Source organism: Lucilia cuprina, chromosome 2 (genome assembly GCF_022045245.1).
Source record: "Lucilia cuprina isolate Lc7/37 chromosome 2, ASM2204524v1, whole genome shotgun sequence".
Taxonomy (NCBI): domain Eukaryota; kingdom Metazoa; phylum Arthropoda; class Insecta; order Diptera; family Calliphoridae; genus Lucilia; species Lucilia cuprina.
This window is the reverse complement of record NC_060950.1, coordinates 53,307,102-53,421,568: the sequence shown is the minus strand read 5'-3', so window position 1 is coordinate 53,421,568 and position 114,467 is coordinate 53,307,102. Positions and strand designations below refer to the sequence as shown.

Genomic DNA, 114,467 nt, shown 5'->3' with positions numbered 1-114,467 from the left:
AATTATAATAACTAAAAATCATCTTAATAACATTTTCCGACTCTTTAGGGGAATAGTTTGAAAAAGAGCAAAACGTTAAACTGCCGACTACTGGTACATTTACCCTACCTTTTCCAATTACTAACGAAGATTACACCTAAATAAATGGGTTTTAAAAGGATTAAGATATTGAAGCACTTCTTACTTCTTTGAACCAAGAGGTGAAAAGGGGACACCAAAGATTTTTTGATGTTCAGCATAAAAACCACAACAATTTTGTATAGAAACAAATTGCTTTGGTAACTCTAAACTAAAGTAAAACACTCACGATAAACAAAACAACAAAGATAATAAACGATTAATATCAACAAATACGCATACAGTTGAAAACTAACACACAAACGCAAATCCACATACAAAATATATACACTGAGTCAATAAAGAAATATTAATAATCAAAAAATTAAGAACAAGAATCAGAACAAGAGAAAATATGTAAGAATAAATAAAATTGCCAGGCGTTGTTAACTTCGGTAGCACATTTTGGACGAAGAAACACACAAATAAAATAAATAAACAAAAAAAAATATCTTAACAAATGAAGAAAATCACAAAAAAAAGGGATGAGTTTGTTGATCTGGTGCGGGTATGAAAGATAATATTGTATTGTGTTATTCAATTAGTGAGGTAGATGAACCAGAGATGGAATACAAACTATCTTGAATACTTAATTATAGAGTTATATCAAAATATTATTACAAATACAAATCAGTAAACTATTTTATAGATAAATCAATAGTTTAGTTAAGGACATAGTCCATAGATTAGACAAGTAACATATATATCACAATCAATGGACTAGCACACATATTAATTTGAAGACTGCTGCAAAGTTAAGTCCACACACAAGTCAATAAAGTAATCAATAGATTAATGCATAAATCAATAGACCAATCCATTGTCAATATTCAATTTCATACAATAGTTAACAAACTGCACCATAGACTTGTTCAAAGACACGTTAATTGATTATTAGATTAATCAATAGAATAATCCATTGATTAATCAAAACAATAGTCCATTGATTAGTAAACAAACTAATCCATTGACTACTCAATAGTATATTCCATAGATTAATCTGTAGACTTGTCAAAATACATACATAAGAACTAAGACTAAACAATATATTCACTCGTAGCCCGTAGACTGTTCCAAGGATTAGTCCATAAAACATATAATAGTAAAGTCCATAGACAAGGCAACAGTCCAGAGTATACAATTATGTATTAATACTAGTCCATAGAATAGTTGATAAACTGCTCCATAGACTTGTATATAGAGTCGTTAATTGAATATTGATTAGAATACTCCAATATTTAGTCCACACATAAGTCAATAAACTAATCAATAGATTAGTCCATAAATCAATAGACTAATCCATTGTTAATATACTAGTCCATAGACTAGTTAATAAACTGCTCCATAGACTTGTTTATAGATTCGTTAATTGATTTTTTAATAGATTAATCAATAGAATAATCCATTGATTAGTCAATAAACTAATCCATTGACTATTTAATAGTATGTTCCATAAACTAATCAGAACACTGATCAATATACATAAGAACTAAAACTAAACAATAGACTCGCTCTTAGTCCATAGACAACTTCAAAGGTTAGTCCATAAAACAGTTAATAGTAAAGAACATAGACAAGGCAACAGTTCAGAATAAACTAAACCATTGACTATTCAATAGTATGTGTCTTAGATAACTTCAAGTCCATAAAACCATCAATATTAAAGTCCATAGACAAGGCAACAGTCCAGAGCTCACATATATGTATGACCAAACTTGAAATTTGTTTTGTACTTATGTATTATCTTTTAAAATCTATAAATTACTATTACAAAATATAAATTATCCATGCCTGAACAACAGATTCCAAACATTTGACACCAACACCCTGTAAAACAGATGACGTGAAAAACACACATGTGCGTGCATGTGTGTGTGTGTGTATGTATAGATATTTGTTGAAATTTTGTATCTGTATTTGCGAGTATTTAAATTAACTTTAATTAAAGTTATTGTTGTTTTCTTATGATTTATTAGCCCTGACGTTATGGATGTTACTGATGATGACGGAAGTTCTAGTCAATTATATGAAACCAAATGTTACAAGCAACAGATTTTCACTAAAAACCATCTATTATTGTACTGTACGGTGTATGAATGTAAAAAAAACACCGGTTTGGTGTGTTTTCATAAAAATAATATAAAATAAATAAAAGGCAACCCCACCCACCCCAACTGAAAATAAAGATACAAACTGGGTAAATCTTAAAGATAAAGAAAATGGAAACTTACCTAAATCTTCCATGGCTGCAGTTGAATTAACAAGACTTCTGTTTTTTTATAAAAATAAACACAAATTATTTAAACTTTTTTTTTTGCTTTTTCAAATTAAAATTTATGTATAATAATCACAATTTTTCCTTTTTAGCTTATTTCTATTTTTTCACAAACGCAAATCTTGTTTTTTATGTTGCCGTAAATGAATTTGCTGCTCCAAATTCTTTTCCCTCAATATTTCCGCGAATTTAATGAAAAAAAAACTGTAAAACTCTTTCACAACTTGGTTTTAATTTCTTTTCTTCTTTTTTTGCAATTTATTTTAATATTTTGCTTCTTTACCACGCACACAATTTATACAATTTTTTGTTAAAATTATTTTTCTTGGTTATTTGTGGGTTTCTTTCATTGAAATGTTTCAAATTGAAGTTGCTGTGCTCGACTAATCAAGTTCTCTGATTCACTTTTATTTGGCGTTAAAAAATAATGTCTGTTAATAAAAAATATGTGTATTTTTTCTTCTTCTTCTCCTTGTTGTTGTTGCTTTTATGCTCCCCACCAAACGTCCCCTACCTGAAGATTCAAAAAACACACATGAAATGTATACAAAAAAGAAGAAACCGAAAGAAGCAAAAAACCAACAACAATATTAATAATCCAATCGGTATCTACAATAACAACTACAACACTCCACTTCAATCATAAAACAAAACATGTCAACAAAGCGAAATACCAGTAGAAAACAAAATACAAAAGTAAACAATGAGCGAGTAGAATGTTGTGTAAAGAAAAAATTGTCAAAAAAAATATTAAAAAAACGTAAACGATGACAACGTAACAAGTTACGTGCGGAAACAAAGAAACAGTTCCAATGACAGGGTTGTTTAATTTAGACGTTTTATTTGAAAAGTGTATTTGAAAGAGTTAGCACATGTTTAATAATTAAAAGAAAAATCTTGGAGGATTACTTTCCTCTTCGATAGCACAATTTGAGCATTTTGTATGAATATTTAATAATGTTGATCAATACTTTTAAAGAGACTATCAATTTCTTAGATGTTGGTCTATCAGTCTCTCGAGCGACATCAAGCGAAAATAAAAGAGGCTGATAGGTCCAAAATCATTTAACTTTGAGTACCTTGCCTTTCCGTTCTTGGTAGGGTTCTATAAATCGACTTTCGAATAATCGAACAATCGACTTTTTGTCGAAAAAGTCGAAAAGTCGAAGTCGACTATTTTATTCCAAAAAAGGAGATAACTCGACTATCGTCTGTGAATAACGTCGAAAAGTCGACTTTGTTAATAAAAGTCAAAAAAAGTCGAAAAACGTCGATAAGTCGAATAAAGGCGAAAAAAGTCGTAAAAGTCAAAAAGTCGAAAAAGCTCGGAAAAAGTCGAAAACTAGAAAATTGTAGAAACAAGTTAAAAATAGTCGAAAATTTAAAAAAAAGTGGAATAAAAAGTCAAAAACCCTAACACGGGCAAACTCGAAAAAAGTCAAAAAAATAGTCGAAAAAAAGTCGAATATAGTCAAAAAATCGAAAAAATCGAAATAAGTCGGAAAAAGTCGAAAAGTCGACTATTTATAAAATACTTATAGTCGAAAAGTCTAAAAGTCGACTTTAAATTAAATGAAAAATGTCGAAAAATCGACTTTTCATAAAATGCAAAAAGTCGAAAAGTTGACTTTTAACTAAATGAAAAAAGTTGAAAAGTCAACTTTTCGTTTCAACTATAGAACCCTAATTCTTGGGTATCATCTCCTTCCACCTCTTTGATAAATTCCTTTTGCTAAGATCTTTATTATATGTATTTAAAATAAGAAATTAAGCGGCCCCTAGCAAAGTCGTTACTAGAGCTGGAAATATGCCATCTGGCCCCAGTGATTTGAAAGGGTTCAATAAGTTTAACTTATAGATTCTTCTTAGAAACCAACTCCTCCATATAACTTAATGTGTAACTTGGCGCCCATTGATAGTCAACTACATATGCAGTTGCCAGAACTACAGGAAAATGAGTTTCTATAAGTGGAGCAAGAGTTGCAAATTTAGAATACGTCCATAAGTTATCACTAATTTGGATATACCTTATGAATTTTTGGATAATACTCGTATGTAACATCAATGTATTCAAAGTTCTGGGACTATGATGATTTCTATTAAGATTCCTTTTTTGCTCTTTAAGATCCTCTTAACAATTGTTAAAGCAAATTTTGAAAAATTTTATAACAGATGACCTATTTATTTTTAGCCCTTAGTCCTGCACTTAGGTTGTTCAAGATTAAAAAGAAAAATTACCAGACATGATAGCTCATAGTTTCCTTAAGTAGGACCGTGATTTTGTTCATTATTGTCTCTAACTCAATTGATAACAATGTGAATTACGACAATTGGTTAAAGAAAACGCCACTTGAAATAGTAGAATAGTAGGTAAGACAGAGAAGTACGAGCAGCTTTTTAAGAAATAATAAGACGGTAATAAAGCATGTAGAAAAGGCAGTAAACCTTTTTTCTCATAGCCATACTTTTGTCAAAATTAGATCCAATTGATAGATTGTAATCCAATCGAATGAGTTGAACATACAACTATAGACTAGACTAGATTATAGACAAGACTATACTAGACTAGACTATAAACTAGCCTATTGTCTAGACTATAGACTATATAGTCTAGACTATAGACTAGACTATATAGTCTAGACTATATACTCTAGACTATAGACTAGACACTAGAATAGAGACTAGACTAGAGACTGAACTATAGACTATAATAGAGACTAGACTATAGACTAGACTATAGACTAGACTATAGACTAGACTATAGACTAGACTATAGACTAGACTATAGACTAGACTATAGACTAGACTATAGACTAGACTATAGACTAGACTATAGACTAGACTATAGACTAGACTATAGACTAGACTATAGACTAGACTATAGACTAGACTATAGACTAGACTATAGACTAGACTATAGTCTAGACTATAGACTAGACTATAGACTAAACTATAGACTAAACTATAGAATAGACTATAGACTAGACTATAGACTATACTATAGACTAGACTATAGACTACACTATAGATATAGACTAGACTACAGACAAGACTATAGACTATATATTTTACTATACTACAGACTATACACTAGACTATTCTATAGACTATACACTAGACTAGACTAAATTTTGCAGCCTAACCTTAAAATAACAAGAATATTTTAAAGAAAGTGTTCTGATATTGAAAGAAACATTTATAAGTCTAAAGGTTGCTATTTATGATATTGATGTGGTGTTATTTGCATTCATTCCAGAATATTTATTAATTTCATATGAATGAGAAAACAAATTGAGAAAAACCCTGGAAATTATTAAGCCAAAATCTATATATATATAAAATAGTAGCGTTACTGACTGACTGATTCATCATCGCACAGCCCAAACAACTGAACCTAGAATCATGAAATTTTGACATTAGATGTGTTTTTGATTATGTAGATCACTAATTTTGACAGTAGATGTGTTTTTGGTTATGTAGATCCACTAAGGAGGGATTTTTGGAAATTTTCACATTTACGGTTAAAAAGGGGAAAACGGGCAAAACAGGTTTTCTTAATTATCTTTCACAATATTAGTGATACAAGAAAAATTTTAAATGCACCTATATCTACTCTTAAAATGAGCAGATGGGTGTCTGGTACTTTTTTGAAATACGTAGGGGGTAAAAATGTGTAACAAAGGTGATTTTGGTACCTTTTTCAGCCCTTTATAACTTTTAAACTAATCAACATAATCAAATTTTTCTAGATATTTTGGATACATCTCTCAAAATTATGAGACATCTGTTTCGTACTTTTTTAAAATTCAGTCCTTTTTGGATATAAAGGGACAAAACTGTATTTATGGTACTTTTTTAGCACATTAAAAAAAGTTTTTCGGTTTATTGAATTATTCATATTAAATTACGGACTAACTCTGTAATATTTATTGTAATAAATTTTTGCTATTTCACTGGGTAAAAAAGTACCAAAAAGGGAAAAAACGGGAAATTTAATTTTATTCAAACTTTTATAAAATTTCAAAAAGTAGTTTATTTACTCACACAAAATAAGCTTTTAGGCCTATATAGGACCAATTCGAGTAAATTGTTTGGTACATTTTTTAAAACACAAATTTTCTGGAATAAATGAATGCAGATTTGAATCGTTTGAGTTTTATCTATGATATATATGTAGATTTAAATACGGAACATTTTGTAAACTTAATTCTCGAAAAAATATACTTCTAAGCGAAAAGGGGAAACTTTGTACTCTTTTTATTCGTACTTTCCACTTTTGGTACTTTTTCTTCCTTCAAATGATACCCTATGTATGTTCTTTAATATGAACTGAAAACACATGATTATTAAACATACGCTGTCCTCATTGAATAAGATTCTTTAAGAGACAACTTTTTAGTACTTTTTATATAAATTGTACTTTTTTAATTTTCTAAAACATTCAACCTAGGAACATTAATTTTAACATACATGGTCTTGAATGAATAATATTCTGGAAGTGGGAACTATTTGGTACTTTTCTATTCTTCAAATGGATTCTTTATAACCGGAACACACGGTCCTTATTAAATGAGAATTTATTGAAAGAGATCTTTGTACTTTTTCGTTTTTCCGATGGTACTTTTTGATATTTTTACGATATTGAACATAGTTAGGGTAGCGAAGCACCCATGGTATGCTAGTTTAAGATAAAAAAAAAATAGACAAACAATATTTTTATTTAAAATATTTATTCAGTGCTGCACAGTTGTTTTTTTTTTGTTTTTAATTATTATTCAGTATAATTTACAAACTATCAAAAAAGTATTATATATGAATGCAATAATTGTAGTAAGTTTATACTTTTAATATAATTTATATAAATTCACTTAAGTTTAGTTTCTGTTTAGAATTCGAAAGTGATAAAATTTTATAATTTATTGCAAATTGTATACGTACATACATCAATTAATTTGTTTTTTTTTTTCTTTTATTAATTTTCAAATTAGTTACAACATTTAAAAGGAAATTTTTTATATATAAATAATGTTATTTAATAAATATTAAAGGAATTTACAGTTGCAATTATTAAGAGATTATATAGATTGTATATGTATTTAGAAAAAACCGAGTATTAAGAGATCATAATATCATGTTTAAATTCATTTCAATAGTATCCAATATTTAGTTTTGTTTTTTTTCAAAATCTTTATTTTTAAGGCATTATTTAAAGTTTTTATTTATTAAGTTTTTTGTGATTTTTTTATTTTAAGTTAATAATATAGTTTTCTTTTTATTAATTTATTATCTTTAGATAATTAAAACTGTAAATCCTTTAATTACACAAGTACTTATTGTTAATTTCAATTCAATACTTTATCCAGTATTTATTACATTTTTATTATTATTTACTTTAAATTTTATATTGAAAGGATATTTTTATATAATTTTTAACAACAACTGTGAAAAAGTAATGTTTAAAAAAAAAAACTACAACTATATTCCAATAGAGAAATACAAAATTCCCAAAAATTAGTAGAAAAATTACAACAAAAAAAATTAACTAATAGGTGGCATATTACAAAGAAACAAATAAATCATTTATAATAATTAACATCAAGTCTTTTAATTTCGAAATTGTATATAATTTTTTGTTTTTGTTTTTTTGGTATATAAAAAACTATTAAATATAAAGTTTTAATATAAAGTTATTAAGTGAATGGGGATGAGTGAAGTGAGATAAGTGAGTGGATTATTAAAATATTTTTTTTAATAAAAATAAAAGAAAATTATAGTTTGCTTTTATAAAATTGAAGAATATATGAATTAAATAAAAAAATATTTAAAATATTCGACAAAATCCTTTAGAAAAGCATACTTTGGTGTTTGTTGACCTTGTAGTCAATAAAAACATGATTAGTAAAAGTAAAAAAACAGTCAATACTTTCTACTAAATATGTATGTAAGAATATAACTCTAAAAACACTACAAGTGGAAACACTGAAGATACTTCTAGGAGTGTCCTAACGAAGAATGTACCACTGCTTCATATGTTGCGGTGTTAAGTTCGGGAAAATATATATTACAGTGCTGTAAACTGATAAATTTCTGAATTTACTGAGTATCAGATGCAAACCCTATTCACCAAGAAAAAAGTGAAAGTGCTATTGGATGTCATGGCGGAGTGATTGCTTAATATGAAATTTATATACACGATTGTTTTAAAATTTAAAATAAACATCTTTAATACATCCTGTAAAGAATATTCGTTAAGAAGGAGTCTGCTACAGGTATGTGAACAAAAAGCTTGAATTAAGTAAACTCTTATGACAATCCCACTAATAACTTGAACTAAATGCATCCAACATGGAGTTGGTAATATTACTTTTTTTATATTGTAGAGACTGACACAATAGTCTTAAATAAATCGGCATTAAAATACGATTGGTATAGCCGATCGGTTGAAATCTTTAGCCGGTGGGGTACTCATTGATCGTGTAAATAATGTTTAGGGACAGTACATCCTAGAGACAGCATCTTTGGGCTACATACATCATGTCCAGGACCATGTATAAGAATGTAGTTCAGACTTAATAATATCACCATGATATTAAGAGTCTAGGCCAAAGGTTTACATAATGACACAGCTTACAGCGTCACTATTTTAACGTTCGTTTCTACGACAATCGGTTCTTCGCACCGGAACGACTCGGAGTTCAACAAATAACCACCAAAGATTGTCAATCCAGCTGTTGAAAACTGTAACCGTTGGGGTACTCAGTGATCGTGTAAATAATGTTCAGGGTCAGACGTAAGAATATCCTAGAGACGAAACGACCAAAGATTGTCAACCTAGCTACACCGACTTTATACGTGTCGCTGCTACAACAACAACAACTATTTTAACGATAGTAAGACGGTGCTAAATTACCATGATTGTGGAGGATTCCACAAACTATTAGAGTACTGGAATTTTGTGGTGGATATTACAAGTATCAGAATTCAAATAGGATTAAAGACAAGAATAATCTGAAACCTGATAAAAAGCCACGTTTAACTTTCTTCTAGCATTAACACAGGGTTTAGGCAAAAAACTCAAAAACAAGACAGCAAGCACAAAGAAGATTTACACTACCCAATACTTTAAGGGCGGGTTTTTTTTACTATTCAGTTAAACTAGGCCTTACTTGCTATTAGATTAAACTCGGAACAAATTTAAGTAGACGGGCGCCAGGGTGTCCCACGTTGGTTTAAAGGAAATCCTCCAAGTCAACCTATATCTTCATATAGGAAGCTGGGAACCTTTGAACACTTAAGTTAAATTTGAGTTTTAAATGGTACTCCACCAGTAAAATTTGAAGAGTTTTAATGGTCTCCACCAGGGTATAAACAGTTGAGGTTTAATGGTCTCCACCAGGGTTTAAACAGTTGAGTTTTAATGTTCTCTACCAGGGTATAAACGTTTGTGTATTCTATGGTCTCCACCAATAAAACATAACCTCACTTGAGGTGATACGAAAGCACGAGGTTAATGTAGACAACATATAACTTTGAACAGTTATATGAAGTAATACACTACACCAGTGCGAGCGAGACGCAAAACTGTCGAAAGCTATACAACAAACATAAGCTGAACGCTTTTAAGAAATAATCGCGATGACGCGAGAGTTGTTGCCCAACTAGATCTGAATTACGACTGCCAATGTAAAGTTTCCAAAAAGCAGCTATTCATTGTTTATGTTTTTAATTAAAAATTGGCAATACTTTCAAAGTTAACTGATCTCAAATCTATAACTAAGGGCGGGTTTTTCATATAAAAATAATCTACATTCTTTGTTTAAACCTAGTTCAATATATGTTTTGTGTTTTTCAGTAAACAGTAACGTTACTTTTTATCTTAGTTTAACTGAGTGTTTGGCCATTTTTCAATTTTTCATTTTACAAAAATTATTTGCCTAAAACAGCTGTTCATTGTTTATATTTTTCAGTGAAAAGTTAGCAATACTAACAAAGTTAACTGAACTTAAATCCAAAACTGAAAAACATAATCATTGGTTAAAGTCCGCCTAAATTTGTTCCGAGTTTAATCTAACAGCAAGTTAAGCTTAGTTTAACTGAGTAGTAAGAAACCCGCCCTAAAAAACACAGTCATCGTTTAAAGTCTGACAGAATTTGTTCTGAGTTTAATCTAACAGAAGTTAAGCCTAGTTTAACATAGCCTTAAGAAATATAATTCAGAAACTCATTATCTTGGCTTTTTTTCAATATTTTGAAGTTTTTTTTTCATACAAAAAACTGAAAATCATTTCCTTAATTTTCTTCTAAATATTAATAATTGTCTTTTTTTAATAAATCTACTAAAGTTCTTTGTATAGCATATTTGATTGCAAATAAGAAACCGTGAAACTAGACTAATTTATTTAAAGTGTGATAAGGTGCTTAAAATACACCGACATATTTTATAAGAATGAATATCACAGGGAGGTGGGACGATAGTATTTGAAAATAAAAATAATAATAATAACAAAAATGGATGGCAAACATTTGGGAGTCGCAAAGTGGGGCAACATTTATAAAGTAGCATGTAGGGCAAGGTTATGGTATATAAGTATTATCATACTTTCATACACAAATGTATATTTAAAGTCTATATAAAAAAGGATATCAAAAAAAATAAAAAGTCTATAAAAAAATGTATAACTATAGAATTACAAACAGATTACAGTAAAAAATCAAATAAAAATGTTGTGGCATATTCTCATACATACAAAGTACAGTGTATAAACGTCAAAGGACGTTCTAATAAGTATGAATGAATGAATGAATGCATGTAGGTAGGTATGTATGTAGATCTATGTATGCATTTAAACTTTTAAGGGTTTATGGTGTATTAGTGATGATAATTTTGTTTTTATGTCTATGTAAGTGAAATTGTGATTTTATTTTCATTTGTTAGTTTATTTTGTTTAAATGCTTTTAAAATTTGTTCTTTGTCAGTTTTATATTTTGTAAATCCTGTAAAAAAAAGAGTGTGTCTTTTCTCGGCTAGTTGTTTTGTTGTACATTCAGACTTGAGCCTTTAAGTTGACTTGAATTTTAAATGCGACACAAAGGATCCTGACTACGTAATTCAAACTGTCTGGTAGCTCCTACGAAAGGACCGATAAAGGCAGCAGGCAAACAGGATTGTAAGTACCTATAAATGAGTGAGAGAAAAATATTCTTAGTAAAAATATGTTCAAAGTTAACGAATATTGAGTAAAGCAAAAAAAAAACGAATTGATATTCAATGTATATGTCCTTATTTTTGTTACTATGGGCGGGTTTTTCTGATAAAGATAATCTTCATTCTTTGGTTAAATCTGGTTTAATATACGTTTTGTGTAACGTTATCGGTTAAATTCCGCCTTTATTCTGAGTTTAATCTAACAGCAAATTAAGCCTAGTTTAACTGAGTAGTAAGAAAACCGCCCTAAATAACATTTGGTTTAAACAGCAGTTCGTTGATTGACAATCAGTGTTTTAGAATAATTTACAAGTATATCAATGAGATAGGGATGAGTTTATTCATTACTGATTAAAAACGTTTTAAATCCTAAATCACAAGCTATTAATAACAATTTAGGCCGGGTTTCTTACTCCTCAGTTAAACTAGGCTTAACTTGCTGTTAGATTAAACTCGGAACAAATTTAGGCGGACTTTAACCGATGATTGTGTTTTTCAGTTTTAGAATAAGTTCAGTTAACTTTGTTAGTATTGCCAACTTTTCACTCAAAAACATAAACAATGAACAGCTGTTTTTTGCAAACAATAGTTTGTAAAATGGAAAATTTTGGAAAAATGTTAAATAAACATTTAAAACAATATTTAATAAAACAAAACAAATCAGAAAATTGCAATTTACATAAAATATCAATTTTTGTTAATTATGTTTTCTCTCTTATAACTTGAGTTTAATTGGCCAATTACACTCAGTTAAACTAAGATAAATAAGTAACTTTACTGATAACTGAAAAAGACGAAACATATATTAAACCCGGTTTAACCAAAGAATGAAGATTATCTCTATCAGTAAAACCCGCCCTTACTCGTTCCCACGACAATCGATGTATTCTCTATCTATGATGAACCCGTTTAAACATGTACTAAAATATGTCCATACAATGTTCAACATATTTTAACTGCATACAACCATGGAAAATTAATCCCTTTGGACTAAGCCGATAAATGTGGCTTGCCTTCTGGGTTTAGATCTAACTGGCTGAGATAAAAACCTAGTTTAATATATGTTTTGTGTGTTTTCAGTAAACAGTAACGTTACTTATAATCTTAGGACGGGTTTCTTGCTACTGAGTTAAACTAGGCTTAACTTGCAGTTAGATGATGCAACATCATTCATAATATATTGCAACTGGGGTGTTTATGGCGTCCTTATGTAGTTAATGTGATGTGGCTAACAATATTGAAGGCTCAGCAAGGACCGTAATGGTTGTTGTTGTAACAGCTAAAACTATACAATAATCTAGTTGGGGGATTCTACATCAATGTCCAGGCCTTAAAATTGGGCTACTTCAACTGGATGCGTCCAAAAATCCATTGGACAGAGTGAAGTAGGGTTGTCTGAGCAGTTGAATATGTGATGGGTATCATGAGGACCCAGACCACATGCAGGACATTCGTTGGGGACGGCACGGTCTATACGTGACCAGTAGGCATTAAGCATGTTGCTCCATCTCGATTTTAGTTGTGCCAGAACTACTCTTGTTTTCCGCGGCAGGTTTTCTTCCGTGTCTGCTATGGGTGGTGGACGACCTCCAAGTACGACATTCATGCGGTATCCTGCGATCGCGGAATTTATGGCGTCTCTATGAATGTCGTTCAAAGCTGCCGAATACGAGGACTGATCCAGTGGATGCCGCACATATCTGCATATGTGTTCCTCGTATATACGAAGATACTTCCGGACATGCCTCGGGGGAGTATCCAATTGTGTGATGTAAAAATTTGGATGACTTCCCAACAACAATACTAAAACAATCTTCCGTAATGGTACAAGTACTTGATTATATATTTATGTTGTTTCTAACCATTTTATGAAATTCATACAATACCATTTTCAGCTAATCGACTTCGCCATGGTTATTTCATAATATTAGGGCTAATAACCTTAGATAGTCATGAGGTGTGGATGACACCTAATACTTAAGGCGCAGTAAAGCCTTAGGTCAGCTCGAGATTTGGAGATATAAAACTATGGACAACGAATTGTTAATTACTAAATTGTACATGAGTACCGAGACATGTTAATGTTCCAGAAAATATTACTGCTGACGCACTAGCTCGCCTACATTCTAACGATGCACAATTGTTGGATTTCTACTCTCCTACAGTAAGTCTATAATTCAGCTGAATCTTTTTGGGACCCTTCAAATAGGATGGTCATCCGCGACTATTTTCTCAGCTTTCAGACAAACCTGGCCACTGTATGATGGCAAAAGGACTCAAAGTTCGGCTAAGACTTCATGCAGGTTTACTGACAGGGCATTGCACAATAGGTGTGCACGCCAGAAGACTAAATCTTTTATTTATTTGAACAGTTACTTTGTTGGTGTTTCGCTCTTTCGTCTATCAGAACTTCTACGTAGAGTAGTTCCACGTTGAAGGACGCAGTGGATCTATCCAGGATGAAGGTACTGAACATGGACATGTAATGTCCCATTTTATGATATTATTTTAAACTCTCTAAGATCAGTTAAAAGGCCTAGTAGTTATTATTAACTTACCTGAATGCCAGCCACACCTAATACTACACCAGCTAAAACTAGAGTCTTTGAATCCAAAATATGCAAAAGTTTGTGAAAACAACCATCGTTATTAGCATGAGCAACAGTGCAAACTTCAGCTTCATTAAGATTAATGATGGGACAACAAGATGAAGGTATAGTTTTATTTGGGAAAATAGCTTCCCAATCAGCAGGTCCATAAGTACCACAACAATCCAACTACACGAAAGAAGCGAAACATAAATAAACAACAATTAGAATGCACAAATTACAAGTAAATCTTTAAACCAACTCACTCACCTCTGTTTGCAATAGAGTCCAGCCATCACGATAGTGTTCTCGCTCGTTGTAATATTTCATAGTATTATTAAATTGTACCTCCATAATCTGTTGCAGACCGGCATGTTTGATATAGCCAGCTATACCTAAACCAATCTCAAAGAAAAACACAATTAAGGCCAATATGGCGAACGATAAAATCATGCAACTGTTTTCTTTTAAAGCTCCACAACAGCCCAAAAAGCATATAAATGCGACAATAGTACCTATAATCATTAGTATTATGGGAGCTGTCCATATATGGTCACTAACAAAATTCGAATAGTGAGAATAATTGAACTGGACCATGGCTCCCACTAGCAAGATTAAGATGCCCGACAGCTGTAAAATTTTGTTTAAATTATAAGTTTTACTAGATTTAAGTTCAATACTTACGGCAAATAATAAATTGCAAAAAAATGTTAAATATTTTACACATGTTAAACCGCCAGAAGCCATTGTGTATAATTTCTTTTATTAAATTCAATCTGAAAATTAAATAGGAAAAAAATAACAGATTTTATTAATTGCCAGAAGTAAAATTGTGTGTCTCTTCATTAACAAGTAAATTAAGAATAAATGTTGCCTTTAGATTTAAAACCACTTCAATACCACATCATACTCTCCACATAACCGAACATATACAGACGGACTTTGCTCAAATGCTCCCCCAAAAAAGCACACATTTTTGTTCACGCGTGCCATAGAAATGTGGCTCATAAAATGACAATAGGTAATGACGATGTAGTGTTGTCTTTAGATAAGTGTGTGTGTGTTGTAATAGAGTGTGTCAGCACGTTGTGTATGTGTATATCCACGAAGAAGAAGATAATTAAAGAGGATAGATTAGAAGAAACGCATAAGATTTACTAAATCATTGCGGTTCAAAATAAAAGAAAGATCATATTTATGTCGCCTATAGAGCCCAGTCGAAGAAGTTACTAAGTTACTACCACTCTTATGGAACATGGCCATAAATGATATTCTGGTAAAACTAGACTCTCTTGGCTATAAAACAGTCGCCTATGCTGATGATGTCGCGGTTGCGGTATCAGGCGATCACCTTGAAACCATATCACAAAGGCTAGAACAAGCACTAAAGATCATTAGCTCGTGGAGTGTCGAATGTGGTCTTAGTGTCAATCCTAGTAAAACGGAACTTGTGCTATTCTCTAGCAAATATAAGATTCCTTCATTTCCTCTTCCATGCCTTAATGGCGAAGTATTAAAACTCTCGGACAGCGCTAAATATCTGGGCGTTATCCTAGATAAGAAACTATCTTGGAGTACAAATGTACTCTCTAGGACATCTAAAGCCATTACGGCACTATATATTTGTAGGAAGGCCATTGGAACATGCTGGGGCATAAATCCAATGAATGTTCACTGGATCTTTGAGGCAGTTATTAAGCCTATTATGCTATATGGGGTTGTTGTCTGGTGGCAGGCGCTTGAAAAGGCTTCACTCAGACAACAACTGGAAAAAGTAATGAGATCAACTGCGCTTCTTATTACAGGCGCTCTCAGAACAACTCCTTCGAAGGCGCTGTTCACTATGCTCAACTGGCTCCCGGTCGATCTCCTTGCAAGGAAATTGGCTATGTCAACTGCGGCCAGACTGAGTGTAACTGGCAAGTGGATTCAATGCTCCATAGGCCATGCTAGGATCATGGATCTTATATCGGATAATCAGTATATTGTTGATTATTGTATTTCAGTACCGTCTCTAGTGAGAAGGTTCCAATATCTTATCTCTTCGGAGTCTGAGGAATCTCTCCTTCCGCCAATTAATTGTTTCCGAGTGTATACAGACGGATCCAAGACGACGAAAGGAGTGGGTGGTGGCATTTTCATTGAGGAATTTGGAACGAAAATCTCCTTCCGACTTAATAATGAATGTAGTATCCTTCAGGCTGAAATATCGGCGATAAGAAGGGCGGTAAATTGGCTAAGGTACTATCGGATATCTAATAGGGATATCATAATTTATACTGATAGTCAAGCTGCTATTAAATCCCTAACTGGTGTGTTCTCCACATCCAAAATTGTCCATGAATGCCGGACGTCTCTCAATGAGATGGCGAGACATTCGAACATCACCCTAATTTGGGTAAAGGGACATGGGATTTCGTATGGCAACGGTATTGCTGACACATTGGCAAGAGCTGGCACTATGCTCAGCAGCATGGACATAGATCAGTTCTGCGGTATACCACTACTTGCAGTTAAGAGGCAAATCAGTAAAAAATGCCTCTGCATCGCTCGCGACATATGGTCGCGAGAATATACGTGCACAACATGTAGAGTGCTGTGGCCACAAATGGATCCTCAAAGATCTAAATATCTTCTTGGTCTCCAAAGACCGCAGTTAATTAGGCTGATATCGATTATCACTGGCCACTGTAAATTTGGGAACCATGCCAGACGCATTGGTCTCCCGTTCAACGATTACTGTAGGATTTGTCAAAATGAGGATGAAGAAGAGACCATTACTCATCTTCTCTGTGATTGTCCTGCTTTGGCGGAGGCTCGTTTTCAGACGCATGGATCGACCTGCTTTGGAGATCTAACCGAGCTGTCAAATATTAAATTAGAACGTCTTCTAGAGTTCATTAATTTGTCAAATTGGGTGTGAATCCTATAACTCACACTACTCACCCATGGCAACTGCCCTGGCTTTCTCACTTCTCATCCTCTCCTTCTCTTTGCAACTGTTTCTGTTCTTTCACTCTCCTCAATCTCACCCTCTCTTCTCGTTTCTTCTTCTTACAGGTATTTTTACAAAGGGATCAACATGGACCCAAGTAAAGCCGACATTGGCTACCTGTGAAAACCTAACCTAACCTAAGATCTGCAATAGTAAGGAGTGAGATCGAAAAATTCTTAACATACATATATGTTTATAAAAAAGAAACCACTAAACTTACAGCTTTATTTTTTTTATTTGATTGAAATTATTATTACAATTTACAAAAAAAAATATTTTTATAGTTTTTATCACTAGTGATGGAATTTTGAACCCTTTTCGGAAACCCTTCCATTAACGTTTTTATAGTGCTTTCTGTCACTTTGCTCGAACATGTAGTCCATCTCCGTTTAAAATCTACCACACTTTTGGACACCTTTTTTGTACTCTTCAATTCTCTTTTAACAAGAGCCCAATATCTCTTTACTGGCCTTAGCTCCGGGCAGTTTGGAGGATTTGCCTCTCTTGGTACAAATACCACATTATTGTTCTTGTACCACTCAAGGGCTTGTTTACCATAGTGACAGGATGCCAAGTCAGGCCAAAAATAAGTGGACACATTATGAAGTCTTATGAATGGAAGCAGCCTTTTTTGTAAACATTCCGTGATGTAAATTTCGGTTTTTTAGAGCCCGTTGTAACAAATGATTGGCTTCTTTTGCCGCAACTGCATATTGCTTGCCATACCAAGAACTTTCTGGGAAATTTTGTCTGCTTTTGGGTCCTAAACTTTTCTTCAACATTCCCTCGAGCATCAGCAACATAAAACTTTTGACCTGGAAGTTGCGAAAAATCTGCCAGAACATACGTTTCGTCATCCATTATGCAGCAAGAATATTTTTTTATAAAACTTGACTTCAATTTCCGTGCTCTGTTTTTGGCCTCTAAATTTTTAGCAGCGTTCCTGTCAGGAACTTTTTGAGCCTTGTATGTTTTTAAACCTGCATTAGCTTTAACTTTTCGTACCAAATAGTCCGAGCACTGAGCTAACCGGGCTGCTTTCCTACCGGATGTGTTGGGAGCTCTTTTGAAAATGCGTTCTATTTTTTTGGCTTTAGAAACATCATGTGGACCATTCCTTCTACCTGAACCAGGTTTTCTATCAACTGACAAGTTCTCCCGGTACTGTTTAATAACATTGGAAACAGTTTGACGGCAGACCTTTGTATGCTCGGCCAACTTTTTGTAAGACCAAGTTGGGTTTAGTTGAAAATATTTAATAATTTCAGTGCGCACTTTTTTCTGGTCACTCATTTTAATCCGATTAACAAAAAAATTAATATAATTGACATTACACATAATAACTGACATGTTTTTCAAAGGTAACTTGATCAAAAAAAAATCAAATAATACTTTGGTTGAAAAATGTAATGAAAAACGTGTGTTAAGAATTTTTCGATCTCACTCCTTAAGATCTATTTATCCATTTACTTACAACGGTCCTAATAATACCCCGTTATTATCCAAGATTTTAAGACTATGTTTATCCAGTCCAATAAGTATTTTGGTAGTCTTCAAGTTTTGGCCATAGGGCAAACCAATCATACCTTTCCAGGACTGTTTAAATATGTCACGAATTCTTTCGAATAACAACCTGTCATCTGTCCCTGTCATATATATCAAGGTTCGAACTTAATCTAGTCAGTTTGTCCGCATCCTCATTACCATGCACATTACAGTGACTCGGCACCCAACACAATCTAATGGTAAACAATCGTCAGAGATCTCAGAATTCTCAGCGAAAACTGCACACCCACCTAACAGTCTATCGGTACTAACTGAAGGTGTTCCGCCAAGAATTTTATAATCTATAATTCCGCTAAGGAAATTACCCTGATCAAGTAGAACTTCGTATAAAATGTTTGGATGATTGTCGCACAATGTTTTAACTAACGAATCCGTAAAGCCTATTAGTCGTAGATACAAGCCTACCATCTCTAGTTGGATATTATATCGAAGGTGTTCCCCAAATACTATTATAATCTACAATTCCGTAAAGAGAATTACCCTGATCAAGTAGAACCTTCATATAAAATGTTTGTATGATTGTCGCACAAAGTTTTAACTAACGAAGATCCGTAGTGCACTGTCAACAGTAGCAATATTGTTCCTGAGATGTTGATTTATCAGTCTCTAAAGTGTCTTCAATAGAAATAGGTCTAAAATCCTTAAGCTTTGAATTACTTGCCTTACTGGAGTTGGGTTATCTACGGCTGTCGAGATTTCATATATCCATCTAGGCAATCAGAAAGTTGGAAAAATTATCTCAATGAACACGGTATAAATCGTTAAGGGGAACCCAACTATTGTTAAGCAATCTTTGGTCTATATATTTTTCTTATTCTATCGACTAAGTATACATCCATCTAAGGAAGCGGGTCTATGAAACAAGCGATATGACGTCCGTACTAACCTGAAAATCCAAAGTTAGTAAATGGAGAAAAGAAACATAAGTTTACTACTTATCAAGTTGTGGTTCACAATTCCACCCCTTTCCCCGAAGATCAATGACAAATAGCATTCAAATTTGTTAGAAAAAGTGGTTGACTTAAATCATTTGAAGAGCTTTTAAATAAGTTTAGTATTCAGTTAATTGTTATCTATAGTTTTATCTCTCTCTAACCTTATGATAAATGGTTGGATAAATTTAAAAATAAGTAGTGTGAAAGATAGTTTAATGACTTTATAGTTAACTTATCTCAGCAGATAACAGGTTGTGGTTCACAGCTATATCACTGTCGAAAGTCAAATGTTTGTGGTTTTTAGTAAATCTGCAGAAAAACTTTAGTATTAATCTACAGTTTATACATATTTTATGCTTAAGGGCGAGTTTCTTACTACTCAGTTAAACTAGGCTTAACTTGTTGTTAGATTAAACTCGGAACAAAATTAGGCGGACTTTAACCGATGATTGGGTTTTTCAGTTTTAGATTTAAGCTGAGTTAACTTTGTTAGTATTGCCAACTTTTCACTCAAAAACATAAACAATGAACATCTGTTTTTTGCAAACAATAATTTTGTAAAATGGAAAATTTTAGAAAAATGTTAAATAAACATTTAAAACAATAACAAATAAAACCAATCAAATCAGAAAATTGGAATTTACTTAAAATATTGAGTTTTTGTTCTTCCGAAATCATTGTTTTATTGTTTTTGTTAATTGTGTTTTCTCATTTATAACTTGAGTTTAATTGGCCAATTACACTCAGTTAAACTAAGATAATAAGTAAATTTTCTGATAACTGAAAAACAAAAAAACATATATTAAACCAGGTTTAACCAAAGCATGACGATTATCTTTATCAGAAAAACTCGCCCTAAGATGAACTGAAAACATTAACAAAATCTCAGGAGTTACCACGTAGTGCTCCACAGTTCGATCTCTCTCTAACAAAGTTGTAAACACAATTGTATACAAACCATTAAACGCACATAGAGAAATAGAAGAGATAAGGTAATGTTTTTCGCACAACCAACAAAAGTATCTATGTCTAATTACACATCCATCTGCAACACTCTGTAGAAACATTATTAATACTTCAATATTGCACTCACACCTCTTTCTTTCTAAGTGGACTACTGGTTTGTATGACGTTTATATGAATGTGACATTACTTTTCTTTTCCGTTCATCGTTTATAGATGTCATTTGTGTGTAGTAAGAGAAGAAACAGTTACCCGCCAATAATAAATCAATACTTGCAAAAAAATGAAATACATACATATGTATCAGTGTATGTTTGATATGTGAGAATTAACTCATCGATACTAAGTAGAGTACATATTAAAACCAAGAGTACAACAACAAAATAAATAACAAATATTAAACTTAAATGCCGTTACTACTTGTCATCTTTTTGCTTGACATCAGTGTGGTCAATTGGTGTTAAAACCGATTGGTGTGATTCTAGATGTATATATATCTCAAAATTGGGGCCCACATACTCTTGAAGGGACCTCTTCAATAAACGAGAGAAGAAAAATTGCAAAAAAAAAACAACCAAAGAAAGAAAGTCCCAACAGACTAGAGATACTGGAAGCATCTCTTTTACTCCTGATTACAATCACACCAAGATGAAGGAAGTTCATTAAGGTAACATTTCCCGGGGAATGTTTCGAATCTGTGACATTACTAAAATACCAAGATAATTAGATTGAATAGAATAGAGTCGATTGGTGTCGAATAGAATACAGTCGTCTGGAGTTGACTAGAATATAGTGGACTGGGAACAAAGCCGACAAGACTCTATTTAAGATATCTTTTTTACAGAAAGTGTCTCTGTTGGGAATACGGTTTTCGTATAGAAATGTGTTTTCTATTAGGAATACAGCTTTCATACAGAAAAGTGTATAACAAATACTTATCAGCAATCTAGTATAATCACCGATCGAACTTCTGGGCAAATAAGAAGAAATATAGTACTTTGATCGCAAGATCACTCTTTTCTTAAACAAAAATTTAATATGAGAATGATTATCTAAAAAGCATGAATCAAAATTCTAGTCAAATCAAAACGAGATCGAATTTCGATCTCACGATCAAAGATTTAATCAGCCATGATCATCGATCGAGCTCCTGAGCTACTCAGCGGTGCATGATCACCTGCCGAACTCCAGAGCAAATAAGAAGAGATATTGAACTTTAATCGTGAGATTGATCTTTTCTTAACCAAATATTAAATACGAGAATGATCAATTATCAATCCCTGATAGGTGTTTACTCTGCATCAAAACTTGTCCAAGAATGCCGGACGTCTCTAAACGAGATGGCGAGACATTGAAGAATTACCCTCATTTGGGTCAAAAGACACGGGGATATAATGGGCAATAATATTGCTGATATCTTGGCGAAAGCTGGTACGAGGATGGCCATACTGGCTATAGACCAATTTTGCGGCGTCCCCCTAAGGGCCATTGGGAAACAAATATACAACATTTGTTTTAGTTTAGCTCAAGATCGGTGGTCTCAGGAACACACTTGCTTGATTGCTAAGTTGATATGGCCTTGTATGGATCTTACATTTAAGGGCTTAGTAGAACACATCTGAGCATTCTGTTATCAGTTCTTACTGGTCATTCCAAGTTCGGAAACCATGCTATACGCATTGGTCTTCCATACAATGACTTCAAAATGAAGAAGAAACAGTAATTGTTTCTTCTGTGTAACTGCCCGGCCCTTGAATATATCGGTTATAAGGCAATATGGTCGGCATATTTTTCTGATCTATCGGATCTATCAACTGTTTAACTTGAACGTATTCTAGCATTCTCAAAACTGTCGAAATGGGTGTGTAATTGATCACACACTATGATACTAACTTCTCTTACAGACTCGCTACTATTCTTTTTATTTTTCACTTCTTAAATACTATTCATTATTGTCTCTATCGCTCCTTTCTCCTTTCCATATCTAGTTTTCTTTCCAGACATTACAAAGGGACCAATTTTGGACCCAAGTACACCTAGGCCTCTATCGGCCCTGTTGTGCGTGCCTTAATCAGTGCCTCAGGTGGGAATCGAACCTACCATCTCCGGTCTACTAGACTAGAACTCTAACCACTAACCTACCGAAGGCCAGATTTGTAGTAAAACAATTTTTGCTGATTATTTTAGTAGATTAAAATTTTCAAGACCAATCAAACAAATCAGAGTTTAAAACTTGGGCTCAATATCAGTTCTTAATTTCAGTTCATAATTGAGATTTATATTTTCTTTATTATAACTGACTATATAATATTAATTACAAATCCAAAATAAATGGATACTTGTTGATAAAATTTACTGTATTTAGAACATTGCAAATCTAGTTGTACATTTAAAGGCCAATAAAATCAGTAAATAAATAGGAAGTACAGGTTACAAATGTCAATTAAAGTAAAAAAGAAACACCATCTATTATAGTCAGTCAGTCATTTGGTACTTTTCACTTACATACACATGTATATATGTCCATCAATCAGAAACGACGTTATTGTCTTGTGGAAGTATGAAGTAATAATTTTATTTGAAATGACATTTTGTATACAATTTTTTTAGCTTAAAAAATACTACACATTAAATAAGGGCAAATATCAATTAATTAAAGGGTATTTCAATAAAAGTGTTAACTGCTGAAGAATGACTGCAGATTGTTAAAAAAAGTTTATACATACATATATACATACGTATGTATATTAGGGTTCTATAAATCGACTTTCGAATAATCGAACAATCGACTTTTTGTCGAAAAAAGTCGAAAAATCGAAGTCGACTATTTTGTTCCAAAAAAGTCGATAACTCGACTATCGTCTGTGAAAAGTCGACTTTGTTAATAAAAGTCGAAAAGTCGGAAAAATTCGAAAAAAGTGAAAAGTCGAAAGGTCGAAAAAAATCGAATAGTCGAAAAAAAGTCGAAAAATCGAAGTCGACTATTTTGTTCCAAAAAAGTCGATAACTCGACTATCGTCTGTGAAAAAATTGGCTTTGTTAATAAAAGTCGTAAAAAGTCGAAATGTCGAAAAAATCGAAAAGTCGAAAAAAATTAAAAGTCGAAAAAAGTTAAAAGTCGAAAAGTCGGAAAAGGTTGAAAAGTCGAAAAAAGTCGTAAAAAATCGAAAAGCCGAAAAGCCGAAAAGTCGTAAAAAGTCGAAAAGTCGAAAAGTCAAAAAGTCGAAAAGTCGACTATCATATAATGCAAAAAGTCGAAAAGTCGACTATTCATATAATGCAAAAAGTCGAAAAGTCGACTTTACCTAAATGCAAAAAGTCGAAAAGTCGACTTTTAACTAAATACAAAAAGCCGATAAGTCGACTTTTCGTTTCAACTATAGAACCCTAATGTATATTTAAATAACTGTTATGTTATTATTAGGCCAAGGATTTTAAAATTCAATTAGAGCGTTAAACAAATCAATATTTCATTATTTTCTAAAGTGAAATTAAAAAGTATATTTTTTTTAATTTTACAAAATTGGCAAGTTATTATTTTACAAAATAAAAATATGTCTATTATTAAAATGGTGTGGAAAAGCGAACAATAGCGGTTCAAATTTAGGTCAATAAAATTTAAAATATAAAAAAATCCAACTAAGAATATAATTCTTATATCAGCTGCATAAGTTCCCTTAAAAATAATAATCTTCTTCATACGCACACACACTCACATGCACACATATGGGTAGTATTTATTATAAAAGTTAGTTGGTTGGTTAGAGTATTTGTTCTAATTATTTATTCAAATTTTTAAACAAAAAAAATAATAATAGACAAAGTGTTATAGAAACAAGCATGAGCTATTCCCAATGTTATATACCCTATTCTCAAGACTTCTAACTGGCCTGATGAGTGCTTTTTATCATTCAGAAACTCAGTTCTGAAGATTTTTTAAATCAATCTTCTTAAGGAATGTTGTTTCTTTCGAAAAGTTTTTGAAACTATCTTTGGCAAAGGTTTTATAATCACAGAGAGCTTAGTATTTATAGACCCTTCTTGATAATTAGATATTATAGAAGAAAGATACTCGAAAGTAATTTATAAGATGAGTATTGTATCTCTAAATGGAGGTCTTAGCGATCTGGAAAGCAATGGAACTGATAGGAAATCACACGCCGTCAAGCAAAATAAGTCAAACTAGCACGGCTTTAGAGAATTCACCGAGCGCATCTTCAGTGGCCTAAATTTTCCCTCCAACGAACACCATTCAGAGGGGAAGTTCCGCAAAACTTTCATCTCAGCAGCTGCTCGCTTTATACCTACCGGTCGTATATCCGTAGTGCCGCAGCACTTTCCCGCAGCGGAAGGCTCGCAGATGAAAGAGATGACATCCGAAATGCCAACCCAGGTAATCCTTGGCTCACCCAGCTAAACCTTGAAATCAGCAAGTTGGTAAATAAGGACAAGCGGAAAAGATGGCTAGATCACTTGAAGAACTGCAACTTGAGTTCGGGTGTTAGTAAGTTATGGTCTACAGTTCGACCTCCCTCCAACCCGACGGAGTTAGCAGACATCCCCATTTCCGACCCTGAACGGTGCTCGCGCGCATTTTGCCGGCAATTTATTGAGCAAGTGACAAGACGAAACGAAGCGTTGCTCGCAAACTTTACAACCTTCTAGTCACGAACATACCACAGCCCTTCACGTGCAGACGTCATCAACAACGCCAAACCATCTGAGGCGATTGACCCCGATGGAATATCCACGCTGGCGAGCGGGGAGTTGAGTACCTGACTATGGTATTCAACAAGTCAGTGAGATGCCTTGTAATACCCGAAGCCTGAAAAAAGGGTAACGATGGAGTGATAATCATACGGACCAATTTCCCTCCTATCACTAGTCGCCTCCCCCAGCTGCCCAGCCACCTAACAGCAGCTCGTCACCAGCATGGCTTCTGCAAAATGCACAGCACCACCACGCCATTGCCACATAGATCTCACAAGGCTTAAATCAGCAGAAGCCCTGTGAAAGGACGGTTCTAAAAGCTCTTGACCTGTCGAAAGCTTTCGACACTGTCATTCACGCCATACTTTTCGAGAATTCTACAATCCACAATGCCCAACAACACGAAGAGATGGATCGAAGAGATCCGTCAGTCGTTCGTGGAGTTTGTATATTATACTATTATGGCGACGGGCCATAACATTGACGAATTATGCGTTCTGATTCTTCACTGCGCGTAACCTGCAATAATCACGAAGCAAAGTCGTCAACAACACTTCTTACCACCTGGACGAAGGAAGTAAACCTAAACCTTGGCATCGTAGTCGATGGAGCCTAAATTCCGACCGCCCAAAAATGTTGGGGTCACATTTGATATCCTCTTTACTTCATCAGCTCACGCCACTGCAATTACTCATATAGACGCCATAAATTCAGCGGTCGCAGAATACCGCATAAATGTCGTTCTTGGAGGTCGCCCACCGCCCCTAGCAGACACGGAAAAAACCTGCCGCGTAAAACAAGAGTAGTTATGGTACATCTAAAATAGGGATGGAGCAACAGGCTCAATGCCTACTGGTCACGTATAGACCGTGCCATCCCCACAAATTTCCTGCATGTGATCAGTGCCTTCATGACACCCGACACATATTCAATTGATCAGCCAACCCTACTTCACTCTGTCTAATGGATTTATGGACGCACCCGGTTGAAGTAGGCCTAGTCATTCATGAAGAACCCCTCGATTAGATTACTGTTTAGTTTTAGCTGTTACAACAACAATAGTATATCACATCGATCTGGGGTCTGTAGTATAAATTGTTACTTCAGACCCTAGTCGATAGTCAGGTAGCACTTCAATCATTAATGTTTTATTATATCAAACGACATAGCTGGTAGCAGGGGTCAGTTAAACCCATCATTTGCAACTGTCTACAAGATGCAATATTTAGGAAATAGGTTCAATAGAATAAATTGCGAAGTATTAGCTATATGTATAATAATTGCTTTTATCATGGTGTAGGGTATATAAACAAATACTCGTACACATTTGCTCATACATACATACTTCTCATGGTGACCAAGTTCTTTGCTTGTACTTAAAAATACTATTTACGTACATGCATATGTAAGACTCTACCTACTAAGGCACAACGGAAGACATGAAAAAGTCAGAAAAGTCATGTCAATAACTTTGTTTTAGTTTTTCTGAGAATTTTCTTCTCATATTTGTGCATTTTCTACATACCACTACTTGTTTTGTAGTTTTGTTGCATTATTTTAATTTTTTTCAATTTATTTTTTATAATATTATATCTATTTATGTACGGCTTACTATCCAACGTATTGGTAATTTAGTTTTGACCCAATTTATCGCAATCGATAATTTAAAATGCAATTAATAAGAAATACAAATTGTTTTAAGTATTTTCTATGACATTTTCATATGAACGCCCCAAATGAAAAGAAACATTTTAAATATACTTTCGCTTTTTAAAGGGAATTTTGCTAAGTTGAAAGGAAAATTTTCAACATAAAATAAAGGGAAACAAGATAATAGTTCTTTGAACACCAAAATGTTAGGGGTGCAGTGACATGTACTAGTTATCGAAAACTAAGCGATCACTAGAATCCTGTTAAATTCAAATTGTAACTACAACTTAGTTAGGAAGATTTGTATAGATAGCTGGAGAAATTGAATTAATATTCTCAGCATTGCGTATGATGCATAGGACCAACCGAATCATTCAGTATCTGCTTTTTTCTCAGGGTATTTTTAGAAATTATGTAATGAATCTCATATCGCTGGAAACACTGGTTCGTTTAAATATTTTTACATACATTTTTAAATCAAGATGATCCTTAATAAAGCTATATAGTGAATTATAGTTCACCTCATCATAAGGGTAAAACTCTGTTGTATGTAATTTGCCTAGTCTAACTAAGAATTATCTGCTGATATGCATTCTTGTGGAAACAAAATTTAGAGAAATAATAATAATATAATAATGAAGAAGTAGACCAGTTGTTGTTGTAACAGCTCGACTGTGGCCGATAGTTCTTTCCTGGGGAAAAAAACTTTCGCTTGATACAGCTGTCGGTAGGTTGACAATCTTTGGCCAAGTATGACTCGGGTCGTTCCGGAACGAAGATCCAGTTGTCGTGGGAACGAAGTAGACCAGTCAAACGGCATGGTAGACCTAGATATATCTAGAGTTGATTTAAACATTTAATTGTAGTAATAGATTCGATTTTGAACATTACATGGGATGGAAACGTGGCCCTAACGAAACTACATGCCGGAATAGATAAGTATGAGGGACATTTACTGATTGATGCGAATGTAGATGATCTTATGGTGTTGTGACGTAATATCTTTGATGAAACCTATTTCACTTAAATGATGAAGAAGTTGTATCTGGTCTCCGACGGAAAGCTTACTCATAGACAGACCGTAGATAAAATCCCTTCTATTGATGACGCTACAGCTTGTTCAATAGGTAACCATGAAGGATATCAGTAAGGGCAACCGAACGAATTAGGGGAAACTAAGGAACGATATATTGACCATTTTCATCATTCAGGCCAATATGATTCCATTGAGACGACAGGTGAATGTTGTAATCATCGGGATTAACACTCAAGTGTCATCGAAAAGAACAGCGAAGATAATGGAAACATCACTCGGGAAACCTTTACAAATTTATCAAAATGCCAATGATGTAAAAAAGGTCTGATAAACTTCTTTCCTGCTATTCTAGTGGTTTTTAAAGGGAAATCAAAAAGAAAAATGACTTTGGCAGTGTCCAGCATTCTTGTTTTACTGATCGCCAAAAAATTATTCTTTTTTTATGATATGAACTTAGATTAACAAATTATTTTTTTATAAAACTGTAACCTTTTTTAACTTTGGCATGTGATGGCGGAGTCTTAGGGCGAGTTTTTCTGATAAAGATAATCTTCATTCTTTGGTTAAACCTGGTTTAATATATGTTTCGTGTTTTTCAGTTATTAGTAAAGTTACTTATTATCCTAGTTTAACTGAGTGCAATTGGCTAATTAAACTCAAGTTATAAGTGAGAAAACATAATTAACAAAAACAATAAAACAATGATTTCGGAAGAATAAAAACTTAATATTTTAAGTAAATTGCAATTTTCTGATTTGTTTTTTTATTTATTATTGTTTTAAATGTTTATTTAAAATTTTTTTCCAAAATTTTCCATTTTACAAAAGTATTGTTTGCAAAAAACAGCTGTTCATTGTTTATGTTTTTGAGTGAAAACTTGGCAATACTAACAAAGTTAACTGAGCTTAAATCTAAAACTGAAAAACACAATTATCGGTTAAAGTCCGCCTAAATTTATTCAGAGTTTAATCTAACAGGAAGTTAAGCCTAGTTTAACTGATGAGTAAGAAACCCATCCTTAAACTCACAAACTGCCAGGTTATCCCACAAAAAACAAAAGTTGCATTATAGTCAGCCTACAGGTCCATATTGCCATCTCTCAGAAATTCAAAAAATGACTTTAAAACATTAAAGTCAACCGATTTCAGAAGTGAAGAAACATCATGGTACTTGTCGAAAAAGTCGTATTTGAGCCTCAAGTTTTCAAATTTGATACATTTGAAAATAATGTGATCAGAAGTCTCGTTCACATTGCACACATCACAATGATAAGAAAGAGTCAATTACGCCAATTTTTTTCAAATACATTTTACCCAAAGTATGTCCACTCATATTTCTATTAAGAATCTTAACAGTAGCAGGTACAAGCCCATGATTTCCAAAGGACCAGGGTTTTCTCGGTACATTAGGATAAATGTTGGCAAAAAAATTCCGTCTCGCTCGCGGGAAAGCTTTACATATTCAGAATTGTAATCCTCATATAGGTAGACAATCAATTATACAACGAATTGCAGTAAGCATTTTCAATTAAAAAGTCCTAATTTAAACAATAATACAACAATACACATAGTATATGTAGAACAAATTTTGCAATAATAAATTACACATTATAGTAATTATGTTTGTATTTTTGACATTTCTGAATTTATTAAATACATACACAAAAAGTTTTTTAAAAATTATACAGAAAATGTCTACTTATTTCACTATAAATACTCTTTCACATTATAAATACGAACAAATTTTCCAAAAATTCAAATTCACGATCATAACGCATAATTTAAAAAAAACCTTCACAATTTACAAAAAATTTCCAGACTTTAAAATTAAAAAAAATAATTAATAAGTATGGCAACATAAAATCTATCAATTTCATTTTCTTATGCACATTTTTTTATTTTGGCAAACAAGAAATAACAACACACAAAAGAAAAAACAAAATAATGTAAAAAGGAACACATAAAAAAAAATGTAATACAGTTTTTTACTATATCCCCAACGAGAAACACAAACTTAAATTTGCATAGAATATAAACCCAAACTCCCCAAAAAATTACAAACAGGTAGATACACATACATTTCTATTAGTTTAAAGAAGTGGCCAACATTTTGTTAGCTTTAAATTTTGTTTAATAATTTATTATTTATTTGTTACCTTTTGCTTTTTTAATCACTCACAATTCCCGTGTTGTTTAACTATAATATACTACGTAAATCAGTGTTAAAAAATCACAACACCTTTTATAATTTTCCTGTTTGCAAAATTTTTATTTATAATTTTCCTTATATTTTTCTATGCGCCCAAAAAACCTTCGTTGTCTGCTTATGAAATGGAATTGATGTGAAAACAATTTTTTTTCCAAAATACCAAAACAAAGCGAATGAAAAACATCAAGAAAAAGAAATGTCGTGCAAAATGTACCTCCTGAGTGTTAACAATTTAGCGTGTTTTTAAAACTATTGTTAAAGCACTATGTATAATAGGGTGTTATTCGAATACAAATTATTCGATTAATCGAGTAAAAATTTTAGTTTTTCTTCGAACGAATAAAATTTTTAAATTAGAATAAAGAATTATTTGAAACATTTTTATCAAATATTCGAATAATATGTTTATATTACTTTTTACACATATTTCATTATACACTCAAACCTCGTTTTATACGTATTCTATGCGAATTTGAATTAGTGCTGTTTCAAAATTAAAAAATTTTTCTTTGCAAAAATAATTTTGAGAAATAACAACAAAGTACTTCTACTGATTTTCTACCGATTCCGGTTCGGATATATCAAGTATTGTTCAATCCTTTGTTTTCTTGTTTTCATAATTTTTTAATGGTTTTAGTAAAGAATTAAATTTTTGTTGATTTTTTTATGCGATTTTGTTTGACTTTTGAGGGAATTATTTGAAAATGTTCGCTTTTTTATTAAAAACCCAATTACTATATTTTGTATGAAGCTAGTGTATCGTTTTGTGAGAAGTCGATAACTCGACTATCGTCTATGAAAAATGTCGAAAAGTCGACTTTATAAATAAAAGTAGAAAAAGTTGAAAGGGTCGAAAAAAGTCGAAAATAATCAAAAAGTCAGAAAATGTCGAAAAAAGTCGTGAAAAGTCGAAAAGTCGGAAAAAGTTCGAAAAACGTCGGAACAGTAGAAAATAATCGAAAAAAGTCGAAAAGTAGGAAAAAAAACTTATTTGAGATGTTCCAAAAGACAATATTGTTTTGTTGGAAATAAGTTGTTTTGTTAGTAGAGTTATTTATAGAATATTTATAAAAAAAATAATAATAAAAAACGAGTACTTTCCGTTCAAAATTTCTTTCCTTTGGAAGAAATATAAAAAAAAAACATGAAAACTTAAAAAAATACCTTTTTGTCCTCTAATCCTACTCGCCAAATATTAACTCAAAATCTTTTCTCCAAAGATTTTGAGAAAAAAAGTCAGAAACTCTAAAATAGTCGGAAAAACTCAAAAACAGTCGAAAAGTTGAAAATCTAAAAAAGCCGGAAAAAGTCAAAAATACGAAAAACGTCGGAAGAAGTCGAAAAGTCGACTATTTATAAAATTCGAAAAGTTGGTTTTTAATTAAATGAAAAAAGTCGAAAAAAACTAAAAAATCTACTTTTCATAAAATGCAAAAAGTAGAAAAGTCGACCTTTAACTAAATGTACATTAATGTACTCAAGCCCGTTTTTTACCCGTACCTGAAGATTTTGGAGGTGTTTGGCAAGTTTTACTTATATTTTATTAAATTATTCAAATAAAATCTTTTATTCGTTATTCGTTCGAATAATAGAATAACTTTTAAAATTGAGTCGACTACAAGAATAAAAAATACGTATTGTAAGTTTTCGACTGATTTTTAACACGAATAATAGGCAGGCAACTCTAATATATACCCTACAAATTGGTCATTTCGTTTGTAATTTTTAATGTATATATACATACATACATACATACATACATACATACATACATACATACATACATACATACATACATACATACATATATTCCGGGTTCTTCTAGATAGCTGAGTAGATTTGGGCATGTCCTGCCCCTAATCTGTCCACATGTTTAAATCAGTTTTCTAAAGACCTCTGATATGTACAAGTTCTAAAAAGTTCGTTGTTTGAAATCAGAAAAATGGTCTAATATATAACAACAGCGGATTAAAATGTAAAACATGACATTTCTAACGATAACTGGTGTAAATATTTAAAATGATGTCCCATTAGTTGTTGTAGTTTCCGATTTGAACAATTACCCAGCAGTTCGACAAAGAGTCAATGCATACGAAAAAGACAGTAATTTCCACTAATAGTTAACCACATGGATGATCGTAATCCGTATGTTTTGGGTCATTCGTCACGAATGTACTCTTTGTAATCGAGAATGAAGACAGTCGTCACTTTAGTGTCCTCTTTGTAAGCGAGAGCGGAGGCAATTGTCTCTTTACTGTCTCTTTGTAGGGTGTAGAGTGGCGATTGACTTCCTCGTAGGACAAGCCCATGTTAAAATGGTTGGTCACCTGGGTAGTCAGGTGGCTAGGGGCCACCACAAGTGGTAGGTTAAGTGGTAATTTCGGGACTGTCCCGTCAAACTGCTGGGTATTAACAAAAATTACAATTTTATATCAACGAGTTTTTTTTTTTAATTTTTTTCTCCTTTTTTCATTTCAGCGTTTTTTATTTTAGCGCAAGTCACTAACACTGTTGTAGTTTGACAGCAAAATTCAAGAGAAAGAACATTATCTGCACAATTTAAGAGAAATCGCCAGTGAATCGAAGCAATAAATACTCTTAACGTAAGTGAATAAATCTGCATATATTTTTAAATATTTTTCCATTTATCATTGGGAGGTCGTACCGATATTAATAAAGAAAACAAAAATATTTATTTAGTTTTATGCTAAATTTATATTAAATATTTTGTGCAAACTAAACAAAAGAATAACAAACAAACAAAAACAATGTTTCATAAACATGGCAACGAAAATATGAAAACAAAAAGTGTTTATATCAATTTACCAGAGAAACATGATCTGAATCTGAATAAAAATAATGACGAGCAAGTGGTTGTTTATTGGTATCGTTTGCCAAAATTTAAAAGTGTTTATTTATTGTATTTGTTATTACTGCTGTTGGCCATATTTACAATGTGCCTGCTGTTCAATAGTTATTTGATGAAATTGCTGAAATTCGAGAATATTTTAAAACTGGACTACGACTACTCGGTTAAAAGTGGCGCCGTTGATCAATGTCAAATGCAACTGGTGGAAAGTATACCCATACATCTTAATTTTACGGAAAACAGCCCATCATTTATGTCCTCCTATGATGCCTGGAAGTTGCTCTTGAACATTAGTGAAAGTTCTTTAGATATTGGTTCGTTTTATTGGACTCTTAGAGGCGTGGATGTTATCGAGGATCCCACGGCTGCTGAAGGTGAAGATATTTTTCAAAGCTTAATGGATGTTGGGTTAAAGGGCAAAGTTAAGATACGCATAGCCCAAAGTATGCCTACATATAAGGAGCCTGATCATGATACCCAGCTTTTACAGGAGAAAGGAGCTGCCGAAATACGTTCTTTAGATTTTGAGCGTTTATTGGGTGGTGGTGTTTTACACACAAAATTCTGGATTTCTGACAATAAACATATTTATTTGGGCAGTGCCAATATGGACTGGAGATCTTTAACGCAGGTTAAAGAATTAGGTATTTTAGCCATGAATTGTCCCACACTGGCGCGAGATTTAAGTAAAATATTTGAAGAATATTGGGTGTTAAGCAGAAATGATTCGGTCATTCCCCAAAACTGGCCTTCGAAGTACCATACAAATTACAATTTTCAAAATCCTATGATTTTAAATGTGAACAATAAATACAATCAATTTGCGTTGCTCTCTAGTTCACCACCACCCTTAACCGCCAAAGGAAGAGTGGATGATATAAAAGCAATATTAAATATTATATCCAATGCCAAAGAATTTGTAAATATAGCTGTTATGGACTATTATCCCTTAATTATTTACCGAGCAAATAAGACTTACTGGCCATATATAGATGATGCGCTTAAGGAGGCCGCAATTAATAGAAGAATAAAAGTAAAAATGCTTATATCCTGGTGGCGTTATTCAAATCCCTCGGAGGACTTCTTTTTAAGATCATTACAAGCTATTTCCACAGCCATGCCAGGTGTTGATATACAAATAAAACGTTTTGTGGTACCAGCCGATGAACATGAATTTTTGATTCCTTATGGACGTGTCAATCATAATAAATATATGGTAACTGATAATACAGCCTATATTGGTACATCCAATTGGTCGGGTGATTATTTTACCGATACTGCTGGTGTGGGTTTAGTATTGCCGGATACAGTGGAAGTAGCTAATAATGCTAATAGAACTAATACTATACGACAAGATCTGTTAAGTGTTTTTGAAAGAGACTGGAATAGTCCCTATACGAGGGATTTAGAGGTTGAAGATGTGGTAGATAATTGATCTCAAGACGTTTTATTATTTTTTATTTTTTCGCTATTATTATTTAGATTATTGTATGAATTTTTTTTATTATTATAAATATATTTGAAATTTTGTTTAAAATTATTCAATTTATTAAATTTCTTTAAAATTATTCCGTAAAGACTGACACGAATTATATATTTTAATTCGGTTACTTTGTTTTCTTCTAATCCTGTGTTTACAGGAAAAATATAAAAATGTATTGGAATCGAATCATAAAATAATTTAGTAGAGACACAAACCTTTTCAAAGGTAAAGCAGTAGAAGAAATATTAATTTGGCTGTAATGTGTTCCATATTTTGCTAAGTTCTATATTTTGCTAAGTTGGAAGAATTGTGTGCTAGGAATAGTTGCTAAAGGAGCAGTGGCTTTATCATAAATATGTATATAACTTTATTTAAAGTCACATAAATGATACGAATGTAATAGCATTTGAGGAAATTGCTTCAAACGATGATTTCTCTTTCTTTATGTCACACACAAAATCCAAAGTTTCAGTGTGCAGAACGGCACAAAGGGTATAGACCCTAAAATATACAAGTATTAAGCGATATTTTATCATAGCATTTATATAAGACCTTTTCTGAAAATCACTTAGGGCGGGTTTCTTACTCCTCAGTTAAACTAGGCTTAACTTGCTGTAATATTAAACTCGGTACAAATTTAGGCGGACTTTAACCGATGATTGTGTTTTTCAGTTTTAGATTTAAGCTCAGTTAACTTTGTTAGTATTGCTAAAGCCGGCTTTACACGATCACACAAGTAATATGATTTGTCAAAATTTTGTGTAGAAGAGTACGGATGGGATCGTCTAAACGCAATATGTAATGAAACCATCACACATTGAGAGAGAATACAGATGGAAAATTTGACAGTCGTATGGCTCTCTTCATTTTTTGAAATGATTCAAAAAACTAGCCGGTTTCATTAGATCAGGGATGTATTTTTATGTAAACACGTATAAAAAAATGTGAAACAGCTGTTTCCATCTGACTTTTTAATTGTTTTATACCAATCGTGTAAACACAAAAAATATACGTAAAGTACGTAAAGTGTGATCGTCTGAAGGGCCCTTAACTTTTCACTCAAAAACATAAACAATGAACAGCTGTTTTTTGCAAACAATACTTTTGTAAAATGGAAAATTTTGGAAAAAAATATTAAATAAGCATTTAAAACAATAATAAATAAAACAAAACATATCAGAAAATTGCAATTTACTTAAAATATTAAGTTTTTGTTCTTCCGAAATAATTGTTTTGTTGTTTTTGTTAATTGTGTTTTCTCACTTATAACTTGAGTTTAATTAACCAATTACACTCAGTTAAACTAAGATAATGAGTAACTTTACTGATAACTGAAAAACACGAAACATATAATAAACCAGGTTTAACCAAAGAATGAAGATTATCTTTATCAGAAAAACTCGCCCTTAGTGGGTTTACTCCTCAGTTAAACTAGACTTAACTTCTGTTTGCAGTTATGGTTTTCAGTTATGGATTTAAGATGAATTAACATAAACAATGAACAGCTGTTTGTTAAATAAACATTTAAAACAATAATAAATAAAACAAAACAACCCAGAAAATTGCAATTAACTTAAAATATTAAGTTTTTGTTCTTCCGAAGTCATTGTGTTATTGTTTTTGTCATTTGTGTTTTCTCACTTATAAATTAAGTTTAATTGGCCAATAACACTCAGTTAAACTAAGTAACTTTACTGTTTACAGTGTACAATACAACTCTGCGCAGTTATGAATGCATATGGCAACACCTGCGAAATAAAAACAAACAAAAACAATTTCAAATTAATGTTAAATTTTTGTAATTCTAGTGAATAAATAAACAAAATTCCTCCTAGAATAATGTATTGTCCTCTGGGTAATCATATTTTACGTGGTCAAGGCGAATTCATAACAAATCCCCGTCATATACGTTTTATCAACAAATTGTTTCCCGATTTTTTGGCATCGGAAAAAGTTTGTGCAAAATGTAAACAAGACATTGCAAATGCCTATGAATATAAAATAAAAAAGGCATTATCATTAAGGGCTCAAAATGGTTCATTAATTAGTTCCTATAGTACGGAAGATTCTATTGTAGTAGACGATCGTAATAATGAAAAAAGTGCCAACGTAGGAGATATTCAAAGAGATTTGTTAGCATTATCAAGTTCATCAACAACGGACGATGATGGTCAACCGACTACAAGTGCCCAAGCAGCGGCTAAACGCCAACGAAAAGAAGAACAAAAGAAACGAAAGCAACAGCAAAATTTATTGGCTATAAATGTTCAAAGAGGTGCTCGTTTACCACATATTCAGCCTGTTGCCAGGCGTCAACAATTTATTCATGCTAATCCAGATATAATGGATATTTACTTAAGGGGTACGACAGGGGGTTAACTTGAGCGGTTAGTCTGGCGTTACAATTTGAAGTTTTTTCTTAAAGACTTATTCATATTAATTTATATCTTGAAATTGTAATTTTTGTTGCGTTTAATGAAAGCGTAATAATTGTTAGCAATTGGCTTAAATTTTTGTATTTCTAGTTTAGTTTTGTCAGGTTATTTTTCATAGAATAATATAAATTTTAAATGGACACAAACGAATGTTCAGCTGAGAACATGTTTTTTTGCTGAGAACATTGTTAAGTCAAATATAGAGAATAGGATTTATTTAGTAAAGTTTACACTTATCAAATATTTGACGAAAATGACGCCTAGGCCTCAGCGAGACCCTAATAACATTGATGTAATATACATGATGTATTTTAAAATCTACTTTTGGATTAAAAATGGAACTCTATTGCCAAAAAGCTCTGAATTCAAAATTGTTCAACATGTTATTTCGATCGCATTTCTTAAAATAGACCATAACAAGGAATATTATGAGTAGCATACCCATAATATTTTCCGTTCAATGTTGTCCGTTTCTAAGCTGGAACGTTTTTAAGGAAATGTCCTAATACACGCTTTTTTTAATCTTTACATAACTTGTTTGCGAAATCATTGTTTTAAAACTTTGGGTTTCCTCTAGTCTGACCGGGACTAAAAAATTTGTTACAGTCTACTGCCTGGCTTAATCCTTGCACAGATTGAAAAGAGGTCAAACTAGAGCACCGCATAATCTGGTACTACGGGTGGCCAGTTGCCCGTAGAACTTTGTCCTGACTACTCAGTTGGTTGAGGTTCCTTCGGGATCCACGTAGTGTCTGTGGTTTAAACCCAAATTCGCGAGAACAGTAAGTTGCGGTTAAAAGACTGATGTAGGGTAAAGTCAATACTTTGAGATAAGTTTCCGAAATAACATATAGCCCACAGAGAAGTGACTGTGGGACTGAGCGTGGAAAATTAATTGGTATTAATTGTATATGGTACGGGATGAATGTGAGGTACGGCGTGCTTCACCCCATCCGTATACCTATAATAAATGTGTCGAATAAATGAGATGTGTTCATATCAGAATTACCACAGTGTGTCCCTGCGAGTTAGAAAAAACTCTTCGGCTTATTTGATGGATTCGTACTTCGGTCCACCGGCTACGTCTCTAGGTGCTGTTGCCGAATCAACAGAGGCCATTCCATCTGCGTGGTTGTAAACGGAAGTGATGTTTTACATCTCGGAAGTTAAGCAACGGGGCAGCAATGATCAGAGATTAGATAGCTCGAGTATTTCAGCAAAGTGCTTGTACATGGACACCCCAATTCATGTACAAAAATTGCCAACTAAGTTCTTCATTGAAGGATTCAGGGACGATGGTAGACCGTTGTAAAGTCTACCCAGTGGATGAAAAAGACCACCGTGTGATAGGGCATCATGCAAGCTACTCACGTAAAGTACTTCGGCAATCATCCTATTCTCTTGTAGAATTCAAAAAAAATGTTTACACAACTTGTTTACGAAATCAATCTTTTGAAACTTTGGCAGTGTAAGTAAGAAAATGTTCGTGTTGGTAGCGAAAGTATGGGTACAAATATCGAATTTTCGAATTGTGGAAATACCTTTTCATCCTCTAGTAGTGTTTAAGTACAAATCAATTGTTTGCGGTAAGTTTTCCTCTAAGTGTAAATCGTAATGATTTACTACTTTAGTTTACAACTCTGATGGAAAACTATTATAGTTTCAACGAGTAAACCGCTAACGGTATTTAGACATTGTTTGCCTCCATTAACTAGTTATAAGTTTTTTTATTCATTCTCCTTAGTGAAGCCACTTACTGCACTTGTGCAAAGAGTTTTTTAAAACTTACATCTACAAAGGTAAAGAATAAAGAAAGAGATTTATTCTCTGATTTTTAAATTGAATTAATTTTCTTGTGTTTTATTTTTCTTTTGGTAAACTTATTTGGTTTGTCCATTTTGAACCGGATCGGATATACGCCGAAACATTGTTCCTTCGGACCGGATTAAACACAAGGAAAATTTATCCAACTACAAAGGAAGTCTCCTTGACAAGGAAATTCAAAGCCCTTTAAATTGGAATTAACATCAATTGGAAAAAAAATAAGGTTAGTGAATTTGGCATTAAAAGTGGTAGTGTTTTGTTTAAAAATATAAAGTGACAAAACTAAATTATACACATATATGTACGTGTGTGTGTGTGTTTGCGAAGTATAAATTTATATTTCTTAAGAAACAACAAGTTGGTTAGTGTCAAAAAAGGGATTTTTGTATTACTGTGAATTAATTCTTATTGTGAATTAATTTTATCAAATACATCCCTGGGAAAATATATTTTATACAGTACCCCTTTGACATTTGTGATCGGTACCATTTTTATCAAGGCTGTGTTTGTTTATAAGGACGGACAGCCATAATTAAAATTAGAAAATTTGTGCTTTACTTGATAATTGCAAATAAAGAAGTTAAATAAAATAAATAAACGATAATATTGGATAAAGTTATACGCGGTGCATTTTTTTTTTATACACTCGATTAATAAAATTATAAAATATTTTCGAAATAAATAAGTGTATAAATAAACTTCAAAGTGACGGCAAGTGTTTGCGAAAAAAGGAAAGAAAAATTTTGTGGGTATATTGGCATCCATTGCCACGGGCTTAACAACACCTGCTAACAGTTTGATTTTTGGTAATCTGGCCAATGTAAGTGATATAGTTATATAGCTCGATATCATACAATACAAATAATATGATGTTTTTTTTTGTTTTGTAATTTTTTAGAGCATGATTAACTTTTCCGAATATAAAGATGGCTATACTAGAGAAGATCAGTCCGTTATATTTTGGGAAGCTATAAAAACTTTTGCTTTCCAAAATACCATGATTGGTGTGGTAATGTTGGCCTGCAGTTATATCTCCATAACGCTTTTTAATTATGCCGCTCATGCCCAAATTTTACGTATACGTGGTAAATTCTTTAGATCTATATTGCATCAGGATATGGCCTGGTATGATTTCAATCAAAGCGGTGAAGTGGCCAGTCGTATGAATGAGTAAGAGAGTATTTAAGTATTTAGAAAGGTTTGTTTATTTATTTGCAATGTATCCTCTTCTTTTAGAGATTTGTCGAAAATGGAGGATGGTTTAGCGGAAAAGGTGGTTATGTTTGTCCATTATATGGTGGCCTTTGCTGGTTCCATTGTTTTGGCTTTTTATAAAGGTTGGCAATTAGCTTTGGTATGCTTGTCCAGTTTGCCAGTAACTTTTATAGCCATGGGTTTGGTGGCTGTGGCTACCTCAAAGTTGGCCAAACAAGAACTTAATGTTTACGCTACAGCTGGTAATATTGCTGAGGAGGCTCTTAGCGGCATACGCACAGTCAAAGCTTTTGAGGGAGAATCTAAAGAAGGAACAGCTTACAAGTCTCAAATTGTTGCTGCTCGTAATTTAAATATCAAACGTAACTTCTTCTCGGGTTTGGGTTTCGGTCTATTGTGGTTCTTCATCTATGCCTCCTACGCACTTGCCTTTTGGTATGGTGTGGGTTTGGTTTTAAAGAGTTACGATGATATTCCTGGCTATGAAAACTATGATGCTGGCACTATGATTACTGTGAGTAAAAAACGATTTTTACTTTATATCACTTTTAGATTAACCTCATAATTTCTTTTTTTACTAGGTTTTTTTTCTGTTATGATGGGATCTATGAATATTGGCATGGCTTCACCTTATATTGAGGCTTTTGGTATTGCCAAGGGTGCTTGCGCTAAAGTTTTTAAATTAATTGATCAAATACCCACTATTAATCCTATAGAAATCAGAGGTGTCAATTTGAATCAACCCTTAACTCATATTGAATTTCGTGACATCGATTTTTTCTATCCGACGCGTAAAGAAGTTAAAATTCTTAATAAGTTCAATTTAAAAATTCATCGAGGTCAAACGGTAGCCTTGGTAGGCTCATCGGGTTGTGGCAAATCAACCTGCATTCAATTGATTCAACGGTTTTATGATCCAGAAGGTGGTCAAGTGCTTTTCAACAATGTAGACTTGAAAGATATAGACATAAATTGGTTGAGAGAACGTATCGGTGTTGTAGGTCAAGAACCCATTTTATTCGGTACTTCAATTTATGAAAATATACGTTACGGCCGTGAAGATGCTACCAGGGAACAAATAGAAGAAGCCGCTAGAGCGGCCAATGCCATGGTATTTATCAACAAGCTTCCTCAAGGTTTTGATACTTTAGTAGGAGAGCGTGGTGCTCAATTGTCGGGTGGCCAGAAACAACGTATTGCTATAGCTAGAGCTTTAGTAAGAGATCCTGAAATATTGTTATTGGATGAAGCTACATCGGCTTTGGATACTGCCAGTGAAGCAAAGGTACAGGCTGCCTTAGAAAAGGCGGCAGAAGGCAGAACTACAGTAATCGTAGCTCATCGTCTCTCCACCATTCGTCGTGCAGATCGTATTGTGGTCATTAACAAGGGCTGTGTAGTTGAGAGTGGTACTCATAATGAGTTAATGGCCTTGAAACAACACTACTATAATTTAGTTATGACCCAATTGGGTGAAGATGCTAATGTCACTACACCCGGACTTAAACAAAATGAATTCTTTGCAAATGCCAAGGATGAAGATGAAGAACAAATAAAAATTACTCACGTTGAAGAAGTCATCGAGTCCAAAGAGGAAAAGAGTACTTTCTCAATTATCAACATTTTGAAGATGAATCGCGATGAATGGCCTCAAATCTTGTGTGGCTGTGTTTCATCTGTTATTATGGGAGCTGCTATGCCTCTGTTTGCTGTACTTTTTGGTTCAATTCTACAAATTTTGGCTGTCAGAAATAATCCACAGTATGTAAGAGATAATACAAATACATTCAGTTTGTATTTCCTCATTTGCGGCATTGTAGTGGGTATTGCAACATTTTTACAGGTGAGTTCATTTATAACGACTTCAATCTAAATTGGAAATATAATGTGTGTATATGTTACAGATCTATACATTTGGCATTGCTGGTGAAAAATTAACTGAACGTTTGCGTGGCATGATGTTTGACGCCATGTTAAGAATGGAAGTTGCCTGGTTTGATGATCGTGCTAATGGTACTGGTTCTTTATGTGCCCGTTTGTCTGGCGATGCCTCAGCTGTTCAAGGTGTAAGTAATGATTGAGTCAAGTAGTATTTTTCAAAATAAATCATTTCATTTTTACCCCACAGGCTACCGGTCAACGTATTGGAACTATTGTTCAATCTTTGTCTACACTACTTTTGGGTGTTGGACTTTCCATGTACTACGAATGGAGTTTGGGTCTTTTGGCTTTGGCCTTTACGCCGTTCATTTTGATTGCCACCTATTTGCAGCGCAAAGTTATGGCCCAAGAAAATATGGGTACCGCCAAAACAATGGAAAAATGTACCAAGGTAATACAAACACATACATATCAACATATATATAAACCCACTAATAATTGGACTTTCTTTCTTTAGCTCGCCGTTGAAGTTGTTTCAAATATACGTACAGTAGCATCTTTGGGACGTGAGGAAATGTTTCATAAACAATACATGGAAATGTTGTATCCAGCTGTTAATGTAAGTACATTTTTTATATATCACAGTCATACAAACATCACAATAATACGCTACATAATTCTAAATATTGCAGAAAGCTAAACGCAATACGCATTATCGTGGTTTTGTCTACGGTTTGGCACGTTCTTTGATGTTCTTTGCTTATGCCGCTTGTATGTACTATGGCGGTTGGTGTGTGCTTAATAAGAATATGGAATTCGGTAATGTGTTTAAGGTTTCGCAAGCACTTATTATGGGAACAGCTTCAATTGCTAGTGCTTTGGCTTTCGCTCCCAATTTCCAAAAGGGTATCTCAGCGGCTGAAGGCATTTATAAGTTAATTACTCGTGAACCTAAAATTGTTGATCGTCCAGATGTCTCCCATGAGCCTTGGCAATCTGAGGGCAATGTTGCCTTCGACTCGGTTCGTTTTTCATATCCTACACGTCAAGAAATCACTGTGCTCAAGAGCCTTAGCCTTGCTGTCAACAAGGGTCAGAAAATCGCCTTAGTAGGTCCTTCGGGTTGTGGCAAGTCAACCTGTATACAACTTTTGCAAAGATTCTACGATGTAGATGATGGTTCTGTTACTGTAGATACAATCGATATACGCAATTTATCAATTCTTAATTTGCGGAAACAATTGGGTATTGTTTCTCAAGAACCCATACTCTTTGACAGAAGTATTCGCGAAAATATTGCGTATGGTGATAACACCCGTATGGTTTCTGAACAAGAGATTATAGAAGCAGCAAAGAAAGCCAACATACACAACTTTGTGTCATCTTTGCCATTGGTAAGTTGTGCAAATCTTTAGCAAATGTTCATTAATAATATTTATAAATATCATTTACAGGGTTATGAAACTCGTATGGGTGAAAAGGGCACACAGTTGTCTGGCGGTCAGAAGCAAAGAATTGCCATTGCTCGTGCTTTGGTTAGAAATCCTAAGATTCTGTTACTCGATGAGGCTACCTCAGCTTTGGATGCAGAAAGTGAAAAGGTTGTACAAGATGCCCTCGAAGTGGCCAGTGAGGGTCGTACCAGCATTAGTATTGCCCATCGTCTATCTACCATTGTAGACTGTGACATAATTTTTGTCTTTGACGAAGGCAAAGTCTGTGAACAGGGTACTCATAAGGATTTACTTGAAATGCGAGGTCTTTACTATACCCTTTATAAATTACAAACAGGTGCTATGTAAAGATCATTCAAATTATCTCACTCTCATCAAAAACTCTCTATCCACTCTAACATATAGCAGCTTAATTTTAAGTTTAATTCTAGTTATTATTTGTATTAGTGCGTAGTATTCGAACAAAAAGACAACACAAACGAATTATGAATATTCAAAAAAATTGGAAAAAATATAACAATAGAAATCAATAGTAAAATTACTCTTGTTAGGAATTTATTTAAGTTTTATAATATATATTTATTGTTGAATTGAATATTGACAAGTTTATATGTATGTATATAATTTTTGTTATTGATCGTGATAATAAAGATAAGAACATTGTTTAAAAAATTATAGGCAACAGGACTTTTGCACCTTTACGTTTTCACCTAAAAATAAAATTTTAGTGGGAAGTACAAGTGATTACAGATTTCAATCCTTTTTGTCTAGCGTCTTTAATTTTGCCGGAAAATTGACTTCTATGTTCTTACTCAAAAATCGAATTTTGGTAGGATCACGATCCTCAATCCTTTTCTTCCTTGCGGCTTTAGTTTAGCCTAGAAAATGGACTTTTATGTTTCTACTCAAAAATCAAATTTTAGTGGGAAAATACAAGTGATCGCAGATTCAATCCTTTTTGTCCTAGCGCCTTTAGTTTAGCCGAGAAAATGGACTTTTATGTTTCTACTCAAAAATCGAATTTTAATGGAAAATGCAAATGATCACATATATAATCCTTTTTGTCCACAGGCCTATAGTTTAGCCAGAAAATGGACTTTAATGTTTTCGCTCAAAAATCGAATTTAAGTTGAAAATACAAGTGATCACAGATTTTAATAATTTTTGTCCTAGAGCCTTTAGTTTATCCCGAAAATGGACTTTTATGTTTTCGCACAAATCTTAAATTTTAGTGGGAAATACAAGTGATCACAGATTTCAAACGTTTTTGTTCTAGGACCTTCAGTTTAGACAGAAAATGGACATTTATGTTTCCACTCAAAAATCGAACTTTAATTAGAAATGCATGTGATCACAGATTTCAATCCTTTTTGTCCTAGGGCCTTTAGTTTAGCCAGAAAATGGACTTTTATGTTTTTGCTCAAAATCAAATTTTACGGGAAAATACAAGTGATTACAGATTTCATTCCTTTTCATCCAAGGGCCTTTAGTTTGGCCAGAAAATTGACTTATATGTTTTCACCCAAATTTTGGTAGAAACTACAAATGATCACAGATTTCAATCCCTTTTGTACTAACGCCTTTATTCTCTGATTTTTAAATTGAATTAATTTTCTTGTGTTTTATTTTTCTTTTGGTAAACTTATTTGGTTTGTCCATTTTGAACCGGATCGGATATACGCCGAAACAAGTAGAATGCAAAAATCGTTTTTTGTCACAAATACAAATTTGATAGTGACATAGAAAGATATTGCGCATTACATCAAACCTCCGTATTCTTCGCTATATTTACTATGAAAAATAGGAGGATGTAACAACAGAAAATCGGGCCTGTTGTGCGTTTCATTTGATGGAAAATGTTTGTTGTTAAAATTTGCTCATTAGGGTGTCCCGTGGGGCACTTTTTAGGAGGAATACATCTATAACGATGCGTTTCAATGAACTAAATACGAAAAAATAAAAAAACATTTTTTGAAAAGGTTCCCAGTTCCCTACCTGCGATTGAAAATCTTGATCTCTGAGCAATATATTCAAACATTTTCTTTTCTGCAATCTTTAGGAATTGGGTGTCAAAAATTACGTAATTGTAAACTTGTCTTGGGGAAAATAAATAAAATTGTTGTTAGTGTATATCTGGTCTGCAAAATGACATTTATTGTATTATAAAAAGCATACAAATTTCAAAAAATTCTGAAATGGACTAAACCAAATGCCAAATAATTTTTGGAATATTTTTCTGTATGAGCTAAAAATTATGATAATTTTGACACCCATTTCGATAAAAAGCAAAAACAAAATGCCTTTCATACCCACTAAAAATCATTTTGTGGACCAGAAATATTCTATAATTTTTTAAAATTAGTCTTCTCGTAATCAGCTCAAAATTACGGATTTTTCGAGATCCATTTCAAAAAAAAAAAAAAAAATCGAAAATGTTTTATTTTTCAAAAATTAAACTGATGTCAAAATTTTTAATCAAATTCAGGAAACTTTTCGACTTAAATATCATTCCTAAGAAGTTCATATGTTCTACAAAGTTGTTTATTGAGATCTTTGGTACATTTTTGTAATTAACTGTTTTCTTAAATTTTAAACGGTTTGCTACTTATAGGTCTGAAAAAGGAAAATAATGTAAAACAAATTTAATTTTTGAAGATTCTGATCATGAAGATAACGTTTTTTTTACTTTATATGTTCACAATTTTGGTTCTTTGTGATAAGAGCAACAACATTTCCTCAGAGAGTAAATCAAAATTCCGAAAGGTTTGTAAGATATGAGACTGAGAAAATGCTCACTTTTTTTCAAAAATGACACCGAGGCCCCAAATCTTTGGGGTCCTATAACTAAAAAAGTGCATGACTTTGGGGAAAACTGGAAGACACGGGTCTTCTTATTTTTGGACTTTTATCATATAGTTGTGTCCTTATATGGTTATTTTTTTTCGTGTTGCACTGTGTTATTCCTAATCTGGTATGTACCTATGTAATATGTACCTATGTATGTAATATAAAAAGATCCAAATATAAAATTCTATAATTTTGTAATCCACCAATATATAGTTTAGATAATATACATATATTTCGCAGTGTATGTATGAGCAGAAGCACAAATTGTTCTTATTCGATTTAATTTAAATTTACAATAATGTTCAAAATGTTAACAACCAAAAGTCTATTGAAGTTATTGTAATGATATAATAACGATATTTTAAGCTAAAAATTATTACTTCCGTCTTAAAGTTATTTTTATTACAATGTTTTTCTATTTCAAAAATACATTAATTTTACCACCCGCGATCATTTTAATGTAAAGTGTAAATAAATACTACACACACACACTTTCATACATTTCAATTTATATCCTTATTATCCTCATTTATGTTACACTTATTAAATTGAACACTAATTAAAAGCTTACACGAAGAACAGCAACAAAAAAAAACAACAATAATAAACAAAAACAAATAAGTGAGAGAAGGGTGTCTGTAAAAGTTTCTTAAGAGGGGATTTTAATTATATCTTTCGTCCCTCTTACTGTTTTAGCGATTGGGGACGTGTAGTGTCTACGATGACAAGTCTCCATTCAGTAATGAGTAGTAAAAATATTACATTTACTCAGTCAGTCACTCAATTGTTGTTTGTTGACAAACACAACAACAGTGTTGTGACGTTGATGTTGTTAGTAAAAACCCAATTTAAAGTAAATGAGTGTAGTCTGTCTGTCAGTCAGTCAGTTCGTCCTGGGATAAATACATCCCTATACATGCATATGTGTGTATATTTGTAAGTACATGTATGTAAGTTTATATTTATTGATGTCGTTAATTCGATTAGATTGTGCGAAATCACAGTGGGACTTCTATATAAAAAGAAAGTCTATGCGTTTGAATTTTGTGTTTTATATAATTGATCTTAATTAATTTATAGAAAATATCTTTAGTTAAGGGAGAGCTATTTTGTTAATTAAACTAAAATGAAACCATAGACATTGTTGTATTTTGTCCAAGTTCATAAAACTGCCAAAAATTAGAAAAAATATTAAAAAAACACAGTGTTAATTTATGGGTTTGTTTAATTTTAAGAGCACTATTTTTTAATGTATATAGAAAAATATAAAAAAAAATAACATAACTGTATAAGTTCCATAAAATAACTGTTCACTATGGATTTAACATTTTATAAATAACGGCAATTACGGTTATTATAAAGTCTTTTATGTATACACATGTAAAAAGAACTCCGCCAAAGACTATGACTGATCCAAAATATATCCAAATATATGAACAAAATGCTAAATTTAACGCCAAGTGGGGTGATCCAAATATGAATTACATCAAACTAATTCGTATAAAAATTTAATATATGCTTCATGCATTTTATTTGATACATGGTGGAGTACCAAACAAAACTCATTTAAGACTTTGGTGGAGACCAGTAAACTCAGGAGCGGATTTCTGGAGTTTTAGCTTCCTATACGAAGAGGTTGGATTGGCAGTTTTGTACTTAATTATTCAAGATTTATCAAGATCTGAGCAAAACCAAATAGTACTCGCTGTATGTATTAGTAAACTGATATATTAAGACGGAACATGGACTACACAATAATTGTTCACATTTCATTTTAAAAGAGGAACAGAAAGGGGAAAATTTTCGAAAAAAACTTAAAGACCCAGACAAGTTTAGTAGAGAGAATAGAGCTATAATAATTTATCTTTCAATGAGGACTAGCAATGTCATTATCCAGTGTGGCTTAGGTGATTTTAAAATCAACCGCTATGCCTGATGAAGACATTAATATTTTCCGGTCTTTTAACTCTGATATGTCGTTAAAATCCCGTTTCCCTAAGAATCTAAATATTTCCAGCAGAACAATAACAGTTCAGATGTTCAACAGATTATATTTCCTGATAAACTTTTGCAAAATTCGTTTAAAAGTAAACCAAGTACTCTTGCGTGGTTCCAAAGTATAAAATGTCTTTAAATAACAGAAACTAGGTTGCCGAGTTGGGGAAGATATAATTGTAAGAAAAATTACATACTTTTTTATCTAGCATTGACCATATCTTCTTAGAAATAAAGTACGTTGGCTCGTTTTTCCTTCCTGTGTGGAAAAGTTCGTGAAGTGAAGAAATATAAAGTGGATTAGGTGACGGGCTAGATCGGGCAATTTTCGTTTTTGTTGGGTTTCTGTTTTATACGGATTTACATTGAGTATACTTTGATGAATAACTTTCAATGCCAAGGGCTTAATTTCCAACATTTGTCTATAACTATTTTGTTCATTCTTTGGTTAAACCTGCTTTAATATATGTTTCGTGTTTTTCAGTTATCAGTAAAGTTACTTAGGGCGGGTTTCTTACTTCTCAGTTAAACTAGGCTTATCTTGCTGTTAGATTAAACTCGGAACAAATTTAGGCGGACTTTAACCGATGATTGTGTTTTTTTAGTTTTAGATTTAAGCTCAGTTAACTTTGTTAGTATTGCCAACTTTTCACTCAAAAACATAAATAATGAACAGCTGTATTTTGCAAACAATACTTTTGTAAAATGGAAAATTTTGGAAAAATGTTAAATAAACATTTAAAACAATAATAAATAAAATAAAACAAATCAGAAAATTGCAATTTACTTAAAATATTTAGTTTTTGTTCTTCCGAAATCATTGTTTTATTGTTTTTGTTAATTGTGTTTTCTTACTTATAACTTGAGTTTAATAGGCCAATTACAATGTGTAACTTTACTGATAACTGAAAAACACGAAACGTATATTAAACCAGGTTTAACCAAAGAATAAAGATTATCTTTATAATCCTTCTTTGTTTCTTAACTAACAGTCTAAGAATTAGATGATTGTATATCGTATAAAGCCGTCTCTCTCTGATCAACTTATTTGAAGTAGGTATGATGTTCTGAACTTCAAGCCTTTGAATTATGTTCCAATCCTATGATATGTTAGCACACTTAGCGTTTCATGGTTTTATGCGAGAAGGAATTTTGAGAGTGCTACATTGAAATTGATCGTGGAGTCTCTGATCCCTCGTCCACCATTGAAATTTCATATTATTATAAGTCACAGTTTCTTTTAAGGATTTCTGGAGTTACCTCTAACATTTAAAAACCAAAACCTTAGATACATATATGTTCACTTAAGTTGTTACGGTGTTAGGAGAAAGGAGGGTAAAAAAGGTAAGATCTAACTAAAATTTATCAATGATTATGATCTGAACAAATATTACGAATCATAATATTTCCTTTTTTTAATTTTAATTTAAAACATGTTTATAATGCTTAATTTTGTTTAAAGAATTAATTTGTTTTTTTTTTTATTTGAAATATCTTCTTTTGTTTAAGTAATTATTTATAATTTACCTTTATTATTTATATTATTACTATAACAAATTTATAGTAATAATAATTTTAGTACAGCTACAAGTATTTAACATTTTCTTTTTTTAATTGCAAATTTGTTTTGGTTTCAATTTTGGTTTTTTTTTCTTAATAATTTTGTTAACGCCAAAAAACATTAAATTTAATAAAACAAACTTAAAATAGAATTGCATAAATTTTACACATAATTTCACTACTTTTACTAGATGTTTTGGTTTGTGTTTAGAAGTTACTAATAATTAAAGTAAATATTACATGGATAAATAATAATAATTATTATTAATTAAATAATTATATAGAATTATTAACTAGTTTGTTTGTTTTTGTTTTTTATCCACCCTGGTTCCTATTAATTAATTTTTATCTCTTTTTTTTCTTATTAAAAACAAAATCAACTTAAAATTTTGAAAACAATATTCGTTGATATACTTTCTTCATTCGTTTGCTTTTGTTACTCTTTCTTCGTTTAACTACGAAAACCAAACAAAACAGAAAAAAAAAATCCTCAAAATCCCTTGGTTAGTTGGCATATTTATAAAAATTCCCGAAATGGTTCATCGAAATTGTTATTATCACCAGTTGAGTCGCCGTAGCCATTCATTATAATTGCTGTCTGTTGCAGTGGTTGCTGCTGCTGCTGTTGTGGATTCGATTGTTGCTGTGGAATTAGTATTTGACTATGATTCGATATCATGACATGATGTGACGACTGATGATGCATATGATTAATTGGCTGATTTTGTTGTATTTGTATGGTAGTGGTTGCTGTTGTCAGCGATTGTGTTTGGGGATTTTGCTGATGTTCGGCCAAAAGGGTACAATTATATGAATTGCCACCATTTGCTGTTAGAGCATCATCATAGCATGCTGGTAAACCAACTAAAACGTTACCATTTGCCACAACGCCTCCGCCGCCTACACCGGCACTAAGTCCCAACACTGTATTAGTTTCACCTTCGCCCACTATATTATTAGGAGCTGTGGAATCATTGCTGCCATTCATTAGAACGCCATTAAATTCAAGGGCGGATTCTTCATTGCGTTTCGCTAGTATTATGTGAGTCAAATTAATAATATAGTTTTTGGCCAGAGTTAGTGTTTCGATTTTTGATAGTCTACGTTCCATTTCCACATGAGGTATCACTTCGCGCAGAGACTAAAGATTAACAGATAATTATATATCAAATCCCCTTTTCTCTTAAGACTTTTTATGTACTCACCTGAAATGCATCATTTAAACTATGCATTCGCATGCGTTCCCTTTCATTGGATTCCAAACGTCTTAAATTGCGCTCTTTGGCATTGAGAGCACCTTTTCGTCGACGACTTTGACTGGTCCCCGATGAGTTGCGACCACGACTTGATGGACGGGCCCCACTGCCACCGTTACTACTACCTCCTCCACCACTAGTGTCATCGCTTTGCGAACTAGAATCTGTCATTTCCATATCATAATTATTGCTTAACTATACAGATAAAGAAAATAAGCGCAATATAAATAATAAATACATAAACATCTTATTACAACTAACTAAATCTAAAACAGTTGATTAATTTTATACCTGAGGTGTCCTACGACTAGTTCTTCTTATTGGTCTTGATGTTCTATTGTTATCCTGATTATTATTTTCTGTTGCATGCTGTTGGGCGGTTGGTAGATTTTGTGTTTCTGTCATGGCGTAATTGAGCATTTGTTGTTGTTGCTGTTGGGTCTGTTGTTGTTGTTGAAGTTGAGTGAAATCATGAGTACCCATTAATTCGATCACTTGACTATCGTGCATATTTAATTTACACATTAATTCATGATTCATTTTATGTCTTATTTTCTTTTATAGGCGGGTTGTTCTGAAATAGATATGTTAATTAATTCGAAAGTTTTAATAATGTTTAACTAACTAATGTTTAAATCCCTTTTCAACTAATTTTTTTTGTCAATTTTGAGATTACTCAGTGCCCCCTGAAAAAAATCTAGGGATGGGAGATTTACTTGGCTGATCTAAAAGGATAAAACGCCACCAACAATTTCAATAATTTCAATCTAAAGTTCCAAAATTTTGTGTATTCTATGGTCTAAGCCAATAAAACATAACCTCACTTGAGGTGAAACGAAAGCACGAGGTTAATGTAGACAACATATAACTTTGAACAGTTATGTGAAGTAATACTCTACACCAGTGCGAGCGAGACGCAAAACTGTCGATAGCCAGGCAACAAACACAAGCCTGAACGCGTTTCAGAAATAATCGCGATGACGCGAGAGTTGTTCCCCAACTCAGACCTGAATTACGACTCTGTTCAACTAATTTTGATAACCTAAACCTAATACGTTTAAAATGACGCCAAATCTTAAAAGCGAAGAGTATTAAAACCCGGAATATTTACGTTCAGTTCTACACTTTTCAAAGTTCTAAAAAGCATGGCTATCTTTCATCTTGTCAAATATTTATAGACCAACAATTACATAACGATCACCAGTATGTCTTTCACTCTACGAGTGAACTGCTGGCCTTCCTTTCAGAGAAATGCTGTTTATATTTTTATAAAAGATCTTCTATGTTAAACTTCCAAAACTAGTTACTCTTTTAATGAAGACAGCAATATCGGACATTCTTATTCATTCAAAATGAATGAATAAATCGCTCAATTACATGTTAACAGAGTTCATTTTAACGCCCGCAAGCGTCATGGTAGATAATGTTGTTCCATCTTAATTTATGGGTGGTAGTAATATTAAGAAATCGGATACTTTTGATGTTCTGGGAATGAAAATACAATGCGATGTCCGTTGAAATATAAACATTTTTCAAGTGACGAAAGAAGCATTTAAAATCTTAGACATATTCATATATCGCTAATATATATGCGACTGAAAATTAAATAGAGCTCTCTTATATGGGCCTTAGATTTGAAGTGTATTTTGGAGCTACACGACCGCTTACAGGAGATGACAAAGATACTCATTAGTGATAGTAGGTTATTCTACTCTATTACTAGATCACTGCCTCAACGTGTTGTGTATTTAACTGCTCAGTCGATACTACAATGTTTATTAAAATAATGGAATTATTCCCAATATCTGCTTACTTTTATGCAACATATGTCATTTATCAAGAAAACCCTCTTTTATAGTCTTTTGACCAATAAATTGCCCTAATCGTTTGTGAAACAAACTTTTTGCAGAAGTGTATCCTAAAATGATTCAATCTTCACTCTCATGTTCTTGACTATGAACAACGTAGCAAGAAAAAGTCTGGAGAAGATCTATATTAAAATAATTTAACCAAATTTCTGTTAGCTTATGACATATATTTAATAACGTTGGTGACCTTAAGGACATGGCGGCAAATAAACAAATATTGAGACTTATAGATATTATATGTCCTGTATAGAGGCAGACGACGCTTCTTCTGTTAACCGCTTGAAACTCATATCAGTAGCAAGACAACGCCAAAATTTCGCGCGATTATCTTAATCTAATATAGTATGGCATTTTTTTAAGTACATATGTGTCATGTAATAACTTCCTTTCCTAAATACGTTTAAAAGCCACAGGTGCTTGGATAGGAATATAGTCAGTTAAGATGCATTTCTTATGTATTTAACAGCTTGAGCCAACAAGTAGATTTTTGTATTGTGAAACCTTTTTTGCCTTTGTTCTTTTCTTTCAGTAACATTTTGTAATAGACACACATAGGAATAAATATATTCTTACATTTACATGAGTAATAATTGTAAAACCCAACAGTTTTGGTGGGTTTTACAACTTTGGTAAAAACCAACACTAAGCTGTCTCATCCTTTATATATACTTTAGTGTGAGTTTCGACTCTTCAGATAATAATACCTAATCCCAAAAAGGATTAAGTAAAGCCAACGATCATGAATCTGATCGTTCTGGAGTAAAGATCTAATTGTCGTGGGAACGAAAGAAAATTTTTAAAGATCTAGCCAAGCTACCAACAACAAAAAAACTACTATCTAAAGAACAAGGAACAAAGAAAAATCTTTCGGAAATCACTCCAAATTATTAAGTGGATTCCTTTCCAATATATAAAGATCCTGAAGACCGAAAACAAAGCTCTACTTCTAATGTACAGTCGAAGGCAAACCATACGTCTCCCAAAGGAATCTTAAAACCAAACTATGCGGATTATTGTAACTATGCCGAAGATGATATGGGCGTCTTAATAGTTCCGAAGAGCGAGAACGAAGAACTAAGATTGTGAAAAAGAGCTGCAATCTTACGCCAAAGTTGCCAAGAGAAGACACTGTGCCGATATATGCAATGATATATGTTGTCAGTAATTCGACATGCAAAGTTCTAATAGACCAGCACAGGAAGGTAGAAGGTCAACAGTCAAATAGTTGGTCATGTAAAGAACCTATTGTGAGCGTGTTCAGCGTGCTCGAACTCTGAAGAACTTGGTTGAAAGTATCCCTTCTCCCTGGTACTGTAACAAAATATGACAGATCAACAAGGCGGATTTTCCGGTAGTCTTATAGCCCACATAAAATCATGAGACAGCAAAATGGCTATTGAGCGCATATTGAAAATTCTTGGAAGCCAAAATGCAGGTCGTGGAGAAATGGTATGTCACAAGAAAAATAAACTCTTTGTAAGAGTTATTGATCAGAACTTTAAGGTTAGTCTTGCCAAGAACAAAAGTTGTTATCTTCAAAATTGGAAATATGTCTATTGAAAGGGCAAAGATCTGCCTAGAAGAAGCCCTTGATAACAGGAGAGATCCGAAAACTTAGGAAGACTCTTCGGAAACTTTTTAACCGGGAACGGGGTAGAAAATTTTGGAACTTTGGTAATAGTAGAGGATCTCTTTTGACAATAGGTATCGAACAGAACTTTAGGGCCAGTCTTGGCAAGAACAAACGTAGGGACTTATTTGCTTCTTAAGCTGTGCTCTTCAAAATTTAATTTTAAGTGGAAAAGCGGAGATCTGCCCATTAGCAACTCTTCGTAACCCTGGTAGTTTGGGAAGATTCTTTGTAAACTGTTTTAACCGGGAAGGGCATAGAAAAGGCACAGTATACACCACAACTGCAGGGATATGTTCATATGTATATGTCTGTAGGTGTGATATATATGATGATGCATTTGGCGCCATTCAGATGGCAACACATGATGATGACTTTAATGATGATAAAATGAGTCTATGTGGTAGGAAAAACTATTACATTTTCCAAAAGGAGTCATACTAATGTGTTTGATCTTTAAATGTTATGGACATGTTGTTTTCTTATTTAATTTTCTTTAAACAATCGTTATTATAAGAAAATATTTTGTTAATAAAAATGTTATTTAAACAGTTGTAACTACTATACCCGTGTAGATTTGAAATTGTTTTTGGTAAGTGGTAAAAGTTCTGCAGCAGACATTTAAAATAGTTAAATGTTTTAAAGAAATTTGAAAAAGTATAATTGTTAAAATTCTTTAGAAGTATATTTTTCATTTTTACTTCAATCATTTCATTTGATAGTTGGGTCTTATGCTATGTTACATCTTACAACGTTGGCAGTAAAATACGCAGAAAATTTCTAATTATACTGTCAACTTACAAATTTTGTCTTGCAATATTTTCGGTAATGCTTTTTCTGACAACGTTGCAAAAGAAAAATTCAAAGTTCAGACGATTAGTAGACATTTTCTGAACATTTTACTGACAACGTTGTAAGATCTGACAACCGTGTATCACGGCTTTTATACGAATGTCAAACGTTTTAAATCTATTGTCAAAATTTCGTTTTTATGGAACATAAATTAACTCTTTTAATATTCTGCCTATTGTCCAACATCATTATAAAACAATATGTAGTAACAGTTCCAGTGCATTTTCAACTATTGAATTGCTGCTCATAACCCGAACATTATAAATATTTCTATTAAAATGATCCCCGACCAGTGGCAAAACATTTAATGTTGAACGAATGCCTGACGACGGACAACTCTTTCGGTGCCACTTGTTTAATAGACTATGGCTGAATGTTGTTCATGAGTTCACAATGAGTTTTGTAACGATTGTAACCTTATAACCTTATTTCTTGGTTATTCATTTCCAGCTTCTTCACACAATCACGATTCATTCAATGCATCAAAAAAAAAAAACTCAAGTGTATTTAAAAGTAAAGAAATCCTTAGAAACGGTTAAACGCCAAAGAAAATATAAAGGAAAATATTTTGTTAAAAAAAAGTATTGTGAGAGTCATAATTTAACTACAACTCGATGTCGTATGCTAATAGGTAAAAGGCTCTTAACAGCAGTTTACATATTTAATAGGAGAAGGAACATGACCATCTAAAATGATATAAACTTTAGCACAAAGATTTTCAGAATATCAAGAAGTCGGTAATCACCCTGAAACCAATTTAAGGGCGTTCCTCTATCGAACTTTAAAATTCGCATAAGACAAATAGTCATGTGAGTTCTCACAGACCCTAAATAAACTGAGTTCGTTTCGAGTTCGAAGTCTTATTCGATCACATCATATTCATGTCGCAGTTGTCGACGCGTCAAAAGTTGATAGTTGATGAATTTTTCGCGCAGATATGTTACAAACTACAGTGTGTAAATTAATAAATCAAAATACACTATTCCGACTTCTTCCTACAGAAGTCTAAAATGCATTGCGGCGTACAGCGCCTATTGTGTATTTCCACCTTATAAAAGGATTCGCTCACAGTGCGTCTGAATCTAGTTTAGCCAGAAGTGCACACTATGCGTTTTTGCGTCAAAGCATTATGTGCTTTTCATACCTATTTCGTATTCTACGCTTCTAGTTACATGCGACACTTTTGACGCGTCAATTTTTTGTTTTAGTTTTAAAAAAACTTCTCGTTTTCCTTCAGCTTTTATTTATTTTTACATCATTAAACGCATTTTTTTTTATTAACATGAATAAACACACATTTAATAAAGAATATAAAATGTCAAAATCAGCTGACATGTTCGTGCGCCGCTTGTAACGCTAATAAAACTAGAAAGTAGATATACTTTATTCTTTCTACGCGTGAACGCATTCTACGCTTTTATACTTGTAAGACCTGGTTCATACTAAAAAACTTTTGTTGAGAAACTTTTGATTTCGTGTGTGAGAGAAAGAGATGGTTGATATTTTGTTCTCTTTCGCTGACACACAAAAATCAAAAGTTTCCCAATAAAAGTTTCCTAGTGTGAACCAGGTCTAAGTTTTATAATACAAATACATTGATTCTACATTTTTGACTGACGTATAGAAAGCTTAAAACGCATGGTTTTGTTTTGCATACGAATTTCATATAATGACATCTGTTGGACTTCTGTATTGACATGTATTGAATTATATTTTATAATATTATATACCCAATCCTGGTTGTCAACTTCAAACTTAATTTGACAAAACTTATCATGTTTGACTACAAAACTTACTAGGAGTACTTTATATTCTCACTTCTGTTCCTTCTAATTCTTCTTTAAATTCCAAAAATTATTTATTTTGAACCAATTACTGACTATGGGATGTCTACGCTAGGTTAGTTGGTAGTGTTCTATTCTGTCAATACAGAGCTAGAGGTTTAGATTGCCAACAAAGACTTCGGTAAAGAATCGTACAATAGTATTCCGACAGTTTTTATTTTACGTAACGATACGTCGATGTAAGTGCTTCTTAGATTGAATAAAACCCCTGCAGATCATTTTATTGTTAAAACATGATGAAAAAGAAAAAAAAAATATTGCGATGAAAAGAGCAAAACTTAAATAATAAAAGAAATACAAAATAAAAAAAAGGAAATTGTTATTGTTGCTAATGTGTTGTTGTTAAGTAATAGTTTGTGGTCGTAGTGCTATTGTTTACAACTTGAATAATGCACACATACACATAAACCCACGCACTTTTATAAACAACATACATAAATATCCGGCTGTTCGGGGTGTATGCTCGGAACCATTTAAAGTTTTGCTCCTGGTTCAAAATTAGCGAACTTGTCATAATCATTACTCATCCATTTATTTAAAAATGAACAATTTACTCAGTAATATACAACTTTCAGTACCAGAAAACATTAATTGAAATGACTTCTCCCTAGACTTCTTACGGATTTTTAATTGACAATTAAAAATAAAACCTGTTTTAAAAACATACATAAAAGTCCTTGTAAAACTACTGGACATTATTAAAATACATTTTCAATGTGTGACATTTAATAAAAGTGTGGACTTGGTTTGAGAGAAACAGGAACGACATCCTTAATTCATCGGTATGTACGAATGCTTTAAAGTTGTTTTCTTTTTGCAGCAACAAGTTAAATGCCAACAAAATGTGGATTTAATCAGTTGTTGCATCTTTTGACTGCAACAAGTTTATTGACCTCTTTATTTTTAAAACACACAAATGTGCGTGACGAAATATGAATAAAGAATAGCCATTCAATGGTCAAAAATAACATCTCCAGGTTTAGAGAAGCTAAGTAAGAACGATGAATCCTCTATTGGTAGTGCTTAAATACACTTAAAGAAATTTGTGGTCAAACATTTAAGATTTTTAATAAAACAGTTAAAACATATTTGTTCATTAATTTGTCCATTACAATACAAATTATATTCTAATCTTATTTACCAAGCAGGGTAACGATGTCAATACGTTCGTTGTAGTGTAGGAAACCACAGACTCTGAATCCACAAACACCTGACTGACTACCATCTAGGCTACCGGGGTACCCAAAACATATTTAGTCAAATATTAATGCTACATTTATAATATTGAAGGGATTTTCTGAAGGTAAACTATGTCCAGATGTGTGCCGATTTATTCTCTAGACACGACGGACCTGAGGAAAATTTTTGGAACACTCAAAATATTAAATATTTTAGTGAAATACGGGTGTGTTGCAGTAACATATGAGCATGTCATGATAAGTCATATCGATGATCAAAAACTCTCTTTTTTGATATAGATAGTTTTAATTTCGAGGTGTCTATATAATAAAAAGGACGTAGCAACAAAGTGTCAGTTTCCTGGGATGAAGCATTCCAAACCAGCACGATAATCTTTTTGTTGCTGCACAAGACGGGGTCGATGATTGTGGTCGTGTATCTTACAAACCTTTATCCCGAAGAGGTCTTTGAGATTTTTCAACTTATGACTTTAAACTTGTAAAGCTAAATGACACCTAATGACCTTCAGGAGATGTAATAATTGTCCTGAAAAATAACTGTTTAGAGTTACAGAGGAAGATGCATAGGTGCATTCGTATTCGGTGTAATCGACCTCCACATCAACCAACGTGCATTCTGCGATGCGAAATGCAAAGAAAACGACAAAGCTCCCGACAACTATAGCACTTAATCCGTATCTTATTTTGTTGGTCAATGAGTCAGTCGACAAAGACGCCATTTTGAGTGTGACTAAATTTGTTAAATTCAACCGCTTAAATGTAGAATCTTCTGAATTACTCTTCCGCTGGACCCAAAATTTAATGAAAAACTTATGGTTTAAAAAATTTAATAGACAACTTAATGACGTTAAAAAGCCAGTTAAGTCCTGCAAAAAGCTCTTGAATGCGGTCGATATTGAGAAGATCCAAGGAGAAAATTATGTTTTTCATATTTGTTTTTGCAAGTGTAAAATTTTTTTGTCCTGTACTATACTGAGAAGTGTATTATGTGTTTGTGTTAAGGTTTGTTATGCAAAAATATAAGCTATAGATCTAGACTAATGTATAACTGCTCAAAATCTATTTCTAAATCCACACATCTAAAACTTTATATTTATCACAATTTTGAAGATAACTAAATAGAATTTTGGACTCGAGCTATAATCACATGGGCAATGGAGCTGGTAAAAATCGGTTCAATCTATTAACTAGTCTCATGTACTCAGATTACTCTCAATGTATTTTAGAGCTTATAAATTTGTATGTTTAAGATATGATTTTTGTAAAAATCGGTTCTTAATAGGGTTCTATAAATCGACTTTCGAATAATCGAACAATCGACTTTTTGTCGAAAAGTCGAAGTCGACTATTTTGTTCCAAAAAAGTCAATAACTCGAAAAGTCGAAAAGTCGACTTTGTTAATAAAAGTCGAAAAGTCTGTAAGTCGATAAGTCGAAAAAGGTCGATAAGTCGAAAAAAATCGAAAAGTCGGTAAAAGTCGAAAAGTCGGTAAAAGTCGAAAAAAGTCGAAAAATCGGAAAGAGTCGAGAAAAGATGGAAAAAGTCGAAAAGTCGACTATTTATATAATACTTATAGTCTAAAAGTCGACTTTTAATTTAATGAAAAAAGTCGAAAAATCGACTTTTCATAAAATGCAAAAAGTCGAAAAGTCGACTTTAAACTAAATGAAAAAATTCGTTTCAACTATAGAACCCTAGTTCTTAATTGATAGTATTCCGCATAAAAAATTGCTACAATATTATTTTCCGCAGAACAAAACATTGATAATGTCTACTGTTTCAAAACGATATCGATAATTATTAGAAAAGCAGCGAAATGACATCAATTTAAACAAAGCATCATTGTAATGTTTTGAAACTTTACATGTGTTCAAGATACCGCAGTGAAATTGTGTTTAAACTTTGTATAGGTACGTTTACGAAGTCCGCCTATATATATATATATATCCTGCGAAGAAGGGAACTGACACTAATCATATTACACGCTAGTTCTAAAGTCAAAGTAAAAGTAATAGTTCCAGTTTTGACTTATTTTATAGAGGGGAACTGTCACTTTAACGTGGCGGTGTCCTACAAGAGGGGCCAATAATATGTGAGAGGTCACGGAATTGTCCAGAATGTACCAGATATTGTCCCATAAAAAATACGTCACAAGCTCAACTTTTAAGAATATATTTTTACATTAATAAGAACGGTTAGGGACATAAATACGGCCGATTATTTTATTCATAAGTCTTTTTCGGTTAGATCGATAGACTATTCTTCCTATAAGGATTATATAGACCCAGTAGCTTTAATTGCTCGTGAATTTGGAATACGATTTTAACCATTTTTAAAAGCTACTTGTTTTTGAAAATGTCGAAAGGAGTATTTGTCAACAATTTTATAATTCAAGTTCCATTTCATCAAGGCAAATTATGGTCGGATATAGCTATAGTGTCTTACAGTTCTATAATGTGCTGCAAAGGGAATGACAAAATTAATATACCACCCAACTTTTTTATAATATGATTATAATAATCCTATAGGTTTTTGTTTAACCCTTTCGCTACAAGTTTTTAATGGAGGTATTAATATTAAGGTCCTACGGGTCCTCGTTTGTCCGGTATTTTATATTTCATTATTAATTATGGATGCTTATCCTAAAGAAACCAAAAACTTCTTTCAGTTTTGACTCGATTAGTTGTAAAGACAAATATTTCTAAATATTGAACTTTTGTTGAAAAACATTGAATGTATTTATATGGATACTCAATGGCGAAAGGGTTAATACTGATGTTTATACTAAAAACCAGTATTACACATATTGAGTACTGGAACTTGTGCTAAGACGATAAAGAATCTTCTTTTAAATGAATCTTGAAAAAAAAATTACTCATCTACGCTTCTGGCTAAACTTAAGCATTTATGAATAATATGAAACAAAAAGCTTTTTTACACTCATTTCAATCAGTTTAAGTTGAGTTCTTGACCATGAAACATTGTCAAAATATCATTCTCTGTATAGTACTAATACTGATATCTTGGTCAACGCATGTGAAAAGTGTAGCCGAATGGGCCAATACGGAAGAAGGCAAAAAATATTTCATTGAAGACAGATATGAGGTAGACCGGTTTATTATTAATTTTTCAAGTTAAATAAATAATAATTATTTTCAAAAATATATATGCATATAGTACACCTGGCTGGAGTCTTTGCATGAATGCGCCAAGCGCAACTTATCATTGGTAACTTTAGATTCGGCAGAAAAAAATAATGATTTTGTGAAATTAATGAAAAATCGTTATGGTAAATTGTTATAAAAACTGTTTGCTTTTCTTTAGATTTGAAACTATATTTGTTTTTTGTTTTATAGGCCGTGGTCTAGATTTATGGATTGGAGGTTCTGCCTCTACGGCTGAAAATTCCATGCGTAAATTTGTTTGGGCTTCAAATGGCAAAACCTTTCAATTTGCCCACTGGCAAGAGGGTGAACCAAATAATTTGGGCGGCGAACAGCCCTGTGTGCATACCTGGTCCATATCAAAAGACTTTCGTTGGGCTGATGGTCAGTATCATTTGAAATACGGTTATATATGTGAAGAAACTACTTTATTGTACAAATGCTGGGGGAGTTAGTGCTTATAATTAGTTATTAAAAGTTTAATAATTCATTTAAATTAAATAATGTTTAAATGAACAGATATACAAAATAAAGTTCTTTTGAACAATAAATATGGTCAATGACATTGATTGTTTGTTTATCTTGAATAAAGAATTAAATTACTGTTTAAACAAAATCAAGCGCATTTAGTGTGTATAATAAAATCGTTCTGAAAAACCTGATTGTTTCAAAATTGGCAATATTGTAAACAAAATTCGGTTTTTTTTTGAATTTAGGGTCAAAGTTTAAATATATATAGAATCATTTATGAATTGGTTTATTTGTATTATTAATTTCCGAACTGTTCGCAGGTGTATTCTAAAACTTGAAATTTTTGAAAGGTCAGGTTTCCCTATCGTACATTCTGCAATTACATTCTGTATCGTATATAGTCTGTCACAAATGTGACGTCGTTATAATCTGATAATAAACAGGTCGAGAGCAAAAGCTTTATTAAAAAATTATATTCAAATTCTCAGAAATTATTTCATAATATCAATGTAAGACTTAAGGCTTTCATTTTTCGATTCAAGCTAAATTTAATTTGGGTTTTCAAAAATCATTGAAAACCTAAAATTCTATTTATATTTTGTTTAATTCATAACAAAATAATGAGTCAAAATTATCTTTTTTACAAATTCTCATGCTATTTTTTAAAAAATATTTCTATGGAAATCATCCTACATGTGATCGCTGTTGAAAAGTGTTTAATTCTATGAATAAGATCGTATTAACAGAGTTGATTTTAAGGCCCGCAAGACTCAATGTTAATCACTGTTAAAAATTGGGGAGACTTTCTGAATGGGCTCGTGCTAACAGAGTCGATTTTAACGCCCGTAAGACTCAAGTTGTTTTTTAACACATAAACGCTTGGAAGATACTATCGTTCCATCTATATATATGGGTGGTGTAATAATAAGGAATCGGAAACACTTGAAGTTCTAGACAAGAAAATTCAGTGCGATGTCCTCTAGACTTAACACATTTTTTGTCGAAAGAAGCATTCAAGTGTCTTGGTTTTTGAAACGGTGTAAGACATTCTTCACTCCGTCTGATCTTATTACTATTTACACTTCTTATATTCGACCGAAAATGAAATACAACTCTCATATATGGGCCGAAGCTTCTAGACCGCGTACAGGAGAGGGGAAGGATACTTATCGGTGACAGGAGGATATCCAACTATATTGATTTACTGGATCACCATCCTAGTTCCAACACTATGTTTCCCATAAGTAGGGTTATCCCTTGAGAGCTGGTCCAATAAAAAAATATTGCTCCAAAAAATATCTATACCTCCCATACAAATGTACATATTCCACAAAAATGAATTTATCGTTAAAAACTTCTTTTAGTTCTTTATAAATGAAATTTATATGAAATTTTCTAGATCGGCCCATATTTGGTCATATCATCTATACAAGGTTTTCTTCAAAAAATCCCTTAAGCGCTCAATACTCTATACCGTATCCACAGAATATTTAGCACAAACATTGCTTTTATATACAGAAATATTACAAAATTTCTATTTTCATGATCGGTCCATAATTGGTAATAGCTCATATACAAGCCTTCCACCTTAAATTATCTTAAACGCGTGTTACTCATCACCAACAAACAATATAGTTACAAGATTTTGAATAATTATATTTCTTTCATATACAAAAATGTTATTGTAAAAGTTTTTCACGATCAGTACGTAATTGGTCATTGCTCCCATACAAGCTAACCTCCCGGAAATCAATTAAACGCACATTGTTCATTACAAAGGAATGTAATTGATAAAAAATTTCCTCACAAATCTAGTTTTTATATAAAGAAATTTTATTTTAACAATTTTCACATTTGGCCTTAGCTCCCATACAATTTGGCACAGATATATATAATATATATATATATATAATATATATATATATATATATATATATATATAATATATATATATTATATATATATATATATATATATATATATATATATAATATATATATAATATAAATATATATATATATATAATATATATTATATATATATATATATATATATATATATTATATATATATATATATATATTATATATATATATATATTATATATATATTAGAAAATTGTGTGGCCTAAAATAAGCTGATATACTTCTCATTTAGTTTATAAAATTAAATGCAGAAGTATTTCAATTTGTGTGATATTTTTAAAGTCGATTTTCTGTCAAGGAAATTGAAATTATATATGATTTAATTACAATTATTTTATATGTTTAATGATCTTCTACGGAAGATAGTTGGGTGACTTATCACTAAACAAAGTCTAAATAATTCCAATTAATGTTAAAAATTTGATTTATCTAAAAAACAATAACAAAATGTACAGCAATCACAAATAGGTCTTCTAGTGTTCGAAATTTGATTGCTTATAAATTTATTTTGTAGTTACATTTCGAGCAGTCGGAAGATCAAAAAGTGTTTTCTGTTGTATTGCATTTGGCAGTAACAAACATAAAAACTACTCAGAAAATACTCAAAAATAACTATAATATGATTCAAAAATAATTCTAAAACGACCGGTAAGTCGGCTTATAAATGACTCAAAAAATATTAAAAAATAAGTCAGAACTGATCAGAAGTGGGGCTCAAAAAAGACTCTTTTAGAAAAGAGTCAAAGAGTAAAAGGGGTCACAAAAAATCGCTATGCCTATTAATTATATAGATAAGTATACTTTTAAAAAATTTTAACAAATAATGGAATGAGTACCTATTCAAAAAGTCAATGATATGAGGAATATTATATTTGTTTTTATGTTCAAAGTAATAGAAAATTCAAAATGTACTTTTGAAAGAACGATAATGTACAAAAAAGTACTCTTTTATATTTGGTCATGTAATCCGGACTATACATGCTTAATTTTATATGTCAATGTTGAACGAAAATATTCCAAAAACGTTTGAATGTATAGTCGTTCATGGCCGACCATATGATACCCTACACCAGACAGTATGTTAAAAATGTGCATTTAATTTGTTTTTTTTTTTTTAATTTTATTCCGAAATATTTTACTTATTGTTGACAAAAAAAGAGATTTTCAACAAGAGGGCTCATAGGGGAGTAGGGGTAAATGTGGGCCTATTCTTATAAATGTTGGTAGACAAAAATTTACGTCTACTTCCAAGCTATTTATGTAGAATTTAAAAGTGTTATTAGTGTTTATAAGTAAATTTTGATCTTCATGTCATTTTCTGAAGGGGAGTTTGTATAGTGGCTAGTGGCAAATGAGGCCCGATCATTCGTGGAGCTCGGTTGTATGTAGGCTAGGCTAATAGTAAAACGATTTTAACCATTTTCAATAGGCTTCGTCTAAAAAAAAGCGTGTATGCGAAATTTCATCCATGTAAACCACAAGGTTTACATGGATGGTTAGGGTATCATAAAATCTTAAAATTTTGGAGAAAAAGGTCGCATTTTTATATTTAAAAAAGCTATTAGAGCTTAATTTTTTTTAATTTGTAAGAACTACTTTTATATCCATATGAACATTTGGGTAATGTTGAAAGCTTTTTTGGATCCCATTTTCTCAATTGCAAGATCTTTATCACATTTTAAAGAACTTATAACAGATGTTTAACATTTTATATATACAACACGGTTAATTTCAACTTTATAGCAAGATATCTCGAAAACCTTATGAGAAGAGTAAATTATTATAAGAAATAAAAAAATCGGTCCCAAGAATCATTAATATCCTAGATAAATACTGTATTATGGTAGAAGATTTCTTCGTTAGTTTTTTACTTAAGTAATTACAGAGTTTACAATAAATGAAAACGATTAAAAAGCTTTTTATATCTCATATTTTTAAGCCAGTAAGCGTTAAAATCTTTTCCTGAAAGGGACCTTATATGGAAGGAAGGGGAAATTATGAATCGATACTAACAAAATTTACTTACGAGATTTCGATTCGTATAAAACATATTTGTATAGAATTTCATCGATGTACTTGTAAGGCATCCTTGTATGGGAAGGTTAGGGCCAATTATGAACCGACCTCATAAATTTTTTAAAGGGATTTTGGGTCATATTTAAATCTTTGAAAATGGCCTTATATGGGACGTAGGTGCCATTATGGACCGTTCCTCACAAAATTTAGTAGAGAGATAACACATGTTTGTGTCGAGTTTCATCGCTATGCTCGTAGATTTAAGTGAATAATATGAGTTAAAGCCAATTTCTAAAGAGGGTTTTATATGGGCGGTCCGATCTGCATAATATTTTGTAAAAAGATTTTGGTTTGTATAAAACTTGTCTATATCGAATTTCATCCGTATACCTGAATTTCTTAAAGAATTATAGTTATGATTTATAGGGGAATTACGATAACGTGGGCCGGTACTGTTCATTTTCAATACCAAACAAACCATACCTATAGGAAATATTTGTGTATAATCTTTCTTTATCTCTTTTCTTTCGAACCCTATCGTGCTTTCAACGGGCAGACATGACTTTTGTGAGTCTATGATAAATATTTCGATGGGTTAGAAACGGAATGACAAAAACAATATACCCTCCATCTTTTTTGGTGGTGGGTATAAAAAGTAGTATCTACCACCAATTTTTCTCATTTTTTTCATTAGTCCTCTTAACTGTATACTTGTGACCCAAAGTGGCCTATACTTTTAGTTATAATGCATTCTCAAAAAAATTTAGTTCAATGGCATCATGTTTAGCACTATTTATATTTATTATCTTTTGATTTGGAGCAAAAAATAATGTATAATTTATTATTTTTTTAAATCTCCATGTTCAATCCATTGACATCCATTTTATAAAACAGTTAAAAAATTTGATTAACACGCCTCACAGATCAGTGGTATTTGGAATTTGAATTTGATAATTTAGGAGATTTTTTAATTCTTTTTGATTTCTGGTTTTAGGTCCACAATCTCATTCTCCTGTTAACGATTAACTGATAGATGTTCTACCGGTTTAAAATAATTTTTGTCTAAAAACTGTCAATATATAGTTTGAATAAAAAAAACGAGACATTGAGAAAATGGAGGTTAAAGCCGTGATACACGGTTGTCAGATCTTACAACGTTGTCAGTAAAATGTTCAGAAAATGTCTAATAATTGTCTGAACATACAATTTTTCTTTTACAATGTTGTCAGAAAAAGTATTACCGAAAATATTGCAAAAATTTCGTATGTTGACAATATTATTGAACATTTTATGCACATTTTACTGCCAACGTTGTAAGATGTAACAACCGTGTCTACATAGCACTAGTCGTTAAAATACCGAGGTCAACAAATGTTTAATCCGGATACTAATGTAAACTTTCTTAAGCGCAGAGCTGAACTTGAAAGTAGCACATTAGCTATACAGTTTCAATAAAAAATAACGAGACATTGAGAAAATGGAGGTTAAAGCCGTGATACACGGTTGTCAGATCTTACAACGTTGTCAGTAAAATGTTCAGAAAATGTCTAATAATTGTCTAAACTATTACCGAAGTATTACCGAAAATATTGCAAAAATTTGTTAAGTTGACAATATTATTGAACATTTTCTGTAACAACCGTGTCTACATAGCACTAGTCGTTAAAATACCGGGGTCAACAAATGTTTAATATGGAGACTAACTGAACTTTAATGTAGCACATTAGCTTTTAATGATATTGATTTGAAAGCCCTTGATTTAGGTTAAATTTGAAACGAATATTTGGGACAAATGTTGTTGACCTGATAAATTATTTAATATTTATAACTTAACTTACCTCTTTGTATTTAAATAATTATCTTAAATAATATTAACAATTTCTCTTTATAATAAAGTAAAGTTGAACATTTTGCTTTTATTTTTTTATTTTTAATTTAAATAAATTTGAAAATAATTTTTTTTAATTTAGACACTAAATTCTTTATTCTTTTATGTTATTAAATTTTATTTTAAAAACAAATAACACTTTTTATTGGCTGTTTTGTTTTTTTTTCTCTTAATTTGTTAAACTTTTTGTTAATAATAATTATTTTCATAAAAAAACAATTTTGTGTAATTTTAACACAAATTCTATTCTTTGGATTCAAAAATAAGAAAACCGACCGTTAAGCAATCAACCAACTTCCGCCAACGTATAAATTCAACTAAGCGGATGCCAACGTAACCGGAAACGTATGATGCCACTTGTGGAATGATACAGGAATGCCAGCGTAATAATTTACCAAATTCAGTTTTAGTAGACCGGCAACAAGCAACAAGTGACGAACGCACGCACACCGCACAAATTCACGAACAACATTTGACGAACTTTTGAAAAAAGAACGAAAAGAAAACTCTAGTCTTGACAGCAACAAGTCGTCTATATTAGTTAGACTGTTGTTGTTGTTGCTACTGTTGTTCGGCTCACGCAGTTCAAAGTTAACGTAACACAAGACGACACACTAGAACTACAATTAAAATGGGTTGGTCTATCTACCCACATTTGTGCGTGTGAAGGAAGACCTTCAAACGGAAACGGCGCATGCGATAAACTTGCCAGAACCCGTTTAAAGGAGTTTATGTGTGTAAGTGTTGAATACTTTGTTTGAGTTGAACTAAAAACAGCTCTAATCATTGAGTGCAGTGCTTTGAGTGTGATAAGTGCTTTGAGTGATGGTAAAATTTTCTTATCACTTGGAAAAAGCACCCACATGAAAATTTGAAATGAAAAACAAATGACAAAGTTGTTCCATAATAAAAATAGAAAAAAAAACGTACACACACAAAAGAAGGGGGTGGTTTATAAAAATTATGATGATGAACCCAATTGATAGTTGCACATTGTTAAATTTGTTTGTTCCTTTTCTATTTTCTTTTATTTTTTCGCTGTTTTAGTCTGCAATTGCGTTTTTGTTTATATTTATATTAAAAACTACTACACATATAAGTACATACATACATATGTACATACGTAGTCGTATGATGTCTTATAATCACAACCATAATCACTGTTACTGTCATAATGATGTTGCATTACAAAACATTACATCCTTGTATCCTTAAATATTAACATAAATGTATAAGTGAATGTATATTAGTCTATGTGTGCTATTAAGTTAGTTGTCTTTTGTATACAAATATTCAATTCGTAGTTAGAAGTTCATAAGGGGGAATTTTAGATTGATATTCCCAAAATAGTTTTGTTATAACAGAAATTTTGACAGATATCATGCTATTGAGATAAATACGTTGGAATTTTTAGATTACACAGGCCAACAGGTTTTTAACCGAGAGAACAATGTCTTCTGAATCTGAATTTGGCCTAAGTATTTCTCCATCGAGATATCGTTTGCTGGTGTCAAGACAATTTTATGTGTAAAATTTTGTATGTCGTCAGAAAGCCTATTCTATCAGCATTAAAATAACACCTTAATATCTGACATATCTTCTTTCTTATTCTATATATCTTTCCCTATATATTGATATCCAGACAATTAATTTTGCAAATATCCTAGTGATTTAAGTATTACTGAGTTTGGACTCAATTGCAAAAGATAAAGTTTAAATTTTTATTCGTTAGATTAACTTCCATGTAGTCTGGCATTTATATGATACAAATTTTATCTTTTTAAAAAAATTAAAAAGCTCGATTACAGTAAAATACAATTTTAGATTTAACTCTTTCAGCTGATAGCGAACTAATTACATTTTGTAACTCTAATCCAATTTTCGTATTTCGTTATATAATGGACATCAGTGTAGAGGCTAATGTTGTGATTAGGAAAGGCCTAATGATGGACTTGGTGTATTACTTCAACCTAACCTAACTACATTTCGTTTTTAGGGGTTTCAGTGTAAACTTTCAGTTCCTTGGATAAAACAAATATTGTTTTTGTTGTAACAGATTGGCTGTAACCGGATGTTCTTCTCTGGAGAAAAAATTTCCGGTTGATACAGCTGTTGCTAAATTGACAATCTTTGGTCGATTGGGAATCGGATAATTATGGAGCGGAGATCCAATTGTCGTGGGAATGCGGGTAAAACTGTTAAGAGCCATTAGTGTAGCAAATGATTCGTACGCCTCTTTGCTCTAATAATCAGCATGATCATGCTTTGTTATCTGATGTCAGTTTCACAAAGTTTCTGAAAAATAATGTCTCTGGTTTGCGAATGGACACATCTAATGTTGGTGTGTTCCCATCTGTACTGAAGACATTGATGGCATTTCCTATAACAGCCTTTTACACTTTTTTCCAAAAAAGTTCACTGGATTACGGAAGAATAATTTAGAATTGGTCTAATCATGACTTTTATAAAGCCAATGTGTTGAACTAAGGCTCTATTTCGTGCATATGGTTCTACTTTATTTCACTCATCATCTATTTTAATTAATAACTCCGTCGGCCACTGGTATCTTCTTGCCCAGAAAATAGACTTCAACATGTTTAGGAATTTTCATTTGTTTGTAAAAAAAACATACTTCAGCCTCCGGAGGATTAAATTTCTCTTGCTTTAACTTAGCTCAGCCGTCCCGGATAAAGTCAATTTAAAAGCTTGGGCCTTTCAAATAATTTCGATCTTTTCCATCCAGAAGTATTACGATATCATTTGCATAGCAGGCAGGTTACCAAAAGTAAATTGGACAAAATAGCACCTTGATTTATATATAGAAGAGTAACAGTCTGAAAGCACATTTGATGTCAATGTACACCGTAATTGTATCACTTATATAGTGAATAACATCATTCAACCTTTTACAAAATCATGTTGCTCATATTCGATGTTTTTGCCTGAAAATCTGTGTTAACCATGTTATCTTACTATTTATACCAGGTTTAAATATAAGTGTCAAGGACATAATCCTTATCGGTTTGATGTTGCATGACACTAGTTATGCAGTGGAGTTTATACAATATTCTGTAAGCATCATCGAGAGATAAGTTGAAACTAATTTCGCTTCCAAGATTCCGAGAAAATCCATTTTATGTTGCAAAACTTTTAATTTCCTTCTTGACCATATTAGCTTTAATAACTATCTAACCTTTTCATGTATAGACTCATGATCTCCTCAAATCATTTGCCTATATCATCGTATATATATTCTGGTAGTATATACGTTTCGTTGATATACGTTATCTACCTGTCAAAGTATAGTGTCCAGGAGTCTTGATTGACTTTTTACCAAGTTAACTGCAATATTCATCTTAATATTGAAGAACTTGAGAAGAGTCTTCCACAGTTGCCTAAAATGATTCAACTCGTCAACGTTTCTACATTGGCGTATATATCCTATATATTTTTACATTGAGAATTATATTCTTAATGGATCCTAAGTTAGACTTATTCTTTAATTTGAATCTTGTGTACCCATTGTCTAAAAAGCATAGCTTTTCCGGTAGACCATAATCTCCTATAAACATATGATTATATCTAGTACTATTTCCCTGATCCTACTTCATAACTTTAGTTTCACTTGAACAAAACTTTTGTATTATAGTCCATAAGGTTTTATCCCCTGATATAATAAAATTTGGCATAAAAGGGTTAACTTTTGACTTTATATGGGAATAGGTTAAATTACTACGATTTTAGTAAAATGTTCAATGCATGGCTAATACATATATACCACATTTTTTTTGTAATGGGCTAAAGTAAAATAAATACGTATCGACATTATTATGTAGACATCCTTGATGTTTTACAAGCCCATGAATATTTATAGAGAATTGCAAAAAAAAATTACTTATATGTTTTTGTTTTGTTTACACACATGTATTTTGTATGGTTGTGTCACTGTATTTGTTTTATAAAAAAAAAACATACAAACATACATATCTATGCATCATAAACATCATTATCGTCATTATGCATGTCTGGTTTGCAGGCTGACAAACTCAGAAAGAATCTGACAAAATGTTATAAATCTTTCCCTCTTTCGATTTACCAATATTTGAATATTACGACGAGAACGGAGAAGAGTGACTCTACAATTAGTTTAGCGTCGTACATATGTATGTATGTACTTATTCTTGAAAGCGGCACGTGTTGTATGTTTGTTTTTGTATTTGGAAAATTATTGATATTTGGGAAAAAAAAATATACACTTAATAAAGAAAAGGGCTAAATTAGACCAAAATAAAAAATAGCATTAGTACATAATCATTCTACTATGTAAGTACATGAAGTAGACGTAAATAAAGTGTGTATTTAAATGTTTATTATACACATATGTAGAGTATATTTTACACATACAAGTCCCAGTAGTTTTGTAATTAATGTATCACTTTGGTGAAAGTACTTCTCTTTTGCAAAATTTAATGCAAAGAGTAAGTCATTCGTTCTTAATCTAAAGAAAAGTTCCTGTAGTCTGTAAAAGAGTCAATTGACTTCTTCTCAGGACAAATTCGTTTTACATTAAATATCCTAATATCTATTATTTAACAAATACCAATGTGATAACCACCCCGTACTGCACAGTCCCTTTTAATTTTATTATACATATGTACAACTTTATAAGTTTATTTTATAAGTTGCAGACGTTCAAAATGATACTTCATATCATTCATGACATTGCTGAATAAAATTATCGTTATCACTATTATTGTTATTGCTGATAACAACAGTGCGTTTGTTATTGTTACTGCCTTTTAATTCGTTGTTTATTACAATATTTCTTATCTTTAATTTTCTCTATAATTTCTATTATCAATTTGATAAAATGACAATCGTGTGATGATGATAGATAATGTGTTACTATACAAATTTTATGTATGTATACATGTATGTATTTATTTCATAAATATAAAGGATTTTATAAAAAAAATCAATTTCAATCATAATCTTTCATACACATGGTAAATGTGTGATAATTTTTTTTAAATAACACTCATACGCTCTGAAGATTTTCTTATACGTTAATGGAAGATTGTTGTATGATTAATCAGTAAACTGAGTCTTTTCTGATTCCTTTAAATGACTTTTTGATGAAAAAATTATTCGAAATGATGCCAATAAATGATAAAAAAACTGACTTTGGTCCAAACTGATAAAAATAGGGGTTTATAAAAGACAATTTAAGAAGAGTTTCTATAAAAATGAGTTCAAATAATTCTTAGTTCGTTTATAGTATTAGGTTAGCAAAAATAAAACAAAGTACTTACAAAAGAATAACATTTAGCACTACTTCAAAAGTAGCACTAGTAAATTCTTTAACCTTCTGTGGAAGTGATGTTTTTTGACTTCGAAAGAAGCGAAAAAAAATCCAAATCTGTTTAGAATTGCTGGTATATCTTTATACCCAACACCATTTTAGTAGGGGGGGGAGGCTTATATTGAGTTTGTGCTGATGTTTATAACGTACAATAATATTGGTCCTATACCCACACTAAAGTATACCAATCGGCTCCGAATCATTTTTTGAGTCGATTTACCTATATCCTTGTAATCAAACTCGCAATTTTGAAGATACAGTAGTTTTCCGATTTAACGAACCCATATGTTGTCAGGCCTGTTCGTAAAATTGAAAAGTTCGTTATACGCAGTACTAAGTAAAACGTGGGTTTTTGGTAGGAAAATAACTAAAAATAGGTACATAAAATATTTTTTAAATGTATTTTATAAAAATTAATACTTTTTTATAAAAATAGCACAAAACACAAAATTCCGAATCTTATATACTCACCTTCAAACCATATTTGTGTCAAATTTAATCGCTGTATTTGTAATTCTGTCATGAGCTTTAAAGTTATTTCTCGAAGTTCATCGCTGTACTCGTATTTTTAAGCGAGTAATGTGCGTTGAAGTAATTTTCTTAAGGGGGCCTGATATGGAGGGTAAGGTCCATTTTGGACCGATTCCCATAAAATTTGTTAGAGATATCGGTTAGTACTCGGCGTACTCGTATTGTTAAGCGAGTATTGAGCCTTAAAGTCATTATCTGAAGGACGGACGGACATAGCTACATAGAACTAAAATTTAATAAGAACCCAGAATGTGTTACAGTTTTGTGTATAAAAGCAACGCTTGCTACAACTTAGGTTATTTGTTATTTTTGATAAATGTCATTTTATCTTTATTTAAATAATAATATTTTTATTAGTTCGTTAAACAGAGTACAAAAAACAAGTTTTGTTCGTTATTTAAGGTAGTCAATAGGAAAAATTAGCTTGTTCGTTAAATGCGGTGTTCGTAGAATTGAACGGTCGTTAAATCGGAAAACTACTGTAATTAAATTAAATTTGGTACATGATCTTCTATTGAACCAGGGACGAAGCCTATTGAAAATGGTTAAGATCGTTAAACTATTTAACCTAGCCCCCATGCAACTAAACCCGCCGAATAGGGCTTCAAAGTACTTTTAATATACTCGTATCTCGACAAAAAGCTGCGAAACAAAGTTTTATACTAGCTTTGATGACCCTCATGAACTTCTTAATAGCTTCCAAAAAAAGAACATAAAAATTACTTCCTGAGAATGACTTCAGATGTAGTGAATTTGGAATCAAATAAAAAGGACATCCCTCCTATGATAAGCCTATGTTAAAATCATCATTTCATCAGGACTTTTTAGTACCTTCATGGAGTAAATTCTACTTATTTTTCGCTTCTTTGGAAGTTCTTTTTTTGATAGGAATGAAATAAAAACAAATTGTTCACTGAATTTATTATATTTTAATGTTCGGAAACTCAGTTTTCTGAACGCAATTCCTAAAAATTTTCCAATCAGTGTTAGTCACTCCCAAGATACTTGGATCTAACTTCGAAGAATACCAGACAGTGGCAAAGAAAGTTCTCCATAGTTTCACTTTTCTCTCTACATTCGTCTGAATCCATATGTCCAATGCGCACGTAATCCTGTGTGTCCAATCAATATACGTACCATCATACTAACCTCTGAATTGCTCATTTTGCGGAGATTTCACGTCTTGCTCCCATAGGATCTTTGTGGTTCTACCCACTGTTTCATTAACCCTCCGTCATGCACATGTTCCGATAGCCACGTACGTAGTGCATGTATCTGGCGAGATACACTATGTATTTCAGTACATTTATATGAAAAATATGCCATTTTAGTAACAATATTAAGATATCTAACAATATTTGTAAAGGGTACCTGGAGACTCAAACCCCTAAGTAAAATATCCGGCAGGTACATGCGCATGACGAAGGGTTAATCCAAGAAGACCTATAAGATTCACTCAATCATATTTTTAATTAAGCTTTCGTTGCGTCGAATGATTTTGTGCTCCAGAGGCTAACTACCTCTAGCTCATTTCCCTTCCCTTTTGTTGCCGACTACTACCGCGAGGCCTGTTACCCATATGATCTAAACGAGAGTATTCACTTGAAGCTTGCTTAAATACCAAACTCTCTTAGATTTAAGTTTATCACCTGATATCGCCCTTATTGCCTTCTAGCAGTAGTAACGGAATTTACACATTCCGTTACTACTCGGACTTCTTTCAGGAAGCTTCTGTGTAGCAACGGATTCCAAGTGGTATTTGCTCTAACGTTCCGCTTGACTAAGACATTCTATCTGGGATCAGCACTTCAAAGTTTCCGACATACTCTGTGTCTGGTTTGCGATCAGGTGTTTAACCTTGCGATGTGTATAGATCATCCATAATAATAATAACTCAAAATTACTAAAAAATACAAGTCGAAAAAGACTTTAATACTTCTAGTAATTCGAGTCAATAACGACTGTATCGACTGCTAATAAAAAATTATTTTAGTTCGGCTATGGTATCACTTATGGTCACAAAATGAGCGCATATGGACAAAAGTGTCATAAATGACTCGAATGTGATCAAAAACTTCAAAAAATCTTATCTGATTTATGGTGATTTGGCTTAAATCACACATGATAGCGATTTTCACGAAAGGCTATTACTACTTATTATTAATAAAGATCATGTGATGATTAAATTGTTCAAAATGGTAGTAGATATTAACAGTTTCGCAAATTTGCGAGTCTTTTGAAATTCATATTTCTTGAATGACAAAAAAAGTACGAGAAACCCTGTTTTTAGTTTCAAAACTATAAAATATTTAAAAAGTACAAAAAAACTCAAACTTATAGATGATTATTCCATTACATTATATGTTTCTAGGTAAAGTATTGCATACAAAATTTTCCAATTGAAGAACGAAAAAGTACCAAAAATTCTTTCATTCACTTTTATCCCGAAAAGTTTCAAAACTTGGTGTATTTTGCATTTTGGATTCCTTTAAAAAATTTCCTTCATAGACGATCTTTTGCCGGCCGCATGAGTTTTAAATTCTGGGGTATTTCGAATACCGACTTCGCTAAATTAAGCCGTTTTTTCATTAAAAAGATTCATCAGTCGTAATTCAGGTCTGAGTTGGTTAATAACTCTTGCGTCATCGCGATTATTTCTTAAACGCGTTCAGGCTTGTGTTTGTTCCTGGCTTTCGACAGTTTTACGTCTCGCTCGCACTGGTGTAGTGTATTACTTCATATAACTGTTCAAAGTTATATGTTGTCTACATTAACCTCGTGCTTTCATATCACGTCAAGTGAGGTTATGAATACTCAAACGTTTTTAACTGGTAGAGATCATAAAATACTCAGGATATAACCTAATGGAGACCATATAAACTGAAATGTAAACTGGTGGAGGCCATTAAAACTCTGGAACTTTATTCTGGTAGGGTCCATTAATACTTTTGATGAAATCAAGTTCGGATGCTCCAACTTCCTATATGAAGGTATAGGTCGGTTGGTGGGGTTTTCCCCCATCCTAATTAAAACCCAAAAATAAAAAAGATTCATTAAATCCATGGACTTTAAGTCATTTTGCTCATAAACAATGTCACACTTTTTAAATTTTCATAACGACCATGGACACTATGATTCAATTAAGTGTGTCATTACGTCCATTAACATTATGTCACTAGACATTATGACAAGTCACCGATTAATTTTATATTTCAAGTTTCAATAGAAACTAAAAAAGAACCAAAATGTCCCCTTTTATAGTTCTCAATTATTCCGATGTTTATAGGTTCAACAACGAAAATTACCAAAAAATTCCTTTTTCAGGCTCAATATTCAAAATTTATCTTTTGAAGAACAAAAAATATTTTAATTTTTTATTACTTCCCATTCCTGCTGAATTGTTCACAAACTGTTTCATCACTGTTTTTTGCATTACCAAAACTCAATTTGCATTTTATCTTATTTTTTGATTCTGTAACTTATCGAAAGCATGTCTGACAGAATTGTTGAGGATTTGGGTCTAGTAGTTATCTGGAATCTTCATACGAACAGATAGAGGAACATATCGTAATCGACTCCGCTTTATATTCTAAAATTATAACAGCAGTATTGTAATCTTTCACATATTTTGGCTCGGAACTTTCTTCGTTATAGGTTCGGAAATATTGGTTGACTATCAAAAGGATATACATACATATATTCTGATATGTTTATACTGATATTTTTATTTCTAGGATTCGATTCTTTATTCGAGTCTTTTAATATTAATTTAAATACATTTTTTCTAATACTTATTTAAAATAAACTTAATATCAATTACATAACATACTCCTTGCAAAAAAAAAAAAAAAGAAAAACTTATAATAACCTTCTCAATACAAGTGTTTTAAATACAAATTTATCATTATGAAAATGGCTTCTTATGCAAACAATACAGATTTCCATTTCGCCCACAATAAATACAAACTTAAATACTATTTTTATTTGTTTGGAATAATGTTTTTTTGTTTTTTGTTTATATTGCTTTAAAACTCATGTCAAATAGACACAATGCATTCCAATACAAATAAAATATGAAAAGTGTGTGACAAAATTTAAGAGTAATTTTGAATAAATAACAGATTGGGAAGATGGGTTCTCTGGCCAACACACTTTTCCTTGTTGTAATTTTCAAATTTTTACTTCACAAATTTTGCGAAATTTTAAATCATTTGGAAATTTTGTAATACCCTTTATAAAGTCAAATGGGGGGAGAGGGTGGCGCAATACTAAAGAGGTTTATTTGGCAAATATTTGTACTTAACATGACATCATTTGCAAAATGTATTTTGTAACAAGTTGTCGAGAACAATGATCGGTTTAATATGTTAGACCAAACACTCATTCGTTAATAAACTACTCACAACAACTAAATGAAATACAACTTACTTACGACAAGAAGGACTTACTAGCAGAAGGAGCAGCCTTAAGCATCAATACTTGTAACAATCGCATTCGATTGCTCTTCTCTAAGTTGTTCAAAATCTGAGTCAAAATGCTGTTTGTAGATGATGATTGTTTAACATGCAATAAAAAATATATTTATTCATGCACAGTAAGAAAAAAATGTCAAATTTTGGAGAGAAAAACTATATTTTAAAACTAACGACTAGTTACTTTTACTTTTATGGAATTTGCTTTTAACCTGCTCAGTAAGTGGAGTGTGGTATAAAATTGTAAACTTCATGCCTTCAAATTTAAACGGAATAGGACTTTATTCCACTGATCATGCGAAATATCTTGAAGTGATCCTTGACAGTAAACAATTCTGGAATATAAATATCCAAAACAAAAAGCTATTTATACCTCTAAGAGATCAGTTGGTTCTAATTAGGGCGTTAAACCTAAAGGTATAAAGTTGATCTTCAAAGATGTTTTTAAAACCATGCCATCAAATGCGCTCTACGAAACATTGATCGCAGGAACTATTAGGAAATGCCAACTAAGGTCCTGCTAACTATAATGAACTGAGATCTGTTGGATCTAATTGGGAAGTTAAACCTAAAGGTACAAAATGGATCTTTAAAGCTGATGTTAAGCCCATGCTATTCTTTGGTATTATCGTGTGGTGGCAAGCAATGAAAAACGCTTCTCAATCTCGGGAGTAATGAGGTATTATCAAATATCGATTGATATGTATATAACGGACAACAGAGCTGCATTTAGAAATCTAGTGGGTGTCTCTACGACATCTAGGTTAATCAAAGAATATCGGGTATCTCTGAATGAGATAGCGATACATTCTAGGATAACATTAATATGGGTTCCTGGATATAGGAAAGTGTCATTTAATGAAAGCATTGAACATTGTTTCGGCTTTGTTGTTCTATCTTGTTTAGAGGAACTATGAACAACTTTGTGAATCAAACCATTTGGTTTAAATCTAGAAGTTGTGAGTAGTATTTTGATGGACTTATTGACCTTAATTTTTTGAAAGGAACATTGTATGCCTGATAGGGTGAAATCGTTATGAAAATGTTCATTAACATTTAGGCCCATAATCCCATTCTCTGGTCATCGTTTAACCGCCTGAATATCTACCGGATTCTGCCGCTTTAAATATTTTTTCTATGAAAACTGTCAAAATATCGTTTCGAAAAAAATGACAAGACACTAAGCAAATGGGGGTTAGACTTATAAAAAATAAGTTTAAAGTAAGTTTATAGATAACATGAACTCTCACAAGCAAAACGCGTAAATGAGCCTACTTGTACTCAAACAAAGAAGATATGGCCAAAGCTTGATAAAGAGCGCACGGACCATCTTCTACGATACAGCCGAACCCAACTCAGCAAAACTACAGCTGTCATCACTGGACACTGTAAATTTGGTAACCACGCAATGAAGCTGTCAAGACGATGAAGAAGAGGAATCAATAGAACATCTTCTTTGCCACTGTCCGGCACTGGAGAACATCCGACTTCGGTATCTAGGACATCGATTTCTGGAGCACACCTAAGAATTATCAGGGACTAAAATAGATAATCCTAACGCTTTTATCAGACATTGCGGTTGGTTTGACGACACAAAAACAGGTAATCCTAACGCTTTTATCAGACATTGCGGTTGGTTTGACGACACAAACTCAAATAGCACTGATCAGTAGCTTTTTCGAGTACGAGACTCTTTTCTGTTTAAGTACTTCAATCTCTCTCTGACTATCTTATCTCCGTCATTCAGTGTCCTCTATTACTCTTAATACCACCTTAATTTCTTTCCACTATCTTTCTTTCCATAACTTTCTATGTCCTCTTACTTCTTTCTTTAATATATTTACAGGTATCACAAAGGGACCAAAAGAACCCACGTGTGCATCTATGGCAGCCTGAACAACCAAGTTTAAACCGAAATATAGACTAGGGATCAACCCATACACCATATGTGTACAAGGTACACAAAAATTGGCTTCTCATTCACTATCCCAACTAAGACCACAATTTATAGACTTTATATGTTCTTTAGAGCATCTGTTATTTCGCCTGAAAGTCCAATAACCTCTGTGGCATCCGGTAGTCTCCGGTTACTAATAAGAATTCTAGTCGGGAAGACTGGAGGCGGTTGGTTCGATTTCCATCTGACGCACTACATGTCCGATAGAGGCCTAGGTTTACTTCTTCGGATTTGCTATTTATACATCCTTCTTTCAAACTAACTAAGCTCTGTTACATCTTCTTCCAAGTTGTCAGAAGATATAAAATATTTTAAAATTAAAGATGTCTTCGCGATGTTATAACATCTTAAATATGACAAAAAACTAATTTTGTGACACGAGATATTTCGTAAACCTCATATGATGATTAAACTCTGTGACCCGGATTCAGCGTTACTCAATCCTTTGGGAAATACACTTTGATCTCTAATTGGCCTGTTTAATTTACATTCAATAATAACAACTACGTTTTTCTTTCAGCGTAAAAACGGTTATAAAAATAACATAAAATATCTCAAGAAAAATAAACCGAAAGCTTAACCAACAAATATTTACATAATGGCCTTCGTCAAGCATTTGCATAGAACAAGTTTGTTGGCAGACAGACATACCGACAGCGAAGCAAAGGAATCTACAAAACATTGTCACTGACGTAAAGCAACGGGAATGGTTAAAGTAAAGGATAAGGGGTTGCTTCTACATTTATTATCTCATCAAACCAATAAATAAATGTTGCATATTGCTTTTTGTGGCTGACATTTGTTTTGAGATTTCAAATTATTTTATTATTATTTTAGTTTCGTAGTTATATTTTTTTACTTGATTATATCTACTCCCTATCCATAGAATTTTGTTTTTATCTTTCAATTTGTATTTGGCACTATCACCACTTGATTTGTACTTACATATGAATGCAAACGTTCCATTATATAATAAAGATGCTTTATTGCTACATTTTCTGCTTATTGACAACTGCATTTGATTTGGTAAGGGATGGGATTCAAATGCTGTTGAGTGTTGAATTTTCTGTTGATGATCTTGTTGTTCGAAAGTTTTTTTTCTGAATTGTATACTGAATGCCATTTAAATGTGTATGAGGCAAGGAAACCTGTTGCATCATATAAATGATTTCAATAAGAGTTTGAACATTGTAACGCACAATAATATTAAAGTATACCATTTGGATCAGAATAATTTCCTATATACATATGTAATCAAATAAATGAAATTTGGTAAATGATCTTCTATCAAACTACAGGTCGCAAATTTAAAGATAATTCAATGAAAATTAGCACATGATCTTCTATGATACCGTAGACGAAGAGTATTAAAAATGGTTAACATCGATCCACTATTTCACCTAACCCCCATACAACTAGTATACTCGTATCTCGACAAAAAGCAGTAAAACCAAGTTCTATACTAGACTTTCTGACCCTTACGAATTCTATAATTATAGGGCCTCATATGATCATAAACCCTATGAAAAGCCCCATCAAAATTTCACTTAAATATCCACAACTAAATCACGTTTTGTTTTTGTAAAAGGTTTAGGGTATTATATGGTCGGCCTCGCCCGACTATAATTTCGTACTTGTAAAGAATCTAATAGAAGTTAACTGTATTAGATGATAACTGGACACTGGCAGAAATGAAAATCTCCTTTAACAAAGTCTGTCGCAGTTGCAAGAATATGAATATAGATAAACCTTAATTGCGAATACCTTGCTCAAACTGTCAAAATGAATAGATTTTCGGACAAGTATATTATATCCAAACCACGATCTATTGTGATATTTCACTGATATAAGTTGTATATAATATCACATTTATACAAACTACGATACATTCGGTCCACAAATAAACTAATAAAACATAAATATATATGTTCTGTTCTTGATAATAGACTGGAGGTGGCAGAAAGTTTATTTTTGGGAGGCGATACTAGAATTGCAAATATCTCCAGCCGTATTATATCCCGTTACCTTCCTTGAACATAATTTTCCGGTATTTTATCTCCATGAAGTACGATTCTATTGCCTGCATGTTTCGCAATATTTCTGTATTTTCACAGATGGGCCTAATGCTTTGTATACACCGTTGTTAGATCTTACAACGTTGGCAGTAAAATGTGCAGAAAATGTCTAATAACACTGCCAAAATTTGTTTTGCAATATTGTCAGTAATGCTTTTTCTAACAACTTTGCAAAAGAAAAATTGTAAGTTCAGACTATTGTTGGTTATTTTCTTAACATTTTACTGACAACGTTGTAACATCTGACAACCGTGTATCACGATTTTAAGACTTAATGACGAATGTAGTTTTATTTAAGCTAAAATAACTGAAATTAAGAGCGTTAAGAGTGTATTACTGGATGAAGTAATATCATGTATCTAATAGGGATATCATAATCTATATCGACAGTGTAGCACCTATTAAATCCCTGAACTCCTCATTTTAAATACTCAACGGATGCCGTGAGTTTCTAAATGAGATACATGACTTTTTTATTTCACTTCTAGACGTCAAGAATTACATTACAAAAATATGTCACAAAAACTATCTTACTCAACCACTAGGTATTTATGGTCTAGTATGGATATGCTCAGATCATCTTATAACAAAGGTATCAGTTAAGTACCTTGATATCAGTCAATACTGGCCATTGTAGATTTGGCAATCATGCTGGACCCATATAAAGGCTACCATATAAAGACTTCTATAGAAGTCTCAGGTTTTTCGTTTTTGAATGCATTTGTGTGTGATAATAATCATTCTAATCAGGGATGTAAAACTCCTCTTTTTCAAATTCATTCAGGATAAATCTGAGATAGGTGTCAATCAGTGATTTAAATAAAAATGTTGTCAAAGTACTCAATTTGTCAATTTGAATGTGAAACTTTGTAATCTGTTCCAAATCAGACCACTTTTTTTACATTATAACGAATTGACACAAAGCTTTGTATACACGGTTACAAGATCTTACAATTTTGACAGAAAAATATTCAGGAAATATAAATTGTAAGATCTTGACATCCGTATATCTTAGCTTGGGAATCAAAGTCTTTACAAAAATTTGCAAAACATGATTCTCTTTTATTTTTTTCTAGTATTAAAGTCATAATTGATCAATAAATATCAAAAATTATTTTGCAGAATAACTGACATTTGAATTGTCACTTGACTTTAAGAATATACATACAGATGTAAAAATATTCGATTATTAAGTGCGCCCTTTAGACGTACTCTATTGCCATGCAATTCAACCGTAGCATTAACCCTCAAGGTTTTTAAATTATTTACTGTAAAATTATACACACATTATTTAAAGATTATCCTGGGCCATCAACAATTACGTCGTAGTCATCGTCTTTTATTGACATGTTAATTTTTCAACATTTAACACATTTAACCTTCTTTCTACCCTAATTGGTTGAACAATGAAAATCTACCTCTAGGTCATAAAGAACAACAAAAAAATACAATAAACTGTAGATAAAAATTAAATAAACGTTGACATATTTAATTCAATCATTTGAGATTCTCGTTTGAGTGCAAGGAGCAACAGTAACACTGACTGGTTATTTACGATTTAAAGTAGTACAAGTATGTATGTATGTACGTACGAGTAATAAAACATGTTTAGCATAAATTAAATTCAACTAAATGTGTATGTAATAGTATGTTTCTACTCTCTAATATGCTTATAAATGAAATTTAATCATTCACTTTTTGCTTGAAGCTTTGATAAAATATTATTTTTTATATTATTAATCAGCCCCATTCTGTTATGTGATTATTGAAGGTATATCCACTTTGTATAACATGGGACAGGGATAGGATTACTAAAATCCAATGGCTTTATCCCAAGGAGTGTAAGATGAGAAACCTTTTCAGAATGATGTTGATGATGCTTATTCTTAGCGGATCCAAACCTTTTCAGAATGATGTTGATGATGCTTATTCTTAGTGGATCCAAAGGAACACTTACTTTGTCACAAAGGGAACTTACCTGAGCGGCTTACCTGGATAAATTACTTCCGAAGACTTTGAATTATGAAAAAAAATTATACCAATTCTGATCTCGAAATATCTCTTTAACAATTTTTTTGTTCGACTTCATATATTCTTCTTTGAAATACCTTAAGTTAGATAAAAACAGGTGGTTTTACTATATTCGTAGTATTTGCACTAAATTTGGGTCAAAATTTGAAGAAATGCCTTTTTATACCCTACACCACTTTAGTGGGGTGGGTATATTAGGTTTGTGCTGATGTAGCTATAGCAATCGGCTTAGATTCATTTTCTTAGCTATGTCCGTCTGTCTGTCCGTCCGTCTATGTAAACCTTGTAATCAAACTGTAGGTCGCGATTTTGAAGATAATTCGATTTGGTATATGATATTCTATTGCCCCAGGGACGAAGCCTATTGAAAATGGTTAATATCGGTCCACTATTTCACCTGGCCCCATACAACTGTACCCCCGAATAGGGCTTGTAAACCTTGTAATCAAACTAAAGTTTTGGAAATATTTCAATGAAATTTGGCACATAATCTTTTATGCTATCGTAGACAAATGTTTTACATTGGTCCATTATTTTACATAGGCCCCATACATCTGAACCCGTCAAAAAGGGCTCTTAAGTTCATAATTATGTTTATGCAAAACCAAGTACTATACTAGCCTTGATAACCCTCATAAACTTTATATTTATAGGGCCTCATTTGACCCTAGCCCCTATAAAAAGCCTTAAATATCCATAGTTTTATTAAACAATAAATGGCTTAAGTATATCTGAGGCATGGTACAATTCAACTTAAATGCGTTATTATGAAAACTAAATCACATTTTATTTGTATACAGATGTAGGGTATTTTATGGTCGGCCTCGCCTGACTACAACTTCTTACTTATTAGCTTCTGAAAGATGTATAAATAATCTTTCAGAAGATATAAATAATTTTCCTAATAAAGTTGAATTCACATTGTTTTTTACACTATATGTCATCTAACATGTCCGATCACATAACAGAGACAGAATAATACATTAACTTTTAAACACTGATTCCAGATATAATGATGGAATTAGTTTATACTCGCATAGTATAAACTAATTCCATCATGTAAGAATCCAAAACCATTTGATGCAATGAGGGCAGAGTAAAACATATTATTGAGAGAATCCCATAAAGCTCCTTGTTATATTGAAACGGTGGGTGAAAGCACAAAGATCTTAATGGAAGCAGGACAAGAAGTCTCCTTAAAATAAGCAAGTCTGAGGTTAGTATGATGGTACGTATTCTGAGTGGACACACAGGATTATGGGCACAGCTATACAAAATAAGATATAAGGTTTCAAACAAATGATGAGCATGTATAGAGGACAGTTTAACTCTGGAATACTTTTTTTTGCAATTATTAGGCTTCCAACGAAATTTTATCCACATTTCTTAAAAGTGATCCGAAAAGTTTAGTCCCGACTAATGCATTATTTTTGAATAATAATTTATCTAGAACAGGGCAGAATTTGGCAAATTATTGTATTATTGTTATTGTTTACTTGAATTTTTTGTTTATATACATATTCCACAAATTCTTATAAATCAACACTTACACAACCATAAAAAAAGAAAAATAACAAAAACACACCCGCGGTTATTTAAAATTCTGACAAGGACTGCCAGTGCTGTGAGTAAAATTAAGAAAAATATTGAAGCTTTGAAGAGCATCAGAAATAGAAACAATCAAGATTTACAAAATAACTTCTTGTTCCTTTTCCATTATCCACGTTCGTCTTCTTAGTGGTCTTTACGCAGGGATTTGTGTTATTCGCCTTTTTTATTAATGGTTAGGGGGGAAATGGAAATCAACTCTACCACTATACACCGCCCAACTTCAGAACTTTATAGTGCCCATGACAACGTGACAACACTTGTCAAGTGTCAACAGCAATATGTCAACCCAGTTGCATGCTGATTACAACCCACAGCACCATAAAGCTGAAGGAACACCAAAGGAGGACAAGAAGAACCGTAAAATAAAGATGAAGGCGAAGAATTATGAAAATCCGCTAGTGAAGAAATGTTACGTCCAAAAGTTTTACAATAAAAGGCATTTTAACCATTCATTCATTTAAATAACGTAATAACGTTTGCCTTTTGGCCAATTCCGACCGACTTATAACATTCGACTAAATGACAAACTGTTGAATGTGTAATAAAAATCAAATAGTCTACTTGATAGTGTAAATATGTATTTATGTATATAAAGATTTACTCTTCTTATAGATTCAATGAATTGGCTCCACTTTGGCTCTTTGTTTACCCTCAAGGTTTTTCTTTTGCCGCAAGTTTGTATATAAATATTTATTTATACCGAAGGAACGTATTACTTTTATTTATACAAATAATTTTTTTCATATTTATTATTTTAAATCCTTGTATGAGTTAAAATCTTAAACGAAAAATCCAAGACAATTTACATGTGTTCCAATTTTTATGTCTGTGGGTCAAATTGTTTGAATAAATTCTTAAATGCGGCATTTATTATGTTCTCATCAGTTTTATGTAAATATAAATCGGAAATATTGATTTTATTATGAATACAAATAAATAAATTTTTTCGACACTAAATTGTTTACAATACCCATTCCCTTAGTCATTATTTATTCATATATTAAAACATATTTTAAATTGTTATTTAAATATATATCCGAGAAGGATTATAACTAGTTTTAAGGAGTGGGTCAAGATAATAAAGATTTACTAATATCACAGAAATTATAAATAAATAAGATCATCAATCGTTTTCAATGGATATGTAGATAGATGGATAGATAGATAGATAGATAGATAGATAGATATATATAGATAGATAGATAGATAGATAGATAGATAGATAGATAGATAGATAGATAGATAGACAGATAGACAGATAGATAGATAGATAGATAGATAGATAGATAGATAGATAGATAGATAGATAGATAGATAGATAGATAGATAGATAGATAGATAGATAGATAGATAGATAGATAGATAGATAGATAGATAGATTGGGTGGCCCCGCAGAATTAGAAGCCTCAGAATGTCCGTTTTCTTAGTGGGTACAATGCTATGAACTATACAAGTCATTGCCAAGTTTTCTTTTTTTAATTAGATTCAAATAGCTTGGGGTGATGTTTTTCTAAATGTTACATTTCTTAGGAACACTGATTGAAAACCTACCAATATTTTCCATTAAAGAGGGATGATGTAACCTACCAATCTAATGTCCAATCTAAAGGTCCAATAGATACTTTTCTAAGGAATTTCATGAAAATCCGATAGTAATTTAATATCATTCCCATATTTTGCTCGAATAGAGCAAATAATAATTTTTCTTATATATTCCTTGTTTAGCTCAATATGATCTCATACATTTTCCAACGTTGTTAATCGATTCCGGGAAATATAGAAACGGAGTAATGCTCTTCTATTCCTATGGATTTTATTTTTATAAAAACCTCATATCCATATTAGATTAGATCACAGTTGATATTTAAAATATTTTCCACGTACTGATAGATATTTCATGAATTAGCGATAACAATCATCAAGAAGTTTGACGACAAAAAGGGTTGTTTGTCATTATCGCTGGCAAATACACGAACAAGTTGAAAAGTAAATATAAAAGTGCAAAAGAATAATAATTTTTTAATATACATAAATATTTACATTATTTTTGGTTCATTTCAATTCAATTCTATTGAGTTTAGTTTACCTTCAAAAGTAAATTATATGATAAACACGTCATAATTATGGTCTATTGGTTTTATTGGTAGCAAATGCTAGAGATAAAGATTAAGTTTTATCATTTATATGCAAATATTTGAAACATAACGAAACTGTAGCAGGGACACAACTTTATAATCAACTTTTTTTCTTTAACAAATCAGGTATAAAAAAGTTTACATTTTCACCCTCTATTGGTTTAGAATTTTTATAGGAAAAAATGTGAAATAAAACAACAAATAATTAATTACTTTATTAACATTTGTAACAAATAAATGTAAGAAGAAAAAAATTATCATTAAAATTTAAATGAAATGCAATGCAAATATAATAAGACAATTCTGTTAATATTTTTTTGTAATTTGAAGTAAAACTGTTTGGACAGGTTCTCGAAATTATATAAACGACCTATATTATCCAAGTATTAAAACTCATTTAAGTATAATTAAAGAACATGTTAATTTTGTCAAATATCAGCCAAAATGCCACAAATAAATGGAATTTTTTAGAGCATTCAGCACATTTTTCAGATAACGAATAAGTAGATGGTTATGACATTATGTTAGCTATTACCCAGTACAACATTTTTAAATTTTGGTAATGAGTATTGTAGGTAATGTAGTTATTTCATACATTACTTTGTAATGAGTTTTCGTTATTAATAACATAATAAATTTATTTAATGAATTAGTTAGTATTTCTAACCGTAGTCGATTTTGGAAGTTTTTTCAAGAAATGTTGATATTTACATTTGTGTGGAAACCATTCCAAATAGAATGGCAAACTTACTTTTCAATGGGGCATTAAATAAGAGAATAGACTAACAAACTTAAAAGATAACTGTAAAACCAATTTTAAATCCGAAAAGTCGGGCAATGAGATTTGTAACAAGTTATTTTTTGGTCATCGTCGAACAAAAATAAGTAGTTATTCATCCAAAAAGTAACTACTTACACTTTTCTCTAATATTACTTGCCTTCTTACCGGGTAAGTAAAGATTTTGCTGGGTAATTGTTGTGTGTGTTTAATCAGCTGTTTTCCTTTTGTGTATAGTATAATGATGTTAAAACCAATCGCACTTACTTTTTGAGTACTTCCCTCTTTCGATAGCACACAGCAGGGTTGTTAAAGCCGGAGGTCCACACTACGAGTCTTCGCGTCAAAGCATAACGCGCTTTGCTTTGTACGCTTTAAGTTACATGCTACGCTTTTAAAGCATACATTTTTTGTTTTATTTAAAAAAAAACGCGTTTTTCTACAACTTTTATTTATTTTTTTATCATTAAACTCATTTTAATTTATTAAAATTGATAAATACGCATTAAATAAAGAATATAAAGTGTCAAAAATCAGCTGACATGTTCGTGCGCCCCTGTGATGCTTATAAAAGTACAAAGTAGATCTACTTTAAGCCGGAGGTCTACACTACGCGTCTTCGGGTCAAAGCATTACGCGCTTTTCATACCTCCTTCGCGATCTACTTCAAGTTACATTCGACGCTTTTTAAGCGTAGATTTTTTGTCTTATTTTAAAAAAAACTTCGCGTTTTTCTACAGCTTTAATTTATTTTTTCATCATTAAACTCATTTTATTTTATTAACATTTATAAATACGCATTAAATAAAAAAATATAATGTCAACATCAGCTGACATGTTCGTGCGCCGCTTGTGACGCTTATAAAAGTAGAAAGTAGATCTACTTTGAGCATTCTACGCTTTTGTATTTGTAACTTTCAGTATACAAATATAGCTGAGTGGAAAATCTTTGTCCGATTAAGAAACGGATCGTTTTGGAGCGGAGAGAACCTAACCTTGTGGTGTACCGCTGTTTGTTACTTTTAAGACGTTTAAAGGACGACATCAGTAATTCTATCTGGTGTTTACAGTGGAAATGTGGAAATGCTAAGAGTGGGTTTATGAGTTGGCAAGCAAATGCCAAATGATTAGTTAATCTAAAAATAAACTAAATCTTATGTTAATCCCCTTTGACTTTTTTAAAAAGGAAGAAAACAATTGTAAATGTGATATGAAAATTAATGAAAACTTAAATTTATAACAAAAATATTTTGAAGCCTCTTTAAACAATTAATCAAACATTTTAATGTTTATTTTCAAAAAAATTTTATTAATTTTTTGCATAAGCTGTTTACACTTTTACATATCTTGATCAAGTTTAAACCACCTCCATTAAAAGTTAATTTTAATTAAAAGTACACAACACATGTTGAGGGGGCACAACCGCGCATCATTCTGATCTTTCTCAATGCTTTTTAATACTATTAGTGACTAAAAATCAAAATTTGAAGTTTTAGCTCATTTTTTACACAAAACAAAATACAACCCTGATCAGCTGCCGATGCGTTAAAAGTTGAAAGTTGCTGAACTTTTCGCGGCAGGCGTATTACAAACTACAGTGTTTAACTTGTTAAATAAAAATATACTATTTCAAATTTTTTTGACAGAAAATTACAACGTGTTGCCGTGTATAGCGCGTGATGTGTACTTCCAACTTTAAAACTTCACCTAAATATTGGCTTCAAATGGTCTGAAGCCTTAGTGTTTAAAACATTTCCTAAATACGACTTTTTCGCACATTTGCTAAGAATATATTCTGAGACTGATCTTAAATATTTTCTGAAGGTCTGCTAGAATAATTCCATCCGAACCTGGAGACTTAAATGAATAATGATTTTCACCGCCCGCTTGATTCGATGTTCTGGTATCGGGATGTCTGTTATGTTATAAACATTTGGTTAATCATTTCAAAATGGTGGACCGTTAGGTTCTTGACAGCCTAACAAGTGGATAGGTACTCATTATTATACCATTCGAAGTCCACGTGCCAACGTTTTTCTAAATGTGGGATGAAATCTGTTGGTTTGACGATAGTATTTTTGCATACAATTTTCTCTATATTCGACAGATATTATAATTAATGTCCTTGAAAATTTCTCTTTCTTCTGCCAAGGTCTTAATTTTTAAACTTTATATTTTATACATAATTATTTAAATCAGTTAAACTCGTTTCGAATTTATGAATTGAGTGACCTTAATCTGCCTATAAATTTACTCTTTTTCTAAAATTGAGTGTTTTTTTTCCTTTTCGCCTTCATTAATTATCAACAGTTTACATTGTTGAACAATGGAAACAAATATATAAATTTAAGAAATTTAAATAATGCTGTTAAAATAAAAATCCTAACTTCCATGTAATGGCGCCACATTGACATGCCGCCAATGTTTAATCAGAATCCATCCATTTATTTATATTTACACCAACCAAATCTACAAAAATATATATTTACGTTATTCAAACCACCTACCTACGTTTTGGAATGGTTGGGGAGAGTAGCGATGAGCTAAATGTGAGGTTTGGGGGAAGTAAGTTTGGTATTGGAGAGAATTTAACTGCCATCGACGTCATCGACTTTATGCAAACACACTTCGTTTTTGTCGTTTAATAAAAAGTCGCACACTTATACTGCACTGTGGGTAAGAAATGCAATAAATCAGAGGTTAATGTATGGTCGGTAGAGTTTGACCGATAAAATTTGTTTAGCCGAAACTCAATCAAAACAAGTATGAATTTATAGTCGGACATTGCCGACCATATGATACCCTACACCAGTCAGTATGTTAAAATTGTGTTTTTTTATAAAGCATTAAATTTGTTTTATTGTGAAATTTTTACTTATTGTTGACAAAAAAAGAGATTTTCTACAAGAGGACTCATAGGGGAGAAGGGGTAAATATAGGCCTATCCTTATAAATTTTGGTAAATGAATTAACGTCTACTTCAAATTCATTTATGTAGATTTTGATCATTTTATTAGTAATTATAAGTTAATTTTGACCTTCAAGTCATTTTCTGAAGGGGAGTTTGTATGGGGGTTAGGGTCAAATTGTCATTTATTGTTCTATAAAACTAATTTTTGTTGATTTTTGTTGACATTATAAACATTTAACGTAATTGTGAGCCTAAAGGCCCGATTCGGGGGGTAGGAGAAATAATGGACCGATTTCAATAGCGTTCGTCCCTGAACCAAAAGAAGAGTATGTACCAAATTTCATCAAATTATCTTGAAAATTGCGACCTGCAGCGTGCGCACAAGGTTTACATGGGCACACAGACAGACGGACGGACAGACGAACATAGCTAAATCGACTCAGAAAGTGATTCTGAGCCGATTGGTATACTTTAAGGTGGGTCTAGGACCAATATTTTTGGGTGTTCCAAACTTCAGCACAAACGCATAATACCCTCCCCATATTGATATAAATAGCTCATTCACATGTAACCCAATGTGCATTCTCACGAGCAACAACTACATAGACACAAATAAGATGCTTAACTGAAGAACTGATTTTTGATTATAAAACTAGGCAGTGTTGCCAACATTGGTCAAGCAAAACGCGCGCAAAAAAATTAAAAAGGGGTAAAAAAGCGTAATTTTCTAACTGAAAATGGGTAAAAAAGCACTAACGTTTTTTCAGTCAAATATTGTTTATTTTAATAAAAATTGCACATTATTTCGCTCATTTCCTACAAGACTCCAAAATTAGTTTTTTAGAACATTGGGCTGCAAAACAAAACATGCGTCATAAGTACTAAAGTCTTTCACCGGTGTGAGTTAGATTTTTAGTAACGTAAGAACTAAAACTAATGTTTGACGAATATTAGATAAATAAGATGAGAATTTTAAAAATAGTAAAATGTCATTAAACATTCAAACTGACAGGCACACTACCAACTGGCCAACCGATGTACCCACACACAAATTGTAAAATTTTACTAAACTTATGAAATATATTTTTTTTTTGCAAAATCTATATAGGTATATTATTTTTAAGTTTTTTGAGTTCTGGAAAAATTGTTAATTTCACTGATGGTGAATAACATAACTTATTTTAAAGTATTTTGAATATTTTGTTTTTTTGTTTTTGAAGAATATTTGCTTTTGTACATTTTGTACATAGATTTTGTTTTATTGGTCAGTTATAGACCAATCGTCATAAAATTCGGCATAAAGAATTATAATAAAAATCTTTTTATTGCGAGTACAACGATGAAGTAATCATGGAGGCTTTATATATGAGGGATAGATTCAATTGTGTAAAAAAAAATCGGTAGGAAGATTACATTTGTATAAAAGTAGTTTATTTCGAATTTCTCCGCTAAACACGTATTTTTAAGTCAGTAATGAGCGTTAAAATCAATTTTTGATGGTGACCATATGTGGGGGTAGGGTCAATTATGGACCGATTGCCGTAAAATTTGCTAGAGAGATTTTGGCTTATATAAAACATATTTATGTCGAATATTTTTAAGTCGGTAATGAGTATTAATGTCATTTGGTAGAGAAATTTTTCTGCATATAAAAATTTGTGGAAAAATTTAACTCGTTTGCTCTTTACGTTCTAACCCTATCGTGCTTTCAACAGACGGACGGACAGATGAACAGACGGATGGACATGGTTAGATCGCCTTAGAATTTAATAAGGACCCAAAATATATACGACCAATGTGTTACAAACGGAGTGACAAAATCAATATACCCCACTCATCTTGGGTATATGTTGGGTATAAAAAGCACTAAATGCACTGTCACAAAATTAGAAAGCACCACTTTAGTGCCTTTTTGAAGAAAGGCACCATGAGCAAAATTTTCCGCGTTTGGCACACCAAAAAGCACCGCAAATAGTGCTAAAAGCACTAAGTTGGCAACACTGAAACTAGGGACGGACAGACGACTGTATGAATGTTTGATAACTCGTCTAGTATGTTTGTTGTTGTTTATTTATTTGTAGACACACAAACAAACATTGTAAGTAGAAAACGAGAAGAGCAAACAAAAGAACAAAACATTCTTGTTTAAATAACAATACAACAACAAATTAGCGGTTAGATTTGAGACAAAAATCTAAAGGGGAGACCGGGGAGGTTGAGTTTGCTGAAGGAGTGTGATGATACATGATCTAGTTTACAAAATTATTCCATTTTCTTTTGGCACTTCGTATTTGTTTGTTTACGTGTGTGTGTACACTTTAAAAGAGAAACGTCACAAAAAAAGGATGTTTGGTTTGAATATTTTTTTAATTATGTCGTTATTTTATGGATTCTAATGAAAACAAAATAAGAAAATGAAAAGAAAACTTTATTTTATTATTTATAAAACCATACAAGTGTTTTATACTAATGATATGAGTATTTCTACTTATATGATCAACATACAATATAATCATTTCTTGTTTTTTTATTTGAAAAAAAAACTTCGTTGACAAACTTGTATGTTTGTCATATTCTTACAGTTTTATAACCATCAAATAACATACCAGGACTACTGATTAAAAAACAATAAATTAATTCGTTGGAAAATGTAATAAGATAAAATGAACTGAAGTTGAAGTAGTAGGAGAATGTTTCCTAAAATTTGGATAGACATATTACAGCGCTAAGCACACTAGGGTTCTAGATTAGTAGGCAGCTTACTAAAAATCTTAAATTTCATATATTATATATTTATCATATTTTGTTGCCTTCTGATCCTTGAAATTTTTCGATTCCTTTATACGCATTCTTAATTTATTGACATACTCATGCCCAGTTTTACGTTATCCAGGGGACTCCTTGACTAGATCAACTACATGCTAAGCAACAAATGGATAAGCTGCGGAATGTGTGATGTTACATTTTAGGAAAAGGGTAGTCCATGGTTGAATACAGGGTGGCATTTTTTACCCTTTACTTTAGGTAACCACTAATCAAACATGGACTTATTTGTGTCTACTATGCGAACGACATCGTAATACTTCTGAAGGAAAAGAATCCAAAAAAACTAGCATAGAAGGGTTAACATTGACACCTCAATGTTAATCCTCCGAAAACAAAATTCTGACTGTTCACAAAAGTTTCTCGGCAAGAAGATACCAATGACCGATAGCGTTACGTAGTTAGGTGTAACCTTTGAGCAGAAATTTAAATGGAGACATCGAATAGGGGTTAGGATCAACATGGCATATCGGTACTGGTCGCTATGTAGAAGAACAATAGAAATGATATGGAGTAAGATCGAACAACTACAGGGAGTTCAGCGTTCATGCTGCTTAAGTATAAGTTAAAACGTATTTAAGATATGAGGCTAAACTTACAACCGAACTGCTTACAACTTTCGACGAGCTCACCAAAAGCTGTTATATAACACGTCATCAATTTGTACTGGTCACATAGAAAGTCTATAAACAATCATCGGACGTCCCATGGTTATTCGGAATATTACAGCAAATATTCGTAGGAATCCTCTAAAGAGATAAAGCGGATCCTTGGATTCTATATTAAAAACCCTGATAACCCTTATCACAACAGACAAAAGTCATGGCAATAATGAAATGTGTAAATAGGATTGAAAGAAGTATGGCGCCCACGGGACTTATCATATGTATATATACCAACACCGAGAAGGCAATTATTGTGATATTAGATGATAAAGTTAAGTCTAAGACCATTTTGAATTGTAAGACAGCGAATAATATGTCTTTAAGGTAATTTAAAATATGAGTGAGTGAAACCCATTAGGACTATAGGTCTAATGAAACGGTGGGTTCCTATTGGCCGACCCAAACGAGGACAAGTTAGGTTAGGTTGATAGGAGGATGTATACTACATCAAATCCGAAAATATACACATAGGCCACTATCGGGCCTGTTGTGCCTCCTTTTCATAAAAAAGAAACTAAAAGAATTATTTTTCAGTGTTCAGAAACTCAGTTCCCTGAACGTAATTCCTAAGAATCTTCCATGTTAGTCAGGAATGTCATTTCCTGAATAAAACCACTTCCAAGATACTTGGATCTAACTTCGCCGAATGCCTGGCAGTGGCAAAGAAAGTGCTCCAGAGTTTCTCTGTCCTCTCCACATGCTCTACATTCGACTTAAAACGCACGTCCAATTTTGCATAGATGTGCTCGTAATCCTGTGTGTTCACTTAGAATATATAACATCATAATAACTTCAGACTTGCTCATTTTGAGGAGATTTTTCATCTTACTCTCATCTGGGTCACCCCATGGGATCTTCGTGGTTCTATCCACTGTTTCATTATTCCAAGAGGCCTTTTGGGATTCTCTCATCCATAGTTTTAGTTCAGCTTTTATTGCGTCGAATGGTTTTTCGTTTGTCAGGTTAACTGTCTCGAGCTCCCTTCCCTTTAAAGCTATAACATTCGACCTTCCGTCACCGACTATTCACGAGTGGGCTGGTACCCATATGTTGTGAATCTTACCTCTGGAAGAGTATTCAGTTAAACGAGAACAAGTCTGATGTTAGTCTGATTCTATAACATTCGACCTTCCGTCACCGACTACTCCCGAGTGGGCTGGTACCCATATGTTGTGAATCTTACCTCTGGAAGAGTATTCAGTTAAACGAGAACAAGTCTGATGTTAGTATTTTGAGTGGACACACAGAATTATGGGTACAGCTATACAAAATTATAAGTGCGGATAGAGAAGACAGTGAAACTTTAAATTACATTTTTGCCATTGTCAGGAAATGGTAGAAAATAAGATCCAAATATCTTGGCAGCAATATTATTCCTGATTTAACATCTCCTAACAAACACTGATTGGACATTTCATAGAAATTGCGTTGATGAAAATTAGTTTCTGAGCATCGGATGAGACGTTCAGTGAATACTTTGTAGGGCCGGATTGTGGCCTTTGAATATGCCTTCGGATTTTATGTAGATATACTTATCCTAACCTTAAGCATATTTCATATATTTTATGTTCGCTGCATATTTTAACGTTTAAGACACTTCTTTAGGACATATTTTTGGTATCCTGTTAATGATGAGATCAGATTATAAATGTCCAAGCTGAATCCTTTCACCAAAAATCTTGCAAACTGAGAAACTAAAAGAGCTGAAATTTTAAATGAGAATCTTTGATATTCATGTGAACATTTGGTTGAAAAAATGGAAGACTATTAACCGACTTTTTTTGTAATTTTATAGCTTTTAGAGTAGCAAAGATCCCCGGGTATTATATAAAAAATTCAATTTAATAAAAGTAAATAATACAAACTACTTTTATTTTTAAACAAATCACTCAATGCAATATAATAATAAAAATTCAATTACATGCCAATTTTCTCGATAATCATTTGATAATGAAATCGTTGTTTTTGTTTCCCAGTTTTTCTTTATTTGCCACAAACAGATGAGGTCAAATTTAAAGCTCATCTGCATTTTATAGAGATTTATTTGAACATGAGTTGGAAATACGAGTATAAAAGATATTGTAATCGATTTTGTTTTTTACAATTTTATTACATGTTACAGCTTTTTTTTTGTGTTAACTAAAGTATTGAATAAAACTTTTTGTGGGGCAAAAAAAATAATTTAATGCTATGGATTATATTTTACATAAGATATCAAATCCTTATTTGGGATTTGTTCAATGATATAAAACTGATTTTAAAAATTATACGCTTAATAATTCTATTACACCACACCCTCTTTTACAAAATATGTACATGAACTGTAAAGTCAACACTCAAGTTGTCGTTAAAATTAATTAAGCATCAAATGACCAATATTATTGTAAATCATAATACAAATGGTGTGTATTTTCGAAAATGAACAAGGATAATAAAGGATAGTTAAAATAGCAGTTGCTCACACTTAAAAACCGAGACAAATACATGAAGACTTTAATAGTTATTATTGTTTTCTTTTAACAGTGGGACAAAATGTGTTTTGAATATCTGACTGGATATAGTGTATCAAGTATGTAGTTCTTGCGATGACCAAATTATGGTGGAAATGATGTCACAGGCCGACAGACAATCGATCTCAATCGACTCCGAAACACCTTTTGTCGATTTAATGATATTCACTAGTTTGTCTTTTCGCCATGATCCCAAGAAAAACTTATATTAAAAAGTAATGAGTTAAAATCCAAAAAAAAAACTCTTTTCATTACCTCTTCATTAGCATTTTAACTCATTATTTTAACACGGTGATGGCAAGTACTTCTACACTCGCTTACAAATAGGGAGTTAAAGAAGTATATTTTGATTACAAAGAAGTTGTTGAGTAAGTTGTTTTGTTTTTAATACAAATGGTTTTCAGATACAAAGTTAATATTGTTTTCTTTTTTATAAAACACAATTAAATAAAATGTGCAAAAATATGACAAAGACGAAAATAAAGTAATTCTATTTCAGATTAAAAACAAGTAAGAAGTTATAGTCGGGCGAGGCCGACCATATAATACCCTACACCCATATACGAATAAATGTGATTTAGTTTTCATAAAGCATTTAAGTTGAATTGTACCTTGCCTCAGATATACTAAAGCCATTTAATGTTTAATAAAACTGTGGATATTTAAGTAAAATTTTGATGGGGGCTTTTTAGAGGGGCTAGGGTCAATTGAGGTCCTATAATTATAAAGATTATCAGGTTTATCAAGACTAGTACAGAACTTGGTTTTGCAGCTTTTTGTCAAGATACGAGTATATTAAACATTATTATGAACTTAAAAGCCCTATTTGGCAGGTTCAGTTCTATGGGGCCTAGGTGAAATAATGGACCGATGTTAACTATTTTCAATATGCTTCGTCTACAGTTCCATAAAAGATCATGTGCATTTCATTGAATTATCTCCAAAATTGCGACCTGTAGTTTGATTACAAGGTTTACAAGCTCTATTCGGTTGTTTAGTTGTATTGGGGCTAGGTGAAAAAATGGACCGATGTTAATCATTTTCAATAGGTTTTGTCTACGGTATAATAAAAGGTCATGTGCAAAATTTCATTGAATTACCTCCAAAGTTGCGACCTGGAGTTTGATTACAATGTTTACAAGCCCTATTCGGGGATACAATTGTATGGGAGCTAGGTGAAATAACGGACCGATCTTAACCATTTTCAATAGGGTTTATCCCTGGGACAATACAAAGTTTACATGGACGGACAGACGGACGGACATAGCTAAATCAACTCAGAAAATGATTCTGAGCCGATTGGTATACGTTAAGGTGGGTATAGGACCAATATTATTAAACGTTACAAACATCAGCACAAACCCAATATACCCTCCCCACTAAAGTGGTGTAGGGTATAAAAAGTCATTACTCGAGTAGTTCAAAGTTATACAGACCGCAAGTAAATAGTCATTGAAAAGTAAGTGGTTATGGAAGCACATCCCATTATCAAGTTTTTGCTGGGATATTTCCGTCTCTAATATTTTCGATCTGAAAATTCAGAGTCAGATATAAAACACTTTCGCCATTCCTTCTGTACATTAATTCTCATGCATATTCATGCTTTTTTTCATATAATGAAAATCTACACTTTTTATCAGATAAATCACTACCCTCAATTGCAGAACGAATCAACAGTGTGTCTGTGTGGTTGTATGTTTGTTGGTCATTGTCATCACATAATAAAGAAAGATTCTTAATTCCCAGCACAGGATTCGAGTTCACACCAAAGATGATAATAGTAACATTAACTAACTACCACCAGGCTAAATGACTAAAACCCTGTTGACAATTGACGCCAAAAGGACGACAATGAATTCTAAATGCTCATTATAAGTTAAGGCGTGTGTACAGGATACACAGAAGCCACGAACAACAAGCGGCAACGTAATAATGATTAAAATTTTTTACATAACATTTAACCAGTTTAACATTAATTTGATATTTAAATCGAAAATAACAACTAAATCAGAAAAGAGGGTTAAATGGAAATGTCATGAGAGAAGGGAGAATTACATTTTTTGTAGTACCATGACATTCTAAATAATAATTACGGAAAGAACATTTTTTTACTGGAAAAAGCACTCATTAGTTTAGGAAAAACAAAGAACTCAATTTGAATGTGCATCAAAAGAACAGAAAAATGTTCCTAGAATTTTTAGATGCATTCATACAGAACTCTCAAAGAAATTATTCCATACACATAGACATTTTAAAAATCAATCTGGGATTATTATAGATAATTTTATTTTAATAATTATGTTTGGAAAGCCTTGATAAGTACCTGTTAAACTTTATGAGGGTTTGAACAATTTATGGCCTCTCTTTTCATATGGTTCATAATTCAGGACATCGACGATATGGTGTACGTATCATATCCGCTCCTTAGGTAGGAGATGTAGAAGAGATGCGATCTATATTAATAGCTACTAGTAATAGAAAGATATCAATTTCCACCATTGGTCCTTAATATTTTCCTAGTTTGAGATCCAAAATAACATTACCCTTATTGCAGACATTGAGTTGTATATTGAATTTGTAGTATCGAAGGATTTTGCATGTTCTGATGTATTCTGAAACTGTTGCATTTCCGAAGCTCTTAGACTGTAAAGATTATGAACAACTTTTACTTTGTTTCCTTAGTTAATGTTTGAAAAAATTGAAGTGCATACCGTTTGAGTCGATATATCGAACTACGTCTCACAATTTACTCTCCCCCGTACATAAGATCAAGTGAACTAACAATATTTTCCTTTATATTCATTGCCTTTTATTCAGAAATGCAGCCACACTCCCACTGCGATGCTGCTACTGCCGAAAAGAAGAAAGAATCCGAAGAAAAGGAAGACGACGCATTTAGCATTCAAAAATACATTTTATCAAACCTTTTTCTGTAATTTTTATTGAAATTCGACAATTATGAAAAAAAAAAAATGAACGGTTTCAGAGGTAACAGTCTCATGAAACATTCTGTGTGAATATAAGTAGACTGGCAGATCATTAAAGATTAGATCGATGAATTCTCTGAAACGATAACGATTCACGATCGGAAAAATAGCAGTATAAACCTACTTCTACGTTGTATTTGCGACGGACCAAACTACGATCCACAACTTACTAACTCCTTTAAGTGATCTAAGGGAAGTGCGGCTTTTGCGATGACCATTTCATAAAATCTCTCTGCTATGAATTCTCTGGCGTCATTACAGTTCAAAATGATTTAAATAAACCTTGTCTCGGTTCTGTTATTCTTCTCCTTTGAGTTTGAAAAATATTGAACTACGACTGACAAATTGCTCTATAACTTCTATACTTAAGATAGGAGTCATAGAATCTCTCCTCTGTATTATGAATTCTTCTGTGTTATGAATTCTTTCTTCTATACTTAAGATAGGAGCCATAGAATCTCTCCTCTGTGTTTTGAATTCTCTGGCGTCATTTCAGTTCAAAATTATTTGTTTAAACCTGGGTTCGGTTATGTTATCCTTCTTCTTTGGGTTTGCAAAATATTAAACTGCGACTGACAAATTGCTCTATAACTTCTATACTTAAGATCTAGTTCTTTAAGTGATCTAACCATTTTATCGTTAGCGAATAGCTGATATTCATTCATCTGGAAGGTACTAGAGGGTACTGGGCGATCACTTTCGATAAATCTTCTAACGCTATTAAATTTTGCTGTTTTGAATTTTGTCGTCTCGCGTTCTATGAACTGGTCCACATTGGGAAACTTTAGTTGAGAAACTTTTTCTTAATACTCTTTTCAAGTTTACTTAGAACTGGTTCACACTGGGAAACTTTTGTTGAGAAACTTTTTATTTCCCTTTCTCTTACACACAAAAATCAAAAGTTTCCCAAAAAAAGTTTCCTAGTGTGAAACTACGTATTAATTGCATTGATTTATGTTGTACGAATAAGAAGAATAACAAAACAAGTTTCTTTCTGTCTCACGCAAATCAAAAGTTTCCCGAAAAAAGTTTCCTAGTGTGGACCGGCACTAAGACGATAAAATTGTCTCTGACTCTGTCGATTATAAAGAAACTGCTGTCATTCTGTTTAGTTGATCACATAATATTTTCCATGTTTTTAAGGCATCAAGCGTAATACATAGACCGTGTTATTTTCTTTGGAAATGGATAAATTAAGCATGATTTGGTTAGTGAACCCTTGGTTCGATCCCCATTCGCTGGCAGTCAACACCCCATAACATGATTTGTTATTGACGCATCTTTAAGAGAGTCCTGACCATGAAACCCTATTCATGTAGGAAATTGAAATTATATTATGCTTTAATTATAATAATTTTATATGTTTAATGATCTTCTACGGAAGATAATTGGGCGACTAATCACTAAAATAATTCTAAATAGTTCAAATTAATGTTTATAATCTGATTTATTTGATAAAACAATAACAAAATATATACCAATCATAAAAAGGTCAACCAGGTGTTTGAAATATGATTGTTTAACAATTTAGTTTGTAGTTAAATTTCGCACAGTTGGAAGATCAAAAACTGTTTTCTGTTGTTGATAAGAAGTGGGGCTCATAAATGACTCATTTAGAAGAGTCGCGGGTAGGGTACCATTTTCTCCCGACGAATGTTTCATTTATGATCAGAAAATGAGCGCATATACGATCATTTTAATCGTGCATTAAAGTCATAAATGGCTCGAATGTGATCAAAAATTTCAAAAAATACTAGCTGGGATTCTATAGTAACCAGTCAGCGTAATTTTCCCTGAAAGACAGGCTAAGAGCAAGATATTCTACAAGTAGTATAATTCCGATTTTCGGTCACCCATTTCTTTAGTATTAGTTTACGAAACAGTTTAGTTCGAACAGAAATCATTTGACTTATCAATAAAGACGTGGAACGTTTCTTACAGCCTCATCAATGTCAAACTTTTAGGAAATGGCAATCTAATTAGGATCATCGGAGGAAAATATGAGTTCATCTTTCAGTTTAGTGTTATTTTATTGTTAGTTTGATTCCAAAAGTCTTATAATAAGGTGCAGGTATGTATATGTATATAAGCCGTCTGCAGTCTCGACTTTGGTCCACTTACTTTTTGTTGCATGGCGTCATGGCCTATACAATTGTGAGAAATTTAAATAAAACAGGCCATCTGCATAATTCCAATACATGGAATCTGCTATCTATGCTAAAAAATATATTCCAAATATTTAACTCCTTAAAATCACTGACTGCATTCCAAATATTTTTGAATTTCTCCCCTGAGCATGACAATCTTGATGCATTTGTAACAATTCAAAAAATTTATTTACTTGAGACAAACAATAAATGTGAATGCATTTGGACATACAAATGCATCACGCATTCAATTGCAGCACAATGATGCAACAATTGCATTCTTAAAATTTATGTTACAACAAGTATCAACAACAATAAATTGCCCTTAAATGAATGGTATTTTTCTAAAAGAATATAACAACAAAACAAAAATCCTACAAATAATCACAACATAACACATGTATGAATGTGGGAACACAAACAACGACTAGAAGTGATTTAGGAAATGTCACGTACCACTTGTTACAACATTCACCACATTGCTCATACGTACATACTACATGTGTATGTATGCTCATATTTTTTACGGGAGTACAAAAGTGGAAGAAGATTAAAGATGTTGTTGCCATAAGGAAAACCGCTAATTGAAGGATGCTATTGTTGTTGTTGTTGCAGCTCGTACGTAGGTATGTATTTGTTGACATGTTTGTAAACAAATACAATTTAGTTTTTGCCACAAATGTATTCACTAGTTGCACTCAATATACAAAATTCATGAATGTTATGAAATAGAAGTAGAATTTTATAAATTTAAGAACGAAAACTTTCAGGTTTTAGAAGTTTTTTTTGTTAATTTTACAAAAAGTATTTTATTACAAAAATGTTATTTTATTTTAATCAAACTCAAGTGATTGGCAAATTTACGCATTTCAATTGATTTGAGAATTTAACAATGTTGGAAAAAAAGGTTACAATTTCAACATAAAAAAGCGTTGGAGTTATCGAAATTGCAAACATTTTTTTTCGTATTTAAGCAGGCACTTTTAATTTAATTGAAATTGGCTTAAAACTCCCGCATTTTCACACTCATTTCATGTACATATTTATTTTTATTCGCTTTAAATGGATTCGTTTTCCATATTTGTTTTTAACTTATTTTGGGTTTTATGGTCTAAAAGTCATCAACATCGGAATTGTACATATACATATGTTCACGTGTATTTGCATATACCCAGCAGTTCGAGGCGGATGTCTCAAAATAGTAATTTTACATTTCATTGACTCTAGTCTGGTATCAAAACAAAAAAATTTAAAGAGTATTGCTACTGATTAGTTGGAGTCTCTTAAATGACTACTCACATCCTCTCTGGATCACACTAAACTGATAAAGTTCTCTCTGTATTATTAAGAAAACTTACCAAATGAATTAAAGCCCAGCAACTAATAAGATATTTGGGAGAAAATACTATAAACTTAATAGCAATAGATTGTCGTCTCACTCCTCACTGGTGGATATTTTAACCCTCTTTGGTATACATACAATTTTATTGTACTTGTTTGTATTGAATTTTATTGATATTTTGATTGCCCTTAAAGTCGGCTAACAAAAGGGGTTGAACATGGAAAATATACCACATAAATGTGCGTGAATGTCTATGGCGATAATGTGTGTTAAGTAGATAAACATGAAAAATCGAAAAACTTGTTGATTAGATAAGCAACATGCTAAAATTATAATAAATGAATAGAAAAGAATATCAATATTATAGTATTCATACCATCAAAACGTTCGAAAGTATTCGATAACTTGGAATTTTACAAGATAATCAAACTGGTATAGAATACCTTCTAGAGACGACAGAATCATTAGCTTGATCCAGTAATATGATTATGAGTAAGTGGTTCAATCAAGAGAAACTACAGGTCAGTATATTACTTAGGGCGGGTTTCTTACTCCTAAGTTAAATTAGGCTTAACTTGCTGTTAGCTTAAACTTGGAACAAATTTCGGCGGACTTTAACCAATGATTGTGTTTTTCAGTTTTAGATTTAAACTCAGTTAACTTTGTTAGTAATGCCAAGTTTTCACTCAAAAACATAAACAATGAACAGTTGTTTTTTGCAAACTATACTTTTGTAAAATTAAAAATTTTGGTAAAATGTTAAATAAACATTTAAAACCATAACAAATAAAACAAAACAAATCAGAAAATTGCAATTTATTTAAAATATTAAGTTTTTGTTCTTCCGAAATTATTGTTTTATTGTTTTTGTTAACTGTGTTTTCTCACTTATAACTTGAGTTTAATTGGCCAACAATTACACTCAGTTAAACTAAGATAATAAGTAACTTTACTGATAACTGAAAAACATGAAACATATATTAAACCAGGTTTAACCAAAGAATGAAGATTATCTTTATCAGAAAAACTCGCCCTTAGTAGAGGATACCAATACACTTTATTATTATGTCTGATGATCTTTTGCTAGGACTCGAACATTAAGATCATTTGAAAAGATCAAGACACTCTATCAGTTGTAATTCTAGTTTGAGTTGGGAAACAATTCTTACGTCATCGTTTTTATCTCTAAAGGAGGGTTAGCTCAGGCTTGTGATTGTTGCCGAGCTTACAGCAGAGTTATTACTTACCCCCGCCCGAGTGTTTTAATGTTTAAATAAAACGAAATACTTTAAAGAAATAACATTTATTAGCGGATCTCAGCATAAATAAGTCTCTTGGACCTGATGGCATATCGGCACTGGTTTTGAAAAAGTGCTCTTCGACGCTTACTCGTACATTAGCTAATCTTTTATTAAGAAAACTTCCTACATGCTGGAAGATTTCCAGTATGGCTTTCGTAGAGGTCGCTCTACGGGGGAAGTTCTGGCCTTCCTTTCGGAGAAATTGTGTCATTCCATTCACCATATTGGCAAAAGTAAAGTGGTGGCTCTAGGTATTTCCAAGGCTTTTGATAGAGTATGGCATGGTGTACTTCACAGTGATCGCACTATAAGAGTTGTTTTAGATGGCATATCATCAAACGAGTTCAAGATTAATTCTGGGGTACAGCAAGGCTCCGTTCTTTCTAATACCCTATTTGTTATCTTCATAAATGACCTTCTATGTCAAACTTCCAACTCTATCTATTGCCCTCTATAGATTTGGGCAATGGACGCAGTGAATGAATCACTAAATCACGACTTGATAAAAATCTCTGAATGGGGTCGTGTAAACAGAGTCCAATTTAACGCCCGCTAGATTCAACGTTGTTTTTTAACACATAAACGTATGGCAGATAATGTTAGACCATCTATATTTATGGGTGGTGAAAATATTAGGGAGTCAGAAACTCTTGATGTTCTGAGCATAAAAATACAGTGCGATGTCCGATGGACTAAACACACAAGTGTCTGGGTTTTTTGAAACGATGTAAAACATATTTTCACCCTTATATCCGACAGAAAAAAGAATACAATTTCGATGTTTGGGCCGGAGCTTCGAAGTCTATTTTGGAGCTACTCGATCACATAAAAGAGAGGGCGAAGGTATTTAACGGTGACAGTAGGGTATTCAACTCTATTGATTCACTAGAGCACCGTCACAATGTGGGGTGTATTTCACTGTTTATCGATACTATAATGTAATATGTTCCTCTGAAATTAGGGAACTCGTTCCCGACACCCGTATATTTTTACGTAGCACACGACCGTCTTCAAGAACACACCCATTTGTGGTCGAAAAGAATCATTTTCTTTAATTGAAGTTGTATTTTTTGTAATGACATTTTTAGAATTAAACCAATTTTAGTTGTATTCTATAATACTACAATTTCTCTTCCTAATAACTTACAAAAAAAGAACATACAAATTACTTCCTGAGAATGAAGATCTAGTGAATTTGGAATCAAATAAAAAGGACATTCCTCCTATGACAAGTCTGTTCAGGCCTTTTCAGTACTTCCATAGAGCAAATTGTACTTCTTTTTCGCTTTAATAAATTCAGTATCTACCATGCATTTCGATCGGAATAATATCCACTTTTGATCAATATAGTGAAGTAATATAATCATTGTCATACAATGAAGTAAAATGTTTGTTTATCCCAACATAACCTTCTTATAAATCCTGTAAGTAATTGCCCACATATTCTAAAAACAAATTTAAATCATTCCTTGCATTTATAGAACCAATTACTAGTGGTAGTACATCTGTCAGATTGCATGTTTTTTATACCGTCCGTCTGTCTGTGTGTCCATGTAAACCTTGTGCGCACGCTGCAAGTCGCAATTTTCAAGATAATTTGATGAAATTTGGCACATACTCTTCTTTTGGTTCAGGGACGAACGCTATTGAAAATGATTGAAATCGGTCCATTATTTCTCCTAGCCCCCATACAACCGTACCCCCCGAATCGGGCCTTTAGGCTCACAATTACGTTAAAAGTTTATAATGTCAACAAAAATCAACAAACATTAGTTTTATAGAACAATAAATGACAATACAAATTTTTATAGAGATCGGGCCTCATTTGACCCTAGCCCCCATACAAACTTCCCTTCAGAAAATGACTTGAAGGTCAAAATTAACTTATAATTACTAATAAAACGTAGACGTAAATTCATTTACTAAAATTTACAAGGATAGGCCCATATTTACCTCTTCTCCCCTATGAGCCCCCTTTTAGAAAATCTCTTTTTTGTCAACAATAAATAAAAAAAATTTCACAATAAAACAAATTAAATGCTTTATATAAAAAAATCCACAATTTTAACATACTGACTGGTGTAGGGTATCATATGGTCGGCAATGTCCGACTATAAATTCATACTTTTTTTCATTTGATTTGCATCATATTCTTTGTAAACAAAAAGAATATGTCACTACCCTAGGTAGTTTGTATGTGTATTTGTACTTATGTTTATAATGTAATGTGTTTGTATATATAATTACAAATTTCTTCTTTATGTTGTAATTAAATTTTATCATTATCCAATTGTATATGGTGATGTGATAGAGAGCTTCTGTCCATATACAGGACATGGTACTTTTTCTTATTATGATACACTATAACAAAATAAATAAGTATTATAAACATTGTGATGCATTAGAAATTATTTGAAATATAATTAAAATACTTAGTACCCTTCAAAATTTTCAATTGCAGTGCAGACAATTAATATAGAAAGAGCAAAGTATTGTTTTTAGTATATCAGCTGTTGTTTAAGCAAGCATCAACTTTGAAATTGATGATCTGATTGGCGTTTTGCTGCGATTCTGAAGCTGGTGGTCCACACCACGCGTTCTACGCTTTCTCGCATCTGTCAAAAAAGTAAAATCAATGTATTTGTACGCTGAAAGTTACAAGAACATAATCGTAGAATGCCTTAACGAGTAGAATGCTTAAAGTAGATCTACTTTCATAAGCCTCACGAACATGTCAGCTGATTTTGGCATTTCTTTATATTATGAGTATTTATCAATTTGAATAAAATAAAATGAGTTTAATGATGAAAAAAGCTGTAGAAAAACGCAAAGTTTATTAAAAAAAACTTTAAGCTTTAAAAGCGAAGCATATAGGTATGAAAAGCGCCTATTGCTTTGACGCGTAGTGTGAACCTCCAGCTTTACACTTGTCGATGATGCTTTGAAACAATATACATTGTCAATGTTCTGCTTTTTAGACAAATCAACTGACGTTTTGGGAGTCAACCAAACTACTGATATCAAAAAAGTTTTCGAACCAGCAACTTCATGATCCTTAGACAGACGCTTAGACATTTAGCTAAGGGCGAGTTTTTCTGATAAAGATAATCTTCATTCTTTGGTAAAACCTGGTTTAATATATGTTTTGTGTTTTTCAGTTATCAGTTACATATTATCTTAGTTTAACTGAGTGTAATTGGCCAATTAAACTCAAGTTATAAGTGAGAAAACACAATTAACAAAAACAATAAAACAATGATTTCGGAAGAACAAAAACTTAATATTTTAAGTAAATTGCAATTTTCTGATTTGTTTTTTTATTTATTATTGTTTTAAATGTTTATTTAACATTTTTCTAAAATTTTCCATTTTACAAAAGTATTGTTTTCAAAAAAACAGCTGTTAATTGTTTATGTTTTTGAGTGAAAATTTGGCAATACTAACAAAGTTAACTGAACTTAAATCTAAAACTGAAAAACACAATCATCGGTTTAAGTCCGCCTAAATTTTTTCCGAGTTTAATCTAACAGCAAGTTAAGCCTAGTTTTACTGAGGACTAAGAAACCCGCCCTAAAACTGTCATAACTAAATAATGTATGAAATAACTAAATTACATACATTTTTATACCCTACACCACTTTAGTGGGAAAGGTGTAAGTAGAAAATTACAAACATGCTCAACAAACTACAAATATTCAGTTAAAACTGTAGCTCAATTTGGTTGTGATGATGGGTATGAAAAACAAAGTGGGTTCTCCTCTCTAACTGTATAATTAAATTCAATATAATGGCATGTTTATGGACAACAAGTTTGCCACTATTTTTGTAGTTGTTATTGCCGGTTGCTTATACAGTTTATTATTGTTGTTGTGATGTAATAAAATAAAACAAATGTCCTTGCCATTGTTCTTAAATAGACTCTCTATTATTTTATGATGTTGTTAACGATGACAATAATGAACAACAACACCCGCAAGTTGATGATTATGACAAACGAACAAAAAAAAATTATTAAGTAAAACAAAATTATATGAATGGAATGCATGTAGAGGATTATGAAAATTATCTTAAATAAAATAAAAACACCATCTAATAAAATTAGAAAAGAAAAAAAACAACAAAAAGTTATTTGAAAAGACTATTAAAAATAAACAAAATAATAAATTCCATATAGAAAAAATCTTAAATACACATAAAGTTATTATTAGTATTTGGTAAATATTATTTTGTTATTGTATTTGTAGGCATTGCAATTTTTGTTGAGAGGTTGTGTTTGCTGCAGCAGCAGCGGCAGTTTCGGTTGATACTGCTAATAAGAGCTTAAGCACAATAGAAAATCAAATTGAATTTTTATTTAATCTTAAAATTTAACTTTATTTTGCTTTCTCTTAACCACATGCACACACACACACATACTCGCTCTACTACCTCAGCTTTGTTTGATGGTGTTAATGACAATGATGTTGTCGGTAAGCATTCCCTGCTGTACTGAAATCATAAGTTTGAAACTTTGCTAAAAATGAAATCCTTAATAGTGATGAATAAATTTATTATCGCCCGATCGTTCCAATAAGTGTTCGTGAGGAACGCTACCAAGATATTTGGATCTAATTTCGAAGAAAGTCTGGCAATGACAAAGAAACTGTACATTTATTTGAATCTGCAAACCCAATATTATACAACCTTAAACTTACAACCGTAACATTTGGTCTTTGGGGTTTAAATTTAACAAGATTTTTATAACAGTGTTTGTAAGACAAAGTCCTGTGTACGTATGTGTGTCTTACACACACATACACACTCTTATACTCGTAAAACACAGAGTCCCAAACGTAATTTTTACGAACTCATTGAACTGCGTGAGTGTGAAAAAATAACAATTTAGATAAACATTGCGTCGCCATAGGTCGCGCCACAGTTAACCCAGAGTGTGTCGTCTATGGAACTTTAACAAACACATGCAAACAAATTTAAACATACACAAACATACAAACATTAAAAAAAAGGCATCTCAATGAAAATTCTAACAAAAGCAACAAATATTTAATAAAATTTAACAATGATATTATTTGCTCATATACAATCATACTATAATGTACAGTAGTTTAAAAGGACATTGATTTCATAGCTAATTGCAAAAATAATAAAACTAATGTCAGACTTGTGGCATGTCTAGTTCTTAAGGTGGATTATATTACCAGCTCGTATTTGACACAAGTGAATATCTAAGCTGATTCATTTGGAGTAGAAATAAATCTCGTTTTGATACCCAAACGGATAGAAATTGACATCAATGTTACTGTGGTAAACAAACCTGTGGCGCGAATGAAGGATTTTATATTTTGAACATCGTCGCAGAGATTCCCCAATTTATGAAAATAAGTGTGGCCATTCTAAAGGTGAACAAATCAATAATGTTTCTTGATCTACTGATCCTTATTTTTTTAACTTCTGCAGAAGTCATTATACGCACATGTAGAGTGGCCAAGTAATCCTTGCTGCGGACGTTGTTGAGTAGAGTGGTCATTCTAAAGGTAATGAAAGCAAAAGTGTTTCTTGATCTACTAATCCTGTCTCCCCCACGTTCCCCCGGACATGTTTCCATTATGAGTTTCGCATAATGGTGTATTGCAATTCCGAGGTAAAAAAGTGTCACCAATACCTCTAGTCTGCCGGGACTATAAACTGGTATTTACAATTCAATCTTTGGCTTGACATTGGATGAATTGAAAAGCGGTTTAACCAGAGCATCACATAATTTGGTACTAAGGGTGGACAGTTGCCCACAGGACTTTGTCTTGGCTGGTCAGTTGGTTGAGTTTCCTTCGGAATCCACGTAGCTGTAGTTTAAACCCAAATCGTTAAAAGACTGATAAACGGTGAAATATATTTTTTCTGTTATCGTTCCTAGTTGCTACGAGCAGTACTGTGGAATTTGAGCTGATAATGCAAAGATTAGGTATACGAGGTGGAGTTTTCTGGTGTTTTCTGATGTCTACTCTGATTCTGTAAAAAGAAAGATGGATTTGACGGACGGAGTGATGGTGTAACGATGTGTTAGCAAGAAAGGTCGGATGGAGGTGATGCAATGTCATCACTGCCATTTCTTTAATTTATCTGTGATTATCCTCCATGGTTGAGTGCTTTGGAGTTCTTAAACATGCTCAACTTATCACAGTGTGTCTTTGTGAACACTAAAATAATGTCTTGTCAATTAATATTATCCTTGTTTCGGACTACCAATTAAGACCCTCTAGGTGCTGTTGCCGAAACAACAGATCCATCTAGTAGTGTGTTTGGGCGATATTATTGTCGGGGTATATTGAGCTTGCTCATGACACTTGTCTTTTCCCAACGAGACTACTATTTGGTGAGTTGTTGCTCGAGTATTTGGTGAGTTGTTGGTTAGTTTTACTCAACCAGTGGATGAAAAGACCACCGTGAAATAGGGCTCACCAGGAACTCACGTAAAGCACTTTGACTTAAATGTCTTCCCTACGTGTTGATGATGCTACAATCGGAACATCCGTTAATAGCCTAACCCGTCTGGTGTAACGTAAATTCGGAAGGACATTGTTCCGAACTTAGGATGCACGCAGTGGTTGTAATTTTTCTTTATGAACATCATCCACAATCGTTTTCCTGAGTGTTTTCTGTGAGTCGGCAACGATATTTTGTTTTATTAATGAAAATCGTATTTTGATCTACCATATACATCTCTAAGTACTATTGTCAAATCAAGAGAGGTCTTTCCAACAGTGTGTTTGTCAACTGTCGTCTTAAATGCGTTAGATTTTATCTGAAAGTTCCCGTACCTTAAGCAATGGGGCTGAGGTGGTCAGGGTTTAGATAGCTCAAGTACTTAAATAAACAAGTCACACAGTGGAGATTCACCTTCCTTTTAAGAGCTTAATCTCATGTAATCACACGGACTTCTGTCCGCATGTTCTGGAACCCATATTAATTCAACTGAGAATATACGTCGACCTTATCACGGTTAAGGTGAGAATCTTACAAGATCAAAGGCTTTCTGTGTAATGCTTATCGAAAATTTTTTGAAGGAATTATGAAACTAAGTTTCATATAAAAAACCTTAGTTACCACAGTGCAACTAAAAGAATTGTGTTTATATTTGTTTTCTACTTTAGACTACTTTTGTCAAAGCGGCTGGAATCAAAAGCCGGTATTAGGAATTGAGTCAAACTATAACTACTTATTTATGTATATAAAAACGAACAAATAAACTTATATACTAAATACATTATATACTTAAGTACTTACATACATACATGATACATATACATACATATATACATATTTATTCGATTATAGGGGTGCGATCCAAACATCCACAATAACACATCGCAAATGTTGGGTCTAAAAATGAGTGACACTTTGGGTGCTTATTCTGCGAAAGCAAAGTGTAAAATAATGGTGGTTGATGTGACATAAAAATACAACAAAAAAAATATATAAATAAAATAACAAAAAGGAATCATATTAATATAAATTAACGATGTGGAAAATTCAGTTTAGTAGTGAAAATGTCAAAAACTCAACAACAACACTCTTTCATCTACTTCCATAATGCATCTTCTTCTAGTATCTGTGAGACTATTTGGAATTCGTTTTTTTGATTTGTATTTACTTCAGACCATTTATAGTGGACCCAGTCCATATAACTAAGAACAAGAGTATTTTGCAACACGTACATCAAACATTTTTCTAGTCGAAATGTACATACGTAAAGCTTTTGATGAAAAATGATTATGTTCGTTTTGTGCGAATACTACTGCCTGGCTGACATTTATTTGTTCATGCTAAAGACTACTTTAGTATTTAATAATAAACATTTCAAACATCTATCTAATCACCTTCTAGCAAATAGAATTATTTTGTTTTTTTTGCATATATGTGTATTGTTGTTTTTTCACTTAGGGATTTCAATTTAGTTCTTTTGCAATTAATTTAAATATAGAGGAAAAGAAAATCTCAACATTTGTTTAGTTTATTTAGTTTGATAACAACACGTTTGATTATATTCAATTTTGATAACAGATTAGGTAGTTAGTTAGATATATACATATGTATGCATGTTTGTATATCGTAGTGAATAAATATATACATACATAATCATGCTATAGACTTATCTATCACCCAAAATTTGCACAAAAAAAAAGAAAATATATGAATGTATTTAAATTATATAGTATTTAAATTATATAACATTGTGCACTGTCATGCTTAATGCTTTCATTGGTTAGAAGCTAATGTAGGTCACCTATCAAATTTTTGCAAATCTTGACTTACATTTAAATTATTTATTATTATTTAAAGTTATAAAAATATTAAGAATTTACTGGAAACAAACAACTTGAATAAAAATGTATGGTTAACTTGTTAATTAAAAGCCTCCAATAATTTAGATATGTAAAATCGAAAGGATTACATTTTATTTTATTTATTTTTTATTTAACAATATTCAATAACCTAGCCTATAGGCCATAAGCGGTTACAAATTTCTACTTCACAATAATTGGACAAAATTTAAAGAGTCTCTATATAAGTGCCGGTTATTACATTTTGGCAAAAAAGTATTTAATATAATTTCAGATATAATATAATTTTCAGAAATGAATCTTAAATGGAACCTTTAAGAGGTAAATGTCTTAAAAACTTGTCGATATTGATGTTTAAGCATTTCCAAACCAAATTCAGTAGATACTAAGTAAACATAATTCTAGTTTTCTTTTACTTCTGCTCAAGTTCTACTTAGGTTCTAGTTTAGTTCCAGTTCGGTTCTAGTTCAGTTCTATTTCAGTTCTAGTTTAGTTCTAGTTCAGTTCTAGTTCAGTTCTAGTTCAGTTCTAGTTCAGTTCTAGTTCAGTTCTAGTTCAGTTCTAGTT

The 114,467-nt window shown here is 32.2% G+C and overlaps 7 protein-coding genes across 7 annotated transcripts in view; 4 read left to right on the top strand and 3 right to left on the bottom strand.

Moving 5' to 3' along the window:
• LOC111675010 (leupaxin) overlaps window positions 1–2,900 on the bottom strand; it is an 88,801-nt gene extending 85,901 nt beyond the window's left edge. Inside the window, exon 1 of the mRNA XM_023435707.2 lies at window positions 2,349–2,900. Coding sequence (XP_023291475.2) covers window positions 2,349–2,361 — 13 coding nt within the window. The 5' untranslated portion in view covers window positions 2,362–2,900. The remainder of the gene's footprint in view (window positions 1–2,348) is intronic.
• Window positions 2,901–10,966: 8,066 nt separating this feature from the next.
• On the bottom strand, window positions 10,967–30,386 carry LOC111675000 (CD63 antigen). The gene is made up of 5 exons (XM_023435691.2): window positions 30,196–30,386; window positions 14,870–14,961; window positions 14,456–14,815; window positions 14,156–14,374; window positions 10,967–11,567 (listed from the first exon to the last, which is right to left on the bottom strand). The coding sequence occupies exons 2-5, from the start codon at window positions 14,930–14,932 to the stop codon at window positions 11,502–11,504; spliced, it is 708 nt and encodes a 235-aa protein (XP_023291459.1). The 5' UTR covers window positions 14,933–14,961; window positions 30,196–30,386; the 3' UTR covers window positions 10,967–11,501.
• Window positions 29,967–34,657, top strand: LOC111675002 (5'-3' exonuclease PLD3-like). The gene is made up of 2 exons (XM_046951220.1): window positions 29,967–30,103; window positions 32,727–34,657. The coding sequence occupies exon 2, from the start codon at window positions 33,017–33,019 to the stop codon at window positions 34,550–34,552; it is 1,536 nt and encodes a 511-aa protein (XP_046807176.1). The 5' UTR covers window positions 29,967–30,103; window positions 32,727–33,016; the 3' UTR covers window positions 34,553–34,657.
• A 1,559-nt stretch (window positions 34,658–36,216) lies between these two features.
• On the top strand, window positions 36,217–38,107 carry LOC111675008. Its single transcript, XM_023435701.2, has one exon. The coding sequence runs from the start codon at window positions 36,440–36,442 to the stop codon at window positions 36,977–36,979; it is 540 nt and encodes a 179-aa protein (XP_023291469.2). The 5' UTR covers window positions 36,217–36,439; the 3' UTR covers window positions 36,980–38,107.
• A 1,494-nt stretch (window positions 38,108–39,601) lies between these two features.
• Window positions 39,602–44,081, top strand: LOC124420965 (ATP-dependent translocase ABCB1-like; the record flags this gene model as incomplete). The annotated part of the gene is made up of 9 exons (XM_046955513.1): window positions 39,602–39,679; window positions 39,758–40,029; window positions 40,096–40,592; window positions 40,656–41,917; window positions 41,979–42,140; window positions 42,203–42,406; window positions 42,473–42,574; window positions 42,648–43,349; window positions 43,410–44,081. Coding segments are annotated over 9 exons (3,627 nt in total), but the record flags the coding sequence as incomplete, so codon positions are not given.
• A 5,759-nt stretch (window positions 44,082–49,840) lies between these two features.
• On the bottom strand, window positions 49,841–67,927 carry LOC111675009 (protein dimmed). Its single transcript, XM_023435702.2, has 4 exons — window positions 67,874–67,927; window positions 51,359–51,641; window positions 51,017–51,262; window positions 49,841–50,952 (listed from the first exon to the last, which is right to left on the bottom strand). The coding sequence occupies exons 2-4, from the start codon at window positions 51,605–51,607 to the stop codon at window positions 50,329–50,331; spliced, it is 1,119 nt and encodes a 372-aa protein (XP_023291470.2). The 5' UTR covers window positions 51,608–51,641; window positions 67,874–67,927; the 3' UTR covers window positions 49,841–50,328.
• On the top strand, window positions 61,406–62,208 carry LOC124419965 (lectin subunit alpha). The gene is made up of 3 exons (XM_046951264.1): window positions 61,406–61,565; window positions 61,638–61,749; window positions 61,817–62,208. Exons 1-3 carry the CDS (start codon window positions 61,434–61,436, stop codon window positions 62,077–62,079), a joined length of 507 nt encoding a protein of 168 aa, XP_046807220.1. The 5' UTR covers window positions 61,406–61,433; the 3' UTR covers window positions 62,080–62,208.
• Window positions 67,928–114,467: the final 46,540 nt, after the last annotated feature.

Excerpts from the sequence above, each read along its gene's own strand:
- LOC111675009 (XM_023435702.2), bottom strand. The coding sequence starts at position 51,607 with ATGAATCATGAATTAATGTGTAAATTAAATATGCACGATAGTCAAGTG. Across the intron at positions 51,263-51,358 it reads CTAGTCGTAGGACACCTCAG|TTAAGCAATAATTATGATAT; the intron begins GTATAAAATTAA and ends TTATCTGTATAG. Across the intron at positions 50,953-51,016 it reads GTTTAAATGATGCATTTCAG|TCTCTGCGCGAAGTGATACC; the intron begins GTGAGTACATAA and ends GTTAATCTTTAG.
- LOC111675002 (XM_046951220.1), top strand. The coding sequence starts at position 33,017 with ATGTTTCATAAACATGGCAACGAAAATATGAAAACAAAAAGTGTTTAT.
- LOC111675008 (XM_023435701.2), top strand. The coding sequence starts at position 36,440 with ATGTATTGTCCTCTGGGTAATCATATTTTACGTGGTCAAGGCGAATTC.
- LOC111675000 (XM_023435691.2), bottom strand. The coding sequence starts at position 14,932 with ATGGCTTCTGGCGGTTTAACATGTGTAAAATATTTAACATTTTTTTGC. Across the intron at positions 14,375-14,455 it reads GGACTCTATTGCAAACAGAG|TTGGATTGTTGTGGTACTTA; the intron begins GTGAGTGAGTTG and ends TCTTTCGTGTAG. Across the intron at positions 11,568-14,155 it reads TAGGTGTGGCTGGCATTCAG|GTACTTACAATCCTGTTTGC; the intron begins GTAAGTTAATAA and ends ACTCATTTATAG.
- LOC124419965 (XM_046951264.1), top strand. The coding sequence starts at position 61,434 with ATGAAACATTGTCAAAATATCATTCTCTGTATAGTACTAATACTGATA. Across the intron at positions 61,566-61,637 it reads TCATTGAAGACAGATATGAG|TACACCTGGCTGGAGTCTTT; the intron begins GTAGACCGGTTT and ends ATATGCATATAG. Across the intron at positions 61,750-61,816 it reads ATTAATGAAAAATCGTTATG|GCCGTGGTCTAGATTTATGG; the intron begins GTAAATTGTTAT and ends TTTGTTTTATAG.